General features: G+C 39.4%; 7 protein-coding genes and 1 long non-coding RNA gene across 11 annotated transcripts in view; 6 read left to right on the top strand and 2 right to left on the bottom strand.

Moving 5' to 3' along the window:
- LOC134640575 (galaxin-like) overlaps positions 1-9,440 on the top strand; it is a 15,477-nt gene extending 6,037 nt beyond the window's left edge. The window contains exons 4-11 of the mRNA XM_063492486.1: positions 1,989-2,143; positions 2,739-2,873; positions 3,241-3,438; positions 4,036-4,230; positions 4,763-4,957; positions 5,553-5,747; positions 6,318-6,512; positions 9,202-9,440. Of these exons, the coding sequence (XP_063348556.1) occupies positions 1,989-2,143; positions 2,739-2,873; positions 3,241-3,438; positions 4,036-4,230; positions 4,763-4,957; positions 5,553-5,747; positions 6,318-6,512; positions 9,202-9,440 (1,507 nt within the window). The remainder of the gene's footprint in view (positions 1-1,988; positions 2,144-2,738; positions 2,874-3,240; positions 3,439-4,035; positions 4,231-4,762; positions 4,958-5,552; positions 5,748-6,317; positions 6,513-9,201) is intronic.
- Positions 9,441-9,673: 233 nt separating this feature from the next.
- On the top strand, positions 9,674-13,614 carry LOC134641173 (uncharacterized). Its single transcript, XR_010095508.1, has 3 exons — positions 9,674-9,697; positions 10,416-10,516; positions 13,529-13,614. It is a non-coding gene; the product is annotated as an uncharacterized LOC134641173 (long non-coding RNA).
- Positions 13,615-43,500: 29,886 nt separating this feature from the next.
- Positions 43,501-52,489, top strand: calm3a (calmodulin 3a (phosphorylase kinase, delta)). The gene is made up of 6 exons (XM_063492414.1): positions 43,501-43,717; positions 49,087-49,117; positions 49,590-49,733; positions 49,938-50,044; positions 50,401-50,536; positions 50,716-52,489. Exons 1-6 carry the CDS (start codon positions 43,715-43,717, stop codon positions 50,742-50,744), a joined length of 450 nt encoding a protein of 149 aa, XP_063348484.1. The 5' UTR covers positions 43,501-43,714; the 3' UTR covers positions 50,745-52,489.
- A 9,810-nt stretch (positions 52,490-62,299) lies between these two features.
- On the top strand, positions 62,300-84,122 carry ptgir (prostaglandin I2 receptor). The gene is made up of 3 exons (XM_063493836.1): positions 62,300-62,455; positions 62,657-63,680; positions 83,113-84,122. Exons 2-3 carry the CDS (start codon positions 62,850-62,852, stop codon positions 83,398-83,400), a joined length of 1,119 nt encoding a protein of 372 aa, XP_063349906.1. The 5' UTR covers positions 62,300-62,455; positions 62,657-62,849; the 3' UTR covers positions 83,401-84,122.
- Positions 84,123-87,777: 3,655 nt separating this feature from the next.
- On the bottom strand, positions 87,778-92,386 carry si:dkey-202g17.3 (4F2 cell-surface antigen heavy chain). The gene is made up of 8 exons (XM_063492485.1): positions 92,047-92,386; positions 90,721-90,885; positions 90,536-90,618; positions 90,383-90,460; positions 90,241-90,296; positions 89,960-90,155; positions 88,533-88,640; positions 87,778-88,225 (listed from the first exon to the last, which is right to left on the bottom strand). The coding sequence occupies exons 1-8, from the start codon at positions 92,384-92,386 to the stop codon at positions 87,836-87,838; spliced, it is 1,416 nt and encodes a 471-aa protein (XP_063348555.1). The 3' UTR covers positions 87,778-87,835.
- Positions 92,387-94,832: 2,446 nt separating this feature from the next.
- On the bottom strand, positions 94,833-101,858 carry ppm1na (protein phosphatase, Mg2+/Mn2+ dependent, 1Na (putative)). Of its 3 annotated transcripts, none has more exons than XM_063493998.1 (6): positions 101,030-101,845; positions 99,719-100,290; positions 98,539-98,656; positions 98,331-98,445; positions 96,811-96,817; positions 94,833-95,052 (listed from the first exon to the last, which is right to left on the bottom strand). In XM_063493998.1, exons 1-6 carry the CDS (start codon positions 101,433-101,435, stop codon positions 94,927-94,929), a joined length of 1,344 nt encoding a protein of 447 aa, XP_063350068.1. In that variant the 5' UTR covers positions 101,436-101,845; the 3' UTR covers positions 94,833-94,926. The 3 variants fall into 3 exon arrangements, with proteins under 3 accessions (XP_063350068.1, XP_063350066.1, XP_063350067.1); XM_063493996.1 differs by lacking the exons at positions 94,833-95,052; positions 96,811-96,817 and adding exons at positions 96,200-96,404; positions 98,173-98,236 and having other exon boundaries at positions 101,030-101,833; XM_063493997.1 differs by lacking the exons at positions 94,833-95,052; positions 96,811-96,817; positions 98,331-98,445 and adding an exon at positions 99,354-99,481 and having other exon boundaries at positions 98,556-98,656; positions 101,030-101,858.
- Positions 101,859-105,825: 3,967 nt separating this feature from the next.
- On the top strand, positions 105,826-121,666 carry rtn2a (reticulon 2a). 2 transcript variants are annotated; one of them, XM_063493993.1, is made up of 10 exons: positions 105,826-106,990; positions 107,893-107,946; positions 108,417-109,007; positions 110,080-110,277; positions 115,154-115,361; positions 115,842-115,980; positions 117,524-117,593; positions 117,687-117,733; positions 117,821-117,879; positions 119,640-121,661. In XM_063493993.1, exons 1-10 carry the CDS (start codon positions 106,960-106,962, stop codon positions 119,713-119,715), a joined length of 1,473 nt encoding a protein of 490 aa, XP_063350063.1. In that variant the 5' UTR covers positions 105,826-106,959; the 3' UTR covers positions 119,716-121,661. The 2 variants fall into 2 exon arrangements, with proteins under 2 accessions (XP_063350063.1, XP_063350065.1); XM_063493995.1 differs by lacking the exons at positions 105,826-106,990; positions 107,893-107,946; positions 108,417-109,007; positions 110,080-110,277 and adding an exon at positions 111,445-111,492 and having other exon boundaries at positions 119,640-121,666.
- Positions 121,667-122,424: 758 nt separating this feature from the next.
- Positions 122,425-128,600, top strand: rhoub (ras homolog family member Ub). Its single transcript, XM_063493736.1, has 3 exons — positions 122,425-122,862; positions 124,837-124,895; positions 126,473-128,600. The coding sequence occupies exons 1-3, from the start codon at positions 122,664-122,666 to the stop codon at positions 126,926-126,928; spliced, it is 714 nt and encodes a 237-aa protein (XP_063349806.1). The 5' UTR covers positions 122,425-122,663; the 3' UTR covers positions 126,929-128,600.
- Positions 128,601-144,179: the final 15,579 nt, after the last annotated feature.

The following is a 144,179-nucleotide window of genomic DNA, read 5'->3' as shown; positions in this document are numbered from 1 at the left end:
GCTTTTCTTCAAATTCTTTAATTCTCGCTCACTTTTGCAACTTTGTACTTTTGTGTTGCTCGCAGCAACAACTCCACCTCATTGTAAGTCCATTTGAAACACTCGGTGCTTTTCCTCAACATTTTGCCGCGACGTTTCAAAGAGCCAGAAAATAAATAAATGACTGACAGAAATGAGGCAGGTCAAATCGTCTTGCGTTTCACGCATGCGCAGTACTGGAACAGAAGTGTTTTCGCCTGTTTCAATGTGGATGAATAACTTTGTGAAAACAAATGAAAACGATAGTGTGGAGTGTTTTCAGCCGTATACACCATTTTCAAATTTATCCGGGCTAGTGTAGACATAGTCATAGTTATGTTACAGTAGGTGTAGGCTGATGGGGGATTCCCATGATGCACGGCGTGTTTATTCTTCACTGATCTTTTTCACACACAATATTTGTTTGTACACTACTCTGCATTTAATCAGTGGGAAACTTTTCCTTCCCACTGTCACCAAAGTGCTTGCTCACAGGGTGTCATATCATTGTTGGGTTTTCTTTATTTTCTCTTTATTATTGTAGGGTTTTTACCTTACAATGCAAAGTGCCTTGTGGTAAGCTGAGGTTGTGATTTGGCGCTATATAAATAAAATTGAATTGAATTGAACTTTTATTTATACTATAGGGAGTGCCATCTTTTTAAGCAGTAGTACAGTAAATTACCTCGTATATTGTATTTTACAATGACAAATAAAGGAACCTTGAACTTTGAATGGATTAGTAAGGAGAAAGAGAAGACCGCAATGAAGAGGCTGAAGAATGAAAGGCAATTGGTTCAGATGGCATACCTGTGGAGGAATGTGAGAAAAATAGAGAGGTGTCCTTGTACTAACACTATGAAAGCAATGTAAGCTTTGAGAGTGTTGGTGGAGTGCCAAGGTGCCAAGAGAGGAAATGTGATACTGTATGAAGAAATCAGGAATGACAGAGAAAGATATGAGGCTGATGAATTCGATCTATGGAAACAGTGAGACAATGGTGTGTGGTAGGAGTGACAGGTTCGTGGTGGAAGTGGGATGAATGTCAGGTGTGATTTGGGACAGAAGAATAGCAGCAAGAGTGAAAGGGAAGGTTTACAAAATGGTAATGAGACCCACTTTGATGTGGTGCCTAGAAAAGGAGACAGTGGTGCCTAAAAGAACACAGGAGGTTGACATCCAGGAGGCAGAGTTAATGGAAAATGGTAAATGGACTGATACTTCTATAGTGCCTTTCTACTCAATATGAGCACCTAAAGCACTTTCTACTACAAGATGATGGGGTAGTCTGTTTCACATCTTCAAAGAATCAGTTGAGAATACATAAACCTTTTTGTTTTTAATCATTAAGCTTTAAATTGTATGTATCAGAAGTATAAATGTCCTGTAAGCTATAATGGAAATAACCAAGTTTAAACTGCCTTATTAGAAGAGTGAGGAAGATGTATGGTAAAGGGGCATGGGTCAGATTCAAACCTGGGCTGGCCGCTCCTAGCCATACGTCAAGTGGTCACCTGCTCATCTGCTCATCCCAGAGAGCTAAACCAGTACCCATGAGCTTCTACATTTAAACCAGTTGGAAAGATGTGATGGAAGACATACTAAGACAAGTTAATGTAAAAAAAAGTTCTGAGGAACTTCGACTTTGAGCTGGGATTTTAAGAAGTACCTTCCAGTTTTTGACATTTGGAGTAGAGGGAGGTTTTAAAATGTCACCTATTCAGATAAATTTTGTGTCAGCACAGCAAGGGTGGAGGTGTTAAAAATTCTATAAACAGCTTATGGGTATGCTCCTGTTGCTACTTTTTAGTGTATTTTCATAGTTGTCCAATAGAGGGCATTAGTACAAAGGGTAAAGGGAGTAATCTCCCTAGGTTTGACTGTGTAAAATAACAATTTTCTATATGCACTGTTAAGTCTATGGAAATGACGGTCTTTGATAATAGGCTTTGGTTATCTGTGCTTTTCAGAAAAGACTGCAATGGGACAAAGTATGACACCCAAGAAGCTGCTTGCTGTGGAAACAAACTTTACCCAGGGGCAAGTCTGTCTTGTTGTGGAAAGGAACCTTACAATCCTGAAAAAGCAACCTGTTGCAAAGTACAAGACGGAAACACTCTCAGAGGTAAAGAACTTGAAACCTAGCTAAACTGAAACTGAAATCTTGACTTTGTAACTGGCCAATAAAGAAAAGCACCTAAATTAAAAATCTAAATAGAAAATAAGTTAAAGAGCACAAAAACGACCTTTCTGGCTATTTTGGAGGCTGCAGTTTATGAAGCAGTTGAATTGTACTGCTTTAGACTAAAATTTGTTTTTAATACAGAATTTAATTTATTGAATAAACTGGAAGTTGACTGTATACACCCCCTACTCTGGTAAAAAAAAAAAATCATGGCAGATACTGTAATACTAAAATCATTACCCAGTTATGGATAGCTATGTTTGAACTTTTTGGATGCTTGTTGTTGTTATTGTAAATTAGCATGCTTTTTGTCAGAGTGCAAATGAACAGAAAAAGAACAATAAAGTAATGATGGGATGTCTGGATTCATTGCACGCATCTGTATGTGTTCATCTGCTATCACTAAGTTAGATGTTTCCATTTATTCAGAGCTATTGCAACATTTCTTTTTTTGAACAGCTGTGGGCCATTTAACACTTAACATGACACTTTCAGCTATTACACTGGTTCTAGTGTTTGGGTCTTTATTTTACAGCCAATGTTACTCAGGGTCTGAGTGAAAAGGTGTCCAACTGCTGTGGGCTGAAGCCCTACAACCCTGTCAGTGAAATATGTTGTCAGTCAACCATCACTGCAAAACCTGGACCAATGGCTGAATGTTGCGGTAAAGGTGAGCAGACACACTGATGAAAAACATCATATTAACCATATAGTATATAATTAAAAGGCAAAATTCAAAAACAGACAATGTTACAAACAAAAAATAGGACTTCTTGAGAGTTGTGATTTTCCACTGCAAAACTTACTTATTTTATGTAAGTAAGGAGAAACAGTGGAAACAAAAGAAAATGGATTTTTGCTTCTAGATGTTCATTTGAACATACGGTAATGTTGTGTAGAAGGATCCCTCGTTCTTCAGTAGAACAATATACAAGTGGAAAAAATCTAATCAACATTGGCAGAATGTTGTAGAGGCTTATCAGCTTAGTTATGGTTGAGGCCAAAGAGTTAAGAATTTCCATGTTTATTCTCCACAGAGGCTTTTGCCAAGGACAAGCAATTGTGTTGCGGTGCAAGTGATAAAAAGACAATTCTGGTGGGAAATTCCAGTTTCCACCAGTGCTGCGGTCACAACCAGTATGACAACAGGACTCAGTGTTGCTGTGAGAATAAGGAAGGTGTTCTAGAGGTACAACCGAAGAATTCATCTTGCTGTGACAAGAGCTCCACCGCAGGTAACTTATTACTTTGTACACTTACATGCCAGCTGTGTGTGATGAATCCGATAACAACAGTTGCACTTGTTGTCATATTGTACATATGAGTCTTAATGCACATCAGACTGTGGTGAGAAATGTATTCGATTGAGTAAACATCATAGAATTACAGACTAATTAATAAACCTGCCACATTTGTGTGTATTTTTCCTCCCTTAATTCAAAACTCTGTACAAGCGATACCATATTTTATAAAAGATCTGCCATGTCTACAGTGTTGTTGATCCTCCAATAGTTGTCATATAGCAATCAAAGAAAATCCAGACTCATTACTGGAGGTGATGACTTTGTCATTGCCTCTACAGCTTTCCATAGTTGCTTCAACAAACCCAAGCAACTGTAGTGTCAGTTAGCTGTTTTTTGTTTTTTTTACAAACTTCCACAGAATATTGTTTGAACTGAAATAGAGCTAATCTTAAGATAATCATTTTACAGTGAAAAGCAGTATTGTAAGGATATACTGTACGAGAAACACATAAACACAAAGCTAAACATGAATTAGCTATGATTGAAGTATAAGTCTTACAGTTTTTAGTATCTGATTCGTTTTCACAGGAGTGCATAATGTGGAAAATCTGCATTGTGGTCCGAATGATAATAAGAAGAGTCTGGTGAGGAATTCCAGTTTCCACGGGTGCTGCGGTCACAACCAGTATGACAACAGGACTCAGTGTTGCTGTGAGAATAAGGAAGGTGTTCTAGAGGTACAACCGAAGAATTCATCTTGCTGTGACAAGAGCTCCACTACAGGTAACTTATTACTTTGTACACTTACATGCCAGCTGTGGGTGATGAATCCGATAACAACAGTTGCACTTGTTGTCATATTGTACATATGAGTCTTAATGCATATCAGACTGTGGCGAGAAATGTATTTGATTGAGTAAACATCATAGAATTACAGACTAATTAATAAATCTGCCTTTAAAAAAGATCTGCCATGTCTACAGTGTTGTTGATCCTCCAATAGTTGTCATACAGCAATCCAATAAAATCCAGACTCATTACTGGAGATGATGACTTTGTCATTGCCTCTACAGCTTTCCATAATTGCTTCAACAAACCCAGCCAACTATGCTGTCAGTTAGCTGTTTTTCACAAACCTCCACAGAATATTGTTTAAAATGAAATAGAGCTAATCATAAGATAATCATTTTACTGTGAAAAGGAGTACTGCAAATTATTTTGTTTACGTGTTTCTCGTACACTACAAGATAAACATGAATTAGCTATGATTGAAGTATAAGTCTTACAGTTTTTAGTATCTGATTCGTTTTCACAGGAGTGCATAATGTGGGAAATCTGCATTGTGGTCCGAATGATAATAAGAAGAGTCTGGTGAGGAATTCCAGTTTCCACCGGTGCTGCGGTCACAACCAGTATGACAACAGGACTCAGTGTTGCTGTGAGAATAAGGAAGGTGTTCTAGAGGTACAACCGAAGAATTCATCTTGCTGTGACAAGAGCTCCACTACAGGTAACTTATTACTTTGTACACTTTCATGCCAGCTGTGTGTGATGAATCCAATAAAAACAGTTGCACTTGTTGTCATATTGTACATATGAGTCTTAATGCACATCAGACTGTGGTGAGAAATGTATTCGATTGAGTAAACATCATAGAATTACAGACTAATTAATAAACCTGCCACATTTGTGTGTATTTTTCTCCCTTAATTCAAAACTCTGTGCAAGCGATACCATATTTTATAAAAGATCTGCCATGTCTACAGTGTTGTTGATCCTCCAATAGTTGTCATATAGCAATCAAAGAAAATCCAGACTCATTACTGGAGGTGATGACTTTGTCATTGCCTCTACAGCTTTCCATAGTTGCTTCAACAAACCCAAGCAACTATAGTGTCAGTTAGCTGTTTTTTTTTTTTTTACAAACTTCCACAGAATATTGTTTGAACTGAAATAGAGCTAATCTTAAGATAATCATTTTACAGTGAAAAGCAGTATTGTAAGGATATACTGTACGAGAAACACATAAACACAAAGCTAAACATGAATTAGCTATGATTGAAGTATAAGTCTTACAGTTTTTAGTATCTGATTTGTTTTCACAGGAGTGCATAATGTGGGAAATCTGCATTGTGGTCCGAATGATAATAAGAAGAGTCTGGTGAGGAATTCCAGTTTCCACCGGTGCTGCGGTCACAACCAGTATGACAACAGGACTCAGTGTTGCTGTGAGAATAAGGAAGGTGTTCTAGAGGTACAACCGAAGGATTCATCTTGCTGTGACAAGAGCTCCACTACAGGTAACTCATTACTTCTTACACTTACATGTCAACTGTGGGTAACTCATTACTTTGTACACTTACATGCCAGCTGTGGGTGATGAATCCGATAACAACAGTTGCACTTGTTGTCATATTGTACATATGAGTCTTAATGCATATCAGACTGTGGCGAGAAATGTATTTGATTGAGTAAACATCATGGAATTACAGACTAATTAATAAATCTGCCTTTAAAAAAGATCTGCCATGTCTACAGTGTTGTTGCTCCTCCAATAGTTGTCATACAGCAATCCAATAAAATCCAGACTCATTACTGGAGGTGATGACTTTGTCATTGCCTCTACAGCTTTCCATAATTGCTTCAACAAACCCAGCCAACTATGCTGTCAGTTAGCTGTTTTTCACAAACCTCCACAGAATATTGTTTAAAATGAAATAGAGCTAATCATAAGATAATCATTTTACTGTGAAAAGGAGTACTGCAAATTATTTTGTTTACGTGTTTCTCGTACAGTACAAGATAAACATGAATTAGCTATGATTGAAGTATAAGTCTTACAGTTTTTAGTATCTGATTCGTTTTCACAGGAGTGCATAATGTGGGAAATCTGCATTGTGGTCCGAATGATAATAAGAAGAGTCTGGTGAGGAATTCCAGTTTCCACCGGTGCTGCGGTCACAACCAGTATGACAACAGGACTCAGTGTTGCTGTGAGAATAAGGAAGGTGTTCTAGAGGTACAACCGAAGGATTCATCTTGCTGTGACAAGAGCTCCACCGCAGGTAACTTATTACTTTGTACACTTTCATGCCAGCTGTGTGTGATGAATCCAATAAAAACAGTTGCACTTGTTGTCATATTGTACATATGAGTCTTAATGCATATCAGACTGTGGCGAGAAATGTATTTGATTGAGTAAACATCATAGAATTACAGACTAATTAATAAATCTGCCTTTAAAAAAGATCTGCCATGTCTACAGTGTTGTTGATCCTCCAATAGTTGTCATACAGCAATCAAAGGAGTTTGCAAAGAAAAGCGTCTGGACTTCTTTAAGTTGCTTGAAGACGTTTCACCTCTCATCCGAGAAGCTTCTTCAGTTCTAGGGTCAAATGGCCGAGAGTCCCAGATTTAAACCAAGTGGGAGTATCCCCCCAAAGAGGGACAAAGGACCCCCTGGTGATCCTCTAATCACATGAGCCAAGGTGTGAAAGCGGGTGTGGGACCTAATCAGCCAGGGTTTCAGGTGAGCTCATTGTGAAACCTGGCCCCAGCTTGTCATGTGAATTCCTGAGGTCAGATGGCCCAGGATGTGAGTGGGCATTAAGGCGTCTGGGGAGGGAACTCAAAACTGGATTATAGATGGCAGACAGTTGGTGTCGTAAACCACCGCCTCTGTTCAAAGATGGTCACTCATAGTGGACATAGATGGCCTCTTTCACTCCTCTTTCAAACCATCTGTCCTCTCTGTCCAAAATGTGAACATTGGCATCCTCGAAAGAGTGTCCTTTGTCCTTAAGATGCAGATGGACTGCTGAGTCTTGTCCTGTGGAGGTGGCTCTTCTATGTTGTGCCATGCGCTTGTGAAGTGGCTGTTTGGTCTCTCCAATGTAGAGGTCTGGGCATTCCTCGTTGCACTGTACAGCATACACCACGTTGTTAAGTCTGTGTTTTGGAGTTTTGTCTTTCGGGTGAACCAGTTTCTGTCTGAGTGTGTTGCTGGGTCTGAAGTACACTGGGATGTCGTGCTTGGAGAAAACTCTCCTGAGTTTCTCTGATACACCGGCTACATAGGGGATGACAACGTTGTTGCGTCTGTCTTTCTTATCCTCCCTCGCTGGTGTCTGATCTTCTTTTCTGTGCCTCTTTGCTGACTTTATGAACGCCCAGTTAGGATAACCGCATGTTTTAAGTGCTTCCTTTACATGTGTGTGTTCCTTCTTTTTCCCTTCAGGCTTAGAGGGAACATGTTCTGCCCGGTGGTGTAGGGTCCTGATTACTCCAAGTTTGTGTTCCAGCGGGTGATGGGAGTCAAAGAGGAGGTACTGGTCCGTGTGTGTGGGCTTCCGGTAAACTTCGATGTTGAGGTTGCCATTCTCTTCAATGTGCACGACGCAGTCCAGGAAAGGCAAACAGTTATCCTTTGTGTCTTCCCTGGTGAACTTGATGTTTTTATCCACGGCGTTAATGTGCGTAGTGAAGGAGTCCACTTCTTGTGTCTTGATTTTGACCCAGGTGTCATCTACATATCTGTACCAGTGGCTGGGTACTCTTCCTTTGAAAGAGCCAAGAGCCTTCCTTTCTACTTCCTCCATGTAAAGGTTGGCTACAATAGGTGACACGGGGGAGCCCATGGCACAGCCATGTTTTTGTCTGTAGAAGCCTTCGTTGTATTTGAAGTATGTTGTGGTAAGCCACAACATACTTCAAATACAACGAAGGCTTCTACTTCAAATACAACGAAGGCTGTATGCTGGTGGTGTATGCTGTACAGTGCAACGAGGAATGCCCAGACCTCTACATTGGAGAGACCAAACAGCCACTTCACAAGCGCATGGCACAACATAGAAGGGCCACCTCCACAGGACAAGACTCAGCAGTCCATCTGCATCTTAAGGATAAAGGTCACTCTTTTGAGGATGCCAATGTTCACATTTTGGACAGAGAGGACAGATGGTTTGAAAGAGGAGTGAAAGAGGCCATCTATGTCCACTGTGAGCGACCATCTTTGAACAGAGGCGGTGGTTTACGACACCAACTGTCTGCCATCTATAATCCAGTTTTGAGTTCCCTCCCCAGACGCCTTAATGCCCACTCACATCTTGGGCCATCTGACCTCAGGAATTCACATGACAAGGTGGGGCCAGGTTTCACAATGAGCTCACCTGAAACCCTGGCTGATTAGGTCCCACACCCGCTTTCACACCTTGGCTCATGTGATTAGAGGATCACCAGGGGGTCCTTTGTCCCTCTTTGGGGGGATACTCCCACTTGGTTTAAATCTGGGACTCTCGGCCATTTGACCTTAGAACTGAAGAAGCTTCTCGGATGAGAGGTGAAACGTCTTCAAGCAACTTAAAGAAGTCCAGACACTTTTCTTTGCAAACTCATTTGACTACAATGACCTGGATGACTGAGAACCTTCACAGACATGTCATACAGCAATCCAATAAAATCCAGACTCATTACTGGAGGTGATGACTTTGTCATTGCCTCTACAGCTTTCCATAGTTGCTTCAACAAACCCAAGCAACTATAGTGTCAGTTAGCTGTTTTTGTTTTTTTTTACAAACTTCCACAGAATATTGTTTAAAATGAAATAGAGCTAATCATAATCTAATCATTTTACTGTGAAAAGCAGCATTTCAAGGATTGTGTTTACGTGTTTCTCGTACAGTACAAGATAAACATGAATTAGCTATGACTGAAGTAGAAGTCTTATAGTTTTTAGTATCTGATTTGTTTTCACAGGAGTGCATAATGTGGGAAATCTGCATTGTGGTCCGAATGATAATAAGAAGAGTCTGGTGAGGAATTCCAGTTTCCACCGGTGCTGCGGTCACAACCAGTATGACAACAGGACTCAGTGTTGCTGTGAGAATAAGGAAGGTGTTCTAGAGGTACAACCGAAGAATTCATCTTGCTGTGCAAAGGAGTCAGCTAAACCTGAAGGTCAGAAATGGTCAAATGCAGTCTCATGCAAATCTTAGAAATCTATTTAAGATTTAGCTCTTAGCTTCATCATTTATGTTGAAATGTAATGACAAATGATGAGTTAATGGCAATTATTTTGGTTTAGTTTGGTTTTCCACTTCAAAAGTCTTTGTGCTTTATCTTTACAGGTTTTCAACAACTGGTAAGATACATACTGCAATAAAATATCATTCTTTTAATTTTTTTGTGCAAATATATGAATGTGTGCATTTATGTTTTATATTTTTCAGACACATAAGCTCCAACACTTTTGGTAAGTAAATGGTTTTTACTATATCAATTTTTACTATAATGTCATATGTAGACAAATGTAAATTTAATCTAGTCAAAATTGACTATCATGAATTCAGGCTTTGTAATAAATGTTCTACTCTAATTTGAGTTTATTTACAGTTGTGCTCAAAAGTGTACATACACTCATCACTGGCACAAATATCATAGTAAATTTGTGCTTAAATGATTTCTTTGAACTGCTGTTTTTCATGAGTGACTATACAGCACACACCTTTAATAATTTAAAAAACAATGGGTGCACAAGTTTGAAACGATTTTTGATCCTCTGTAATCCCCACAGTGCCAAAAGTCTAAATACACCCCAACTAAGTTAAATGTCCCTTAGTAAGTCGCACCTAAACCACATACTTTTGGTAGCCATGAGCAAGCTTTTGGCATAAATTTGATCACTCTTCTTGGCAGAATTGGTTAATTAGGGGTTAGTTAATTGAAATTTGTTGGTTTATAGACACATAATTGACTTTAAGCCTGGTCCACCAATTTTTTTCAGTTGGATTGAGGTCACAGATTTAATCTTTACTGAATGAAATCTGAGTACACGCAGTAAAGTGTGATGCCATCCAGTAGCCGGTAAAAAGAAATATACCTTTTAAAACTTTCTGTTCTGCTCTGTGGTAGTGTACCAGTGATATGGAGTGGTTTTTGTGTTTATTTTGGCTGTGTTTGTCTGTCCACAGCACTGAACCAAACACAAATCTCTGTGGGTCGACATGTTACAATCCAAAGACGCATCGTTGCTGTGAGAGACACCAAAAGCCTTTTTGGTTCTGCGCCTCAGGTATTACCGTCTCCATAGCTGTTTCTTTGAGTGGGTGTGTGCCAAGGAAAGTTTTCAAGAACTCTGCATAGTCCTACAAAAACAAAAACAAAACTAAGAACACTCTTAAAGCTTCCCTGCAGATGTTCTATCTATCATTGATCATTGTATGTGACATTGCATCATCCCATGGTTTTTATGTGGGCCTGTAGAGTGAGATGAATCAGATAAGGAACAGCCCACGCTCCAACAAGGCAGTTAGAGCTGAGTGAGCAGTTTAAACATGTTTATCTTACATGCAACCGTGTAAAAACAAAAAATTATTTGCAGCATAAATTTCCCCTAAAGGGAACATTGCATCATTTGCTTTTGTGACAGCATCTCATTTTGGAAAATCCCTAGAATGGAAAACTATAAAGAGATAAAATAACAAGCTTAACAGGCTCTATCCACAAGATGTTGTAAAAGAACTTTCATCTAGGATGATGAAACTATATTATATATTATACTGTAACCTGTTTTCTCATTGTGAAGTCAATACCAAAAAACCCTTTTCCAAATTTTTAGGTGAGGGGCATGTTTCCCACTGTGCTGCATCCTCTTGTCTTTTTACACAATTTGTAAGAAATTAGGAGATCAAATAGCTTTTGAAGTCGCATGTTTTCATAGTCTCATTTTCAAGTGCTAGCCAGTTTTTTGCCTCTTTAGTTTTCCACAAAGTGCCAGATGTTTTTATTGGGTGACAGATCCTGAGGAAAGTATCAGTTTATCAGCCATACTTTTATGATAGTTACAGACTGAAAAGAATGCAATCTTATCTGCACATGTTCCTCCAAAGCATGTTTATTATTAATGGCGCTTTCAAGTTACCCTGGCCCTATGCCTCTATAATGGTACCCGTAAATAACATTTTAGAAGCCGGCTTTTGAATTGTGTGACAAATGGACAAATGGTCCCGGTTTAGCTTGGATGATGTTGGCAGCTGAAAGTGTGATTCATCAGTCCAGAGAACAGTTTTCCAGTTAGCCTCATTCTATCTAAAAATAAGCTCAGGCCCAGAGAAGTAACAGTATAACTAAGGAAAGATCATGGCTATGGGTAGAATAAAATGATTGCTGTTTGATTCAGTAATTCATCCGACACATTGTCATCTATACATGAACTCTTTATGTGAAGTCTTCCTACTAACAGCCATGCTTTAGAACTTTAAGGGTTTCTTTTACAACAATGCGATTAATCACTTGCAGCAATAGTCCTGACAGAACATTGATATGTTGTTATGCAAGTCAATAAGGTACTGCATAATACACAGTCTTTTCTCACTTGACCTTCCATATGGACCTCATGCCTGTATGGTGATTTTTTTTTTTTTTTTAAAGCTATAATTATTATAGTGTGTTTAGTGTCAGGAAAGAGTCAGAGTCATCATGGGGTTGAAACGTACCCCAGCTGCAAGGCTCTGTTTTCCACCCAGAGGCAGGATGAGCCCCTGGACAGCTGATCAGTCTGCAGACTAGGACCCAGCACTTTCTTCTTGTGAGGCAACCACACCAAGCACTGCACTACAATGACTGACCCTGAATTTTAGTTCAAGTAGTGAGTTGTTGTAATTTAACTGTAACCGCCAACACTGTTATAAATCCATCAAATCAAATTTGTCAGAGAGACAGTTTTAGGCCTTAAGTTAAATGGCTTTTGCCCAAAAAGAGGTACTGTTTTAAAAGAAGTTCACAAACAAGTTCACATTGACATTCTTATCTTGGGTGTGTAAATAACTCTGACAGTTAGAAAGTTAGACAAAACAAATTTTTTCTAAGGGTCCCCTGAAGACTTTAAGTAGTTTTTTCATCATACTTTCAGACAGTGAAGTGTGTCTTTATTTTTCCAGACAGTACATCTTGCCAAGATCAAAATCATGGAAAATGCAAGCTGCGCAGAAGGGTGGTTCACTTACAAATAAAAACTTTTTTTTCTCCCTACATAGAAAAAGATTTCATTGTGCATATTAGCAAAAGGTTAAATTGCTTTGGGAAAATGGTCTTGATATTTTTCCCCAGACCACACAATTGAAAGAGCTTCCATCTTTTTGAACCACTCTATGAAAAACATTAAAGCTTTGCAATGAAAAAAAAAGGGATAACTCAGGATTTGAATCCAAAAAAGGATGTGCAGCAGCTGGTTTGTTCAAAATCTGGGCATCTAAATCAGTTACTGTACTCCACAGAAGAAGTTTTTTGTTTTTTTTAAATCACCATATCTTAATCACCATAAGCCCACCATTAACTTCTGAGGGTTTACACTCCCTTCATGTCCACCCCCCTCTCCATCATTTTTGACTGCTTGCAGCAATTTGGCTGCACACACCTCACCCTGCTTACTTTTTTTTAAGTATTCCAGTGTGGAGAATTAATAAAGGCTCTAAGCCCGGAGGTGGAGGGTTTAAAACATGTGGTTTGGTCTTTCCATAATATGTGGGCTGTTCAGCAATGTCTGGTATGCTTAACAGCCCACATCAGGGTGTGTAGTGTTAACCTTTATCCTTCTTTTGACGTGAATACTGGTACTTTTTTTTGCATTTTTCTGCACTAGTTTAGCACTCAAAACACTTTCTACTATAAATCCCTTTCACCCAGTCACTTACATGTAGGACTAAGCACTTTTATCTAACATTCAGACACACTCACACTACCATGGATGCATCAGTGGTAACTCAGTATCTTGTTCACTATCTTGCCCAATGACATGCATAGTGGAGACAGCTCATTCTACCAACCTAGCCCTAGATGCCTCCTACAAAGACTTGGAAACCAACCGAATTCCTTTATTTTATAGTCAGTATTTTGCAAAGGAGGGAGAATAAAGCAACTTGTGTGCAACAAAGAGGGTATTGTGGCTTGTCTTATTTACCTCAGATCCTCTAAGTCATCTTTCAAAGACATCATTAATCGCAACATGTTTTATTTTTACTGTAACTACTATCTCCTCTTTCCACCTAACCCCAACCCACCCCAACCCTCACACCTATCTGTTTAGGTCAAAGCAAGGCCAGGGTGTATGACCCACGTATAGAAGTCTGCTTTAGTGGATCCGTATTTCGATGCAAGCCGTGGATAGATCAAGTAATGTACAAATTGTTTTTTGGGGTTTTCTTTTCCTTTTCTGGGCCTGCTCAGCTGTTTGTGTTTTTCTAATCAGTGTAAAGTGCAAAGCTCAACAGTTTTAATCTCTTTTTCTGTAGGAAAATGAAATCAAGCTTTCAAATTATGGCTGAAGCCTAAAGCACTGTTTCCTTAAAAAAACAGAAGGGAAAAACATATTAATGGCATTTTGGCGAGATTTTTCATTAAAGTTTTTGTTATTAAAAATGAAGGGCCTCATGCTGCAATGTTCAGTTTTACACAAATAACTGACAGCAATGGTACCTAGTGATCCCAGACAAAAAAGGTTGTTTTTGTGCAGCTTCGATGAGAGAGCTTGGAGCTCCACCCCGCTCCTCTTATACAGTGAGGGTGTTTTTCAATCTGATGTTTAAACTCGTCTAGCGGTGTTGGTTTTGGTTACCACTACTGCAAAAGGTCCATAAATCTGGTAAGACGAAAAAATTTTAGATATGCTATGTGTGGAAATGAGATCTGTGTAATGTTTGAATTCTTTCAAGTTTTTGTTTTTTTCCTGATTTTTGTATTTCATCTTCTTTTTGTCAAAACTCATAAATTTATGTGTTCACCCATGTGCATTTAAATGTGCAAACAAGAGGGTTTGGCTGTTTGTGCATTGTTGAGCAATTTACTGCATTATTTCTGATTCTTCAAGTGCTGTGGAGTGACTGCGTATGGCTCAGCACAACGTGGAGTTCTCTGTTGTAATGACACCTTGTACGAGGGTAGAGATGATGGAGAGGAATGTTCAGAGGTGTGTATTCCTTACAATCCAGCTAAAGGGACTCTATGTTGTTCTTAGTTTTATGGGAGCCCGGGACAACACTGCTGTGGGACGGAAATTTACTGGCCTCATACTGAGATCTGCTGCAACGGACACAGGTGATTGTGTGTGTGTGTGTGTGTGTGAGAGTGAGTGTGTTTGTGTTGCTGCTTTACATTGCTGAGAAAGTCCAGTGAAAAATGAGTTCTTTAACTTTGTCGTTTTAATCAGTTGGAATATAACGCTGGTTTGCATTTTGTCAAACAGGGCGGCTGAAAGTATGAAAACATTTTCTGTTCTCACTCAAGAGAGTGAGAACAGAAAAACCCAGAAAGGCGAAGCAGGGAAAAAAAACATTTCGCACGAAACCGTCTGAGAAAGGCAGACGTTCTTTTTTTCCTCTTGGAAAATGCGCTGAACTACTGTGCCAAGGAATCTCTCTCAAACATCCTGTCTGGGTCTTTTATTGGGTTTGGTGCTAACTGTTAATTGTTACACCCTGTCTGGTCATGACTTATGTCTTTCAGTGACTGATTTTTTTTTTTTTTTTTTTTTTACGTGGACACTGACAGAGAGCTAAAGCTGCAACTCTAAAGATGTTCTACTTTTAATTCCCAGCCTGTGTAAAGACTGTGGTAAAGACATTATCTTTCAAGCTGGCATCCAGCAGTGAACATAAGAACTCTAACTTAGCCTGTTAGGAGCATGTTTCTTCATGTCGCTGTCCATATTTAATTTTAATTAGTACCTCTGTTTTCCACCCAAACAAATCAGAAAAATGTGTGATTTGTTTAATTACTTAACATTGCTGATGAAAACTGGAATTTCCTCCTTTTTTTTAGAATCAGTATGGGAACATGGGAGCATGGGAACAACTTATTCTGTCTCTTCTGTGAGAACTAAGGGATTAAAAAAACATCTGCATGGCAAAATCCTTTTAAACAGACATGGTGTCTGAGATAGACACACATAATTACCGGAGCAGAAATTCTGCTTCATCTGTTTCCTCTTAAGTTACTGTGCCAAACAACTTCTCTTTGTCAGCCTGTCTGAGTCCCTGACTCTGACTTCCATTTGAGATTGTTATGTTTAAAAACCCTGTCTGTGTGCATGACTCATCTCCTGGGAGTCCTTTTTGTTTTCAGTGGGATTTCTCAGAACCCTCCAGCTCTGACGCAATAACCCTATCCACCACACTACTGTGTTGCCCTTACCGTTATTGCATCATTCAATATTTCTCATATGGGTTGAAAGAAGTATTCATGTATAAAATATCACGTTCAGATCTCAGTTTCTGTTTTATGGTTAGTTCCAGATCAGCTGAACTCGTTGAACTGTGGCTGTTTTCAGCTACAGTAGCTGTACAGTAACAGCAACACTGGGTATAAAAGCATTCTGTGTAGAATGAGTGTTGAAACTGCTCTGATAGTGTGTTTCTTTCACTTCACCCTGTGTAAACACTGTTTTGAAGCAGAGAGGAAGTTATCTTTCAGGCTGACTTCAAGCAACATACATAAGCAGTGATCTAAGTGGGCTGGTACTTATATAGTGTCTTTCTACTCAAGCAAACACTCAAAGCACTTTCTACTACAAGCATCATTCACTCAAATATAGACATTCATACAGCTCATTTAACTATGCCTAAGTACTTTGTATTAATATTCGGAATGCAACAGCAGCAACTTGGGGTTCACTTAGCCTCTTATGAGCATACTTCTTTATGTCACTGTACTTAATTTAATTCTAACTGCTACCTCTGTTTTCCACTCAGACACCCCAAATCAGAAAACCTTCACTGCTGTGGGGTCAAAGCCTACAACATTAAAGACCCACAGATGAAGTGCTGTGCAGGAACACTGTACAATCTGACATCATTAGACAAGCATGGAGGGGACGCTCAGTGCTGCGGATCCATCCTGCAAAAGCCACAGGTAGATTTATTAATGGTGTTATCTGAGGATCTGTTGTTTGTGTATCTATTCATGTCTTACACTGTATTATATCATAAGATCTTATAACATAAAACAGTTGTGAAGTTGGAGTAGTTATTGTTAATATCAGGCTCAGTGAGCTCCTCTAAACAGTTTTCTCTAAGGCTATAGTGAAATCTATGTTTTAACTGCACTCTGGATCTATTTACTGTATATCTGACAGTCAGAATAACTTAAGTCAAATCCATTTTTCATACCCATGTGCAAAAAATATAGCTAAATTCAGCCAATGTACCAAAATTACTGACTGAACTTAATGTTGTGGCCTCACTGGTTGCAAACAATTATGCTTTCATTAACCATAATGAATTTTATATCTTTTCAAAACCAGGATATTTGCTGCTCAAGCCAGAAAAAAGAGGCGCTTTACTCTGTCAAGACAGGATTTGGATGCTGTGGTCACCTCTATTACAACACCACCCTGTGCTCATGCTGTGCTGGGAGGCTGAGAAGAATCCATGAACCAGGAAAGGATCAGAGAAAGATGATTCATGGTCTGTTGTGTCTGCTTAAATGTCCTCTCACAAAGTTAAACTTCATTTTGTGTCATTTTGACTTCACAACACAGTTGAGGTAATGCATTTGACCAATAATATGCCTATAATGTTCGTTTTTTAGGATCCAAACTTCTATCTTTGAATAATCTAAACACAAGTGATCTCTGCAAAGAAAGTAAGATATCATCTATAATTTTCAATATTGGAACAAATGTTATTCTTAAATTTTTTATGGGTTTTTAATGTAATGTGCTTGTGTATCTCTTTATTTAGTGTACATTGGGACTGTGGAAAGTGTGTCTGTGAAGAGCGTTGTGTTCAGGAATGTGCTCTGGGTTCATGGGAAATATGCCAACGTGACAGCTCTGCCTTCGCATCACATCTTGGACATAGATGATCACTGCAAATCACCTAAACTGTTTCTTGGGAAGACCTACATCTTTAACAACGTTAATGTTTTCACTGATTTCAACCATGACTCTGTTCTGCAGTCACTCCATTTCATTTTGTCTAAATGTTCATCTTAGATCACCACTGTCTGATCTATGTATGGTCAGTTATTAGCTATTCTCTTGTTTTTGTCTTAGAACAAGTACTCAGTTTTTATTTACTCAGTGTTGGGTTTCTTACTCTAAAATAGTACTACACTAAGAGTAATGCATAGGGGGTTTTTTTTATCTTCAGAAGAATGTACTGTTAAAGTACTCATTACAGGCATGTTCTCTTACATAATGGTCTATTAACAATATGACACTGAACCTTAGAAATGCCCATTAATTAGTAAAAACTCTACCCTAAAAGGAAAGACCATTGAAGCTTAACATTTGGGCACTTTGCTGGTGTAAGCATAAAATCAAAGAACCAGCCATATTTCTATCACTCATTTTATTTTTCCATCAGTTATTGTTGTGCAAGCACACATGACAATGTTTAAAAATGTGATCTTTTTAATCTTTTTGTTAAATAAATAATAAATAAATAATTGGAGAACATGTAACTCAATTGAATTAATTCATTAACTGAAATATGTTTACTCAATTAATGCATTATAGAAAAAATTAACTTGATTAAGGATTGCATTACTTTTAAACTGTTTAAATTAAAAAAAATCCAGAATTAGTTATTAGTGATATTACTTACAAGTTGCTATCAGTAATGCATTAAATGTTCAACGCTCATTTCCATCCAAACCATGTTGCTCTGTTTTTGAACGCATCCCAAAATGTGTGCTCGGTAATTACTACTGTTGCACAGCTAGTTAGTGCACAGTGTTGTTAACTTATACATGCAGTAATGCAATATGACCATTATCTTTCAAAGTCTGATAAAGCTAAAGTAGTAACTAGGATATCCAAGCTAGTGTTAGTTTGAAATTAACAGTAGCTAACACCTTAGCTATCAGTGTAACAGGAAGCAAGGCATGCAAGAATGTTAGCATACAGCTTGACGGTCACATAAGCTAAACTGCAATCAGCTAATATTGTTTGTCATTTGAAATTTTTGTGACTGTTATTTTTATGCCTTTTTTTGCACTGAACTAAATTGTAAATGGCAACTATTTGCACATGTCCTTGAACCATACAATTGAATGTATAAATGTACTGTAAAGCATGATTTATTTGAAAGATAAAGCTTGTGATTGTCAAATGGTTAGTTGACAATACCATTATTATAAGCACCCCAGTTCCCACTGATCCCTCTAAAAATGCAATATTTCTGTTTCTTTGTAAGTACCTACTTTTAATCACCTTCACCCAAGTTATTTTTATATATGTGACTTTTGGGAAGATGTTTGGCATTTATTGTACTGTATGTGTCTTTGCTAAATTGTGAAGAACATACCTTTAAGCTACTAACAGGACGAGCTCATGATATACAGTATATATATTATATATTATATTGCATGTTTATATTTAATATTTAATAGCACCTCCTGTATTATTAAGTTTTAAATAAATAAGAAGATAAGTATAATTGAATGTGTGTGTGTTTTTTTTATTACTGAGTTATCACTTTGAGGTTGGGATTATCAAAAGTGGAGGTTCTTTAGCAAAAAAATAAATGAAAAAAGTACTTGTATTACAATATGTGCATATAACAATTTATTGGACTATATATACATAACTATTACTACATTTTATATACACATTGTTTATTTGTATATTCGTAGATATTCAACAGAATTAGACAAAACATACAAGGGAATGCATAATTTTTTCATTTTTTGGTTTGTTTGTTTTTTGCTCTTTTTAAAATTCTCTATGAAACACAACATCATCAGACTTGATTTAAGGTCCTGATTTTTCCTTGGGATGTAATGTTGCAGTCACATGCTGCTGTTCAACCATTTAGGAACATCTCATTATATTTAATACATTACACTGGGTTATATGTTGTAGATGTACATCTTGTGGCTGGAGCATGCTCCCCTCCAGCTACAGGACTTTACAGGACTACCTGGAGACCTTCACTCTGTCTGTCCTTTTCTACTCTTTTTTTTTTTTTTTTTTTTTTTGCCTGTCCCGATGGCTCTTTTGCCATCAGAATTATTGTCTAAAGGTGAAGAAAGATGCCCAACGGATTTACTTTACCAAATTGACCATCCCAGCCTTGCCGTAATGGTCCATTTGATTCACCTTTTATTGTTTATTTTATTTTCATTTGCTGAATACGGGACAGACTTGACTGGGGGAAAGAAAGGGGAGAAAGAAAGAGGGAAAGAAAAACAGTTGAGAAGAGGGACGGGTCAAAAAACAAAAACCAACAGAATAAGCAGACAAAAAATACATATATCAATCACCTGGATCACCTGTTGAGAAAGAAAAAAGAAAACAAGCAGAAGAAAACGAGAGTAATAGAATAAACAACATCACATTGATATATGGGAATATGACAGTAAATACTTAATATTAAACATTATTGTGCAGCACGTAAGATCGACAGCGCACAGTGTGCTTTGAGGTAGGAGCCAAAAAGGGTGTAGTTTGTGTGTGTGATCACCTGTGTGTACACCTGTGAGCATGGACGCGCTTGTTTTTTCCTTCATGTAATGATCTGCTAGAGGGTGTGGGGGGCCACTGCCCCGTCCTCCAGGGCATGAAGCAGGTATGAAGGAGATCAAAACTCCAGACATCCAGAGGCCCCCAGAACACAAGAGACCAAGGAAGACCAACAGGGGGGCAGCCGCGCCACTATCCCAGAAAGAGCTGAGGAGAGTCCCAGATGAGGGGTCACTCAGCAGCCGCGGAGCAGAAGCCAAGGGGGGTTGCAGTGACGTGCCCGTGAGCTCCGCCGGCAGCCAGCTGTGCCTGAGTGACCGAGTCCCAGGCCGAGAGGCCGAGGGCACCCCACCCCCGAAGTGGCCCGAGCGAGCCCCAGGCTCCAGGCCCCGATAAGCAGCCACCAAGGAGTGAGCCGGTGAGTACCTGGACGCCCATCCCCGGACACAAAGAACCACCAACGCACCGATGTCTGAGGGCGTCCGCCACCGGCAGGGGAACTGGTGGGGGGAGATAGGCCTCCAAACCTTGGAGGGCCTGAGATGTCCCCAGAGAGGTGGCGTCTGATACCCAACCTGACATACAGACACAGACAGTCCTTTTCTACTCTAAGTGGTGTGTAGTGAATGTGACAGTGACCAAAACCACCTGAGTTTTTCCTAACCGGAAACCCTGGAAGACGAGTGAAGAACAGGCTCTGATCAGAACTCGTAACACAGCCTTCAGGCTGGGGGACAGTTCATTGCCAGAGCCAACCCAAGGAGGGGCATCAAACAAGCCAAGGAGGCCTACAGGAGAAGGATTGAGGGCTTCCAGACAGACAGACAACCACCGCCAGGTGTAGAGAGGCAGTCAAGCCCTCACCAACTTCAAAGGCCAGAGCCCCCCAACCCCCGACAGCAGCCTCTCTCATGAAAACCAGGACCAAGACAGGTGACGCCTTTGCACCATGCCCACCACCGGTTTGACCTGCTACCCTTCCGTCTGTGCCTAGGGTCAATCAGGTCCCACACCTCTAGACTCACTCCATTATCCTACTCATGTTGTAGTTTTATAAACATCTCTCGCTACCTAGCCTTGTTTACCAGTTTGCTTAGTTTTTGACAGCCGTGTACTTAACTTGTCTGTGTCCTCCTTTCTCCAGAGAGTCTGAAGGAAAGGTCAGCCTCATTCTTACCTTCTTATTCTTGCCTGACCCACTCTGTCACATCCTTTTAGACTCCAATTGAAACCTATTCTGTCGAAAGAGAGGGGAGCTGTTGATTCCTGTTTAACACTTAACTGAAGCATATATATCTGATACTCTAGCCCCCATAAACTCTTTACAGACACTTAGCAGAGGATTCACCTTTTTACCATTGAAGACATACACAGTAAATTTCCCAGTGTTAAATCAGCAGTGTTAAAGTGTATTTACTCTAATAGAGTCATTATAACGACAGCTGGAGCAAAATGCCTCCCAGTGTGGGTGATAATTCGCGGAGTTAAAAGACGCAGTGTCAATGTTACTCTAGAAAGCTCCTCCCACCACAGACTCCTTTTCAAACCGAGAGGATTTTTCACGAGGCCATTTTCTTCACATCAGTTACACGGTAAGTTGTTCATATTCACTTATTAAACCAACAATTTGACATTTTAAACACAAGTAGCATGTTAAAATAAGGTTACATTCGTTTTGTCCATGTTTATTATATATTTCATTTTGTACCTGAAGCAAATGTGACACTGTCTGTATGCTAACATAAGGTTGTTAATTAGTGTTGGCTAAGACTGTAAGGCTTGTTAATTTATTTCAGTGTGTAGTGGTAATTGTGTTGTGTTCTAGCATGTTTGAAATTCCATTAAATTAAATCCGCTATGTATTGGGAGCTACATATTAACATTAGCTAGCTAACTAGCATTTTGGCTAACCTTGGTGCACGGGCAATTCGCTTGTTATTGTTACATTTTAAATTATGTAAGGTAAGCATTAACTAATTAAAATTTTACACTAATGTTACATCTTTCACTTCTTTTTGGATACCTAGATATAGAGGTCGTTTTCAGTAAGGTTATTGTCTTATTTCAATTCCGCTGTCTTCAGCGATTTTACAGTTACAGTGATTACAACCAGCAGGCAGTATAAGCTTGATAAAGTATTCAAAATATCCAGGATTCAGTTTGTAATGTTTTCTTTTAGTAGTTTGAACTTAAGATGACAGTGTTTCTATTTGTAGTGAGTTAACTTGATGTTAACTAATGATGGTATTGACACAAGTTACCTTTTTCCATTTTGGTTAGCAGACTGTTCAGTATGTTAAACTAAAGATGAACAAAATACTGACTCCCTAGTGCTAAGTTAGGTCAGACAAACGGTAAAAGTACTAGTAATTATTTTATTTTTGTATTGAGGAATATATTTCATGTAGGTGAAATACTCATTTAGTACAGGGCTTAAAAACTACAGCCAAAGGGCTGAAACACCTTGTTACACTGAAAAAAAGTAACATACAGTGTAAGAAATAACACTGCAAGGCTGTTTTACTGGTATTTATGGGACTGTTTTAATATTCACATTTTCTGTTGACAGTAGTTCAATGAAGAGCACTGACTATAAGAAATTACTGTCTACAGGAAGCATGCTGCTTAAAGCAAAACTGGGAGGTGTGCAGAAATTTGCTAGAGTATCTGAGCCAAGCCTTAAGGAATTTTGATTGCCGGTAAGAAACCAACATTGTATAAAAAAGGTGTTCAAGGTGCTTTAAGTTCTTTTTGTTATTTAGTCTCTTCAAACTGCATTTTATGATTAATTGAAAATGATCTACGTTTTGGAATCATCTTAGCTACGAATGTATATTTAGTGGAAAAACTGTATAATGTGAGTGTCACTCCTTTTAATCTACCACTTATCAAGCATGTTACTGACGCTTAATAATTTAGTTTTTATTTATCTGAGTCACTTTTGAAAAAGTATCTTGAAATGATCTTCATTTTAGGCTACAAAACATTAGATGTCATGTAATCTTTTTGTTTACTCAAACTTGTGTGCTTGTTTCCAGCATTTGCAAAGTTTGGTGTGCCAGCTGTAACAGAAGGAGTGAAAGTTTTTGATAGTTCAGGGACTGAGTTGGATGATGATGTATTTGAGGATATAGTAACAGATCCCTCAACTGGGGTACTAACCATCAAATATGATAAAAGGTTTGTTTGAGTGATGTGTGTTTCACTGGATGTCATTTTTTTAGCATCGTTATTACATTGTTTATTAAAAAGAGTTTATAAAATGTGTCTATGGAGGGACCATGTAAACTCATTTGTTTTGCTCCTGTTTTTGAGGTCTGGAAACAGCTGCTGCAGAAGTGTCTCCTGAGCAGTCCCAGTTATCATCGCCACATTCATCAGATTCACAGGATACGGTCATCCTTTCAGACAGTCCTTTTAGGAAACGTCAGAAGCTGGATGCAGAAGCTAAGCAAGTAAGAGTTCGCAGATTTCCACATTCTTCTAACAGTGTCATTTTTGTTTGTAGTTTAAGTGCTCTGAACTGTGGTGGTTATATCAACATGTAGAATGTTTTTTTTATTGTGTTTTCCAGTTGGTGGAATCGATTCTCACCAGCAAACCTGGTGGAGAACATATAATAAATGAATACAATCGGACCAAGTCCCTGGTGGATGAAACCAGAAGAAAAACATACTGGTCAACATACTGGTAGCTGACTTGACAGAAAAAAAATGGGTAATTTATTTCTGGCCCTGTGATTTTTACTATCATTTTCAAATTATTTTAAATCTCTATGAATTCCAGGGAAGCTGAGTAGTTCTTTTCCTTTTGATCTTGCAGTACATCACCACCACGACAGGTAAAAGAAATGTATGCCAGAGGAATTGTAACCTTTTTCCCTTACCTCAGTGGCCCATACTCCAAAAATGGCTATGTAAGTAGCTCATAGCTGATACAACCAAAATGACGTTTAAACATTTTAGCAGGATTTAAAATGTTTAAACGTCATTTTGGTTGTATGTCCTTATCAACTGTTCATTGTTACATAACTTATTTTGTTTATTCATTTATCAGTGTCTGTACATGTCACTCTCCAAGGAACATTATTATGATGGCGAGAGTGGCACTGGGTACTTGGCCTGGAGGATTAAAGCCATACAGAGATGCACTGCTAAAGGGAGGCGATTATCATCTGGAGGTAACATTTATTAATAATGGTTATTAAATGTTGTTATTAGTTTTGATAAAGCTGTATTTCATATTGTCTAGCACCAGGAGATGGATCATCGAGTGAAGACCAGTGTGGTGGACCAACTGTCAGACGAGAGTTGCAGTTTGTTACAGAGAAGTTACTGAGTGAGGATGAGTGCAAGGAAGCAATCTCTCTGATGAACAATTCAGCTGATGAAGACACAGTCAAGAAGAAGATGACATTTGTTTATCGACACAACATAGTCCTTGACCTCCTGCTGTGAAGCAACATACTGTCTGTTTTTCCACATTTCAAAGATATCAAAGGCTTGGTGAATATTTGTCATTACTTTGACAATGTAAACACACTTTACTATTTTGTAGATAGCAGATATAATTCTCTATTCTCTATCACTGTTACAGATTGAACAGGATTTTGTACTGATGTTTGGTGAGGATGTATCAGGCAGGTTGCTGGAGAGGTGGCCAACAACATTCAAAAGAAAGATTATCCAACAAGGCAGAAAGCTTCCTTCTACCAGTGACCTGAAAGAACTCTTGCTGGCAACTGACTCTCCTGAGGATGCCACTGAAGTTAATGCTGACATTGGTGAGCTGTTGTTTCTTTGATTAGCACATTCATAGCATATATAATGTTTGTCACAGAACAGTTATCCTTTTTGTCTTTTGGGTCTACTCAAACATTTTGTCAATGCAGATGCATTGAAATGTGTTGTTGTTGATGATGATGATTCAGCTTTATTAAAAAACAAATAATTTTTGCAGGCTGGGACAGTGACCTCTCAGCAGTTCTATTGCTATTACATCTGATTCCACCATCTGGTCAGGTTCGGAAGAGACCAGGAAAGGTGTCAGCTTCTCAAGCAGAAAGGCGCCTTGTGGTCTTCAAGAAGGTTTGTGTTTCTTTTCTATTTTTATGTTATGAATTACCAGTTTAAGAAACACTTGATTCTTATTGCCTGTCTGTATTTGTCTTTTCAGACTGGAACAAATATCCAAGAGCACCTTGATGCCATCACTACCAGCACTCAACCCTACCTCCTGGCTGTTGGGGTGAAAAAGAATGACATCCACCGGTTCTTCATTATTCTTGACAAGAATGCCATACCATGCAAGTCTACCTCTTCACTTGGTGCTTTTGATGAACTGTTTAAAGCACATTTTGTGTTTGGCACATCTTACAACACTATGCTTCACAACATGTACACGTTCATCCAAACCACAGGCTTTAGAAAACATTTAAATACCAAACACCTTAACTATTTTGACCAACAGGCTGACACTGATGTTAATCTACAGCCTGATGTGGCAGTTAAAGAAGTTAGCACTACAGGGGAGGTGATGTCAACTAATGTAGAAGAAACACCCACAACATCTGAAAAGGTCAAATATGAGCACTTTGGATATGTGTGCCTCTGCTGTTGCACAGCTCAGGGCAGCTGGATTAAGCCAATCTACTGTGGATAGTTTTGTCTCCTCAATGGAGTATGTGTTTTTTGAGATTCATGCTCAGGCTAAAGATGCAGCCTTACAGAGCGTACCTTCACAGTACACCACAAGTAAAAATAAATATAATAGTAATAAAATAAAGCATTGGGAGTCCTTTAGCCTGGAAAGATTAGCTTTAGGACCAGGAAAGATGGTGACACTTGGAGAGCTGGAAGAAGGTCCAGAAATTGCTTGGAGCTGTGTTGTCTACCAGTTTGTTTTCAGCTAAGTGGATAATAACACATGGTACAGAGTACTGCCCTGACTTTATCATCTGTACAGATGTAGTGTCTGAGATTCCGGTGTTTTGTAAGATCAAAAGTATTGTTGTGAAAGATGACATTGTATTGCTCTGCGGAAAACTGATGGAAACCCTGTGTTTTGATGACCATTATCATGCATTTAGGGTCAGACTGCATCCCAGTATGGTGCTGAAGGTGTTGAACATAAATGAGCTGTGTTGCTTCTTCAAATGAAGTATGGCATTTCAGATTCCTCCCTGTATGTCGTTCCATATTGCTGTTTTATGCCGAACTAAATTCATTGTTTTAAAGTGTTTTATACACTACATGAGATGTTTTTATATTTTGAGCCTGACATAAAAATAAAGCTGTTAAATGTATTATCTAGTTGTGGTTTTTGCTTGCTTGTTTTATATGTAAAAGCATTATTAAAAACCAGGTTTTCATGCTGCAAAACAGTGAATTGAGTGTAAAGGTAACACTACAGGAAGAGTTTCAGTAACACTACTTGGTGTAAAATTAATTACAAATTTTACTCTATGAGAGCTAATTTTTCACTAGAGATTAGTGTATGAATAACACAGTATAGAGTAACATCAACTCCCATCAGAGTTCTTTGAACCCCCAGTGTTAATTTCAAATAACTCAATTCAGTGTTAAAAATCAGTGGGATTTTACTCAAATAGAGTTAATTTATCACTATGATAGAGTATATACTATGACACTACTAGTAGTGTTAAGTTGATTTAACACTATGCGGTGTTACTCAGTGTTAAATTTTTACTCTATTTAGAGTTAAATTTACTCTAAAATTTTAACACGATAGAAAGAGTTGATTTAACACCAATTCCGAATGGGACCAAATAGACTCGGAAACAGTGTTAAATTTAACTCTTTAAGTGTTAGTTTGACACTGCGAATTTTACTGTGTACCTGTTGACAGAACGGGGCTTTTTAAAGCCTGTGGGCAACACCCAGCCTCTTAACCCTTCCGCTCTGGTTCGCGTGCAGTCACTTGCAAACAATAAAAGATAACTGAAAACTATTTCATGCTATGCAGGATGTGATGCTTTTATTTTGAAATTTTGACTTTTATTTATGTATGGACGCACGCAAGTGAATCCTTACAGACTGCCATGTCAGACATGTCAGCTCATGCAAAAAAAGAGAAAGATTGATACCAAATGCCACATTTCTAACAAGACATTGACTGTAAAATGTTTATTTACAGAAGTAAAAAAAAAAAAAGCTGTGAGCTTAGTTTGTGGTTCACAGTCACTGTGTTCAAGGACTACAATTTAAATCACTATGCAACCAAACATGCATGTCTGGTGATTAGCAGGTCAGGTAAACTGCAAAACCAACAAAGCTACACACCTCCAGGAGCGCAGCTGACAAGGAAAGTTATGTCATATCCCACAAAATCTTAAAAGAGGCAGTTAACCGTTTTGTGATGAAGAGTTTATTATTTATTGACCCTTTGGAAAAGACAATAGCCACCCCCCTGTTCTAAATGATGCAGGCTACTGTATATTTCACATGACACAAAATAAATAACCAGGGTGCTTATCTTCAGCATGTCCAGATAAGGATGTCCTGATAATTTACCATGACTGTGCAACACAAATATACATATTATGTAAGCAACTGTATTAAGCTAATTAGATAGGACCCATGAAGCCATATTGATTTTATAAAGTTCAGAAGGGAGTCAATATTTAACTCAACCCTATAGATAACAACCATATCAGCGAGATAAAATTAATTCATTTTCATTTCTGAGAATCAATTTGCAGCCTTCCTTTTCTGTGTTTGTCACTGGAGAAACAACAGCAGCTTTGAGCTCACATCAGTTTCCTTTTACAAGACTTTGTGTAATTGCTGATCGCAATCACTTCATGATGTAATGCATGCAGGATTTGTGACCGAGCACAACTTTATAACAAGCATTACTCACTCACAGGTGCAAACAGTGGGAGCTATACAAAAGGTTTCATAAACACTCAAGCACCATTACAGAAAAACTGCTGACATGACATGATGACAAGACAAGACTGGCAAAAACACTGTTTGTGAGATAATTCATGTGAAAATGCCTTACTGCTGATTTCCACTAGCTCGACATTTATTTAAAAAACACAGATGTGTCTTTATATGAAACCTGCATATATAATACAAAAATGTTACAGCACCCTTCAAAGATCTGGGAACAATTTAAAATAATGTTAATATTTAAAAACTTAATCATGTACTTTAGAAATCAGAATATAAAGAATGACTTTTTTGGCTTCATCACACAACCGCATAATACATAACATGAAAGCGATATGCTCATCCTTTCTTTTCAATTATTCTTGTCACATTGGAAGGTATGCAAGTGAACAGTATTTGAAAGTGATGTCTTTAAGAAACAGGAAAAAAAATATAGCAAAGTGCTGACAGTGGACCACAGAGATGGATCTGGGCCTCCAGTTGATCCATATACTGTACACCAAAGCCCCATCAGAAATGATATCAGTGGAAGGGTGTCGATTTATGTTTGCACTATGTTAAACAAACTGTTGCATCTATTTCCCATTTTGCTGGCAAAATATGAAGAAGCGTGGTTGGCTTGTGACCTTTGCTGAGAATGATGTATGAAGTCACTTTTGAAACAATAAACAACCTCTCCCTATCTTCTTATCTTGTGTGTTTTTTCTAACAATGACTATGTGGAAGGGAATTTAAAATGCTCAAAGTCGAGGAAACACATTGCAACTGGCACTGAATCAACCTTTACTTGTGATTCTTTCCCATTAAGCCCGCAATTCCCACTGGAATATGGTGCAAATAAAAATGTACTGTGCACAACAGGGAAAACACCAGTAACAGCATACTGGCAGCTTTAAGGGACACACCAAAAATACCTGACATGCCACTGAAGTGAGGGAATACTTTTTTTAATTTTTGGAAGTAGGCCTCATGTTCACATTTACAAAACACAGAAGCGGTTTCTTTTACAGAAAGAAAAGGGGGAAAATATTAAAGTGGAAGCACAGAGAGTTTAGAGAAAAGCAAAAACTAGCAGAACACATATTGTCCAGTTTATAAGTGTGTTTATGACAACTGGAAGACAGCAGGTTCATTCAGTATTATTGTGGCTCACAACGGGGAGTGAAGGTGGATCATTGAGATGCACAGGGACCGTAAGATACAGTTAAAGCCACATATAGACTCAGAAGCATGTGTTACCAACATATTATCAACTGGAGAAACTGTTCTCTAAGTAGTGAGGATGTGGACTGATAAAATAATGTACAAATATTACTTGCTTTATTGCTGTTGCTTATTACCTCAAATTGCTGTAAAGCATTCATGGAAGGAAATCAGTCTCCAGCCTTTACATGTGACAATGAAGAAAGGTATGCTGCCTGGAACCGATGGCACTCAGGAAAACTACTGGGGGAAAACAAGGGCGAGACGATCTTGTTTTGAATGAAACCATGTGAATGTGTTGAATCTTTCCAGTGAATTGCTTCGCCAAGTCTGCTGGTATTGCTCATGTACAGCAGCCCTCCTGTGATAATATGTGTGGGCTACATACCAGTGAAAATGTAAACATAATGGTCCACCCACAAAGTTATACTAATGTGGTAAACTTTAGAGAGGGGGTCAGGACATGAACCTATTGACAAACATTTCCGTAAGATATGTTTTTCCATTCCATTTATAGACTTCCTATAAATGGCGGTGGAATCTCCCGGTGTGTACAAAATCTTAATGCCACTGGGGAAGTTCAGAGATGTGGAACTCCCACAGCAATTTTTCTTTTATAACAACTTCCCTATTTACTGAATGCAATGACTTCATGGTGTAATACAACTGGGATTTTGGGGGGCGAAGGACAAATTTTATACAGGACACAACTGTTTTTATAAGCCTTAACTTGGAGTATTAAATATGACTCATTTTGGCTCCTGCATCAATGATCCGTTGCCGTTTCTTCCTTCCTTCCTCCTGTCCGTTGCATTTTTTTTTCTTGATTAACTCGGAGATGGAGATGTGGGTGGAACTTATGATCTTTGTTTGGTGGTGTTTGCTGTCCTAAAGAAAAATGTATTTTATGGAGTAAATAAAATATTGCTATCATAAAAAGACATGAATATAAGTGATAGAGGTGTTTCGGGAGGCTCTGCATGTTTGATTTGGCAGATGTTTCCTGCCAGTAAAAAGGTTCTCTGTTCAAACCTTGTAATTGGACGATGCTTTTAGGTTCTTGTGCAAGATCCTTCAACTACTCAGGTTTTCTCCCACACAGTATTGGCACCAGACTATGTAAAGTGGACAGGCAACTAACTCTGATAGGGGGGATTTGGCTCAAGTTACTTTGCTATTCCATAACAAATAAAAAACATAATTAAACAGTGAGTGCATTCATACTGTCACTTATGTGCAACTATTCTTGCACTCACACACACTACAGCTACAAAAAAAGCTATAAACAAAAATGTGCAGCAAAACTCATTAAAGTTACATTTTAAAGAGCACCGGAAGAGTCAGTCCTGTGATTAAAAACCCCATACACCGGACAACAAATTTAAAGGTAGATATCAGTAGAGTTCAGTAAATGTGATTCAGTTTTCTTACCTATCCGCTTGAGGTGAAAATGAGGGAGGATGGAGAGTGCTGGAGGAGGATGAGAAAGACATAAGGGAAAACATACATGCACAAATGTTATATACTTTTGAAAGAGATAGTTGTGATTTTTAAATTGACACTGCTATGTATGTGGCCAGCCTCTAGCCACACAAATATAAAATGTTATTAGGCAGAACACTGATGTCCATCTTAGCCACTGTATTCAAGATTGCAAGACAACAAGGCGGCTTTCACAAACCGTTGTCAGCTCCTATGTCTTTTTAATATATTCATTCTAAGTTTATGGGAACACATCAAGTTGTTGGAAATGTAATTACACACTAATGAATGTATATTTATGAGTACAGCATTCTTTTATTTCTATTAAATAACTTCAGGTACTTACTTTACCTTTAACTCCTTTCTGATATTTATTGTGAATTTGTTATTATATGGCATATAGTCTATATAAGATAAACAAGATCAATGTATTTATTGCTCCAGTATTTACTATGACATCAACATCATAGAATGGTTGACCCATTCAGAAATACATCACTTCTGTTTTTCCCAGAATTTATACTGAGTTCATTGCTTGGGAAAGACCATGAGGAAATTACACAGGATGGGTGTTGCATGAGCAGGAAGGGAAAAGACACTTTAATGCCTTTCATTTGCACTCTGGAATTAAGTTGTAAAACTCAACAAGTACTATTTTTAAGCTTTCAAAGTTTCTTTTCTAACTTTTTTTCTTTCTTTTTCTTTATTATAAAATTTGCCTATTCATCTCTTTCTCACAAATATTTTTTGTATTTAGGGTTTTTCCATCTAAAATATTTGTGTTTAATATTAATGTATTTATTTTTTTAAACTTTCATGAAGAAAAAGAAAGGATGACCAGTACTTTGGTCAACACAAAAACTGGAATGGGTCAAACTGACCCTTAACACAATTAGAAGGTTAATTAGTTTATTATGACAGATGTTTAAATGTCACTGAGGCAAAAGGATATGAAGTCACAGACAAAGGTTAAAAGCTTCCTTCTTCTGTCAGAGTATAATCCTGCCATAAATTAGTCAAAAAAAAAAAAAAAGGAAGGACAAGGAAGGCAACTTCCTACGGTACTGAGCCAAGTACATCAAAAAGCGGCACGTCTAACTCAATGTCATTGTCATAGTTCAAGGAAACACTTAGCAGCATTTCTTGTGTGTGTGTGTGTGTGTGTGTGTGTGTGTGTGTGTGTGTGCGCGCGCGCGCGCGCGCGCGCGCGCGCGTGCGTGTGTGTGTGTGTGTGTGTGTACATTATTATACAATATTACAGACCACAAATACAGAAATACATACAGAAAAAGTCATAAGCACGCTAAAAAATTTCACAGTGGTTGCAACATAGTCTTCTCTGAGAGAGAGCACTCAGTACAGTGGGCTTAGAAATAGCACCATGCGGGTGCCACTTTTGGGGGTGCTGAACTCTAGCCAGGGAACACTGAAGTGGATGTGTGATAATATGCTAAACTACAGGCTAATAAAACTGTCTTTCTGACTCTAAATCACTGGTAATGGTTTTTATTGGAGGTGAAACTCTGCATAAACAGCATTTACAAACAGTTTCCATTTCAGGCCACAGCATGTGCTCCTGGTGTTTTTGGCAAATGCCTTTGTGATGAAGCTAAAGTCAAAACTATATGCTATAGAATCAGAGACACATGAACTAATGCCAACCAGGGAATAGAGAACTGCTCGTGACTGTTTAGCATTGACTGTTTAGCATGAAAGTTCTGGATTTCTACCTAGGTTCTACCTAAGGTTGCATGGTTTTCCTTGAATTGTCTCACTCCGTCCAAAGATATTTATGTTAGATTAAATTCTGCAAATTGCCCATAGGTGTATGTGAAAGGTAAATAGAGAGTGAAAGTATATGGAATAACTCAGCTGGTGAATAATCTGTGAAATGTTTATTGCTTTGAGTTTTCAGTTAGTCCATATACAATACAGTCCATATACCTTTAAAGCAGGTGTCAAACATAAGACCTGGGGTCCAGAGTCAGCACAGCAAAGACTCCAATCCATCTTTGGAAACTATGAATGAGGGCATAAATTTAGAGTTTTTAACTGTTTTTTTCTTTCAGATTTACAGCCTGTCCTACTGATAAAGAACTCCCCACAGGAATTCATGCTACAAAAACATAACTAGTAATAGATTAACATTTAAATGGCAGAAAAAATCCTGTTATTTTTCACCAGTTGCCTTAGAGTGTAACTTGCTTCCGACTTTTATCCTCTCATATCTATTTCCTTATGTATGTATGACTAATTACTTTTGCAGATGCTATGCTTACAGTTATGGGTAAAAAGCTGCTTTTATTGAGGGAGGCTCTGCATGTTTGATTTGGCAGATGTTAATACCAAGCCACCCTGTCTAACACAAAACCAAAGGAACTCTCAGGGATTGTATGTGTGCCTGGAAAATGACCCCTACGCTGTTCCAGTAAACCGATAATTATATGATGGTAAAGTAGAATGAGTCAAAGCACACCTGCCACAACTTGAACCCCAATTTCATCCCTGGGCTTGTTCTAAGATTAACAATCAACCACTGAAGTATATGCTACCCAAGGTTAGCCATGTCACAGTTCAGTGACCAAAAAGTAGGTTTCCCCTAACCACACAAATCCACATTTTCGCTGCTGTTTATAGATCTTATCACTAGTTCCTGGCTTATAGAAATTGAAAATGTCTTCTGACTTCCAGGAAGTAGATTCTGTTTATCTGGACAAATTATTGTCAGTGGGAGAAACATTTAGTCACTCATCTTCACTTAGCTGACTTCCTCAATCTCACCTCAGCCTTATAACGATTATAACTCTGGAGAACCCATGGGGTCAAATTTGACCCCATGGTTTCCCTAGAAACCCAATGGGGTCGGATCTGACCCCATGGGTTCTCCAGGGTTAAATGACCAAAATTAGCACCACTGAGCATGAGAACCATAGGGAGATTTTCAGAACCACAAGCCGCAGGCATATAAAGGTAGGCCTTTAATACCCAGAGAAGAATCAAGCAGGCTTTTGTAGTGTTCAAATTTTTCAGAAGGAAGTACAGGAAAAATACCTATCATTTAAAAATATTTAATTTTCTTCAGCAGTTGAACTTTACAAGTTACAGCGCTGGACCTTTCTGTGAGTTCGGGCCATACAGTTTTTATACTGCTAGAATACCAAATGATGTCTGTCTTCTTCCAGAACCTATCCTGATGTCTCCATTCGACCTTCTCTTCATCCACATCCGCTCCTCGTCGACCTCCTATCTGCACCTGCATCACAAAGACACACACGAAAACACCTCAAACTTCTGCAGCCAATGCTTAAGCGCAGTAAGATCTGACTCTTCAGACTTGATTTTAGCTCCATTGTAACTGAAATTTTATAGCGGGCATCCATCAGAACACATATCGCATTCCAATTCAGTTTTCTTTATTCCATTAAAACTTTAAATAATGAAGCCCTTCTGTAAAAGTGAATTTATTCTAACAGTAGCCCACTGTTGGAAAGAAAGCACATTTGGCTTCTTTCATGCTCCACTTGGTTGCACATCAGTGGACAGGGTCTTTTGAGAGAGTTTCTGCTAAAGCTGTTGTGACAAGCTACACCTCACAAATTCATTTGGAATAAACTTATCCAAGTAGTTTTATTGCCTAAAAAGGAAGCAAAAGTAAAATTCTCCTAAATTACTCATGCTAACATTCCACAAAATAAATAACACTTCAATGCACAGCAAATCTCTCAACAGCCAATACAGACTCTCATGCTAATAGTTGGAGAGAGTTTAAGTTGTATGGGTGTGTTTTTAAACAGCATTCTATCTATTCCAGACATACTCACAGTCTGCCAGATGACTAGATAATAAACTATTGCATTTCAGCTACACCAGGGGACAGACCAGACACAGTTACAGTAAAATAGATGAAGGCTTATTATAAATCATGCAAATGATAAAATGATTCTGAAAGTGGTCCAGTGTTTAAAAAAAAAAAGAAAGAAAGAAAGAAATCCTCTCTATGCATGCAAAGCACACACCATAGGGTCAACAGCAGTCATCTCTACACAACTCTCCTCAGAGTTCCTGTTTACTGGTACTGACACCTAAATCATATTGCTAGCCATAAAGAATTCACTGATGATAGAGATTTTATCTTTTTTCAACAGATTAAATTAAACCTCCACTTAATGTAAAATGCAAAATCTATAACTGTTCTGTAACAGTGACTAGTACTTACAATACTCATGGTCCTGAGTTTTCGACCCAATGTGTAGTTCTTTTTAATTTTGTTATCTTCGAATGATTTGTATGGGCTCTTTATGGCTTTGTGTGCTCAGATCTTAGCTTCAGTTCCGGATGACTTGAAGTTTATTTAATTAAATTCCTTTTGTGGTCCCATTCTTCTTAGTTTAATTAGTCAAGTTAAAAAATATTTTCCTGTTCTGGTCAGTTGTGGTCGAGCCAAGCGTCTAGTCTGCATCTTAGTCTATTTCCTGGTTTATTTTGACAGCTTGTGTCCTGTGTTCAGTTTTGCTTCTTCCTGTGTCATTATGTCTTTTCATCCCAGCTGTGTTCCCCGTGTGTTTCCACTTCCCTCGTCATACCGTTTCCCTTTGGTCATTGGTGGGTACGTTCCATGATCCACCTTTCCTTTGTTAAAGTGTTTAGTGTTTTGTCATGGTCCCTGTGTATCCCAGGCCGGCCCCACGAGGCTACATTTATTTATTGTAATACTGCTCTCTCTCATGCCTGGGCAGATCTCACTGCAGGCCTCCACCTTTGGCCCACGCACCTGTCTCCAATCACTCAGCTATCGTGTTTCTATGCCATTTAAAGCCGGAGCTAAGATTTCCTCGTCGTTGGATGATTGTGCTTGACACGTTAGTGTTAGATTCTAGCTTTGTGAAAAGATCTAAGATATACCTTCATAAGCTGTTTCTTTTTGACTTCCCTTCTCCTGTGAACAGTTTCCCCCGACCTGTGACCAACCCAGTCTCTCAGAGTGGGAGCTACTGTCGTGGAGCGCGGGTGTGAGAGACCCTTCCCCCCTCTCTGGATCACCCTTATGGACCTCTGGGACCAGCTGTACATATTTAGCTATTGGTGTTTTCTGTAAATAAAGAGCTGTGCGCAGACTGAGACTGTGACTTTCAGTCTGCGCGTGAGTTCCCATCCGCTCACCGTGAGATGTTGAGGTTAGCTCTCCCAGTTTCATCTCTTTACCTCTGACTTTGTTGCCTTATGCCATCAGCCCCAAATAAACCGTCTCGCTTTCGTTCACTTCCGTCTCAGCTGTGTTGTCTGCATTTGAGTCCTCACTTAAAACATATGATCTGCCGCCAGCAATCATGACAGGGCTGGGAAATGTTGGTTTAGCCATGTTTGTTCAAAGCACATCATGTAAGCCAGCGGTCCCCAACCCCCAGGCCATGGACCAGTACTGGAAGGGATAACAGGACTAATTACTGCCGTCAGCTGCACCCATGTGTAAATAATGCAGCTTTCCATTTGTCCAAAAACAAAAAAAACAAGCAAAACAAAAAGGTTTACTTTCTTTTGTTTGACATACTGTCATGATGAAAAATAACTGTTTAAGGAAGTTGTGACTGAAAAAGGTGTACGTGAACATTTGATGAGTTTCCTAACTGCCATTTTTATGTGCCATAAACACCCACTCAGTAGACATAATTCAGCTCCACACTTGTGGTTTCCTGCCTGAGGAAACCAATGCTGAGACAGCACACATTTCCTGAAGCTGTGATCGAGAACCGCTAAGAGGTCTCCAGAAACCACAGACCATTGGATGTAGGCCATCGACTTTGCTCAAAGTCTGCTGGCAGAACTGATCTGCAAAGTCTGCCAGCAGAGTCTGCAGACTCAATCTCTGTGTTGGCTACAGCTGCCTTTAGCAGACGTGACCAAAACCTCCATTCTAACTGAGTATTTAAAGGTTGCACCTACAAGAGCAATTTAGGGCCAAATGACAATTAAATTCTCTAAATTCTCTATTCTCTCTCATTACAATTTTAATGAATAAAGTCATACTGTAAAAGGGATTTTGTTCTAAAATTACCTCACTGTTGAATAAACACATCATTTTTGCCATTATTCACTATCATGCAGACCAATGGAAAAGGTCTTTGAGAGACACAAAGGTGAGGTGGTAAAGTTGTTGTCTGGTGACAAGCTACTCCTCAGCTACACACCAGAATACATCCCAAATAAACCTATCCAAGTAGTTTTAGTGACTAAATGATGTAGAACAATGTAAAAACAAAAAACAACAACAACAACAAAAAGCGTAGACTAACAGAACGGCACACAAAAAAACAATACAGCAAGAGTAAAATTCTCATAAAAATTCCACTCACACCCGCATTGTCAACAGCATTACTAATTCTGCCATATGCAACTAATTCATCGACAGCCAGACCAGACTCTGTCATGCTGATATATGGGGCCAGCTTAATATAATACGAAATGTCCTCATCAGATACCTCACATCTCATGACACGCCACAGTTCATTATCACTGTGTAAGGCACTGGGCCTGCTGGTATCTCACAGTTTACTACACAGCAGCCATCACTACAATTTCCTTCACAGAGCAGCTCTGGGGAAAATGTCAATCAAATTAGGAGGTATCCACAAGCAAGGAAATTCCATAATTCCAGTTGTTGTTGTTTTTAATCACGTCTGTTCTCTATTATTATTTTAACATTTAAAAAAAAAAAAACATACTGTCTGTTTGTTAGCCACTAGTCATCCACTTCAAGACTGGGTATACATGTTTAACTGCTCATTATCACCAAAACAGAAATAACTAATCAGACCATCACAGCAACTCAGCCCATGTAGGCATGCACAAGTGGTCAAGACCCATAGTATACCACTCCTCTCAGGTAAGAAAAGGAATCTGAGGCTACAATTCACTTACCTAAATTGGACAGTAAAAGATTACAGAAACATTGCCTGGGCTTGTGTTTTTTCCCCCACAGATGTGTGGGTGGTTTTTCTCTCTGTTTTCTAAATGCTTATAACTGTCAATCACCCATTAACACCCAGATGGAGGCATGGGAAACAATACCGGGTTTAGTTTCTTTCCCAAATACTCAACTGGTGAACAACCCACTCTACCTCCCGAGTTAGAGCCAGGGGATGTGCAGTGGATGTGCCCCACACCTTATAGGTGCCGGACACCCAGAAAAGAGGAGATATGAAAAGGATTTGTTTTGAATACAAATAAATATTTGAAGTTCTAAATGCTATCTTTATTTACCACAACCCCCAATCACCAGACATCAAGACCTATATCTGTTTTATGATCAAAGTAAAAAGAAACTCAAGGCTCATAATTTGTTTTGATTTTTCATTTCCCCAAAGAAATGAGATGACAAACATTGCTTAGATAGCAGGCATATTCACAAAATTGCGACTGAGAACTACCAAGAAGTCTCCAGACACTATAAGCCGTGGGAGGTAGGCCATGAATGGTCAGAGATGCTCATGATGAAGTCCTACTGTATAAAGGGAATTTACTCTAACAGTAGCCCACTGTTGGAAAGAAAACACATTTCTGCCTTCTTCCATGCTCCACTTCCTTACTCATCAGTGGACAGGATTTTCACCGGGTCCTCCCAAATTCATTTGAATTAACCTATCCAAGTAGTTTTATTGCCTAAAAAAGGAGGCATGAGCAAAATTCTCCTCAATTACTCATGCCAACATTTTTTGACAAATACCCAGACCAGACTCTCACGGTAATAGCTGGAGACACTTTAGGTCGTCTGGGTGTGTTTTTAAACAGGATTCTATCCACTCCAGACATATTGAACTATGCCATTTCAACTGAACCAGGAGACAGACCAGACAGTTTACTAAACACATTCACTAAAAATCTAACTTGAAAGATTTAATGAGCCATTAAGACACTGACACAGCTAAAACATGAACTTAACCATGATGCTAGGATGCTGATTGGTCTGAACCAAAAGCACACAGCTGGACCCCCGAAAAAATGGATCACCCTCTGATTACAGCCTCACAAATCTCACAAGAATGTTTCTGTCTGCCATAGTAAGGGCTTCAGCACCCAACAATCTGATTTTTGCAACAACAATTCAGCTACTTTTCATTTCATTTTAGTCACAGGCCACAACTAACAACAACTAATGGTTGATGGATGCATTGCTGTGACACATTTTTCTATTGGTGTGAAACTATTGTTGTGTTGGAATCTATCATATATGTGGGATGCTTATAATTAGATTTTTATGGTTGATTTTTTTTCCCAGGGAGCTTTGTTGTTAACTGAGCTGTCAGTTCAAGATCATCCTCACTGAAGATCTCCCACTTAACTTACCTCCATTATGTCAAACACCTATCAATATTTATAGATGAGGGAGTGGTGCCTACACTATTCTCCTTTGATGAGTCAGTGTAGTTAAGAAAAGGGTAAATAACCAAATCCCTGCTACTCTAATAACAAGAAGAGCAGTGGTTGTATTTTGATGTGATATTGTTTGTGTGACACCCTGTGTTACCCTATCTGGCATCTATAACTGGGTATAAAATACAAAGAAAAGGCTGAGTGTTAGGATTGGTAGTGTTGGTTGCAGATGATTGCTTTCTTCTATCCATTAGTTCTTGGAACTTAATCTTTCATGTCTAAAACTTCACGAAGAGATGAATACTGAGTCACTCTCAGTGTTGTGACAGGCCAGCTTTAGCTGGTGGGTAGGCAATCCTAGAGCAATGCTTCCCTCTGCTGGAGTATTTGTAAATCACATTAAAAAGTTCCTCACTGATGTTCACATAGAAAATACACTATATCCTCCTGAGAAGCGAGGAAAAAATGATCTTCCCATTAAACCTTTTTTGGAATTTCCTTCCCCTTTGGAGTTAAAAGAGGCCACCCAAACACCTGAGATATCAATGGAAAGTCGAGGATTTCCTCTATGTCATACATCAGGACCTAAGAGGGTAGCTCAAATAAGTCAAAAGATACAGCTCTTTGTTAAGTGACCAAACAATTGTCCATTACAGAGGACATAAATAAATAAGCTGTTTCTTAGGAGGATGTACTCTGTATCAGTATGCTGAAACTACAGTTTTACTGGATTGCTTACTTATGCCTCACCAAAAACAGCTATTATTGCTAAACCTTTTTCCTGTGGTTTAGTTGCAAAACACCATGAAAACTGTAAGCCAAACTGTGTGAAAAAAACAAACTGACACTTGAAATTGTTCCATCCACTTACTAGAAAGAAAGTGCTGTACCCTGGATGTTTCAAGCAAAACTATATGAGCATAGTGCCAAATGAATTTCAAAGAGATGTATTCATAATAGCACACTGCTTCACACTTTTGAAAGATGTGCTGCCTTCATAGGACTAATCAGAAGCAGGAAACAACAGAGAATGTACAGGATCAAGGTCACATCATGTTCTCACCACTCACCATAAACAAGCTGCTGAGGAGTTTATGAGGAATCAAAGTGAGACAAAACACCTCCTCTAAAGGATCCTGGTGCAGTTGTGTGGCTTGCACTCAAGTCTGATTACTGTGTTCACAAACAAGCCCCACTGAAGTGGAAAATTAAACCAGAGCTCAATTTAAACAGACTAAACAGCCCAGGTATGAAAACGCACTGCTCCTATTCTAGGAGGAGATGGTGGAGGTAGAAGTCCAAGGAAACGATTAGTGTCAGAAGAAATTCATTCCACTACTTATTGGCCATCTTCACAAACTTCAGAGAGTACTTCTTCTGTAGGACTGAGAGACAACCACATGGTGGAGACAAAGGTTGTTAATAGAGCCTCATTAGAGGGAGTTTGTGAACATGGTCATCACCAACAAGATGAGAGATTCAAAGGAGAACACTTGAAACCCAGCACATATTTAGGTGGATAAATACTGTCAGATGTTCTAGGAATTGAGGAATTGGGAGCATGAAACTGTTTAAAATGTCTTGGTATGCTGATGCATTAAGAGTTCATTTCACTGGAACTAAGGGTCCAAGCCCAGCAGCATTCAGCCCCACATCATATTCACACCATATCAAACTCTACACTCGGCACATTACATGTCATGGTTTGACTGTGTGGCAGGCAGAACTGGACCAAAACGCAGGACTCGGAGACAAGGGTGAACTAAAAGAGGCAGCCGTATTGCGCTGTAGCAGAAAACTCCATTGAATAAACTTGCAAAAATAAAACCTAAACTAGAATCTGGAAATGAATAACTGAACACTGAGAAGCTAGAAACTAGGATCAAAGCCACAGGGTGCACAGAAGAAAAAACCACACAGTATTATGAGGGCACAACACTGACAGATAGAAACACAGGGCTTAAATACACTGAAGGATAACGAGGGGATGAGACACAGCAGGAGAGCACAGCAGAGAGTAAGCAAACATAATAAGACAAGCAAAATTAGATACACTGCACACAGGAGAGTGACTATCAAAATAAAGCAGGAATCATGGCACAATTCACAAAGACGCAGACTAGACACTGAGACGTGAAACATGACAGATCTGGACGCAGAGGAAACATGAAACACAGAGACAAAAAGGTAACCAAACATGGAACACCGGGAAGGTACAGAAACAGAAACAAGAAGCTATAAGTATAAAACATAACATCAAGAGAACTAAAACCATGAACAACAAACACTGGGTTATCGACCAAGGACTATGACAATACAGTCACGTATCACTCAGCCATGGAAACATATTCCATGAAGCTTTCTGCGCACTGTTCTTGAGCTAATCTGAAGGCCACATGAAGTTTGGAGGTCTAATGATTGACTCTGCAGAAAGTTGGTGACCTTTGTCATTATGTACCTCAAAATCTGCTGACCCCGCTCTGTGATATGGCATTTGTGGCTGACTTGCTGTCATTCCCAATTGCTTCCACTTTGTTCTAATACCACTAACAGTTGACTATAGAATATTTAATAGCATGGAAATTTCATGACTAGATTTGTTGTACAGGTGGCATCCTATCACCCTAAGCACCCGTTCTTTCACAAATGTTTGTAAATACCGTCTGCTTAGGTGCTTGACTTTATACACCTGTGGCCATAGAAGTGATTTGAACACCTGAACTCAATGATTTGGATGGGTGAGTGATAAAGTCATATAACAAATGTCTGTATAAACAGGCAGAGCCTCACTAAATACAGGATCTAATCAGCAGGCCTGTCATCACCCATGCATAATTAAGCTGTTTTTTTCCCCTCTGCCCAACCATTCTATACATTGTGATCAGCCTGCTCTCTCACTCTTCACAGTACTTACCGAAGTGAAACTATAAGGAAATGGCACTAAGTCTGATATATGCTAGTCATATGCATTCAAAAATCTTAAACACACAGAAACACAGTCTCACCTTAAAGTGGGCAATCTCAGTGCACAACCATAAATTGTAAACAAGATGAATATACCCACATCCACACCATGCTTCTACACAGACCTTTGCAGACCAGTTGTAGCTGTGCACTGTCACCAGGAGGCAGTACAAAAAAAGCACCAGTCTGTAGGCTATTTTTTTATGTTGATGCTTCTATTGGTCCTTCAATTTAGGCACTGCCACAGAGACAAAGTCATAACAGAGAAAGAATTCCTCTGGTTTTGGATTTTTGATGTTTGCTGTTCAAGACAACTTTTCAATACTCAGTACACCATCCAGTCAGGATTCAAGTGAGGTCTTTGCGCAGGTCACTCCATAACGTTCACTTTGATCTCCTGGAGGTAGTTCTCCACCAGAAACAACATATTTTTGGATCATTGGCAGACAGACTGGAAGGCAAAGCGACAACCAAACCCAGTTTTACTGCAGATTTTTTAAGGTTGTCTTTCAAAATCTTCACATATCCTTCTTTCTTTATGATTCCAAGTTCTACACGCACTGAAGCATCCCCACATCATAATACTCCACTACCATGTTTCACTGTAGCAATGGTGTTCTTTGGGTTGAATGCTTCTTCATCTTTCTTCAAAGATAAGCAACACCTTTATGGCCATAGAGTTCTAGTTTCGTCTCATCTGATCAAAAGATGTCTTTCTAGCATGCATAATCTTTCTCCAGGTTATCCTTAACATACTTCAGTCTAGCTTGAAGATGTCTCTTCTGCAGAAGTGGAATTTTTCTTGGTCTGCAACCTCAGATTCTATTTCTGTGCAGCACATATTTAGATGGATACATATTGTCAGGCATTCTAGGAACTGAGAAAAACTGTAATTGGCAATTGGAAAAAAACAGGTTTTAAAATGGGAACATCACTGTCTTTGTCTTTGTTATTGTCGTCGGCAGAGAGTCTGAATTGTGGAACATTTGTTACTGAATCACTGTCAGTAAATTTATAGAAAGATATTTATAATCTTTAAATTGTGCATTGTGGTTTAAGTGACTGATTTCTTTTAGACTGTTCTCGGCGTTGCTAAGTCATTCATTTGTGTGTTGGAAGTTTTTCTGGGGTCTTCAGACACACTAATACTTTTGTCCAATTTGTATATGCGATTTGATTTGATCAAGAAGCTTGGACAAGAGAAAAAGCCATTTTGGAAGGTGTTCTGAAGACCTATTTTGGATTTGAGATGATGTTTTGGAGTATTTTGTCCCAGGACAAGTGTAATTTCAACCACAAATGTATATTTTAGTATTTTGTGCACGAATGGTTTTTAAATTAATGAGCGGTACAGAAATTGCCCTGTAATTTTAAAAAAGCCCATTAGTATTGTGTTCAGTATGATCACTGGAACACTCTTTTCACCCATAGACTGTTTATGAGACGTGGTAATAGGGCTAGTATCTTTGCGCGGTTTGATTTTGTAAAGCAGCAAAAATTGTGGTTTGCTCTTTGTTAAGTGTCAAATAATTATTAGGCGATAAACAGTGAATGATTACCGCAACAGAACGAGCTTTATAATGCTCCTGTTTTTCCATTTTGACAGTTGATTCAGTGGGACTAAAAACGTACAAGACAGCGGCGGAGGGATACACGGCTGTCAAACTGTGGTACAGCACGTCGCTGGTTTAGGTTTCCGGGCAACTCTGCTGCAACAGAAGGATACTGTCTACACAGATTTCCCGAAGCATTTGTTATACTTAAAGTCCTGTTTTATTTTATTGTTCTATTTGAGTAAGTGATCCCTAAGTAAGTAAAATACAACACATTTAACTGAGCTTTTTTTCATCTTCACGGAGCTTGAAAAGTCAACGGGACGATGGTGAGTGTAAGCTAGCTAACGTAAGCTAGCTAGCCTTAGCTATGAATCGTTTACATCGTAATGTCCTCATGCGACACTTTAATGCGTAATATAATCGTAAATGCATACGGTCTAAAGCAATAAAGCATATCTTCTAGTCTTCCGGCTTCCCTTCACAATGGCATTTTTAATATTGGTAGACTGCAGAAAAATCCCACACCGGACGTGCATACAACGCTCTTTTTTTAAATCATTTTATCGTCTATATATCGCAATTTTCGATCGGTGGTTTTATGTGTGCTTAACAGCTGACGAGATAGAAGAGAAGAGAAACGTTTTATTTATTAGTGTCTGCCAAATGCGCAGCACACACGCCGTATTGTGAGAGGACACAAACGGCCTGTTTAATGCTCAAATATAACACCATTCATTCGGTTGATTAGCAGAGTTGTTGATAATGTGGTTGCAGTCTCCGTGCTTGGACACATATTTGTGGCATTTGTTTTTTGGGTTGTTGTGTTTTTTTTTTTTGTTTTTTTTGCTCACTTATTCATTTATTTATTTATTGGTTCGGTTGGACTCGAGAGTGGGCGTGGTGCCGGTGAAGGTGCTGTGTAAAAATAGACCGTCCAGTGTGAATGTGATCTTTACCCATCTCGTTAATCTTGCGAGAAAGACATCGGGACTCTGGGTAACTGTCATTTTCGACATGCCACATAAGGTGCTGCAGCACGGGCAGTATCTGTGTTAGCCACATCAGCAGGGTGTTTTGAACGGACTCGGACATGCGCAACAAGCGAGAAAAAAGGGGTCGTATTCAACCACCGATTGGGGTTACATAAGAATACGGCTCACAGGTAGCAACACTTGTTTGTCATATTGCAAAGCTTTCAGCCAGGCGCTGCAACAATTTGGGAGTAGATTCAATACCACCATGACACCATGTCCTGCGTTACGTATTGCGCCATAACGTTGAACCGCATTCTGCTTCTGCTGAATGATCCTCTTTTCCACCCCTCCTTTTTCGCCTCCCTTCCCCCCGCATTGAACCAAGCATGCCTGGTGCAGTCGGCTGTCAGGACCCGCAGTGCACCCTCCAAGATGGGATCTAACTATTTTAAATACTTCTAATATAGACTTGCATGTGAATATCTATATCTTTGTCTTATCATGTATCGTCTGTTGTTCATCTGCATACTGTAAGAGACCCTTGCTGTCTTTGCCAAGTAAGGAAACTTGGACAGCTACAAAATCCAATTTATTCACATGCTGCTCAAACACCATTTGCAAATATGATTAACTGGCTGCACTTCAGAAAAATATTGTCAACATAAGAATATGTGACATGCTCTGTAGGGTACTGATGAGTTGAAAGCCAGCAGTACTTTTTACAGCAGCTGTATAAATCCTCCAGCTGTGCTCTGATCCAGACACTGCTTGCTTCAGCAACACTGAATTGGTTGGCAGTGAGCAGACTGGATACTCTGCAGTCTGCCATGCTCCCTTCTGCCTACCCCCCTTCCCCTCAAATGGGTGACTCATTGAAATTGACTTGAATGCATGGCATTACCACCACCACCACTGCAGACATTCTGCTACAGAAATGTTGGCTTTAATCTGTTTGGTTTTGAAAAAGCAAGTTCATTTGTCCATTGTCTGTGGTGCAAGAGCATGTGGATACAGTGAAAACATGTTTATTCGAGGCATTAGCTCAACAGCAAATGCACAGTGAGTCCTTAGGCAGTATTACATATAGCATTATCAGCTTATCCCCATCAACGAATTAGTGTCAGTGCTAAATTGTTGCAGACTCTAATGGTCTGTTTTATGCAGCAGGTATTTCCCAGTTTTCTAACAAACATCCTGAAGGAGTATGCAAAGCAGAAGGCACATTCAAAGGGTTTAATCTGTTTTTTGTTTTATTTTTTTGTTTGTTTTTTTTAACCAAGCCTTAACATAATGTATTTTTTTTTAATTTTATTTAAATTAATTATTTTTATTTTAAAAGACTCAAGGAGGTGGTTAGTTGCGGTGATATTCAGTGTGCTACATTGGCGACCCTGTTCGTGTCTCACTAATTATAGCAGGCGTGTGTATTTCGGGCTGTGGAGTATTTATACCAGTCCCTCATCGCACTTTCTCAGCCTGAAGTGAGCATGTTGACTGACTTGGACAGGCCTGATAAGGCTTCACATGGAGCGCACAATTATGTCTCAGATGAACTTGAAGAATGAATTTGTGTTACATTAGTTTAAATTCCTTGTTTGATTAATTAATTTATTTTGTGTGTGTGAATGTGGCCAAAACAATATTGAACACTGTATGAATCAGCAGACACCCCACAATAAGAAATCACAATAATTCAGTCATGATACAATATTATTGTGATTTTTAACCATGTGCAACTCTGCATTAGCACATACTGCAATTTTTCTTCTTTTTTCAAATGAGTATTTTTTCCTCAAAGTTAAATTTTTTTTTAATCCAATAAAAAAGTTATCTCACTTCAGTTTTTTTTTGTTGTTGTTTGGGGGGGTCAGGCATACAAGCACTGTTATAGTTAGACATTCCTGTTTAACTATTAAATGTACACTCAATAATCTTCTTGTTCTGTTGGAATATAACTAGAGTACAGCCTGCAGGCAGCCAGTCGAGTCCCCTCGGGTTGTGCTCGTTGACAAAGACTCATTCAGACTGATAGCAACTTGTTGGCAATCTGTCTTCATTTACAAATTAAATAAGTCATTTACAAACCTTAAGTAATTTTTCTCAGATTGATTGAATACTGGCCAAGTCAGACTGTGACTGCAGAAACTCCAGTGTTGGATTTTAGGTTGAGCCGATTTAATGCAAGTTTGCTCGGCTAACAATATCTCAAGATGGTGGAGCTCTCTTGTTTCTAGTATTCCCAGAATATTTTCATTTAGTTATTAACAATTATTATTACATGAGTTCAAACAATGTGTGTAAAATAATCATGTTTTCTTTAATTTAAAATACATACATTTGTATGTGAAAATGTGAACACATCTACAGTTTAAGTTTATTGTAAAGCTTTTTATGCTGTATTAACATAGTTTTATCTAGGTCATAGGTCATAGGTAATGGCCAAGTCCAGCTGCCAGAAAATACTGCAGTCTGTTTTGAATTAGTTTGTCTAAATTGCATTTGCATTGGCAGAGCCTGTGTACACAGTGGAGCCTGATGCACGTGTTCCCCATTTTGCCTGCTGGAAATTCTTTGTAATTATTGTTTTCAAGGTTTTTATATCAATCCAGAAGTGATTTAATTTGTTACTGCTTAGTCATTTCTTTTCCATAAATATGAGAAACAGCTGTTTCATTTGTCTTTCTTTTCGTTTCTTGTTTATCAAATTTCGCTATTTTCCCCATCAAGTTTAAGACCACTTGAAAAATGGCAAAAAAAATCATATTTTGCATGGTTGGATCTTAACAAGGTTCCAAGTAGAGTTTCGGTGTGCAACAAGAAGAAATAGGAGTGAGACAAAACAATTTTTTGAGCATGCAATTTATTGAAAACCACGCTTAAACTGAAACAGGCTGTTTTACAGCTCATCAAAAATTTAGGACCACATGCCTTAAAAAGGCCAAATCTGTGCAAAAATGTGGACTCATTGTCATTTTCTGTCAGGTAGAAAATGTCACACTACCCTTCCAAAAGAACCCGAAAACTACCCCAAAACAGAAATCGAAGTTCCAGACATGAACTCAGTAATGAGTAGGTCCACCATTATTGTTGATCTCTTCAAAGATTCTTTGTGGCATGCTTAATGCAAGCGTTTCCATGAGGTGAGTGGGAACATTTCTTCAAGTGGTGAAGACAGCCTCATGATGGGCATCTACTGCCTGGAACTGTTGTCCATTTTTGTACATTTCCTTTGCCATCCATCCCCAAAGGTTCTCAATTGAATTTAGATCAGGGGAACACGCAGGATGGTCCAACAGAGTGATGTTATTGTCCTGGAAGAAGTACCTTGTCCTGCAGGCATGGTGTGCTATAGCGTTGTCCTGTTGGAAAAACCCAGTTGTTACCACACAGATGAGGGCCCTCAGTCATGAGGGATGCTCTCTGCAACATCTGGACATAGGCGGCGGCCGTTTGATGCCCCTGCACCTCCTGTGCTCCATATTTCCACTGAAGGAAAAAGCACCCCAGACCATTATGGCGCCCCCCTCCACTGTGGCGTGTAGAAAACATCTCAGGTGGGATCTGCTTGTCATGCCAGTAATGTTGGAAACCATCAGGACCATCAAGGTTAACTTTTTTCTCATCAGAGAATAAAACTTTCTTCCACCTTTCAATGTCCCATGTTTGGTGCTTTCTTGCAAAGTCCAAACGGTCAGTTTTGTGGCATTCAAGGAGACGAGGCCTTTGAAGACGTTTTTTGTTTTTGAGGCCCTTCAGTCTCAGATGCTGTCTGATGGTTATGGGGCTGCAGTCAGCACCAGTATTGGCCTTAATTTGGGTCGAGGATTGTCCAGTGTCTTGACAGACAGCCAATTGGATCCTCCGGCTCAGTGCTGGTGAAATTCTTTTGGGTCCTTTCACTTGACTTTTTTGTTCCATAACCATCAGGATCATTTAAGAAATTCCAAATGACTGTCTTACTGCGTCCCAGCTCAGCAGCGATGACGTGTTGCAAGAGACGCTGTTTATGCAGTTCAACAACCTGACCAGGGTTCAAAAAGGGAATGTTTATTTGCCTTTGCCATCAGAACATCATGACAGTGTGACATTTTCTGCTTGACAGAAAATGACAATGAATCCACATTTTTGCACAGATTTGGCCTTTTTAAGGCATGTGGTCCTAAACTTTTGATGAGCTGTAAAACAGCATGTTTCAGTTTAAGCATTGTTTTCAATAAATTGCATGCTCAAAAAATGTTTTGTCTCACTCCTATTTCTTCTTGTTACATGTTGAAGCTCTACTTGGAACCTTGTTAAGATGCCAAATATGATTTTTTTTTTTTTTTTTTTATTGCCATTTTTCAAGTGGTCTTAAACTTTTGACCAGGACTGTATATGTACATATATTTATATCTAAAGTATATTTCCTCTACCTTGTATAATGTATATTGTGTTCTGTTTTTTGCATAGTATTGTTGTTCTTAGGCATGATGCAGCTATGTATTTATAACTGCCCTCTCTACTTTGCTGTTGTAACAGTGTGAATTTCCCATCTCTGGGATTTAAATGCTATCTTATCTTATTTGCCTAGTCCTAATATAAGTTGAACTTGCCATTAAAAACTGTATTTCTTGAATACAATGCACAATTTAATAATTGTAAATGGTGGCAGGGTTGAAAAAGAGGTTATTTCCACACTGAAGCATCAGTGTTTTATCAGTGTCTTTTTCCCTTTTCAACAGGCTGATCAGCTGACTGAGGAGCAGATTGCTGGTGAGTGCATACCTTAACCAAGCCTTTTTGGCTTCTTTTAGGTTTAGCAACACCTAATTTCTCCAACAAACCTTAGAAACTAGGCTCTCAGAGATTATACAAGATGTGCAGGTCTATGGGATTGTATGCTAATTATGGTCCCATACTATTAACTAGATAATTGCATTCAATTTGTTTTCCCTAGGTATAAAATCAGACCCTGGGTAATGAGAAGCAGCAGGGTTTTGAGTCAGGTGTCCTAGAAATGCTTGCATGTCTACATTAAAGCTGCAGTGCTTTGTATTCAGCCTGTGCTGTTCTTATCAGGGGTCGTCTGTTCAGTGTCCCAGCTGTTGCAAATGCACTGACTATTGTGTAGATTCGCCGCCCCCCCTGTTTCGTTCTTTTTACCACATCAGAGGTTTTTAAAAATGAATGTTCATTGGATTCAGTCTTCATTACAACTCACAGTTCTCTTTCTGCAAACATACAGAGTTCAAGGAGGCATTCTCACTGTTTGATAAGGATGGTGATGGTACAATTACTACCAAAGAGCTCGGGACTGTCATGCGCTCTCTGGGGCAGAATCCTACAGAGGCTGAGCTGCAGGACATGATCAATGAAGTAGATGCTGATGGTGAGATCAAACTAACATGCACAAGAGCTTGAAGTTGCATTACTTTTCAGAAAGCTCTTCTTTTATACTTTGAACTACCTTGCATTGTCATAAGCTAATTTTCCTGATCTGATTTTGAGTTTTTCTGGTAAATTACTCGGATATAACAACATTCTTTTTTCTGGTTTGTTATTTGGTTTTGTTTTATTTATTTATTTTATTAAGGTAATGGTACAATTGACTTTCCTGAGTTTCTGACAATGATGGCCAGGAAGATGAAAGATACAGACAGTGAGGAGGAGATCAGAGAAGCCTTCAGAGTCTTTGACAAGGTAAAGTAGAAGTAAAGTGGAAATATTTAATTAGACTATTCAGCAAAAGGAGAGCCTCTGTATTTGTTAGAAATGACTTTGATCCATGATGATGGCTAGACAAAAGAGTGAAAAATGTCTGCATAAGCGATATTCTGGAGCGTTTTTGTCTTTCTGCTAGCTGGACTATTGTATTAAGCGTCCCAAACACACAAATATTGAGCATTTAGCTCAATAGACTACCTAAATCAGGATCTCAACATCACAGGTGAAGGGAATAGCCTTGTCTCTGGCGTTATGGTATCTGTAGACACATACCTACCTGTAAACATAGAAGACACCAAGCTAATTTTCTGCTTTTGTTTTGCCACCTGTAGGATGGTAACGGGTACATCAGTGCAGCAGAGCTTCGGCACGTCATGACCAACCTGGGTGAGAAGCTCACTGATGAGGAGGTGGACGAGATGATACGCGAGGCCGACATTGATGGAGATGGTCAGGTCAACTACGAGGGTGAGATTTTGTTTATTAACCACCATACTTTTTGTGAGTCTGCAAATGTGAAAATCTACAAGTTTGTGTGTATGCACTTATTTTATTTATTTTCCATCTGGTAACGGTACTGTTACAGTTATTTGTTCATTATTTTACGTAACTTTAAATGTTGCTTTCTGTTTTTTTGTTTTCCACAGAGTTTGTCCAGATGATGACAGCCAAGTGAAGAGAAATTTGAAATTTCTTTTAACGTTGCTTGTCCTCTAAGATCAAATATACCAAAAAAAGAACAATTCTCAAATGATAAATTTACCCTCCCCTCCAAAAAAAATCATTTATCTAAACCGTTTGCAAATTGTGCTTTAGTGCATCCAGCTACTTCTAAGGTATCTGTTTCATCAACACCACCAGAACAGAATAATCCCTAGAGAAGTTAATGGACCAAGCTTTAAGAGGGCCAAAGCCCCTGGTACTTCAGACCAAGATTCTGCTGAGTCACCCTGCTCCTGATTAATTTAGAGGAAAGCGCAACATCGTAAAAGGCAGAGGGATAGGAACCTATGCCACGGTTCATGTAGAGAAGTTGGCTTTTCAATTCTTACCTGATAGTCTTGAACAAAGAAAATCGACTCTCTTGCACCAGTGGTGACTCTCCAAATACTGAATTGAGTACTCTTCTTGCATGCACCCTTTCTGTGACTGTCTCTCGTGACAACAAGGAAGCTCTGACCTTGTCAGAGGTAGTGTTCGGGTTGTGTACACACTGGAGGTATATACATAAATATATAGCTATATATCTGTAAAAAATTTGTGTCACCATTGATTATTGCAAGAGCAAATAGTTGCAATGTAGGGTGTTTATTGGTGCTCTGCTGGAGATGAGCATTCTTATAACCTTGAAGAGTTCGGACGAAAACGAGGGACTGAAAATTGCTGGATGGTTTTTTTGTTTTTTTTCCTCAGTTGGATGTTATTTTGTATTGTTTTGAGTCGTGGGTTTTACGTTGCCTGCAGCACTGATTGAAGACAGGAGTGTGTTGAATTGCTTCAGGATGATTATTGGGAAAACACACTTGAGGACTGCAGTTGATACATTTGTTCTGCAAACAGATATCCTGATGATGCAATATTGATGTAACGCTTTATAAATGTGTTCTCAAATATTAATGTATTGCTGACGAACTTTGGTCACAAATTATATCTATATAAGTGTATCGTTAAATTTGCAATGCCTATTGTTGTAGTAAATGATCTGTGACATGTTTTCTCTTCGGTTTTGAAATGTGCCATAATACTCTTTAAAAAAAAAAAAAAAAAAAGCCTCAACCTTCTTGCAAGACCTGTAGTTCTTTAGAATAGAAAAACTCTACTTAATATAATAATATAAAAATACATGCAGTTCATCATATTTGCACTTTGGTATAAACCATGTGGTTGTTTAAAAAAATGGAGGACAAAAAAAGTTTTGTTTTAAAAGAAGAAAAAGAAACCAAATGTCACTGTTGCTGCTGCTATAACAACACGTTTCACTCATTTATTGTCCTTGTTGTTGTCTGATCTTCAATTTATAGTCCGGTGATTCAACCTCCAGTCGGCTTGCTGTTTTACTAAACAGAATACATTCAGTGTATACTGACACATACTGCTTGTGGTGGGGGGTGATGTGTTTCATTGAGGCTTTCATATGGGGAATGAAATGGGTTTGTAGCAACGACTTCAGCTTTAGATGTGCAGTTGGTTTCAGTGTTAGGTTTTTGAACAGTTGGCTAAATTTAAGCTGGGGAATCTTGTGATTTCCTCAATGTGTGAAACTTAATATACTGCTCTGTTTGAGGCGTACTAATTGGTTACATTTGAGTCAAATGTTTGGAAGTAAATGGTTATTGGACTGTTAATTTCTGAAGGTGTGTCCAGTATGGAAAGATGTGATATATTTTCCATAAATCAATAAATTGACTGAGCTTTACTTCACCTGCATTTCCTTGACATGTTTATTCTAAAATGAGTCATTAATGAAACTGACATCCTTTTGTTTCTTCTTGCTTGTAACTGTTCACAAATTCCCATAATGTTGCAATACACTCCCCTGTCCAGTGCTTCTTTGTTAGAAAGGAGTCTCTTCCAGATAGCCTCAGACTGGGTCAGGGCAGGTCAGCCTAGGCCTTCACTCTAGAAACTATCCTGGGCACAGGCTATATTTGGCAGCTCATGAGATTGCTGCAGGAGCCTGTGCTAATCCAGGTCAGCAAGGGTCACGACCCCTCACACAGTCTAAATGCAAAAAGCCTTTCTTGTTGAGAGGCAAGATCAAGAGCCAATAGAACAGCGTTTTATCTGGGCCAGGTGAATGTGATTGGATGTGTGTCCACATGCTAATCGTGCAAGTGTAAGTAGATAATATAAATGAATTAGGAAACAGGAGCACGCTCAGCAGTACAATAAGAACCGTAGCACTACAGACAGGCAGGTGTGGTAATCCCTCTGCGGTTGTATAACTTAGGCTGGAAAGGCTTGCTGGTTTACACTGAGAATCAACAATGCACTGCCTCTTTTGCAGTGAGGGTTGTAGACATTCATTATAAATAATTGAATTACAAATTTTACTTTGGATCTGCTGTATCAAGTGGAGAAAAGAAAGAGAGGTAATCACTTACAGATTACAACTGTACCAGCAAAACAGATTACAATATCTGATAAATACCAAAGACACAGTACACTGAAAAATAGCGCTCCCAGCACACACCAGCCATTTAATGTGCTGCTCAAATGACAATGCGTCAATGATTATGATCCAATAATCAAATAACACAAGGCTGTATAATCTATCATAATGCAGCTGTGTAGTGAGATATATATACATAGATATAGATATATACACTAAATGTTTCACTACATTTCCAATGCAGTAGTTTTCATTGAAATTAAATATGTTTATAACGTAATACTACAGTTTGTATGGAAACTTGAGTAAATTTTCTGAAGCACAGTAATTAAATCCTTGGTAATTAGGCTATAGCAAAAGGTTTTTGGACTTGTTTAGCCATCAGTAGTGGAACATTTGCAAGTAAAGCTCATCAAATTTATCCTGTAGCAAGTGCTTTAAAATCTAATGAGGATATTAGATCTAAACATCTTAGATCTTAAATTCATTTTATTACATTCTAATCAATTACATTTTTAAGTAAGGCGATGCTCAGAAATACACAATACTTTCTACTAAAGAGAAACTAAAGTAGAAGTTGTATTAAAAAAAATTGAAGCACTCAAGTACACCCATCAAATTTGCACTTAATTAAAAGTACACTTCATCACTGCTAGACAAAAACTTCTGGATTTCCCTGTCATTCTATACCTAATACCTTTGACATATTACATTGTAGGTAAAGAATATTTCCGTCGAGCACACACACTGTAAATAATCAATCAAACGCTGTCACCAGAATAAAACAACATGAAACATTTTACACGTCCACACGGTGGCGGTGTTTCATCACGTTCCAACTGGACTCAAGATGCGCTGCGCAAGACAGGAAGGAGATGAGACAGCCTAACTGGAAACAGATGAATGAAATCATTTTTTGAGAAAACATGTTTTCTGTTGAAGAACATTAAAAGGTAGCATATTCTTAGTCACATAAATCTTTTAGATGGAGGGTGAAATGGTCTGTTTGTGCATATGAGGAAACATGCGTGCGTGTGTTGTGTGTGAATTGTAGGTGCATGGGTTTGCTTGGGTGCACCACACCCACTACCCATGCTTGTGTACACTGTAACCTAACCACCCCTTTGCTTGAGAAACACATTATATTTCTTTCCACTGTCATTGTGTCTGAGGGAGGTGGGGTAGTGGGCATTATATAAATTGCACGGTGTAAAGCAGACTCCTAAATAATGTATCTATTTTAGGGTTGTGTTTGGACACTTGTTCTAACTTGTTTTTATTTTTTTTCACACAACACCTCTCTTTCCAAGACCTCCCAAGAATCCCCCTCTTTCTCCTCATATCTACTGTTTTGACATAATTCAACACTGTGCAAAGCCTGGCACACTATCTCGTTTTGCATGAAGCTGAACACATTTAGTTTCTCCTGCACATTGTATATATTCTTAACTTTTGTATCTTAATGTTATCCACCAACTATCAGTGCTTTGGCTTAAAATATAAAGTGTCTCAAAATAGAAGAAAGAAGTGAAAATATCTAGCTGTTGCGTAATCCTCTTGCTGAGACCAATATACACAGAGTGGTTTTTAAGATTACAGCATCCTGTGTTATTTAGCAGTTCTGCTGACAAAATCGATCCTCATTCACATCTCTAGCCGTACCCTCTCCTCAACTAAACTTCGGTGCATTATAATATGTTCTTTCCAGCAGTGTTACCCTGTCTTTCTGGTATGTATCCTTCAAAAGAAAGTCATGTACTTACAAATATAAATTTAAAAACTATGCCTCAAGTGTATATGTTTGTGTCAGTACCTTGTTCAACCAAAGAGTGATTTATTTGAATCCCAAAAAGATAAAGACTGAAAAAATTAAGTTACAAGGGGTGATTTCTGTAGAAACCATTTATGGCCCATTTATTTATATATGCCATTTATTTATATATAGATCACTATATAGCTGTGGGTACTGACCAAAAGAACCAGATCGCGAATACAAGCGGCGGAAATGGGCTTCCTCCGAAGGGTGGCTGCCCTCTCCCTTAGAAATAGGGTGAGAAGTTCGGCCATTCGGGAGGGGCTCAGAGTAGAGCCGCTGCTCCTCCACATCGAGCCAGTTGAGGTGGTTCGGGCATCTGACAAGGATGCCTCCTGGGCGCCTCCTGAGTGAGGTTTTCCGGGCATGTCCCAGGACACACTGAAGAGAGGGAGGTCTGGGCTTCTCTGCTTGGGCTGCTGCCCCCGCGACCCGGCCCTGGATAAGCGGAAGAAAATGGATGGATAGATCCCTATATAGGCACCAGTCAGTCTTTTTAATTACTTTGGTGCTCAATAATCCAGCAATGGATGAGCTAAAATATGACTTTGCAGCTCTGTTCTGGTTGTACTAGGTTAACAATGTACAGTTTTTTGCCAAAGAATGTCAATAATTTATATCTTCAGTGAAGACTTACTAAACCTTCAGTTTTGGTTGTTTTGGAGATGAGAACAGGTAACAACAGTACATAATTGGTTAGATGTAAACCAGTGATGCTGTTTGTGGGGTAGACTAAAGGGCATGCAAACTTGCATCCACTAAATCCAAATATCTATCACTGCACTGAAAACAGAAGTGCAAGTAATAAGCTCACCACATAGGCTATGAGGAGGAATGCCTCACGTGATAGCTTCATCATGTGATGGAAGGGGTCATGCTGTTCTTTAGAAAAGTCCTGTTGAAACCACCAGTAAATATCTTGGGAGAAGAATAATTTCAGCATGAATCATAACTTACAAATATATGCATTCAACGTCTCATGTTTCTGAACCTTCTCATTAAAGCAAGTCACTTTTGCGTTGGCAAAAGCTTATTTAAAAAGTTCACAAAAATAATCTGATAAAATAAATATTTTAAAAGTTTATTTTAAAATATTTCAAAAGTTTTAAACATTGAGTTATCCAAATAAAATGTCAACAAAACACGCACGCATGTGTGCGCACAAACACACACACACACACACACACACACACTGTTTTTATACAGGCCATAAGCACCAGATCCATAGAGTCAAGAGTCTACCACAGCCAACAGTACCCAAGTTGCAGAGTGTGCAAAGGTGACCTGGAGGCTATCTACCACACAGTAGTAGTATTTAAGATGCAAGTTGGGACAGATACACTAAAAGGTACAAACAAGTGCCTGGGAGAATGTACAAGAACATCTGTGCCAGAAATGGATTAGAAGTTCTGATGGGAGATACCGCCAAAGCTCATTGAGAACAACAGGGCTAAGGTCCCGTGGGACCAACCAGACATAGTGGTGACTGACAAGGACCAGAAGACCACAAGGTCCACGAGAATTATCAGAGGGTGAAAGAAAACTAGAGCCAAAAAAAAGTCCAAAGTGGTTCAAGTGTTAATTGGAGCACTAGGAGCTGGAACCCTAAAACTTAAAGAGTGGCTCCAGCAAATTCCAGGCACAACATCAGAGCTCTCTGTCCAGAAGAGTGCAGGATTAGGAACAGCTGAGATACTGCAGAGAACTCTCAAACTCCCAGGCCAGCATGATTTAGTAAAAAAAACTAAACCAACTTGGACCTTCTGCTCAAAGTTCCAATGCATGTTGTGTTTGTCCCCTAAAACTTCTGAATGTTTATTTTGAAATAGTCTGTCAAAATAATAGTTAGCTTTGTCTTAACCTTTAATAAAGACTTTGCATACATTTCAGATTATGATACTGTTAAGCTAAAGAGAATAAACAAGAAATGAAAACTTCTCACGGTTAAAAGTACTAGATATGGAAACTACAGTTTCAGTATCCCTTTCCCATCTTCAAGAGAAGGGCTATGTGACATTTCACTTCAGGTTGAGTGCTTTCTCTTGCTTTGTGGTTTCTGGAGCGGTTTCCATCTAATGCTGCTAAAGACTTCAGCCAAATAGCCTAGATCTTTTCTAAGTATGATCTCTGGTATTTAATTTCCTTCTTTCTCCGAAGTTACAACCACAATGGTCTCACTATGCTTAAAAAAAAGAAACCATAACATCATTTTTATTGCAAGTCCTGTAAGTCTCCACACTCAGGATGCAAAACCTGACACTATAAAGTCTTTCAGGCTGGATCTAATTGATTAAGGAGAAGGTCTGTTTTGCAAAGCATAGAAGAAAAAGAGTTTTGTGGAGTCTCTGCCCAAAGGAAATCATTTATCCATACACGTGGAATTAGTTGTGGTGGAGAAGAAAAATCTTCAAACTCTGTGTTATTTGAAAAGCTTTTAATTTGATGGACAGAAAGTAAAGCCAAGTCCTGCAAATAGATAAGACAAAGCAGTAGGGACTTCTTGAAAAAAGAAAAAACAACCAATAAACGGCTTCCATCAGCAGTGAAGACGTCTTCATATGCTATTATGATTTGAATTGCATTAACCAAAGTAAGCCAGTGCAGGCCTGTCTTATTATTTTTGAATTGTAGCTGCATGTCTATTGTCAGGGAAGCCCTTTCCGTTTCTGTGTACACAACTGCTAACAATATAATTCTGGGTGTAGCTAAATGGCAGGAAAATGTTGTTGACTGTGATTTTCTTAAAATAGTTCAATAAAAAGTGATTGAATTTAAAAATGGAAAGAATACAAAAAAGAAAGTTCGAAGTTTTTAAAAGCACTTCTTTTCCTCGTTTCCTCTTTTGCAGTTGTGGTCAGGTGTTTTCATACATTCGTCACTGGCATGAATGTCACATTAATTTTGGGCTGAACCATTCATTTTCCAGGTTGGAATGACTTTACAAAATACGTATTTAATGATATATTTTTTTAAAACAAAGAATTGGGTGCACAAGTTGGATTTCCTCTACACCACACAGAGTCAACAGTATACATAACCCCCCTAATATTTAGTTTACCTTGACCAGATGCCGAAAACAAGCTTCAGACATAATTCTAGCTTTTCTCCCTCGTCTTGGCAGAATTAGTAGCGTTCATTTAAGTTAGCTGTTGGAATTTACAATTGATGGTTCACTAAAAGCAGTTTTGCTGAGGACTAAAGATGAATGATGTGCTCAAACAGAGTGGTCAGTTTATAGGACAGCATGTTATAAATATGCAATACATCTTTGTGTAAAGTAAGTGAGCATGAAAAATACAAATGTGAGCAGAATTGGCATGAATTGTGAGCTCAAATTCTTTCAAAGTATTTTGGGATTTTGCACATGGGTTTGTATCTGTATTAGATCAGCAGCGTCTTCTCCACAATCTTGAGCTTACATCTTTACGGTCTGCGTCAGCATCTGGCTCACTGAACATGATCTTAACAGATTTTTTTAGAGTGTGTTTTGCGTCACCGGTCTTTCGAATGTAAAAACACAAATGAAGGGTGAATTTGAAAGGAGAAAGAAACAAAGTCCACCATGACATGGGCAGCTGAAAACACGTGGTGGCTAATTTAATAATTTAGTGATTATTATTTCCATGACTTCAGTACCTGAATCACTCAGTTAAAATAAAACAAGAACCAGCAGGAAGGAAGTGCCGTACAAATATGGAAAATCTGTGTAGGCACAGAAATCTTTTCTTTTTTTTCCCAATGTATTGCATTTTTTTTCTACTCTTACTTGGCCCTTTGAAACATGTCAACAGACACAAGTGCACAGCATTCATCCATATGCTAAATATGACCTTTGTCATAATCTAATTCAGCTTTGGGAGCTTTTCCAAGATCTCTTGAGATCTAATTTCTCTAAACCTCTACTTTAAACTCCCGATCTTTTACCGCTAACATCCTGCTTCCAATTAGGAAGACAAAGAGAGATGAAAACAACCAAGTTCAAACATCTTTGAACGTCACATGTTTCGTAATTCTGGTGAAGACAAAGTAATGTCATTATTCAGCCACTCTGAAGGGAAACATGAAGTTTGGATTTTTATGCTCTCTTCCTGAAAATGAATTTTTACATCAGTAAATTCCTTTGTCCTAACTCTGAAACGACATTTTCTGAGCACAAAACAAAGCACAAGCTGATGTGAGATGTGTCATTTGTTTTACAGGAAAACCGCTTTGACATTCAACTGAAAGTAAAAAGATGCTCATCAGGTAAGACAGTTTATATTCATGTCCACTCACTGCCTCTACTGTACTTAAAAACAGCTGGGTCATGGGCTATTATTCTCTTTAGAAAAGAAAAGGAAAAATACTGTTCAAGCAACATTTAGCTAGACTTTGTTTTCATCTCAGCCTTTTTTTTTAACAATTCATAGACCAATGTAAGCAATATATTTTGGTACTTCACTTAATAGCACACCATTTCTAAATAGGAGTGTTTCTTGTATTTTGAAACTTGCCAACCAGCCAAATCAAGAAAAATGCAGTCGTGGATTGGCTTAATTTATCAGTTTCCAGAGTTTTGTGGGTGTGTTCACTTGAAAAGAGTTACATAGCACTTCGGGTCCACCACTTGCTGGTGATGCACCAATACTTGCGTCAGATGACAGTCAAAGGTTAGTTGGAAAAGCAAGTAGAAACAGGATTTGCTCTTCTTCTTGGCAAAGTTGAGCCATTCACTCATCAGTGGCAATACAGCACAATTTTTTAGGGGTTTTCTTACATTTAAAAACACTGCTGTGACACCGTAATGGATGGAGTCTGCTCAGTGCACTGCATATGGCTTATTTAACTAGTCAAAAATACACAACAGTAGTTGTTACAGTTCTACTAATATTTACATGCACTGCCAGAACCTTTAGTTAGGTTAGTGGGGCCGCGTTGACTTTTCCAAGTTGCAAATCCGACTTGAGGGCATGTTCCATTTGAAAATTACCACTGGGAATTCAAAAATTCTGGCTTACAACTTCAAATCAAATAGACTCCGAGGTCTTGGTGGTTTGATCCTAAGGTCTCCTGTCAATCAGTGTTAATAATCTGTTTGTCTATCCAGCTGTCCATAATTCTTCCTGTCATTACACATCTAATCATTTGATCCAGCTATTCTCCCACTCATAATCATCATCAGCCTTCTAGTATCCATTCTGTCTACCACTTATTTCTGCATCTATCCATTCACCCACTCACCCATTTATTATCCAAAATATCACCCCCCTACTCTATTTATCTATTCATCTACCAATCACCCACCTACAGTCCTCTCACTAATCTGTCCGTCATACAGCATTCTTCATTTCTCCAGTATTTTGCCATCCATTATTTCTTATTTTGAGTACATATTTCATCTGAACTGTAGTTGCCAGATCCATCTAGTCATTAATTAAGATCATACAAGCAAACACCTACAGCTTTGATTGTAAACCAAAGCTTTGCTAAAGCTATTATAAACTGCTTATGTATCTAAATAAGCAATTGTGTAAATTTACCAAGTGTTATGATCTTGGCGCCTCAGTTGCTATGTTCACAAACTCATCTGATGGTTTGAGGAATGTTTGCAAGTATGTCTGCATTTGTTTTTAGCTTCTTTGTGTGTTGTTTATTTAAAGTTGCTAGCCTGGTTTGCTTTATGGGCAAAGCAACTGTAAACGACTCAAGTGCTATCCAGATCTCAAGTTGGTAGTTAACAGTAAACTCTGTGAGGGAGGTAGGGAGGGAGGGAGTGAAGGAGGGAGGGAGGGAGTGCTTGAATGCTGGAGAGATGAAGTGAAACTGAGAAGACTGAAACTGCATGTCTCTATTAGCTGTGTAACTCTGCAAAACTCGACAAAGTATAACACAAAGAGAAATCTGATCTGCATTACTCTATCCATAATTGAAGCTTGGCACTTTGCTGTTATGAATATGACTGGTCAGCTACAGAAACAGCAACAGGAAGCAAGCGTGAATAGGATTACTCTGAGAGGAAAGTGAGCAGTGAAATGTAATTACTATGTTGCAATTTGTATTCATGGCTATTGTTTGTGATGACTCTATTGTTAGTATCCTTTGTAGGTGTCACTGAAACAAACCATTAAGGACTAAAGTAATAGCACATGAGGGATGAGGATTTTTATGTTTTCAGCAAACATCTCATCCCAGCTATTTTCCTTTGATTTGCTGATGAAAACAGCGTGGCAAAATGAAATAACAGCGTCTAGTGTTAAATGTATTGCTCTCCGATCATTTCTCCTCAGTGGAATCCAAGCGCAGCCTGCACATACATCAGTCAAGAGAATGGCCAGTTAAGGAAGATATAATGATAACATAATGACTGTGTAAACCCTTTTATATGTTTCAGTGTGTCTAGGTGTCATGTAAGGAACAATATGTGTAGTAATATGTGACCAACATGACATGGACAAATCAAAGTGAAGCACTGTTTCCAGAGCAAACACACTTGAAGGATTAACCTCTGTATTTACCCCCCGCCCTCTCCTAATCAGTATTTTACAGACTGTACAAATAAAACAGAAACTACAGCTTTCAAGCCTAAGAGGTGAGGCTGCACCCATCACAAAATGCTCAGCCAGTGTGCACTGGCTCTCTCTCACTCTGCATCGCTGGACTTGTGCTAAAGGCTGCATGAAATGTAAGCAAGCAGAGATTGAGGCTATTCAAAGCACCTTCATAAAAATGAATGTCAGACTCTGCCAAACCAAATACTTACACAAAAGACTGATTAAACATTTTGTTCTTAGCTCACATCAAGACGAAGTCTGTGTGTCAATCTAAGTGTGTGTGTGTGTGTGTGTGTGTGTGTGGTGGGGGCGTGGTCTACAAATACATATGCTGTCAGTATCTTGTTCCTATTTCTTATATCTAGACCTACCACAGTTAAGTTTACTTTAGCACCTGCAGCCTAGTCTCCAGGTATTATTTAAATGGTTTACAATGGATAAGTTAAGTTATACCCCCATCTTTATTCGTGATTTATGATATATCAATCACTAAATATTTCGGTGCAAATGCACACTATCTTGAAATCTACACCATCTTAGAACGGGAAGGGTTAATAGTCACTAGAAAGCACCGAAATTCTATTGGATTTAAATACGGTTTTGCATCGGCTCTAAAGTGTCCTGTTGCTCTAGATGTCATCTGAGTCACAAGTGCAGTGGGAGGGACTATAGCCTAGACTGCATCGATCCGAAACCGGTTAGGAGGCACAGCGACAACAGAGAGATAAAGTTAGAAGGAGAAGCGCCGCGCCAGCAGTCCTCCTCTCCGTCCGTGAATTCATTCTGTTTTTCCGACACTTCCAGCAGCGGTACATTTAAACCCAGCACACCAGAGCAGACTCGTGCTACCTTTAATGGTTTACCGAAAGGGGAAGAAATAACTTTCAAGTACTTTTTATGTGTTGGGGGCTTTCTGTCAGATCCAGTAAAAGGTGAGTCAGTATTTCTTAGTAAAATTGGATATTATATTTTAAGAGTGTCAATGTGATGACGTAAGAAGAATCAGAAAAATGTGGCTGTTTTGTATTTTGTGAAGGAAAACGTGGTTAGGGTTTCCCATAGATTATAGTTTTATGTTTATGAGAACTAAATATATGTATTCGTTGTTTTCTTTGTTTGTTTTTGGTCCACAGAAAGATTTGAAAACTGTCTACAAGAAACAACCAGAGGAGGAAAAAGAGGCTTCTGATATTTTAAGTCAAAACAGGATTCCTCTGTCTTACGTCTTGCCAAATGTTGCTGTCAAGAGGACAAGATTTTCTATTGATGTCTGGGAATTCCTTATTAATTCCACACTGAGGGGGTTATTATTTTCTTCTCAACAAGATGAACAATAGCATTGTTTCAAATGAACCATGTAACCATACCTGCATTGTGGGCCGTGATGGCAAACCGGCCACAAGTATCATCATGTTTCTGCTTGGTGTTGTCGGAAACCTCCTGGCTCTGTTTATCCTGGGAGTGCATCAGAAGGAGCATCGCTCCAGGTCCTCTGTGTTCTGCATCTTGGTAACCGGCCTGGCTCTCACAGATCTTCTGGGCACCTCCCTTCTAAGCCCACCTGTATTCATCTGTTATGCCCGCAATATGTCCCTTACAGACCTGGGCGGTAAAGGACTGTGTAACCTCTTCGGCTTTGCCATGAGTTTCTTCGGCCTTGCACCCACGCTCATCCTGTGCGCCATGGCTGTGGAACGCTGCCTGGCCATCAGCCACCCTTACTTCTACTCTGTACACATCCGCCGCAACTTTGCTAAATTTACCCTTCTCTTTATCTACCTATTTTCTGTGGCCTTCTGCCTACTGCCCTTCGTTGGTTACGGTAAATTCAGGCAGTACTGCCCTGGGACATGGTGCTTCATTGACATGGATGCGACTGAGGATGAACAGGCCAACTTGGTTTTGGCTTTCTCTCTGTCCTACTCCTCCCTCACGGCACTGCTGATCTTTGCAGTGTTCGTGTGCAACGGTTCAGTGATTATCACCCTTTGCAAGATGCACAAGAGCCATTTACTGCGCCGTGGCTCGGTCGGGTCAACGGGCAGAAAGAGGAGGCTGAGCCTGGCCTGGTTTGGGCAGGGAGAAGAGGAGATGGATCACCTGGTGCTGCTGGCGCTCATCACTGTCATCTTTGTGGTCTGCTCACTGCCGCTCACTGTAAGTCTATATTTGACCTTCCCTCTGTGCAAGCTACTGATATTATGTTGTTTTTCCTTTTAGTTTTACTACACAGTCACATTGAAGAAGAGGTGACACACTGATTGCTTTTATGCAGTTTGCTGAAACATGACCAGAGCTCCACAATGAAATGAAAAGAGGTTATAGCAGTTTACAGACAAAAAGGGGAAAGTTAAAGAAGGTTTAGTTATTGTTATCACCATTACTGGCCTGTAGTGGATGTTTTTGTGCACTATCTGCAGTGATGATAGACAAATCTGATGTAATCTGTAAATAAGATGGATGGAGCCACCTGACTTCATCCATTGGCGAGCGCTTTTTAAGGCTCATTTTTAGCTTTGTGGTCTTTGCTTTGTTCCTTTTTTGGTGCAGGAAGTGAACACATTCAGCCAAGAGGGTGGAGTGTGTCAGGCTGCAAAAATGCTTATGTCTGCAAAAGTCCAGGTATTCTGCATTGTAGTCTGAGGTTGGACTCACTTTTTGATCCAGCCTCAAGTGCCGATTTGAGGAACTGGAGATTTTGGCATTTCAGTGTTGGTAGGTGGTAGGTGCTCAGTAGGTGCTGTTTGGTGGAAGGCAAAGTTTACAGGAGTAAGGTCATTTTAGCCTCAGTGTTTCCTGACTTTGTGTGCATCTAATAAAGTGAATTCCTTTCCCTCCTTCTGTAATCATTATGGACATAGCAAGCTTTTGGTGGCATGGCGACGGTTGATGTTTTTGTAAGTTGTGGTATGTGTTTGTCTGCCCTGTTGAAGTCTCCTTAACGGTTGTGCTTTGCTAATGAAAGGTGTGTCCCTAAGTGCAGCCTTTGCCACACAAAGCACACTGCTGCTTGTGTGTTTGTGTTATGCATTTTTCTTCACAGCTCGGTATCTGCCTCTGTTTAAGAGGAGTGTGCCTACAACCTGACAACCCTGGCAGACTGGTCCGGCCCTGTCTTTCACAGAGGATGTGTGAATCGTGTTATAAAGGCATTCATGTGCTGTCATATGTATATTAGCCTTTTTTTAATTCTTAAACAGACGGTTTCATAAATTAGTTTACAGGAAGCTGAAAATGCATTTTGTCATGCTCGTGCTATTTACCGTCTTCTCACCATCTGCTTCTTGGTGGTTTGTGGTAACATTTGCCCTAAAGCTTTGACTAACTTAGGGTGCATGTGATTGTACTTGCCCTGAGTTATGGTTAAGAGTGACAGGGATGACGATACATACTCGTTCACACTCTGAGTAAGAATCCAGGAAACTCCAACTTCACCGCTTGCATGCACACGGTCCTCCTTTTGTAAAGTCATGCAGACAGTTTGTGTTTCAGTTTCAAAGTTAAAAATAGAAAATTGTTATAATTGAGAAATAATTGAGCTTTGTTTTTGAAAAAGTCAAATTTAGCCTAACGTTAAGTTTCACTATCAACGTGCTTAAATTATAAGCTTGATATCCGTTGTATATATAATGAACGACAATGTGGCAACAGCGTCTCAGCAGACGTGTGTGTGTGTATGGTTGTTCACATTGTGGTTTTGATTGTCGTGTCGGAGCTTCCAGACAGATGTAGGCTCATGATTAATAATGGTCGGTTTGCCTGAGGCACAGCAGATGTGGGCAGAGAAGTCTGAATCTGTTCATTGCAATGAAAACAATGTAGAGTTCAAGTGTAATTTATATTCGCAATTTCTCTGCTTCACATAAGAGGTATACAGTCTTCATTTGGTCATTAATTCTTGTACTTCTACAACAACAATGTGCAAAAAGAAAAAAGAAGAAATAAAAACATTGAGCATGTGTTTCTGGTTAGTGTTTGTTGTCTCAGATCACTTTTGAGGAACTGAATATACTTTAAAGAATTAGGTTTTCTTCTATGGCTTTGCACTCCACGTGGGTTGATGTAGGCGAGATGAAAAGCAGGCACTGGAAAATGAACACTTACATTTTTAAATTTAAGTTTGGCAGGGAATATCAATATTTATCATATCACGACACATTCATTATTTTCAGTGGTCTTTGGCTCACAGGTATAAATAATGTCTGTGGACTTTGTATTTACAGATCACATTTCACAATCCTGCATCCGCTGAATGGCTTTTGGACACTAATAAATGAAGCGATGTTTTCTCTGCATTTTTCTGAGGTCTGGTTCTGAGTACGGCAAGATTAACTATTAGTGTTGCAGACAGAGAAGTGGTAAAACATGATCTATGAGACAAAGAAGGAAAGGCGATGTATGTCTAGTTTTTTTTTTATCATTATCTCTTTTATTGAGAAAGCAATTGAACATAACAGTAGTATGTCTAGTATACTGTTGCCTGGCTCGCATAAACATTACTTGGCAAGTTTGTCAAACTATGACCCTGATCTTAATGTTATCTATTACCTCCCACTGACACTTTTCATACCATGCAATTGATGCAGACAGCTGGAAACTATTAGGTTCAGTTATCCAATTAGAGCTAATCTCAGGCAGATACTGACACATTGTTACAGATTTATTGTCAAATTTATTGCCAGTATGCTCTCTGTTGGTTGTAAAATGTTTAAAAATACAGCTATGAAAAAAAAAAATCATCTCCTGCTGCTGGACAGGTTTTAAAGTGTTCTCTCAGGATTATGCAAGTTGATACTGCTGAATTAACAGTAAAATGACTGTTACATACTGGCATTGAAGTTTATAAGCATTAATTGACAGCTCAGTAAGAATCATGTGAGTATTTAACCTATTGTAATCTCTATTTTAAAGGCTGTTTCCTCCAGCCTACAAATCGATGCTCTTCATAGTGTCGCTATGGGAACTCCTGAAGCGACCCATCTGGTCAATACCTGGCTCAATAAAGTTGTTTTAGCTAGAAATTTTCCCAATTATCCCATTTGTGAATAATGAAAAACAAATGGCAGGCCTTTGGTTTTTCCTGTTTTTGTGGTTTTTTTAAGTGAGCAACTGTATCAGCAGCAGCATGGGCTCGATTTAATCACTAATGTTTTAACTTATTCATAAAAGGTTTCCATTAGGGCAGATGCCATATGCCCATCTCAGTCATCAGATCTGTATTGATTCCTGTGTGTGTGGTTAGGGAGTGCAAAAAAAATCCATGATAAATTCCAGCCAGCCGCTTTTGAAAATATTATTTGTATCTAAAAAAAAAAATAACAGCTCGAATGAGGTCATCCTAATTCTTCAGTCATTGATCTTCTGAGTAGTTTTACCCACCATTGGCCGTCTAAGTAAGGTGGAAGGCTAGAGGCTGGGAAGTTGGAAATTGAATGACAGTAAATGTCACCCTGTGAACGTTGTTTCCTTCTTTTCTGTTATTTAAATAAAAAAGTTATTTGTTTTAATCTTTTTCAAACCATCAGCGTTCTGATATATGACGTAGGGATCCAAAATAATTTGCTAGTCTAAAAGAAGGAAAAGCGTCAGAAAACATTTACAATGAGCACACTTTCAATGGACAAAGTTAACCATTGTCCAATGAGCTCCATGAAATATGAATCAAGTTTCTTGATAACCAAACATGTTTTAAATGTAGCTGAAATGTGCGTCGTGTATGAGATTAGCACACACAATGATTAAATTACAGTGTTTGGCGAGCTTTAACAGTGCTAGCAGCAAGAACCTCGGTTTCTGCTAGCATCATTATGCGGTTACACATTGCTTTGGCTGCGTGGTTAGATTCCAGTTTATTCTGACAAAGCCGACGTATAAGCCGCTCATTTTTTAATATCTGAGTACTGCAAAACAGCGCTGCTATCGTCTGTTTACTTTCCCCCTTTCTATAATAATACTTTTAACCAAATATTATTTCTAGTACGGACCATCAAGACAAGCAACGTTTAAACATCTAGTCGACTAGTCGCCCACAGCCGTAGTATAAAGTTTGGCATCTCCTTTGCACATTTGTCAAATGTAGACCAAAGATTAAACAGTGCTTAGTGGAAGTAGCAGTGAAATAGAAAATAAAAATAAAATTTCCATTTTTATTTTGTTTAAAAAACGAACCTATCTTTTTGATTCCGTTCACAGTAGAAACGTCATGTTACCGTTGATTTAAGAGCCTCAATTACTTTAATGTTAAGTCTTTGGACTTCATATAACTCCTGTTGAACCCTGCCTCTCTATCACTCTGCTGGGGCTAGTAATATACAAATCTGACAGGAGCACAGTGTGTTCTGTGATTTGGAAAAAAGAAAAATGGAAATATCAATTTGCTTCCAATAGCTGTGAGCTAACTGGGCAAGAGGGCTGATTGCTGGGAAGATGATGAACAGCAGGCAGCTTTAACACATTTACAGGGCATCATTCCTCCAAGAATCATCACAGCGCTTCATAAATCTGGATTGTTTGACAGACCGGGCAAGAGAAATCCCACAGAGTGAAGTTTTCAAAATGCTATGTGAAACAGTATGCAGCACAAAGTTCTTCTGTTAAAAGACATAAAAATTTCATTGGTAAACTATTCATGAGGTCATAGATTTAAGAAAGATTGAGGTATTAGTTAACAAAATGTTATGAAGACAAATTTCACAGGATATTCTGCTTTTAGTTCAAGAACATTTAGATGAATGTTCGTTGTTCCCCTGCAGGACTTAAACAAGCGTACAACTAAATATTATAACAATAGTTTCCAAACCGCCTGGAGTTCTTACATGCATTAACATGCCCAGTCATAGCCTGAATGCCATTGAAAATATGCAGAATAACAGGCTTTTGATGTTTTTCTTCAGGGACACTCCTATTTGCATCCAACTGGATCCAGATTGAGAAAATTAGTGTGGATGAAGAGGGGAATTTCCCAAATCCAGACATATCCAGAAGATTCAAGTTAAAATGCCTTCCAGAGGTTGTCTAAAATTAAATCAAAAGTTGGAAATCTCAGTTGAATTCTTTAATTCTGCTAAACTGCCAACTTGAGCGACTAGCTGGAGAACGAACAAGAGCTAAGCATCCAGAAAGATCTCACACAAACACGGGGAGAACATGCAAACCCCACACAGAAAAACCAGATGGCAGAATTGAACTCAGGTCGTTCTTGCTGTGAGGCAACTGTGCTAACCACTGTGCCACCTCCGTAAGAAATGCACTTGTGTTTTCTTGTTAAAACCTCCTGCACGACCCTTCTCGCTCCCCATCTTCTCTATGGGAAAACTGTTTCCACACCACGTAGGAGCGAGGACAGGAGGAAGCATAAACTAGAATGGAAAGCACTCTGTGTGACATCAGCATAGGATACCATTACCTTTGCATGTGTTTAGGTTGTTGTTAGAAGCACAGTCCACGCAGCATGGGCGTCGTACTTACATGTGTAAAAGTACTAATGCTATGACAGAGTTGAAAATAAGAACCTTTTTTGTTTCTGTGGTATTTAAACCCTGTTGTGAGGTTTAGTGTTGTCTCTAAAAGGAAAGATGATGCTTTGCAATCAGCAGCTGACTTTGTGAAAAGAACAAAGAGGATTCCTTTCCTTTGTGCTTAAGCAGATACACGCATGCAAACATCTATACAGTGTTGGGGAGTTTCCTTAAGAGATTAGTAGTTGTCCTGTTAAAACTATATCGAGTCAAGTAATTGTAATTGCTTCATCAGAGTAAAATGTGTAATTATTTACTTTGGATTGCTTTTGTAAAAGTGGGCACTGGGGCATCTTCTTTTTGCTGCTAGTAAACACGCTCTATATTGTACACTTAACGCTTGTTCTGATTACAGAATGGAAATATTGTTCAAGTTTAACCACCCACAAGAAAAAAAGGGCACTAATAAAATAAAATAAAATCTTAAAAATTAAGCACATATTGCCCGATCAATCAACATTTATTTTATAAATGTTTATTGGGAAACATTTATTTTATAAATGTTTATTTTATGTGCACGTATTTATTTGTTTTTCAGTAGTCAGATGACTGCAGGCTTGTTGAGCTTGTTTTTCTTTATACTACCTGTAGTTTTATCCTTTTTCCCTTACCTTTGAACTCATTTTGAAATCGGACAACAAATGATGCCAACGAATCTCCTGAAGAAACCTTTTGATGTGCCAGTTAAGTGTGGGAGCTGGAGAACATGGCTTTGGGCTCCAGTACAATAAGAGGTGAGCAGCTGTGGAAGAGGTCTTTAATGGCTGAGGAATAGAATGAATGGAAGAGGCTAAAGACAGATGTGGAGCAGATGGGGGCAGCTGCAGCAGTCATCATCTGTTCATGTGTTTTTGGTTCCCCAAATGAAAAATTGTTTGCGAGTGATGATGATTATGTGCTTAACTGAACCTTGTACTGTACTCTGCATGCTTGATTGAGCTCGAAATGCTTTGGCACCGTTAATGAATACCTTTAGTAGATACTTTTTTAATAGACTTTTTTGTGACTTTCAACTCTGAGAAAGTGAGCCGTAACTATAGCTGCTTATTTGCGCATCCAACAAGTATGAAGCAGCCTAAGCACTTATTAAATGTTGTGTTTCTGAATGCGTCCCTCAGTTGTATCTCTGTGACCAACTCCTGAAGTAAAAGCAAATCTGTTCCTTTAGCTGCTATAAGTTCTGTTTACCATCGAGTTTCTGACATTTTTGCTCTGCTGTTTGGTGCAGGGTAGGTGACTTGCAGGGAATCTTCTTTTGTGCTGAAAACAGCTGTCTTGAGTCTGGCTGATAATTCACTGTGGATTTGTGGCTATGAGAGACTCTTCTATACAAGTCATTTTTTGTCTCAAATCTAAACGTCAAAACAGTGATTGTCGCGCTTTTGCGTGTCATTTATTTCCTGTATATGGCACTTTTTTTCTCTGTCCTTTGAATGATCTCTCTACTTCCAGCCAGATTGTCTACCACACATTTCTCTGTAGTTACATATTGAATACTTCAGTGGTAAAACTGGAAGGACAAGACATTATGAAATGTAACAGTTTCACACTACCGCTGCACTCTGGCTAATGCTTGAGATTACAGGCCCCTTAATTCTGCAGCATTTTTTTTGAAGATAATTGATGGTAATACAGCTGGAGTCTATCCCACCTACCACAGGGCGAGAAGTGGGAGTACACCCTGGACAGGTCAGTCTAACCAAGGCCAATACAGAGAGGCAGGCAACCAGTTGCACTCACAGCTGGATTACCCAGCAAGAATTATTTGCTATTATTTATGGTAGATACAGTAAAATGTCTTGTAGAGGAACCAGTGATCCACTGTATGATTCTATATGTATTTAGTCTGTTAGTATTGCATATACATTTGTTGATAAATTTTCTTCCTACTGATCTTACTGTGCATGGTCACTAAACCTATGTGGCGGAGGCCTTGACAATTAAAGCAAAAGATCAGCAACTCTAGGAAGGATTCAGTTCTTTTCCACTTGCTAATCCTTATCAGGAACATAGGCATTTGGTCCAAACAGATGTAAGGTGTCATGCTTTGGTGTGCCTGTGTGCATACAAGAGAAAGTACCAGCATCCCTTTTTTCATGTAGCCATTTGCTGCATATACACTCACTTTGAGAGCTCTGGGTAGTTGGCTTTTTTTTATTTTTTTTGCCACGTGTGTGCACAGTTATTTGCCTTTCTGTCAACAGTGTCATTGTTCACACGCTGTTGTGTGAAATGTGCTCCACACCCAAGTTTAGAGTTTCTCAACCTTAGGGCTTGTGTAGTCGCTTCAGATTGTGAGGAAAGTCACAAGACGAGGCAAAAGTTTATATAGAACAAATGATATAAAATGATATGTTGGTACATACAGTAATCACATACATACATTGTGTAATTAAAAAGGTATTTTTGATTTGAAAAACACAGGTGTGAAAACCTATGTGACTTTTTCATAATGGCTCCACAGTGTAGCGGTTTACACGTTCACCTAACAAGCAAAAAACCCCCGGTTTTATACCCAGGTGGAGACACAAATCTCCGCCTGGGCATCCAGAGTTAATTCAAATCCATTTTCATATCCGCTTATCAAATCACAACCACTTATCTGTGTTTCACAATTGATAATTACCTTAAGTAAATGCAGCTAAGTCTAGTCTCCTTATGTTAGCAGCTCCAGAGAACAATAGGATTCTTGTTTTATACTCCGCCTTGTCTGCAGCATCAGGAGATAAACGAACTGGCACAATGTCACAGCAGCGAAATACAACACCCTCATATCAAACAGACGATAACAATGGCAGAATACGCAGAGCATCTGTTGATGTGCTGAAGGACACTTGAAAAGGGAAGCAGTTGACACTCAAGTTCAATAATGTGGTGAAACCCTTGCTGCAGTTAAAAACCATTATCATAGCAAGGCTGGTTTTTAGCGTGGCCAACTAAATGACTGCTTAGGGTGATCCCTGAGTTGGCCACGCTGCCCACTGGAGGGGCTCCAAGAGAGGAAGGAAGAAAAAAACTTTGTGAACTGTAAAAACTGCTAACAGTTCGGTCAACAGTCTACAACTGACTGACTCTCACATAACCTGCTTTTAATTTAATCGTCCAGCTGAGTAAGAATCATGTATGACTAACCAGGTTACTGATATTTCTTGTAAAGACCTTCCTCATCTCAATAAATCCTATTAATGTGTGTATTTTATGTGCTCAGGTGTGCCCTCAGCTTGGGTCATGAGGAAGTCTTTTGAAGTCCTTTAATGAGAAAAGAAAATCTCCATGAGAAAGCAAAAGAATTTTGCTGGTGTCACAGTGAAAAATGTAATACTGATTTCCTGTTACAGAAACTGCTGGCTCGGTAGTGCAGTGGTTAACATGTTTGCTCAACATGTGCAAGATTGCTGGTTTGATTCCAACTGGAGAAATGAGGGCATCTGGTGCAAAGCTCTGCCAACCTAAACATGTTAACCTGCTGTGGTGATACCTTATCACAAAGGAGCGGCTGAAGGTTTCTTCTTCTATTAATGAAATCAGAGCATTGTTCTAACTATTCAACACGGAGACAGGATACGTCAGCATCTGTACTTTCTACATATCACATAAAGTTAGAGAATTACAATGAAGTCATTGATCTAGGATATCAATAAATTAAAAAAATGTTTGTAGGTGGAGCTGAGGGATGAGGGGTGGGGGGAGACATCAATGAATCCTCTTTGTGATTCTTTCCAAAATGCATTTCAGCTGTGCGTGGATTTACTTCTGCCTTCAAACACATCTAAGACAGAGTATGTAGACAACAGGGACTAAACTAACTAAACAACATAATTGCAACCAGACAGTAGTGATGATTTGGTGGTTTGAAATTTTGGGGGTCACTGCGCCCTGGCTAATGTTTACTTCTGCAGCGAATTTGAGAATATGATGGGAAATTTCCTCTGCTCTCATCTTCTCCCAGAGAGTCCTGCAAAATCCTAAAAATACATCATGTTGGCAAATAGCCAGTCCACATAGGGTGTATTTGTATAGTTTTAGATGTGTGCCCCTCACTGATGGAAACGAGACTAAACTTCCTAATTAGAGGAACTGGGGTTTTTTTATTACAGACAAGCTGCTGTTGATAAAAAATTGTACACAAGTGACATGGCGAGGTACTTTTTTAATTGTGATTTTTTTCTGTAACACTCAAACTGAAATGAATGCATGTAGTTTAAAAAGCTGTGATATAAAATATCTAACTTTGTTCTTCCTGTCATGTTTCTTCTACACAGAACAGAACTAGAAACCGAGACAGAATCATTCAAAACTTTTATTCAACAGTTATTCATCGATAGTTAATGAATAACGCGCGTGTGTGTGTGTGTGTGTGTGTGTGTGTGTGTGTGTGTGTGTGTGTGTGTGTGTGTGTGTGTGTGTGTGCGAGTGCGAGCCTGTTATCTGGGAATAAAGACTGAAAACATAAGGAATCAACTAGCTGGCTTCACTTCTCACTCTTTGTGTACATTATGTCTCATTTGGTTAATCTGTCTCACAGTTGTGTAACAGTTAGCTTTGCTTTAGAGTCTGTTCTGTGTGCTTCGATAGTGCCGTAATCCAGACTTCAATCCTCGTTATTATATTCTGTTTGAGAGGTTTCCTTTGATGCTGCTATGCTGCTGATCCTCAGCTGACACACACCCAGCACACAGCCTGGCACGTAGATTCTTGGTCCCAGCAGCTCAGTGGGAAAAACAAAGAGATGGACAATGACAAGGAATCATGCTGAATTGCAGCTGTTCTGATCAAGATGTCAGTTATAACTTTAATCAAAGATCCAAATAAACATGCAAACAAAGCACTTAGCAATAGTCACTTACAGACTTCATAAAGGAAGTGCTTTGTGGTTATTTGTAGCTCGCATTAGCAGAATAAATGAATTATGCAAACCGCTTTGACAACCTTTAAAACTACACCATACAGGTGGTGAAAACCACATAGTGATGCAGTTGTAACTCTCTTGGCTGTGTTTAACCAGAATAGTGTTGCAATATTGTTGCTAATATGCTGCGCTATTAGTTTAATGAGGTGTATATTACAGTGTTTTTACTTTAATAATAAAGCTAATCCCAAAAATAAAACATCTAAAGACGGTGAGGGATTTATTTGGCTTTGGTTTGCTGTTAGAACCAGTTTGGAAAAGCCCAAATTTAAAGGCCTGCTGTGCGTGTTAAGACCTGGAATTCTTCTTTGTATGTCACGCGCTCCTCATTGTGGACAGCATCCATTCATTTAGTAGTGCTAAAAAATATCCAAAATATAGGACGAGAAAGTAGGCCTTTGATTTACAGAATTATAATATGGTAGCTCAAAAGACTGACTTAATGTAAGTAATGTATTCTTTCTTTTATGGTTGCGTCTTCAGAACGTTTAAAGTATTTTGAAACAAACTAATTTAAATGTAAAAAATGCATATTTTACTTTCACTCTCCTTTCACTGTTGTGCAATAAAGGTGATGAGCTGGATCAAAATGACCTCAGTTAAAAAAGGTCGACTTTACCTTGTGCGAAAGTGATAAAAACACACAGTCGCTTCCAGTGATGTTTGTCTAATAAATATAGTCAACACAAAAGCAACAGTTGTCAGCTGAACAGACTTTATTGGCATTGCAGTAAAGTGAGGAAATCACCTGTCACCTGCTGTGGGTGGAAACACAGTGTGCTAATCATAACCTCCTGGGATCTTGACCACTGTTTTTATTTTACTGCTGTATAGATTCATAACTATATGAAAGTTAGTCTGGGATGGCAAGCAATAAAATAATTCTGTTTTTTTGAAAGGTCGTCTGAATCGTGGCTTTATCAGCTACAAAGTGCTTAAAACATAGAGCGCTCACCGGCTACCTCCACCCCAGCTGGTTGTGTCACCCTTTGACTACGTGACCATGTCACATATCATCACATCACCAGAGTTAATAAAATGCCATAACAGGGATGAAAGATCAATAAATCAAACAAAAAAATAGGACTGATGTTTTAAAGCAACAGCAAATTAGTTCCAGTGGATGTTTTTCACTGCTAACAGCAACAAGGGATTTAGTTCATAGTGCTTGGTTATGTGCGGTTAATTTACATGAAGTATGAAGAAGGACATGGATGACGTCCAGATGACTCTCTGTGAAAGAATGTCGCAACCAGGATGAAATTCATCTGAACTGGCTCCACTAGGGACATTAAACACAGCCTCAGTCAACAACAGTTACATTTGACTGTGAGCAATTCTGTTCGATTTGAAGTTATTTCAAAAGATACACTCCTGCTGTTTTCAAAGGGCATATATGACCCTGTCAACAACACACGAAAGCACAGTAGCATCATGTCTGTGAAGGCTCTCAGTCATCCAGGTCACCGTAGTCTAAGGAGCTTGGAAAGAAAGCATCTGGACTTCTTTAAGTTTCTTGAAGTTTTAAGTTTCAAGAAACTTAAAGAAGTCCAGACGCTTTTCTTTCCAAGCTCTTTAGACCACAGCAGCATCAGATACAGCAGAGAAAATGAGCGTTTTTATCTCCAATGAAGAGGAACTAAAGTGTCGGTCTACAGCTTCTTCTGTTGTAACACTCTCAAGGTTTTGTAATTTGCCCAGCTAAAACACTGTGCCTCATATTTTACACTGTACAGTTTGAAAAGTGGGGTTTTATGGTTTCACGGTTACTTCCACTTCCTCTTTTGGGGAGTTTGAGGAGTGTAGTTCTGACACCAGCCTCTTTTTTTTCAGTTGTTAAGCAAACGACAACTCCTACACATTCGGCACATCCTGCTCCGGAGACAGGATTTAATTGTGAGAGAGTTCAGAGTGACAGCTTTATTTGGCCCTGAATTCTAAAGAGATAATAAAGGTTTGTCTTAAAACTTTTATGTGTTTTCCACGAACTTAGAAAGCATGTAATGTATAAGACATTGTGTACTATTTAAAACAGGAGTCAGTTTTTTGCAATATCAAGGCATGTGTGTTAAATGTAATATTACTTTGCCCTGTGGTCTTTGCAGACAGTCAATTCAACTGTCTGCAAAGACCACAGATGCGTGAGTGTTCAGAGAGTCCGTTATTCTCAGAAGTCATTTATAGATGATGATCGTAAAAGGTTTAATGTTTTCAGGTGCAGTAGTTCACTGTAGTGTTGGGCACATCTTAGAGAGGAAGCTCACTAATGGACCGTAAGTGTAGACAGTGTAATTCCCCTGATGAAGCATGTCTGATTATAACAATATAGACTGACTATACTACCGTCACTTATTGCAGCATATGGTTTTTTGTCTTCTGGAAATGTCTTTCATGGAAATGAACAGCTTAATAATAATCTCTAAAGACTGGGAGGGAGATGTGTTTTCTGTGAAAAAGTCACTAAGCAAAACGAATGTTACCATTGAGCCGTTGTACATGAAACAGAGATGTATATCCTGCAGACGGTGTCGGCAGGAAACACCCACTCATTTTTCCTCTCTGTACGTTCTCCTTAACCTCAAATGTCAGAAAACACCTCAGTGGCTTTCCAGACACAGATCATGGAAAGGTACAGTTCTCCATTAGTTAAATACAAAACAAACAAACAAAAAAACGTCTAATATAGTGCCACACTGTATGATTCACCAACTACAAAAACAGAACAACTTCAGGATCTCAGGAGATAAGCATCCTCAGAGATAAGCATCCTCAGACAGCCTTTATGTCACTAAGCCTCGTGCTGCTCTGTTTAAGGCGTTCAGGAGAAATAACACAGAAAACACTCCTGCATAGCTGTTAGTGGAAATCCTATAATCTCCAATGATCAAAGGATCAATGAACTTTAAAACTTTATACCAGGGACTGGCAGTGTGCTGTGGTGAACCTTTCGCTGACCTTCCGGCGGAGTTACGAGAAAATAAATCTGCTGTCATGTTTTGAATGAATCTTTTGATAAATACATACGGGCAGAAAACAGAGATAAGGTTCGTTGATGTGTGAAGTTGAAGAGAAGTGAGAATTCAGAAAACTAAACAGGGAAAAATGTCACTAAAAGTAAAAGATTACTTTCAAAAATAAAGCCACGAATATGTACACAGTTCAGCCACAATATAAATAAAGAAAACACTGAAAGGTGAAGCGAAACATAGTACGGTCCTGGCGTTTATATGGACGTTACTTTATCATGTGCCACCCAAACCAAGTGCATCCTGTGTTAATGGCACCTTACATGCACATGTGCCCCCCTTTCCCTAGCAGGACACTGCGTACATGCAAGCTATACTAAACAAACTGGCCAAGAACAGTTGGAGGAACACAGAGTCCTTGCTGTGCATCCCACAGGACCCAGAAGCCCTTCTCCCAGTGTTGTATGTTAGGCATAGAAAAACACGACTAAAGGGAGTTGCACAATAAAAAGGCCGTTCATTTTTCTGTCATGGCTCATCTGTGTGTAGTTAGTAGTTTTTATGATTCACCTCATTTAAAGTGCTGAATGAATCAGATGCCTCCATGCTATGCCATGGCTATAGATCTTTGTACGATTATCTTTGTCACTGCACTAATGCAACCTTTTGGCTAAAAAACAGAAATACAGCAAAGTTTCACGCACCTTTGGTAAATTGTGCTCTTGTGCTGTTGCCAACTCTACAGCCCAAAGTGATTCATTTGTTTCCAAAAAAGCAAGATGAGAGCATTAATCAAGCTCAAGCCTATAAATTTATTCCATGGAGGATGGGTGTGTTAGATTTCTCATAAAGACTTAAATGAAGTGAACCAAAAAGTCTGCAAATGACTCACTATTGCTTGTAAAGGCTAACAGCTGTAAGCAAGTTATGAAGCTGAAGGAAACAGAATATCATCAGTGTGAGCGTCACTGAATCACTTCAGAGCAAAATGTAAGTGAATGAATCAACCTGAGGCAATAAGGTCGCATGTGTTGTGTTACTGCTAGCTTACCCTTGAAGGGGATGGCTACGGTGAAAAGCTTTTACTTTTAAGGTCAGGTTCAGGTCAAATGTTAGGATTCGGCAAATAGTGAGTAGGTCTTCATGAAATGACTGTAAGTGTGATGTCCTCTGAAATGACGATAACACAAAACTGTAGGTGCAGAAATTTGTTAAACAATAATGTTTGTGGCAAACGTCAGTACACATTAAGCCACTTCCATACTTAAACCTGTTAAAATCAGTGCTTTTGTATTAAGAACAGATTAAATGAGTCCGTGTATTGTAAATTATGGGAGTCATAGCTTTAAACTCATGCAGATCTAGCTCAAGCTATGATCAGTGTTACTGACACAGGCTGTGTTTTTTTAATGGAAAAACTCTGAGCGACCTCACACTACACAACACGCCTTCAAATTCCTGAAAAGCAAGCAACCGGGCGGCGAACACTGCGGTGCATTAGGTAACTAAAGAAGCAGCTGTTTTCTGTAGAAGTTAAAGAAGCACAAATATTGAATACAAACATGAAATAAGCTGCACATACGATGTCAGTTTTGTATTAATAGTTCATTTTCTCCAACTAAAAAAACAAAACAAATATTGCAGGTTTAACAGGCGCCAATGAGATTGATATTGAGCTTCTCTTCTTACTCTAGGAAGGAAAGAAATTACGCATATTTTCCAAAAATTTTAATTCCTTCAGAGACTGTAATCAATCTGTAAATGATCTCTGAAAGCCCCGTTTTCTCTGCACTGTCTCCTCTAAAGTTTCAGAATAATCTGCAGTGAAACAGGATCAGGAAGACAGAGTTAAGGGAGTCCACTAGGACAACACGATAGGCAGTAATGGGTTGTAGAGTGTAGAAATCCATTATGTGGTCTGTTTCCTGAATGAAGCAGCCATCATCAACCATCTTACATGCAACCTATGTGTGTCTTACATGCCTTATTTACAACAGATGGCCTGGATCCAGGTACATGAAGACTGTCAGAACAAAGAAGCGAGATCCACAAAAAACAATTTGAGCAAAATAAAACAAAAAAAAAATCTCCAAAGCAAAATACGGGTGGCCTAAATAAAGGATAACTGCATCTCCGGTCAAACCAGAGCAAATGATGCCATGTGCCTCCTCATCTCCTCTGTCTTTCATCACCCACCCCATGACCCAGAAATCAATCTAAATATGCCATGCTGAAGGATGTCTCGATTCCTAAAATGCATCTGGCAGAGAGAGGAGAGAGGAGGCTTGTCGGAAGAGTTATATTGGAGGGTGCACAGGTGTTGCATCCTCTGCTAAAGTGCTTTTACCCATGACGCATGAAAGAAGCGCGTGACACGGCTGGAATATACAAACCATGGCATTGGGGGGAGTTCTGTAAATAAAGGAGTCTCTGCATTCATTCAGATTGTTGTGCCACATCCCTTTAAAATGATGACGTCTAAGCAAAAATACCTCATTTTGTTATATGCCTGTTGCCTTGGCGCCACTCTCTTTGCATCTCTGCTGGGTAGGATTAAGACTTGAGGAGAGGTGGTGAGGGAAGGAACTGAGGATTGAGAAAGCTGCATGCAGGCAAGGTAAAACCATACTGAGAAGTCCGAGGGCTGTCGAAATATCAAAGTAAAATAGTCTGGATGTGAAACCATCAGCTGAAATATAATAATAATACTCTGGTACTTGTCTGGTAACAGTGCCCTCCAAAGCTTTCTGCGTATAATTGTGAAATGTTTAAAATCATCGATTTTTACCTGCTTTAAAAGATTCAGTATTTGGTTAAAAGGAAAATATCTCCATGGCTAAAAGAGAGACGAGGTTCTGTTTCATTCAGTATTTGTAATTACAATTTGCAAGGCTGTGGGTGGTGATAGATGAATGCAACTGCACATGTACGGCACTTTGTTGGCTAGATTTATATACAGTACATATATGATACATTATATGTCTTCATCACGCCTTCCCTGCAGCTCCCTGGTTCTCTGTTCTCCTAAATAATCCCCCATGATGCTTTCCCTCTATGTCTGGCCTGCTCTTTAAGCACAGACAGATCCATTAATATGCTCCTGTTTAAGGAGAGCCTGACATGTCATCAGTTTTGGCCCCACAGCCTGTAGTGCTTTGAGAGGACGGCTCGTGATTTGTGTTTGTCTCTGCGGGGCTTAAAGCCTGCCGAGAGCACCATAAGAGGCAGGGTGGCATGTAGGGAGCAGAAGCGTGAGTGAGGGTGGTAATGTGGAGTGAGACAACAATAGCGAGGAAGGTAGCAGAGCACACGAGTCTGTTTGAAATGTTTCTGGCAGCACCGCGTGATGAATTAAGTGTACCATAACTTTGCATTGAGCACAAGAAGCATTTGTCATTGTGTTTGTTAGTGTGTTTAATGCCAAGATTCATTTTTGTTTGAAACATTAAATCAAATAAGAAATTACTGCCAGCATGAGACCTTTTCCTAGGTCAGAAGCCAAAATAGTTAAGGGTGTTGTTGTATTTTCTTTATTGCTCCTACGAACATCTTTCTCTATGATTCTCCAGAGCTTTTAAAATGTATCTGCCACCAAATTGTGCTGACATCTGTACACCCGGGCCCTTTTCCACGCGCACACACGATACATAAATCTTGAGTTTACTAAATTTAAACTGTTTGTTTGAATTCAAACTGTTTGTTTGAATTTAGTAATCTTCAATTTTTCAGCGTGTATATCAGTGTAACCTTTGATGTCTAGGTAACAAAAGCCAATTTTAAGTGAAAGACTAGTAATGTACGTGATCTACGTTGGCAATCACAAAGCTGTTAACAGCCGCTTCACGCAGCGATGAATTTAAAAAAATTAATTCTCAACTAACAAAACAAACATTCAAAACTCTGTGAATACTTCCAGATGAGTTTATTAAATAGCTGCTCCCCAATTTTTCAAAGTTTTATTACGGCTCTTGATGCTGCAGTGACTTCCTGCTTACATACTTCGGGAGACTATTTTTCAAGTTTGCTGGCATTTCATCTACACACAGTCGACATTGATAATTTTATTGAGTTCCAACTCCATCTTGGAAGCTACTGGTTTTTACTAAAGCTAGAGTTTTTTTATTTTTTATTTTACTACCAGTTGCTACTAATGTAGTAACAAGGAGGAGAGAAACTTACTAATAAAGTGGTGGCAGCAGGTAAATTGTGAAATTTTGCAGTCTATGCCTGCAAAAAAGGAAACGTGTTGTTGTGTGAAAGGAAGTTGAGGACACACTAGCTCAGATGAGTTTTCGTAAAATCCCTCCGTGTCTTATCTGCCATTTATTAAGCCTGTGAAATCCGCTAGAATCTGCCAGCATCAGTTGTGCAATTCAAGAAAGTTTAGACGACTTAAAATTGCATGCTTACTTCCTAAAAAGTCAAAAACATCTGGAGAGGATTTCATTCCACGCTCAACTGTAACTGCTACTGACACATGCAGGATGACGGCTCTCTTCCAGGATTTTGATGTTGTTATACCGTTGAGCTCAACGCCTTCAGTAAAATCACATGATAAGTGCTGTTATTTTGGGTGTGCTTGTTCTCTTATTCTCTGTTGTCTTTTTTTTATTGTTTGTCATCGGCATACCCAGACATCTTTAGGTGAAATATCACGTTTGGTTGATTTTAGCCAGCTGATAAGTGTGCGAAGCATGCAGTCATGCTTGTGACTGGTCCCTGGACTGGGTCTGGACTCTCCCTCAGGCCTCTCTCATGTTTCTTGCTTATTAGTTTTCAGTCCAGTCCCTAGCAACATGGAAACATTTACACCGATGTAGAAAAGCAGTCAATCAGCAGAAGCCATTAATTAGGAGAATGTTTGTTGGATATTTCGTGGAGGAAATGGAGAATTGTTGATAGAGAATGGGAGTGAGGTGACAAAGATGCTTTGTGGGCCAGCTGCTGCTTCTCTCTCTGCCCTGGCTTTGTAAGCAGCCAGCTGCTGCTGTTGTCTGGCCTGCTTTTCTCCAGTCTGTCATACCATAAAGGTCGATACAGGAAAAAGATGTGGTTTTAACATGCTGCCTTATGTGGGTCTGTTTTCGGAACACTTTGTACATTTGAAACTTAAAGATGCGCTTACACCAAGTGTGATGATGCTGACATTTGTTAAAGCCTTGCACAGCAAGATGAACTGCCATCTCCGTCGACACTGATGCTGAACACGCAGCTGAGTTTTCATCTGGCTTTAGCAACAAAGTGCCGACGACTCTGCTCTATTTGCTGGAGGAAGCTTCGAATGGTCCCCATCCAGTTGAGACAACGTTTATTCTTTAAATATCTTTAATCGTGTGCCAAAAACTTTCCGCTGTCAAGAAGTTTCCTCTCAAAAATTCGTATTAATATTTTTACAAATACATTATTACCGTTTAATAACTTATTACTGTTTGTCTTCTTCTCCATACTTTTGTCTTCATCATTCTGGTACAAGCTCATCTTGGTTTCATCCGTTCAAAGATTATTTTAGAGAACTGTGTCGGCTCTTTTAGATGTTTTCTGGCAAAGTCTAATCTGAGCTTCCTGGTGTTGAGTGTAACCAGTGGTTTGCACCTTGTTGTAAACTCTCTGTATTTCCATTCATGAAGGCTCTCTTTATTATAAAGTTTGACAATGATACATCTGCCTCCTCAAGAGAGTTCTTGGCTCGGTTAGATGCTATGAAGTTGTTTTTCTTAACCTTGGAAATAATTCTGTCATCACGCACTTCAGTTGTCTTCTGTGGTCTTTCGGGTCTTTTGGTGTTGGTGAGCTGATCAGTGTAAAATTTTAGCAATGCACCAGATTATTTGGGGTTGTCAGCCTAATGATGACCTCCCGCACTTACACTAACAGTGAACAGCTATGACATACAAATTCAGTACTTTGAAGGGAACAGGTCTTACCTGGCCATAAAACTGCTTTGATTGTCTCATTAATTCTGAACTTCTGAGAATGCAGAACTGTATATAAAAATGCCAGATTTTTATTTGAATTAAGTTGAAATTTTGCACTTCAAACACATCTTGATTGTTTAATTTACAATTCTACAAAAATTGTCTCTCTAACTCTTGACCTTGGCCTTGTAGAAGAGACGGTACAGAAACGTTTACACTTGTAAGCTGGAAATCACAGGAATTGCATCTAACCTTGACGCTCTCTCTGTCTTTTCTTTACAGATTGCAGGCTTTATCAATGCGATCCATCCATTTTGCGGTGACAAAGAGAACCTGACAGCTTTCAGATTCTATGCGTTCAACCCCATCGTTGATCCTTGGGCCTTTATCATCTGCCGCAAGTCCGTGTTTCGCCACCTTTGCTCTCTGCTGAGCTTCCGGTTCAGTAAAGGAGCCGTAAAGACGACAGCACACTGCGCTCTGTCTTTACCCCTTGACAATGTCATACAACGCAACCCACCAGACACGTCACTTCCACCAACCAACATGTATTCCAATTTACCTCGATGACCCACAAAAACCCATGGCAGTGCAAGGTGATGGCCTGGAGGCTGGACGACATTTCTATATGGAAAAAAACTTTTAAGGAAAACTCTAAAATGAAATGAATGTATGAATCCAAAATTCCTGCACCTAGTATTTGAAGGCACAAAGACAAGACTCTGTCACAATTTAAATCTACGTGTGGCCGTTAAAATTTCTCCCTTAACTTTGGAAAAAGTGACTGCACTAAGTGTTAACTTTCCACTGACGGACGGAAGTTATTTCAACATTGCAAGGGGAGTTGTGCCATTAAAACAGCACTGTGACTTGGGACTAAGGAACACTTACAGTCATGTCAGGCCCAAGGATGACATACTGTAAAATCTGAATATATGCAGTTGAGGAAAGTTGTATGGAAATGTATGAATGTATAGTATTTTTTTTAATTTCAATCAGTCGGCCCTTTCTTTAAGGCACAGTAAGTCAGTAAGTCTGTTAATGCATTATCTGTGTCTAAAGCATGGATGACATGAGATTCAGCTCACGCAACGTGCCTGCTTACACGGTTTATTTGGATGACATATGTGTGCAACAGATATACACGATTATTATTGAACTGTCCACTGCCCATAACCCAGAATAGCCTTAACAAGTCTGCCACCATGGAGATCCCCATATGGAAATTAAATTAACTTACAGGAAATGTTTATATTTTGTATGTCTTGAAAGACTTGTGTGTCTCATACTACAACTTATGTGTTGAAAATGTATTTGTGTGTCATGAAACATGAATTTAAAAAAATATGAATTAAAATTTAATCAAGTAAAATTTATTATGCATAAGAATAAATATAGAACTAAATCACAGTGTGATATATAAGTCTCATAGAACTTTCTGTATATTAGGAAACATTTACTAATGGAGACAATGGGGCTGGAAATTTATTTTCCATATGGGGTGATCCAAGCTGAATGCTAATGATGTCAATGTTTGTTGTATGTGCAACATATGCTAATGTTTAGCAGATCCAGTGTTAGCAATGCTAATTACTAATGTGTCAGTGGTTATTATGAACGAGCATGAGTGAATCCAGTGAAGAACCCAAATTTGGTCAAAAACCAAAGCACTTGATATGGACACAAGTACTGGGCCACCTAAAGGAGCTGCTCAGGAATGGAAACACATACCATGAAGCTCCCATTGCACTGTTCTCATGCTGATGTTAATGACAGGAGAGGTTTGGAACTCTGAAGTTTCTGAGTCAGCAGAGAGTTACAGAGAATTACCGACCTCGCTCGGTACCTTTACGTGGCCTGCTTCTTCATGACTGAGTTGCTGCGGTTACTTAATGTTTCCACTTGCAGTAAGATCACTTGCAGTTGATTTGTGGAATATCTAAGAGGGAAAAAATTCTACAAACTTAATTGCTGCAGTGATGGTGTCCTATTACAGTATCTTTACTTGAATTCAGTGAGCTCTTTAGGACAACCTGCTTTCTCACAAGTGTTTGCAAAGGCAGACTTCATGGCTAGGTGATTGATTTTGTAAACTTGTGTCAATGGAATAGAAAGCACCTGAATTTCAAGATTAACAGATGAAGCCTATTTTGTTTTTTGTTTTTTGTCTATATAGTGTATTTTTATTTAAGACCAAAAATCTCAAACACGGGTTGGCACTAGACCAAAAAGTCAGTAGGTTTTTCTCAATTTTACAGAAAGGTCCCAAGGGGTCAAGCCTACATTTTTCTGCTCTGCATTGTGCTGACCAGACTCTGCTGGTGGCTTCAGAGACTTTCTCAGGCATCGCCCACGTTGTATTTACTTTCATATAAAGAAGCAGTAGGCAACAAAGTAGAGACCACCTTATCTCGACTAAGGGATAAACATAGACTGTCTGTCTCAAGCATAACAACTTCCTGCGGAGGGGAGCCCTCAGAATGGGAGTAACAATAAAATCTGTAAACACGTGTAATGTCCTTTTTCTCCAAGAAAGAGTAAATGCTTCTACAGTTTATATCAGAGTCCCCTGAAATATCCTTTCTGCATTTAAAAAATCATATCTTTGTCAAGACTTATGTATCAACTGTTCCAAGAGCAAAACCACTGTGACTGAAAAAATGGATTTCAGAAATGTAAACCTTTTACTTCTTCAGGAGTTAAGATTGCCTGACTCATAACACTGACTATTTTGTGTTTCATGTGTTTGTGTTTGTATGTGTGTGTTTTCTAAAAGACATCCTCTACCCTTTACACCCATAAGGTTTAAGTGTATGTGAAAATGTAATACAAATATATGTTTATGTATATATGTTGGTACAGTAGAAGCTTTTCATAATTGTGCTCTGTCGGGGGAAAAAACCTGTCGTAAAAATGGCCTATTCCTTTTACCACTTACTTTAGCATTAAAACAGTAATGTGAAGGTAAACCTGCCTTTTTTGCAAGTCTAATAATAATATTTTATGTTGAGAAATGAAATGGATTAGTATAAGTTGTTACTATTCCAAACCATCTCTGAGAGTTGGGTTACTTCTTTTTCAAAGAGGGTTTCATTCCCGTGGGAGTCCTGTTCATAATGTCACTGTATTGCTTGAACATTGCATTCTCCTTTTCTTCCTCCTTATCACGGATCTCTAAACTACCTATGATGATTGTGAATGTCATTATAAGAGCTTTTTGCTTTTAAAAATTCCGTGCTGCTGCAAAATGCACTGTGAGAATTAGACTTTTAACTTTAAAGCTGTAACTGTATTCCTGTGCTGTAAAGCAGTGTGTTTTAATGATTATGTAAGTTTGATTTATGCAAGTGCAAATGTATGAGTATGACAAAAAAAATTTTTTCTTCAAAACATTTTTGTCTTCGATCCACATTCACGTTTTGATTTCACTTATGCTCAGTCATGCATGTCTCGATGTTAGACACATTACCACCCACACATTTTGCTTTGAGGATGTAGCGTTCAATCATCAAGCTGTAAATCCGTTGAATTGAATGAAAGAATATTATTCATTCTATCATTAACATTTCATTCATATAAAATAAAATCTCATTACAGTTACAATCTTGTCAAAAACTCTTTTGTCCATGTAAAAACAAAGCAAAAGTGAACATCCTTACTTGCACTGTTTGTCTTCTATGAGACCCGATGTTTGAAGAATATGACATGAAAGCCCTCATGCAGTATATGTGTGTATATATGTATATGTATATATATATATATATATATATATATATATATATACATATATATGTGTGTGTGTGTGTATGTATGTATATATGTGTTTCTGTGTTTCTGTTCATTTATCATTTTTTGTGGTAAGTAAATGTTGTCATAAAAAAAAGGTGTTGCAACAGTACAACACACTTTTTGATTTTTATGTTAACCGTATTAGAGAGAATATAACATGGAGGTCTTTGAGAAAGATGTGATCTTAAATTAAAAAAAGTATAATTGCTTTATAGGTTTATTCAGATGCATCACACAAAGACTTGCAGATTTGAAATTCCAGTGAGATCACTCCAGATGCCAATGATGCTGTAAGAAAGTTTGAGAAGTGAAATGCTGCACAAATTTCTGAAATTACAAGTAATCTGACATGATTCAGAGTGAAACAGATGAAAATGAGGAACGTTTAAAAAAGAAAAGAAAGTGCCATATTAGCAGTGAATGACAGCAGTTGCATGATGGCAGCTGATTTTGTAAGCACCATGTATCAATACTGGTTTACTGTTTTTAGAAACTCTTTATTTGTAGTTGATGAGTTTTTACTGTCAGACTTTAAGAGTTGGGGGAGCAGCTGAACAGTTACTGGTACTGCAGCTTCACCTTGTGGTTACTTAGTGTAAACATCCCAAGATGGAGAGATTATATTCCCAAGTGTTTTTTGTTTTCTCAGGCAGCCACACTTCACCACTAATTGAGTGTGGCAGAAAGGGTTGTGTTGCAAGTCACGTTCATTCTTTTCTTTGATTGCCATCTTTTATGCTGTCCTTATATCCAGCATTTATTGTATCATTTTGTTAGCATACACTTAGTCACACGCCTAAGTGACCGTTTCAAAAATTCAGGAAACTCAAAATACAAGAGAACGCTTTCGTTACAGTAATAACACTCGGGATACTGTCAAATTTGTTGTAAAAAGGATTTTTTCACTTCTGATATAAACACACTTATAATAGGTTATATAAACTCAGTGTGAACTGAGTATCATTTTAACTCTTTAAACGCACACAAAACAAAATTTTGTGATGTGAAATCAAGATTTACTTGTTATCTCAGTTCATACAGTCATGCTATATTATAGATACATTACAGATCCCAGTGGTTGAAGGGGAACCACTCAAATATTGCAACACAAAACAGTGACTTTATTTTCAGTGACTTCTGAGCACAAATGAGAATTTTTTTTAAAACAGCTGCATCACTGTGGTTTGAGATACACTGAAACCCGACCACAGAAACCCTACGAATAGTTTTGTGCTTCAAAAAGTTTGATTACGATGGCTTCGTGGGGCTGCAGTCTGAGACTGTAGAGAGATGTGGACCCAAAACGATCCATCCCTGTGCTGGCTACAAACAGCCCGGCATCAGGCAAGCTCGAGGCCCAGGCAGGATCCAGGCTTTGAGGCTGAAACCCGAAGTTGAGCAGAACAAGGAAGTGGACACAATCCCAGGAGCGCAGAAAGGCGAGAATTGGGGGAGATAAAGGAGAGGAAAGAGAGGAGTTGGAGGATGACGAGGTGTTGAAAGGGAGGAGGGTGAAACTGCCATACTGAAGCGCTTCTTCTCTGGTTTTGGAGAAGCTGAGGGAGGAGAAGAGCTGAAGGGCTGCACGGTTCATTTTGCCCTTTTCCTGAGGAAGAGGGGAGGATAGCGACAAATGTGAGAAAAATAAATACAATATACCCCAAATACTGCAACAGCTTTGCAAGAGTTCCAACTTCATTTGTGAAAAAAAGTCAAAAACAAATCTTATTGAGACATTTTTAGAGCACAAGCTAGCTTCATACTGAGTGTTTGGTATCTAGTAGCTCGTCCATCTCTCTGTGAGACATGCAAATTTTCAGTGACGTATAATACAAGCTGCAATGTTTCAGATGACATCGTTAGCGGTTAAAAATCATTCATCAATCAATTTAAAGTCTCAAACAAGGCTTTACCTTTGTTTTCTCCATGTCTTTATCATACTGGATTGCTGGTGATCCTGGCAGAGTCATCGTCAACACCAGGAGTAACTTCTTCAATTCCTGAGATGCGTTGCCTCCAACCTGTTAAAACAATGGAGAGAGTGGCCATATAACTACTAACTTTCCAAACCAAAGCTGAAACAATAAATATGTAATGAAAAGTAGTGCATAAGAGCTGCAGTTTTAGGTATCTTTGTCGCATCTTTGTAGTCTGATGCTTGTAAACTGTCACATAGAAAGTTGACTAAGGCTACGTTCACAGTGCAGGTCTTAATGCTCAATTCCGATTTTTTGATCAAATCCGATTTTTTTGTCTGCTTGTTCACACTACAAATAAAATGTAACAGCAAACGCGCTCTAGTGTGAACCTTCAAAGCGGCCCGCATGCGCAAAAGAAGACATCACACACAATGCGCTCTGTTTAGACTCAGACCAAACAGTATTGTTTGACTGATGGCCGTTAATATAAAGACTTGTTTCGGTCTTTACGTTTCCCAATTTTGCTTTAAGTTATAAAGTTATTTTGTTATTTACATATGGCCTAATAATTATCCTTATTGCTGTTTTAGAGAGGAGTGGTGCTTCAAAGGATAGTTGCAGATTTCTGTCAGAATCTGCAGATTATACAGTACAACTAAAATGTTCACGTTTCTCCAACATTGTCTTCTCAACAGTTACACTGGATGGCCAGGAAGGGTTCATGATGTCTTCTCCGGCGCTGATAATTGGCTTCTGTCTTGTGTCAGTGACGTAAAAGACGGATTTAATGCGACATGACCATTCAAACAGCAGTCGCTTTCTAAAACATCAGATATGCATCGGATTCAGTACCACATACGAAAGTGACCCAGATGGGATTTGAAAATATTGGATTTGTGCCGTTCACACTGTCATACCATGATCGGATATGGGTCGCATAGGGTCAAAAAAGTCGGATTTGATGCGCTTTCACCTGCAGTGTGAACGTAGCCTAAATGAACGTTAGGGTTGAGCTGTTCAGTCAGAAACTATGGCGTTATTTTTGTGCCACTAAATAACGCCAATGAATTTTGTTCACTCAAATTCAGCTTTTCTTCGCTCAAAATAAATTTCTCCTCAAAATGCAACACTTGCACCTGCAAACTTTTTTTTACGTGCGCTCAAATTTTTTTTACGTGCGCTCAGAATAGTGGCACAAAAATAACGCCATAAGAAACAGATAATACCACTAGATTGAGCAATATGCGCATTAGCTTTTCTGACATTTAATAACACAAATAACAGGTTTGCTTATAATGGAAAAAAATGACTTGATGCAGTAAATTAAAATAACTGTACAAGGATTTTAGGAACATTTGCACAATCTGTAAAATAAGCATTTTTCTATCAAAATATACAAGAATCTTATAGAGAAATCTTACTGTCCAGCTGGGCCATATATTATCTCCTCTTGTTTGTAGGTGTCTCTCTACAGCACCAGCCACTTCCTGTGCAAACAGTGGGTGATGTGAATGAGGGAGAATGGACCTCATGACCATATCCACCAGTGTAATGTTGACCTGACTGGAGCCATTTAATGGACGCAGAACATCTGCCGTCTGTTTTACCACGATAATCCTGAAATTAAACATTTTTTTTTCCAGCAATCCTTGAGCTTCCTTTATAACATAAAAAAACTCTGTATTTACATGCATAACAACACCTTTCCTCCTCCGGACTACTGAATTCCCCAAAGACACGTCTCCACTCCAGCAGAGTCTGAAAAGTACACATTTAATTGGGAAAACTGAGCCTATGATAACACGACTTGTAGCAAAATTCAAAACTAGTCAATATCATTTTACCTTTTCTGAATATGCTGCATCAGTGTCACAGATAACAAAACCTGCCACACCTTTTTCCAACCAGAAGTGGAGTGCACGCTGTGGAAAGAATATCCATTTCATATTTTATGAACTCCTGCATCACTGGGTGCATGATCAGAAAGCAGGTTTTACCTGTGTGGTAGCTGAGAGGTTTCCAGTTACATCCTGAAGTGCCAACAGATCCAGTTTACACAAGTCAAGCACAGTTTTGAGACCTGCAGGACCAGCATGAAGCCTGTTAATCAGTAATAAAGGCCCATAAAACCATGTCTGAATGCCATTTGCAAAAAAAAAAAAAAAAAAAGTTATTTACTCACCTGCTTTGTGGCTCTCACTGAGCAGATGTTGCATCCAAGCCAGTGGAGCAAAGTTTTTATCAGCGGCAGTGAGGTTTAAAGGAAAGACCTCAACATCAAACACACCCTTCAGGATTAGAGCCCCTATACCCAAAGACCTGAGGTAGGGAAGCTGCTCGTGCATTGCTTAAGAAAATACATATCAGAAAGAGTTACTTATTTTTAATCAGAATGCCATGACATTCAGTTTCCTCATGTGATGGGTTTGCATTCATGTTTATTTCAGTAGAGCTGTTATTTATCATTTATATCGAAGAACATGTTGCACATAGATGCTCATGTGGGATTAAAAAATGTTTTCTATTTTCAAAGCAAAAGCAACAGCACCTTCTCAGACTCTCATAACTTTGATAAAATCATGTGGTAGCCCACAGTATTAATCACACAGTCAAATTAAGTAGTTATCAGCACAGAGAAGAGCCCAAGTGCAGCTTTTGGCCTCACAGTAATAGTGAAACTGTTTAACTAAAAGCAGTAATTGGTGCAAATACAGCCACACTTGCACATTTTTGGGGTACAATAACATTTGTGTGGTTTTAAAAGCTCTCTGTTTCATGCAGATCTTGCCGTTATTGGCCCTACCAACATAAATGCGGTGGACAAAATAATGGAAAAAATGGTTTCAATAAAAACTGATGACTGCAGCTTTCGTGTTGTCGTGACTGCCAGGAAGCAGGTAGTTAAGTGATGGTGAATGAGGTTCATCTAAGGCTGTGCACGCTGCAAATTTTGATATAGATCAGATATCATGTAATTACGGGGCCAATGCCTTTAACTTATAAAGGCAGCTTGTGCATCATGACTGAGACGAATCATCAATTTGTAAATTCTGAACTAATTTTGATCAGTCACTGTGATTTTCACTTTCCACAATAATCAGTCAAAGCAAAACATTTTTCAGCTTCTCATGTATTTTGAAAATGGGGAACTGGAATGTAAATGTGTCTGTCTTTAAAGCACTTTGGGTCAGTTTAAGAGTGCTTTAGGCTATACATAAAGATTCAGACATTTTTCGTAGTGCATGTTTGACGTCCCCCCCCCCCCCCCCCCCCCCCTCCATTTTCAAAAAACAAACATAAATAAATAATTGACCACAATTTAGTGGTCTAAAATTGAACTGAAAGGATCGAAGCAAAGTATCTATCTTATCGATCCAATATCAGCGTCGGAATAGAATCTATCGATATTTGAAATGATCCGCCCACCTCTAAATTCTCCATTATGTCAATTTTGTAAGCATAGAAATATTAAACCCAAATTTCAGCATTTTATTTCGGCGCGTCCTACCGCACATGCCCTCTGAACCCTCGGTCTGCGCCTCCGTCCACTGGTCGGCCTGCAGCTGATAGAACACAGACTCCTGCCACCATTTCAAGGGCGTCGCAACCGGCCGGGGGCTCTTTATTATGATGGCGATAGAAGTGGCAAGTATGGTGACCCAGGCGAGCCAGAACAGCAGCACCAGGTAACAGCGCACTTTCCTCCAGCCAGGCCCATCAGCTGCCTCTAGCTCCTCTCTCGTCATGGGCCTCCACAGAGAGTCGGGCTCCGGAATGAGCAGAGGGCATGTCTCTGAGGCCCCCGACGGCCCACTGCCATAACCCACATGCCCTGCGTTCACGGGCATCTCACGCTGCTGCAGGTGGGTGACAACCCGTTAGATTAAGGGGATTATTTTCACTTTAACTGAACATTTAGACACTCAAGCCGAAGCACGCAGAAGCTCTCCAACTGTCGCTTAAGTTTTCTTTGGATTCGCTAAGTTCGTCTCTTTCAGTAACTCGCTGTTTCCACGCGACACTGAGCACAATCACAAGGCAGCTTTGTAATGAGCTGCACCTACCTGCCGGACTCAGGTGCAACAATTAATCTGACACGCAGTCCTGTTGTCCCACTTTCTTACAGTGGTGGCGCAGTGAGGGACAACGAGTGTCCATTTTCTCTTAAACAAGATTAAGCGTTTGGAGAGGGGGGGACAGCACAGGAAGGACTATTCAAGATTTAATTTACTGATTATTTCACATCATTCTAGTTTGTCTTTTTTCAACACTTTTATTCCCTCGTGTACTCTGTGCTCCTAATTGCTCGTGGGCATGTTTCCTCTTGTCCTTAGCTGCCCCTTAAATTAATTTCACTGGCAGTGATGGAAGGCAGAATTAGCAGCTCTGAGTCAGCGCATGCAGCTCTGATGAGCTAAAACTAAAATTAGTTGAATTCTGGAAAATTTTATTCTTGCAGCACAAATTCACAACAATGGTCACTTCAAGGCACTTTACTATAGTAAGGTAAAGACCCTGCATCGTAATAGAGAGACAGCTCTTGGTGGCAGTGACATATTAGGGGGTTTTGGGGGGATTTTACCTTCCTCTGTTGCAACTCTGACGGGAAACTAGAAAAAACAGAACAGATTTTCTGAACTGATTTTCCTAGAAAGTCTGTAACTTTAAAATATGATCAGATGATTTATTTTATTTATAAGATCATACGTATAAGCCGATCCTCTTTGTTTGTAACTTCTCTGCACTCGAGGCTGTGGCCATCCCAGCCAAGCAAACACTTCTGTAAAAAGTGATATTTCTAAAAATTCCAGTGTTGCCTGAAAAATGAAAAAATCCACTGACATTTTCATTAGTTTCTACAAAGTCTTGATATATACAAGCTTTCCCTGACAGTCAAAATAGTAGCTGCCAATTTAGTGGTCCTCTGGTAGGAAAGCTAAGGTAGGAAATTGCAGCACCGGAAGGAAAAAACTGGTGAAAGTTTCCAACCACCCACAGCTGCTTAACTTCCTGTCGTGGGGCAACAGAGTCATTTTAAATCAGTTTAAATGAACTTAAATGCCACAAAACTCAGTTATTACTCACATTTTATATATGGTAGTTTCTTTGTGCCTTCCTCTCAGGTGCTTTTCTTCTTCTTCTTTACCTCTTCTTGTTTTTTGTTCTCTCTTGTTATATTTGTCCACACAAGTGTTCCAAGCTGAGGGATGCTGCCCTGAGCTGAAAATTTCCAGTGATCCGACTTGTCAGGAGTGAGGAGATGTGAAGGAGGCACAGTCCAATAAAAGCTCTGCTCTGGGAGTTAATAAAGAGGTGCCGGGCCTCGTCACACCCTCGCAAAATATTCTGATGAACCCGTGAATGTCAGAAGGAGACCCCTAAAGTGCCCCATGTGTTAGTTTTAGGGGGGGTTTATTTGGTTTTGGATGATGAGGACAAGAGGGGTGAAAGGAGTCTAGTTTTTGGTCTTTGCTCAAATTGAAGCTGAAGGTGGAAAATTCAACAGTTTTTTTGAAAGCCCAAGTTAGGATAGCACTTATATTTTAGACTCTATATGTGACATATAAAATATTAAGTGTTAAAGTAAAATAACTGTGACTGTCTATAATTTGAAAGCTGTATACATGGAGCAAACTGAGCTAACTGTGCAACAGAGATCCACTGGCTATAACTCCACTGCAATTTGAAATTCACATTGACGTAACACATCACACCCGCCCTCTAAAATGCTGTAAATCTTAGAAGTAATGAGGTAGATGTGCTAATTCCCAGAAACCTCTCATCCTCTTCATCCAGTTTGGTCCTCTACCCCCCCACCCCGGCAGCTTTCTCCTAACCTCTCCTTCATTCTTTATCCTTTTGTGTCTCTCGCTCTGGCTTTCTTCTCTCGTGGCATACGCTTATGTTGATGTAACAAGTTATTGCTATCTGTGTGACCTTTGCTCCATGACAGCACTGTGCAAACTGATTGTTTACCGAGAGATACTGTGGTCCATCACAAATGTCAGATCATTTGTTTTCCTCATATGCAGCTTGTATACATTATCACATGGCAATGCTGCATTACACAGACGCTTCCATGATGAGCAGATAACTATCAGCGTCTGACCAGGCACTGTGTGGTTAAATAATATTAAATACTCCCTGGATAAGCAATAGAAAATTGATGGGCAGACCCGCTGTCATAAAGTACAGTACTGTACACAAGTCATGAGTCACTACTCACATCTTAGCGTTTTGCTAGTAAAATGCGAAGCTGGTGCAACAATTTATTGAGACACGCAAATATACAAATATTGATATAAGGCAAAAACACAGTTCATTCTTGATAGTCAACATTTGGTATGACCCTCTTTTACACATGAACTTTTTTAGTCAAGCGTTCTTCTCATTTCTTTAAGTCGTGTTCAGATATAGTTCTGCAGACCTGAAGGACATTCAAAGCTCTTCTTTGGACCTCAACTGCCTTTTTGTTTTGTCCTGTGTCAAGATGATTCCACACTGCTTCAATAATCTTGGAGTCCATGAGGCCAGTCTATGACTGACACTCATCCACTGTGTGTTCTTCTGTCCACTGACCATTGGCAGTGTGTTTGGGATCATTGTTGTGCTAAAAGAAAGGAAAACGTTGCCAATCATACACTTTCCAGATGGTATTGCAGGGTGAATCATAATCTGACGGTAATTTTCTGTGTTCATAATTCCATCAATTTTGAAACAATCCCCAGAGCCTCCACTGTGGTTTACTAATGGTTGACAGTCACTGTTGTATCTCTCTCCTGACCCATTCTACGCATACTGTTGTAATTTGAACCAGAAATTTCAAATTTGGATTCATCACTCTGTAAGAGCTGATTCCTTCCAGTTCTTGTGTCATTTGGCGTACCTCAGCCTTTTCCTATAAATGGCTTCTTCAGGGCCGACCTTCCACTGAGGCCATTTCTGATGAGTCTTTGGCGACAGTAGATGGATTAACTCAAGTACCAGATGTGTCTCTCAGATCCTGGAGGACTTTTTCCTATTTCTTAAGGACGTAACTTCCAGATACTGTTCATCTGCTGTAGGTAGTTTTTCTTATAGGTGTTGCCACTTTTTCTTTTGTCCTCCACAGTTGTCCAGATCCATCAAATCTTTACAGAAACAGAGATCTCTATGCTAAGATATGCCGTAAGTCTTTATGAATCACATCATTGCTGCAAAAATACTATTTTGCCTGTCAAACTGCGGTATCTTTGGTATTTTCTATAGATTCAATTAAAGAAATACGAAGAAATTATGTGGAGTGGGGTTTTTTTGTTGGGTTTTTTGCCTAATGACACAATTTTAAAATTGTTTTTTGCTAAGTTCTTGTGTGTAGTGACAACACTGTTTCCCTTGGTTAGGCGACCTTTTTTATGCTTGAATGATTCATAGGTCAGTGTTAAGTGGCTTAACAAACAGCCATGAAAGGGCTGGACTGAAAAACTGTGAAAAGCAGCCAATGTTCAAATAAAAGCTTTGAAAGATCTCCAGAAAGCCCAGAGGACTATTGCTTAAGACCACGGGGGTGCTCAAGACGTTTGCACATTAATATACATTTTTTAGATAAAAAGTGTCCCCCCACCACCACCCCAAGTGAATTAAATACAAATAAATAAATAAAAACACATGCAGTGGATGTATCATTTTGTTCCTCCATATTTAATTTGATTTGACCAGAAAGCAAATATGTGTGGCTATAGCCAAAAACAACAATGCCCTATACCCAAAAAAGTTACTTAAGGAATTGTGCTTAGTGTGGTCCACATCTAAGAAGTGTCTAAGCTTTCTTCATGATGTTGATTCTTCATGGCTTTAGTTAGAGTCTTCCTCTGATCCTTCAATGTCCTGAAATGTCACAAGACAAAGACATAGTTATTTCAGACCCAGTAATGCTATAAAATAGAAATTCTATTAAGTTGTTTTGTAATTATTATTATTTCCTCCTGAGACTTGGATGGGAAAAAAATGCTTTGATTATTCTGTTTCAAGGAAACACATTTTAAAATTGTTATTTATTTATTTTTCATCTTCTGTTCCTGGAAGTGGACAATAGGTCTTGTTTGATCACAGAATGCTATGATGTCTGAGTGAGGCCAAAAGATATTTTACTCGGAACTGTGGAAGTGGGGTCGTGCTCAGAGCTGTCAAGTGATGAGGTGGAGGAGAACCAGACATCAGTGCAAGAAGGTTAAAAATTACAATGGAGGACATACCAACTTTTGGGGCGCCTGAGAAGGGGTAACATGACAACACTTCTTCTTTATTATGGATAAGAAGTGTTGCACAAGCTAGACCTCTGAAGTGGTGGAATTTGAATCACTGTCTGTCTCCAAGGGGATCATCATGTGAAGGGAATCATCTTTCCATGGCAGCCTTGTTACATTCTGTTTAAGAGAGTTCTCACTTCAGAGACTCCTCAGCTCATGTATTAGTTTGATGGACTCCCTAATCTTGAAAAATTTGTCTCAACTTATTGAATTGGTTAAAACTAGGAAACGGGAAATTCGGGTCATAGGTTATGTATGAAGTCATGTGGTGACCACAGATATACTGAAGAAGTTTTAATGCCACCTTTAGAAATGTCCATCTCTCTCTTGTTTGTGTGCTCCTTTTTTATAAATAATACCGGGTTGCCTGTTTCCTGTTTGATGAAATCAGAGGAGCTCCTGTTTCATGGTTGTGGGCAGCATTATTCTGTTTTCTTGTTTCATCCTAAAAATAAAATTTCAACCCAATTTCTGTATAGTTGAAATTGAATTGATCCTCAAAAGCTGTTATTTCCTCCTCTGAGATTTTAACCTTCCTGCTCTGATGTCTGGCTTTCCTCCACCTAATCCCCTGACAGAAATAATTCTGACTCCCCTTTCACAGTTCTCAGTTCATTTAATTCTCTGCTTCCTGAAGTAATGACTTAGGTCAGACACTGAAGACACTGAATCAAAGTTTTGTTTTGCAAGAGGTAAAATTACAGTGCATTGCTGAAATCCTGCTAAATGTTTCAAAAGAATATGGAAAATATGGAAACTGCAATTTCCATCATTTTAAAGAGAAAGTCTGTGTGCTCTGTTAGCTCAACCCCCACAATGTTGTATAGAATAGAAAGCTCAGGATTTCCCCTTGACAGTACAGAGGGAGTCATATAGATTGCATAAACGGGCTTGATGTAACGGTCTCAGACTTATGTACCAGACAGAGGACAAAAAATGATTGCTGGGTTTTAGGAGGAAAGGTTGTACTAAATATAACTGGGATTTGAGCAAAAAAACATTAAACATACTGTCACAGAAAGTAAACCTGCAAGTCTTCATACTTCAAACTTAAACTAGAAGGTTGATCAGTCACAACAACAGCTAGTTGCAACCATATATGTTTAATTTTAAAATCCATATTTCAGAAGTTCATTCTGTTCATCTGGATGTGGCGTTCTCAGTGGGAGAAATCCACAACTTGTGGTTTGGTTAATGTCGAGAGAAATCCTGCCCTCAGATTGTCCTGCTCTCTAGAGCCTGTTATCCCTACTTTAAGGTTTTCCAACTGTAATGTGACAGAAGATAAATATCCATACATCTACCAGCTTTTGTGACATTTCTAATGCGTGTCTTCTATGCATTACCATAGGCTCTTGAGTCCTTAGAGCCATGATGTGTTTCTGGTATGCTGAGATGATACAGTCTCGCCTGCAAAGGTAGAAGCACTGAGAGTAGGTATTTGATTCTCCAAAATTAATTTCACTTCAAACAGATCAGTGTTTGTGGCGATTCGTTTGCTCACTTGCTGGTGATTCCTCCTCCTGGGGGCAGTCCCGGCATCTCTTCTGCTGCTAGGAATTTGATCACATATAGAAGGTCAGGGTCCTCATCTCTGCACCTCATCATCTGGATAATTTCTGTGGAGGTCAATGAGTAAAACGACCTGCTTATAAAAATGGAAATTAAGAGCGATCTATTTTAGCATGCAGCAGGAAAGTTATCAGCAGTACCTTCCACTTTCATATCAATTTGTTGCTCAAGCTCTGCCTCTTGTTGCAGTGCCTCCTGTGACACCTGGGGGGCGCCAGGGAAGCAGACAATGATGATGCTGATGTTATCCAAGCTGCCCTGCAGAGGGAGACAGAGCACTTTGATGCAGATGGAAATAAGAGTAGAAAGTTACATGTACTAAATGCTATCTGAGGTTCTTGTATTTATTCCATGTCATGGGGAAAAAAATGTTGTTTTTTTTGGCTTTTTAAACCCAACATTTGACTGCTGTAGTTACCAGGCTATTTGTTTTCTGTATTATTATCGAAATCTTATGAAAAGTTTTCAGTTAGTACATCAGTTATATGTTGTTGTATACATGACTTTAAAGAGGCTTCCACCATCACTAAAAATTAATTTGTTGAACTGATTAAAAGTGTTTTATCCTGTGATGTCACATTGTAAACTACATATTATAGCTTGTAACTCTGGAAAAATGCATCCTGGAAAGTTATTGCAGTGTTATTGCCATCATCCTGTTGTCTGTGAAGTGAGGCTCGGTGTGTACTGGAACATGCAGTTATTCAGCAGGTACAGTAAGCCTTTTTAGGTGAAATAAATAGCGCCCCATCATAGCCAGGATAAAGTGTCTGAGCCAGCGTCAACAGCCTCACATTCAGGCCTAATCCCGACCATGTGCGGCTTTTCTTCCCTCCAATCTTGTCCCCAGGATTCCTTAATACAGCTATTTATAGAGCATGCAAAGGGCTTGACAATGCCTAGATGGATAGTAACTAAAAAGCATTAAGAAGACCAGCAGGAGTAATCTACTTACGTAACAAGTTGTTAGCATAAAACCTCCTCACAGAGACTCTCCTCACCACCACCCCCCTCTTGACGTAAAGCTTGCCATTCACAAATCCACCTGTGGTAACTCTGAGTCTTACTGAAAGGTCCAGTGTGCTGAGTTTGAAGTAAACAGAAGGTCTGCTGAGATAAGACCTCGCGATAATACACATGTATGTACACATGTGTTTGGGAATTAAGCAGTTCAGTTTAAATTGTATATATATATATACATATATATACATACGTACATATGTATGTGTGTATTCTTTTAGAACATTGCAAGACTGAGTGCTTCTATTCACTATCAAAGTGCTTCACTGTTACTGTGGATCTTGTGGCCTGATTTCTCACCTTATAGAGGCAGAGATCAATGACTTGGGTACAAATCTCTCTCAGGTCATCGCACACCTGCAGACGGTTGCGTACAAAAGCACACAGTTCTTCATTTCCAATGGCATCCCACACACCATCGCAAGCTAGAATTAGGAACTCGTCTTCAGGCGTCCTCTCCAGCTCGTACACCTCTGGCTCCGGAGACACGAGTTGCTCCGTCTGCGACCTCCAGTCCACCTCCTTGAAGTCAAAGTCTCCCAGTGCCCTGGAAACAGCCAGCGAGCCATTGATTCTCTGCAGGGTCACCGAGCCTCCGGCATTCTGGATCCGCTCCTTTTCTCTGGGGTTGAACGGCTTGTGGTCTTCGGTGTAGAAGACCACCTGGCCGTCATGGCAGAGCAGAGTGCGGGAGTCTCCGCAGTTGATAAAGTAAATGTGGCGCGGAGAAATCAGCACACCTGCTGCAGTGGAGCCACTTCTGTCCCAGTTGTCCTGACGAGCCAGTTTGTGCATATGACGATCAATGTCTAGGAAGCCTTCGCGTATCCCTTCCTTTACTTGCTCAGGATCCTCGTTTGTTTTAATCCCACCTGTTGGAAAAGAGGGACAATCAAAGATAGATGTTTGATTTGTGACATTTTACATTTAACCTTTAACGACACAGAACAAGTTTAGAGTACTGAAAGTGCACTGGAGAGACAAACATTACTGAGCAGTACTGTAGCTGTGAGCAAACGTGAAAAACTCAATGTAGTTTTGTTTTTTCTCCTGTGGAACTGCTGGATTGAAATTACATGTTTAAATTCAGTCCCTGAGATGTTTCAAGTGTTTCTGAAAGCATCTAGAATTTTTGATTTGAAAAAAAATGCATACTGTAGTGTAGTGTGGTGTTTTATTTTTTTTAAATCCACTTTAAGTAATGCACAGTGTGCTGTAACCCTTAAGTCTGAATCTTTTATAGCCTTTATTAATCAGCTCTTAATTAGCTATTTTGTGTTCCTAAAGTAATTTAATTTACCTGTTTATCAAAGGATTTGTTTTGGGACTGAAAATACACACGTTCTGTTAAAGCATTTAACTTGCCAGACTGCTTCTCTTTTGCATGATATTGCTTATTTTATTCTTTAAGAGGCTTTGGTCCTAAGCAAACTACAGCGAGTGCATTTCAAGTCTGAATGTTAATTATTAAAGCCACAAAAGACTGGAAGCATTTTCCTGTCAAAGAAGTAAAGTCAGAACATGTTTGGGGCTACTTTGAAGGTGTTTAGATATAAATATAAGTTTCTAAAAATCTTAAATTTTGATTCAGAGTCAGTGGTTAACACGTACCTGCAGCCAGGATGTGATCCAGCAGGTGTCTGGCACAGTACTGAGCCACTGTGGTGCCTGCGTGTCCATCAAAAACAGCAAAGTAACCCCAGTCTCGCAACTCTGCTCTCAGCTGGGGCATACAGGCGTGGGCATCCTCCATCTGAGCCCTCCACCCCTGCATGCTTGCCACAGCATAGTTCAGTCCCACGTGAGATCCCCCCTCAGACACATACTTTTCCAAAATGGGATGCTCCAGGTACGGGCTGGGTATTCCGTCATCTTCATCCAAGTTGTCCTCCTCCCCAGGCCCTGTCTCCCTGGATCCTCCTTTGAAGAAGAAGGTGACCATCTTCTCTGTCTCTTTCACCAGCTGTCGGAGGAAGGAGGGAACCTCCACGTTGCTCGCCCGGCGTGCTGTCCTCATCACTCCACGGAGTCTGTGCTCAAGCTTCCTGCTCGACTTAGCGGCACCTCGTCTCCTCCGGGTGCCCCTCCTCCGCCCCTGTGTTTTTCTCAACAGGTCCAGTGCAACAGGTAGGTTATAACCCTCTTCCCCCCAAAGCAGGGGAAGCAGGTAAACTAAAATTGTTTTTACAGTGAAATCCGGTTAAATGAAACACTGCGTTAGTTTTCTATTTAAAAACACCAGGGACATTTTTTTTTTTTTTTTTTTTTTTTTTTTAAATCCTGCGAGTTTCTTGCTGAGAATCCTCCCTCGTCAAGACCTGGTTCTCACTGTCTGTGGGGGTTTTTTTTGTCTCCCTCTCTCTCTTCTTTTCCTCTCACTTTATCAACCTGGCACTTCTATTGGCTCATCTATTTCCATGGATTTATCTCCTCAATTGGCCCCACCCACTCTCTGTCTTTCTTTCTCTACCTCTGACTGTGTAGTACTGGCTCTGTAGGTAATGCTGGATTATCACATGGCCAGCAAGCCGGCACAAGAGTCCTGTGTCTGCACACATGCATGGATTATAATTGGGACATTTTGCAAAACACTGACAGATCCCATGATCAGTCTTGCACGTCTGTGGGAGATTAACATCTCTGACGATCTTTAGAGAGAATTTTTGAGTGACTCATCAATCCTATTGTTTATTTGTTTAGGGATCATCACAATACCCTGTGAGGTTGCCAGTGTTGTCCATAAGTCAGTCTATAAATGTTCTTAATTTATTGGAAAAAAAAACCTCATCTTATTCATCTGTATATGTCATAATCTAGCTAGCACATTTTATTTGATAATCTAATCATGTAAATGATTAGATTATCACACAAGAAATTAACTTGTGTTAATAATTAGATTATTAACACAAGTTAATTTGAAGTGATAAAAATATATATTGCTTTACAACACTAGGTTGAACGTGCCTCATCATAAAGACCAGTGAGCTCTCCTGTTAAACAAGGGAAATCACTGAGAGCTCAAAAAAGCCACATAGCAGACTGTGAGATGAGCGCCGTGTTAATAAATGAGATATTTTCATTTTTCGTAAGGTTTTCTGCAACCACTTACTCTCTGTTTAGGGTCAAATAAAACTTAATGGCATGGTTGTTTCTTTTAAAATGTCAGGAGCAGTGTTGGGTAAGTTACTTTAAAAAAGTAATTAATTACTAATTACTAATTACTTAGTCAATATTGTATTTAAAATACTTATCTAATTACTGTGTCAGAAAAGTAACTTAATTACTAAATAAGTAATTAAAATGAATACTTCTTAAAATCCCTATAAATCTTGAGTGGACAAACAATAGAAATTAAACTCTTTAAATAATAAATAATTTTTTTAAAGACGGAGACTCTACAGTACGCAGCGGTAGCATCTCTTCCACAATGTAGCCTGCAATCATTTTTTAAGCTCACCTTCAGACGCTTTCTGTGCTGCTGAAGTAAAATCACGTTTTGCTGCTTAGCAGGAGTTGCCGCGGTGTTATCCATGGATGATGAACAAGAATCACTCAGAAGTGTTCGTCTATGCTCTGGTGTCAGGCGCTTCAGTAGATTACTCCTGCTATTAACAGCAGCCGATAGTTTTTTCTCCCCAGGACATAGCTTACATATTACTGTAATGTTCTTGTCTGCTTGTTTCAGAAAAGTGAAGAGACGGGAATATGTCCATTTCAAAAAACAGCCACAAGCTTCAGCCGAGTCTGATATCTTCCGCTTTAGAATACGACTATGCAGCAAACTGGCGCGAAATGACGTGCAGCTGCAGTACAGCGATGTTAAAGCGGCAGAGTTTACTTCTACGTTTAGAAGATAAATTATTGAAATTAAATAATGATATTCAGCGAATTTAATTATTTTACAATGTAACGCAAGTACATTGTAAGTAACTGTAATTAAAATACCTAAAAATGAACAGTAATTAGTTACTCTACATTTTCAGTGGAAAAGTAATTTAATTACAGTAACGCGTTACACCCAACACTGGTCAGGAGGCAAATTGGTGGATTTAAAAAAGGTCACAACTGCAACAAAACAAAATCACTGGCAAATATCATTGTGCAAAAGTCTTGAGCCACCCTTCATATCCTTGTATTTTGCTTCCAAGGACCCAGACTTTATTGACATGAAGTGGTCTTGAGAAGTAGTTCTCCAGGCTTGAAGGTCATTTCTTTGGACATTGGCTGCTTTTCACAGTTTTTCAGTCCAGCCCTTATACTTGGCCATTTTCAGAGGAATGTGTTTGTTTGTCAACCCACTTAAATGGGCTATGAGTCATTCAAGTGTAAACAAGGTATCTTACTAGGGATGAAACAGACAACTTAGAACCATTGTAAAATTGTAGTTTGAGGCAATTTGTTACTAGCAGGCTGTAAACACATCATTTCTCCTCTTTTCTTTTGTTAAATGTATTTAAAAAATTCCCAAAGATAACACAGTTTGACAGGCGATTTACCATGTCAACAAGGTGATTCCCAAATAGATCCATAATAGCTAAAAACTTAATGTCTCATCATGGTGTGCAGTGTGGCCTTAAAATTGAAAAAACTGTGAAAAGTAGCAGACCTTAAAAAATTATCTAAGGAGATTAAACAGTATTTGAAAGTCATATACTTAAGAAATGGGTATAAACCCAGCAAATACCTGACAAATAAATTTGGTCCTTAGTGAAAGAGAGGCTGTCAAGAAGTTATTCTTAAGGAAGAGAAATGGGAAGAAAGGCTGAAGTATGTCACTTGACACAAGAACTGGACTGAAAATCTGTGACAACAGGTGTTTTAGAGTGATGAATATGACATTTTTATTTCAAAAGTAAAATAAAATGTTGGTTATCAACATTTTTGTTTCAGTCATCTGTAAAGCATGGTGCAGGTTTGCATGGTTTGGGGCTGCTGTTCAGCCAGTGGTGTTGGAGCAAAGTATCATCATATTTTTAATTCAACATGCATTCCTCTCTGGAAAGTGTCAGCTGGGCAGCGGTGTAATCTTTCAGGATAGAAACATATTACCCATGCAGCAAAAGCATACCAGGATAGAAAAGCACACAGTAGAACATTAGCAGTCATGCACTGGCTTTCACCAGTTCCCAAGCTTGAATTTGCCAGAGAATGGAACAACTGGCAAAGAAGAGCTTTGAATGTCCTGTGAGAAGCCTGGAAAATTATTTCTTGAGACTACTTGAAGGAATAACAAGACCGCTTGCCTAAGAGAGTTCAAGCTGTTCAAGCAGAATAAAGGCGATCATAACAAATATCGACTTTCACGCTCATTAGATTCATACAAAATCAGTATTTGCCTTATATACTTTATTTCCATGTATTTTTGCACATGCTTTAATAAGTCATTGCACATATTTCCCATTTCCTAGCGAAATTTTAACAAAGTGTGTGGTGGCCCAAGACTTTTGAACAGAGCTGGATGTTCAGATATTGACTCCCAGTGAGTTAATCATGAGTTAAATTCACTGTGAAGTTGAATTCTATTTGTTCAAACTGGACTTTTGAAACTGTGGAACCATTGGCCACCATTCTGCCTTAAATGTTGAGAATGGTAAATGGTACCAGCTCCTTTTGACTGTGTACCATCATCTCTGATGTATGACAGAAATCTAAAAGAAGTGCTTTAATGTTCATATGAAACAAAAAGATATGCTGTTTAAGGCTAAAATGGAGGATATAAATAAGCTAAAGTAAAAATCGAAGTTGTTCACATGAAGAGACAGATGATATGCAGTAAACTGGCCCTCTAACTTGTAACCTGCTGACTATGTGTCAGATGACACCTCTGCGTCTTAATCTAATTAGTTTGTGTATTTGCGGTTTCTGACCTGGTTTAGAGGTTAAGAGCGTTAAGGTCTATATGTGTGTATCTTTGTTGTCATCAACCTAAAAGTAGCACTAAACCTTTTATAAACTGACACTGGTCTTTGTGTTTGTCTGATCATGGAAACTGCCAGGCATATAACTCAGGATGTGACTGTTTGTTTTAACATAAATAAATGTAGAACTGTTCAATTGCATGTGACGCTAACAGTGGATAATAATGACTGTTTCAGCTGCATGTGTAGTGTGCTGCTGTCTCTCAAATCATTTCGTGTTTAAAGCAGTCCGTCAGTTTTCTACCCCGGTTATGGAAATCATTCAAGAAAATATAAATTGTTTTTGACATCTCTCAAACATTTGGACATCAATCTGTCATGCAAATACAATATATGGCTTAAGTAATTTGGTCTATTCTCAGGTAAAACCCATTTAAGCTGTTACACAACACTGATCGCCTAAAAATTAGGTTTTAAAAAAAGTTTACGTTTGGCTTTTTTATGAGTAAATATGTGAAATTTTATATAAACTATGAAAAGGAAAATATATTTGTCTTTGTTGAGGCACAGCTTTGACCTAGTGGCAGCTGTGTAACTGCCATGATGTCATTCAGCTTGCACTTCTATTCAGTTTTTTTGTTTCCTTTTTTTATTACAAAAATCCAGTTTAAATCTATATTTTCCCTTTTTAAATTTCTGCTTTTAGTTACTTTACGAATGATTAAAAAAATGACTCAAACATCTCAGTAAAAGAGCTGGGGTTTGGATACATTAGCAGTGTACAGTTTTATGAACTGAAATGAAGGGTCTATGTTGTAGTTCGAATGCTGAATTTTACATGAAAGGGAGAATAAAAAGCATTATGAATTTTCCAGCATTTTTTTCCAGCAGTGATTAAACCAAACTATCAGTTTTTATAGCTGCACAACACTGCCTCCTGGTGTTCATTGTTTCCCAGGCCTTGTTTCCAATCTAATTAAAAGCTTTTACTTGAATTTCTATGTTACAGTATATTATATACTGCATCTTTTATGACTGTGGTTTTAGTTGTGTGTTTTTAATATGAGAAAACAGAATCTGATCTGTATTACTAAAACAAACTAAAGCTGACAAACCTTACATGTTAGTAATGGGATGTAATTGAGGATTCAGCTCATCGTGCCCAACCTGAAATGATTCCTTCTCTGCATATGCTTTGCTTTATGTTTATGTTTTACATTATTAATGTCTTTGTTCTCTTACAACCTGATTCGATCAGATCCTGAGATGGGATCACATGATGACAGAGAGAGGGAGAGGGGATAGAGGGGATAAATGGGTGTAGAGTAGCTGTGAATGGGAGATGACAACAAGCTTAGGCAGACAGACACTCGTGCCTCCCCCCCCCCTTTTTGCTGTAGCGTACACTACTACTACAGCTGCAGCCTTAGCGATGGAAGAGGAGATGTAGAGGGGAGGATGGTGGAGTGAGTCAGGGCGGGGCTGTTGAGTGACTGAGCGAGAGGCAGGAGAGGGAGGAAGCCTCTCAGTAGATGACTGAGACACAGAGGGAGGAGGAGAAAGAGAGAGAGAGAGAGAGAGAGAGTCCACAGGACGTGAGTGCCGGCAGCAGAGGAGGAGGAGGAGGAGGGGGGAGCTTCCAGACTGGATGACTGGATGGGCCCAGCAATGCCTTGATGGAGCATGGGCCAGGTTTTAGGATTCTCCCACTGCCGTGAGTCTACTTTGGTCCTTCAGTTTGTGTTTCAGTGTTGGGGGCGTCTGCATTTGCTTATCTCACCTTTCCATCATCTCTTATATTCCAGCTCAGTATCTTTTCCTGCTAACTGCTATGAGCATCGTATGTGTTAGCTCTCCCCATCCCTCCTCTCCTGCATGCTCTCTGTTCCACTCTACTGCTCATACCTTTCATAAACACATGGCTTAATGGAGCGGATGCAGTGCAGAAGCAGATTGTTTGGTTGTTGTTATCTAGCGTTGGATAGCAGATGTTTATTTGGTTGTGTCTGAGAGGGCTTTTCAGCCAGACATGTTTGGCATGTAAGTTATTTCAAGCTGCCACAAGCTTCTGTTGTGCTTTCATATCTGCCTTTTATTTCAGCTTTCTGACAGAATATGGGCACGATCCTCTCTACATTTAAATTAAAGTGGCTGCTTATTTGCATGTGCAGACGAGAATATGCTGCTTCGTTCCACTCCCTGGTTTATTTATTAGCTAAAGTCATGCTGGCTGTCTAATGTAGTGAAGGCCTTTACTGCTGCCAGCACAACTCTGCAAGGAAATGAATCAATATGCTACAAAATGGTTGATATGCACACAGTTATATGCTTTATTGTTTTACATAGAGGTTGAAATTGCTGAGTAGGGTACCTCCCAGTCTTTTTCAATGTGTACAGTGACAGTTCACTTATAACCCTTAAAACAGTGACTCATAGCGAGTTACTGCAATGCTTCTTTTGTGGTTTTTAATCATTGGAAGCAACACCTACGTTCAGTGTTTGCCAGGCTGCGAGCTCGGTGTGAGATGGTGGAAAGAATGGATTTACTGCAGCTTGCCTTAAACATTTCTGTTTTACCTGTGGGTTCATGCAAATGTTTCACTGTTTTCCTTTCAGAGGAATATGGCTCCGTGGCATCCACTCCAGACTCCACTCCTCCCTGCACTGATGGTAAGAAGCAGACACTTAACATCCCCAGAGATATTCGGTGGCAGAATGTCTACTCATTGATGTCGTCACTGATGCAAGTTCACCTAAATGCACCTGTCATGCAACTTCTCTAATGCTAGCAATGAAGATCCACAGGTTACACTAAAGGAACGCTGATTTGTTCATTTTGCAAGGAGAGCTGTTTTTGCACTTATCAAAGAAGGCTTCATCTTTCGACTCCGCACTCTTTCTTCTCCCTGATATCAAGTAGGATGCCTTGGAGCTTTCATCTGACGTTTCCATTTAATAAAACTAAAATCTCTCTCCTTGCATAACACTGCAATAACACTAGTAGCCCCAGTGTCTTTAGATTATTTGTAAACTGGTTATTTTCCCAGCTTGTATCCTGTTTCTTTGTCTCTCTCCGTTTTGTTGCTGTGTGTCAGTCTGTACGTTATGGTCACATCCATCTTGTTTTTCTGTTCGTTCAGGTGGAAATGAGGAGTCAGAGATGTATGAGCTGCAAACGGCCAGGGAGTGGTCGGACGATGATGAGGGGGGCGATGGAGATCCAGATGATGATGATGAGGGACTGGCTTCATCTCCGTCTATTTGGGGCACACCGCGTCAGAACTCCTTCGAGCAGACTTTCTCGTACATCGCTATTGCCGAGGCTGAAGCAGTGGGCACCTCTAGACTCCTCCGTGATCGACGCAGGGCTGGTTCTCGAGGCAGTCGCACTCCTCTGATCCGCACGGACACCCTGGAAACACTATTGGACTCCCCTGATGCAGACTGGGATCCTCAACTGTTCCTCAGTAGAGAGGAAGAAGAGGAAACGTCAGAAAGCAGAGAGCATGAGAGAGTTGAGACGAGGACAGAAAGTGCTGGAGAAAGACAGGAAAGGGAGCAACAAAGACAAACTGAAACTATTACAATTCAGCCCTTTCCCCAAAACCTGGACCCAGAACCTCAAGGGAGAGATGAAGGAGTTCAAAGAGAGGAAAGTGTTGACGAGAGTGTGGAGAATTCCCCTTCCATCCTGTCATCCCTGCAACAGAGCCCCTCACAGATACTTCAGAGTGAGAAATATGTGATGAGGTTGCTTCATTCTGTGTAGTGTGAAACTCTAAAATATGTAGTGTCTGGGAAGTCTCAGGATGCCCCAGTACAGAGATGACTAGCTTGGTTGACCGAGCAGTAGGTTTTCAGCCAAAAAAAATGTAATGAGCTCTTTGCACAACTGACTTGTAATTTTAAGCATACTGAGCGTTAGAGTAGATGTTTTACAAGTGTAGCCTGTATCCAAAAATCACTATGAACTCTTATGATCAACTAAAGATACATTACAATACAAAAAACTGGGTTTAGGACTGGGTTGTCATTGATTTTGTCAGTCAGCATAATGATCTTGTCAAAGGTCTCTTAAAGTCCTCATGTGATCTACAAAAAGATTATGTAGTAGCTGTTTTACCTTCAGTTTATATTATTTTTACACTGAATTTGAAACCTCTTGTAAAGGAGTCTTTCCAAATTTTACATTTATTGAGTATGAGAGACTTTTTTTTACTACTGTTAGTTCTCAATTCCTCCTAACTGTCTCCAGCTGAGACTTTCCAATCTTTATGTACTGAGAGCTTAAGTGATGAACTTGCCTTGACCTAGCTTCACGTTAGGTGGGTCTGAGGCAGAAGTGATGACAAATCAAAATGATTAGACAATTGTGGCATCGAAAGGCCACATAAAACCATAAACTGTTTTGTAAACCCACTGGAAAGTGGGTTTTTATGAATACATTTCATTACATATAAAGTTATTGTGCTTAAAAATTAAAATGAGAAAAAATAGCATGTATAAATAGAAGAGCAGTGGAACCCCAGATGTAATTTTTAGTTCTACAGACTGTAAAATACCTAATTAACGACTCTAATCTAAACTACATTCAATAGTCTAATAGTCTCATATATCATTTATATCTTGTGATCATGTCAGTGTAAAAGAGATTTTGTTTGTGGTGAATGTTATAAAGAAAAATAGTGGTCAAATCAAACAAATCAGCATTCTTGTGCGAAATATAGTTGAGGATGCTGCTGTTTAGTTAAGCACATTCAACGTGATGTCATTACCATAGTGACACATTCTTCCTTTTCCCAGCAGCAGCAGCTGAGCCAGTATCTCCCGTTGCCAGGGAAACCATTTCAGTCAAGCTTCTCACATCTGTGCGACCGGGAGACCCAGCGTCATCTGCGCCGCCTGCCATTGGCCTAAACACTCAGGAACAACTGGTCAGAGATCACTGGTTTTCAGCACTTAACCTAACAGAGGACTGGGCAGCATGCACACACATAGCAGGTAGGGGAACAAAAATGGCTGTCTTCTCCTGACTTCTGCCTCTTCTCTTGTTTAGCAAGATTCTTTCACTGAGCTCAATCAATACTTTAAAGAAGGAGAATATCAGGTTTCACTTTCTGCATGGACCTTCAGGAGCAGGCAGACAAAGATAACTGACCCTCTCCCCACCCCCCTGGAAGTCCTGGCTGTTCATTGTGTCTCCGTAATAACCCTCTCTTGGGATTTAAGGAGTGATTGGCTCATTGTGAGCAAACCATAGCTGGCATTGGCTGACTTTTCAGAATCATGCTGATGTCAGCAACACAACAGAAAGAAAGATGCACATAGTATGTGGGAGGAGTTTCTATGTATGCAAATTTGTGGCAGTTTGCTAGCATTGTAGTGGTGAATTGACCCTTGAAGTGGATCCTCCGTCAGAGTGGAGCTCGGTCTTATTTTAGACGACTGTTTGAGCGTTAATAAATGTGCGGTCAGGCTGATGACAGAGATCAGGGTCCCCTGAATAAGTACTGCAAATATATCTATTGAAACATCATATTTCTTTTGGTTTTATGACTGCTTTTAGTTGCATTGTATCAAATTTCAAATATTGAAACTGGCAATGAATAAATGAGTGGGTTCTCTCAAACGTTTCTAAATCATTCAGCTACTTTTAGTCAGTCATTTTAGCCCTTGTGCTGCTAGTTGTTTTTAGACATTTGATATCTTAAGCATTTGTCTTGTTTGTTTTGTCACATTAAATCATAAGCAGAATTTATAACTCTAGAAAAGGTGAAAAAGAATGCAGCTTTTCAATTGCTCTTCTGTTTTTTTCGTCAGCAGCAGAAACAGAAAGATGGGACCTGGTGACATAACAGAAAAAAGACACCCATTCTCCTGTTTCAGGCAATTTAAAATATGAACACGGCTCTATAAAACAAAATCCCAGTTTAAAGGAATGCATTCATTCATCTGACTTTAGAGTGATCTTTAATGAAGTCAGAAGATCTACTGTAATGGTTGCGAATCATCTCTTTATGGGTGAAGCTCTTGTATTCTCTAAGAGTGCTGGGCGGTGCTGCACATGAGATTATTTTGGGCTGTCAGGCCTTTGGACTGCTGAGCGAGCAGTGGGTGGCCAAAAACAGCTCACAGGGGTGAGGGGTACACACAGAGAGAGAGGGGCAGAGGGTGTGAGGGGAAACGCTGGAGCGGCAACCAAAATGGCCAGTAAAGGTGAGATGCTCTGGATTGATGTGGAAATAGATTTTTTTTACACCTTTATAGGTGAGCTATAGGTCTAAGCGTAGTGTGATGAGCTGAGGGACAACTCCTGCAAAGAGCTGTTTCATTTCAGTTAAATTGATGGCAGAGGAAAGCTGCAGATTCAAGTGGTGGACTGTTTAGCTTTCTGACTGGCTTAGAGAAGGCTGGTCTGTCAGAGTCCTGAAGGTTTAAACTGAGTGGATTTCCTGCTGCTCGCTGGAGACGGGTGTTTCCATCAGCTGCAGGTGTGTTTGGCACTAAACTAATCAGTTGTTCAAATATAGCCACGTAGCCTCTTTATCAGTACCCTGGATTTAAATGAGCACCAGCCATTCAAATGACTATAAACTTTCAGTCATGGGTTGTAATATATTTGTCAGCTGGGTTCTCTTACTCTTTGGTGTTTCCTCTTTAGACTGAAGAGCTGGCACAGATGGAGATATTTCATTCTAAAGTAGTACGAGGTTTTGTGGCAACATGATTGAGCTGACATGACCGGGCACAAGTGAAATGGATTTTGGGGGCTGAAATGAAATTATGTCAAGCCAAGGTGGCATAAAGCACGAGTCGGCCCTATTACTTTTGTTTGACCGGTTAGTTGACAGTTAAGTGACTGTTTCTTTGATTAATTATAATTTTGTGCCTTTTTTCTTGTATATCTTTATTTGTACTTTTAATGTGGTCATTTTAACCTGGGTGTTTATGGGGTTGACTCACTTTTGGAGCCAGGCTCAGTTGTCCATAAGGTGCTGCAGTTCTTCATCTTAGTGAACTATAGTGGACTGAAGAATTAAGCTAACTTGTAACCAGTGAAATACTTCCTGTCATGTGGAGATTAAATATTTAATGCATGGGTGGGCAATTCATTTTGCAAAGCAGCCAATGGGACTGTTGTGGAGAGCCATACCAGCAACTCTGAACTCAATTCTGGTTAACATGAATTTTATCTTTTTATAAGCTTATTGGTGCAGCCCTTCACAACAGTCCCAGTTTCTCATGTGGCCCTTTGGAAAATATAGGATTCTAAGACCGATACTGTTACCGATAGTTGATTTAAAAATTCGAGATTCCAATATATGTGCAAATTTTTTCTTTCTCTCTTTATGTGTAGTTATCTATTTATTCGTTTACTCTCTGACTGTTGTGTTTGTGGCATGTGTTGCCAACAGGGAACACATGTCACAGAGTCACAGAGTGCCCTCTGCTGGACAAACTATGCAATGTCAACACTCATAACATGGTTGAAGGGTGTTTCTCCAATTTCCTGTTTGCTTTTGAAGTTTTGATTTATCAGCCCTCATACATGCCAGTGCAAATCGATCAACAAATAGCTAATATTATTTGTCTGATAAATTGGTCACGTTCTGTTTGGAAGGAAATTGCAAATAAATAAATGAAATAAACCAACTTTAGGGGATTACAAGGGGAAGTCACCTATATCTCTCCTGCAGTGTTTTTGCATATTTACTCTATACTCGTGTGTTTAGAAAACCCTGAGCAAGTAATAGAGAGCAAGTAGTAAAGTACAAGTACGAGGTGTGTGAAGATGAGCCAAATACAATGTGTCTTCCATGGCCAGTTTTGATGTCATACTGCTGTTTATGTATTATTACACTAAACACGTATCCTGCTGTGTCTCCATGTGAGTGTCACTGTCCCGGAATGGCAGCAGCACAAACAAACACAATGAACAGGTGTGTTCCAGGGGCATCATGGGTATTAATTGTGTGCAGTGATGTTTATAAATAACCCACCTGCTGTCAGTGCACTCTATTGAAAGAGGCTTCCCTTTATTCTAATGCTGAGGCTTAGCATTTCGCTGAATGACGAGTACAAAGTACCAGGTCTCTCTCTGACAATAATTACACAGCACAGGGACACTGCATTTACAATGAGCTGTGTGATGGAATTTTAATTACTGTTAATTACTTAATCGTTTTCTGTAACATTAAAATTGTTAAGAGAAAAAAAGATGAAGAACCACGAATTCTACTGTGTACATCAAAGTTGTTCACTGTAGTACTGCATGACTCTGCAGACGCCTCAGTCTCCAGGGCAGCTGTTGCTGGGTGACAGAGAGGGAAACTAACAGGGTGTGGAGAAGGGGCTGCCGATGTCCTGACGACTGACAGCAGGTGCTGTGAAAGGCTGCATTTAAATTCCCCTCTACTGCTTGTTTCCCTCTTTCATCTGAGGGCTAAATTTAACTGGACCTAGAGCCTGATGTGTCCTCGGAGCTGCCCTGTTTGCCTCATGTCTTCAACCTCTCTGGCCACCCTTTCCATCTCTTTTCCTATGCTCCAGGTGCTCTTTCAATGGTGCTTCTTCAAAAATAAAAAAGGTATTATTCAGCCAAATGTTGAGGAGTTTAAATGATACAGCAGCTTTGTCAAAATCGAATATATTGTCAACAGTTGCCTGGACTTTTCAGCCACTGTTTTTGTTTTGGGTTTTTTAATTCGTATTCTGTTGGCTCTATATTTTTTTTAACCTTTCTTTTCTTCAGTTGTTGTCAGAGGTGTACGTACACTCATCGTGGGCATAAATGTCATGGTAATTTGGGGCTTTTGCTGAGTTCATTAAACTGTTCTTTTTCCGGGGTGGCGTGATTGTATGGGTAAATCTTTAAAAACTTTACAAAGCTTGAATTAGGGGCAAACGTTTGATTTTAATTGGGTCAAAAATAAACTCATGGGATCATTGTCCTGTTGGAACAGACAATTGTATCCAAGTTTTAACAATCTAGCTGTTTTGCAGTGAAGTTGAAGAATTTAGAGGTAGTCATGCTTCATTATTTCATCCATTTTCTGCAGTGTACCAATACCACTGGTAACAAAACAGCCACAGATCATGATGCTACTACCACCATGCTTGATAGTTGGTACAGTGTTAGGTTTATTGTTTGAAAGCCTCACCTTTACTTTTCCAAACATACCTCTTGTGATTGTGGCGAAACAGGTCAATCTTCATCTTGCCTGGCCATAAAATGTTCTCCAAAAGGCATTTGGTTTGTCCATGTGAGCAGCTACAAATTTCAGTCGAGCTTAAAGGTATCAATTTTGGAGCAAGGGCTTCTGACTTGGTCAGCAACCTCAGTCAATGGCAATATAAAACTGGCTTTGCTGTGCACAGTGATGGTGGTGTTTCAGCAGTTCCCAGTTCATTGCAGGCTTGACCTTCGGTGCTTAATGGACTGTTTCTGAATATATAACCAATTTCCCTTCCTCTAAGGGTGGCAGTTCGTATCTTCTTTTGAACCTTGGCAAAGTGGTGACACATCTGAATAACTTGTACTTGGAATCTGCCCTCGTTTAAAATTGGCTCAGCGAGACCTTCCAAACTTATTTAAACCTACATTTCTCCTTTTTAGATCTTCACTGAATTCCTTGAACTTGGTCATTTTAATGTGCGCTTTAAATAAATCATTTAGATGCTGGCAAAGCATTATTTAATAAAAGATTTAAGTGAATGTATGCATTTGACCCCTCTACACCTCTGTGCTGTACAATCATTCCACCCTGGAAATAGAACATCTCAAAAAATATTGTAAAAATCTCAAATTTCCATGATATTTGTGCTTATGATAAAGCATGTACATTTCTGACCACACCGTACCTGCCTTGCCTTTTAGTGATGGACTTGATCTACTGGAAGGACACGGAGCGGAGTGGCATGGTGCTCACAGGGTTAGTAGTGGGATTGCTGTCCCTGTTCCAGCTCAGCATCATCACTGTGGTCTCCACAGTCTCCCTGGCTATCATGTGCTTCACCATCTCAGTACGGATCTACTACCAACTCCTCTACATCCTCAGCTGGGGTGATGGAGAGCATCCGTTCAAGTAAGATGCTGTGCTTTTATTTAATGAAGGGGACTTGAACGTTGTTATTTTAGTTTTTATACAAATTAATATAGAATGTGCTCAAGACCAGGGGGTTCAGATAACAACTTTCATTCAGGAAACCTTTCTTTTCTCTGTTTGTTAAAGCATACTTGAAATATTGTCAGTTTTGTTGAATTTTCCTTACAGGATAGTCATCTTGTTGCGATGCCTATTTATAAAATGATAGCTTTATATGTAAAATGGATTTTAAATAGCTGCTGATGACCTGGGAAATTTCAGAGATTGGGCAATTTAAAGGCTTTGAAGGTTATGACAAGTATTTGTGCTTAAAGGATTTAACTGAATCTGTGTGGAATCTGTGTTTTTAAGGAGGAATGACTCAGAAAAGACTCAAAAATAAATGCAGTGCAAAAAAATGTGAGACTAAATCTGAATTTTCAGCATCTTGCTTCTGCTTTTGTTGTCCTGTCCTATCAGGTCTTATTTGGACTTGGACATCAGCTTCAGTGGAGAGCAGGCTGACCTCTATATGCAGAAACTCATTGTGATGACTCTGTCAGCTGTTGACACTCTGAAGAGACTCTTTTTTGTTGGCAACCTTTTTGAATCCCTCAAGGTAAGTTAAGCTTTTTAGTCAAGTTACTTTTTTAAAATGATGTGTGTGTATGTGTATACCAGCTTCATATTTACTCTCCTAATCACCTGTCTTCAGTGATTTGTTTCGCTTTGTCCAGAACCTCTCCTCTCCATTTTTATCTTCATTTTATCATCATTAACCAAGATATCATTCCATCTCCGTAGTCCTTCATTTTGCTTCATCGTCTGTCATCTTCCTCCCTGCCTCATCCCTCTATCACTGGAGGTTAGGTCATTGCCATGCCAACTGTTACTCTCATTCTCCCGGCTCAAAGCTGAAGCCTCTCCTCCTAAATAAGTTAAAAGCACTGCTGGCAGCTGTCAGTCCCTGTGACATATTTTTGGTAATTGTTTTGAAGGCTAAGTGTCCCTTTGGATAAAGAACCCTTTCAGATCAAATTGAAATGCCTCACTCTTCTCATCCAACCCTTGGCTATGCCTCTCCTGCTAGCAAGGCCAAACCCTTGCTAGCAGGAGAAATCATATTCATCAAGTCAAAAGCGAAAAATCTGCCAGCATCACATAATTAATGATTTATATAGTTTGCTGTGACGGCAAATGCTTTGTTGCAGTTTGTTAGATAAAACTTGTTTGACTTTAGATTTATGTCCTTTCTCTGAAAGCTAATGCATAAAGTGCCAATTCTTAATCAGCCTTTTGACACAGTCATCATTAGGCTCAAGTCATTTCAAATGTAGGGGTGTTTTTGAGTAATGCAAATGATACAAGTCTAAGAAAAGTTTGAGGGATCCTCTGAGGGGTCAAAACGGTCAATCAAATATGAACAAAAAATGTGTGATAGTTACTTACCTTTGATTAAATTTAGGGAAATTAGTAGTATTAGACTGGGATAGGAGCTTTTGATGCAGCATTCACTATACACGTGTACCAGTCAGTTACAATATAGTTAGTAAACCTCACTGCCAGTATTGGGATAACATGCAGAATACTCTAGTTTTACCAGTATCAGTAAAACATCTACATAGATATGAAACTGTAGCTGTTAACAGCAGACAGAAATAACTCCTTTGCAATAAATGGTGAGTCAGCGTAAGCTGACTGAGCCCCTTAATCCCAGGACCCCCTGTTCTCAACCCTGACCTTGCTGGAATGTGGCATGACACACAGGGATATGAACTCAGAGACACCCAGGATAAGCTGGAGTCTCCTTCCATCTGACACAGGGTGTCCCGTGTCAGTATCCTATGTACAGTGACAGAGCCACTGTGAAAAATGAGGGGAAAGAGTCATATCATATTGGGGCGTGGGGGTTATATTTAAAGCTTATTTTATCTGCCAAGGAGAAATTATATCAGTGACAATAATTTAATGAATTCTGTATCCTATTTACATAATACAGTGGAGCAAAATCAGCAGTGTGTTAGTGTGATGGACTGTTTTCTAGAAGAAGGAAATTAAAACCAAATGGAGGTTTGCAGGAGGGTTTCTTGATAACAGCTTAACTTTCTGGTGAAAGCTAAAGTCTGTGCAGCTGTTTCTTTATTTTATGTTTATTCTTTTAGTTCCTGTTTCTGATGTACCTTGTGACATACCTGGGAGACCTGTGCAATGGCCTTACTTTGCTCATCATCAGTAAGAAACGCATCTCATCACTGGACATATGAAAACTATTGATACACTCTTTGTTTATCACTTTGGCAACTCTACTTTTTTTTTCTCTTCTAGGTGTGATCGCTGTCTTTTCTCTGCCCCTTTTTTATAGACGACGTCAGGTAGCAATTTTTTTATTTGTACACTCACTGATATTTAATGTCCACCATATCCTTTAACATTTATACCCTTTTTCTGTTATATTCCAGGAGCAGGTTGATGGCGTTATTGCAAAAATCCAGGCCCACATTGACAACGTCAAGGACATGTGAGTATGACGCCATCCTGTGGCAGAAAGGTGCCATCACCAACACAGTGGCACTCATGATCTCAGATACTTTTTACTTTAAGTATGCACTAGAGCTGACTGCACAAAGTATCATTCACACTGTTTAACACAGTATATAGTCAATAGCACTATGCAGTCTATAAGAAAAATAAACAAATATGCCAAATCTATTCATTGCTGCAGTACTCAGATATGTTTTTAACACTATAAGGAAATTACATTTTGAACATGTCGAAAAAAACTGAATCTTTAGGCACTTTGTTTCTAGCAGCCTGTTGTAGAAACACAGACATAAACGAGTATTTTTGCACAAAAAGGTGATTCTCAAAGTGCTGTTAGCTGAAAAGTTTTCAGTGGAGGACAAAAGAAGACACAGGAGTTCTTAAAAACTGTCTGCATGAGATGTGAAAGTAGAAAAACCTAAAGAAATTAGTCAATATATTTTTAAGCTATGTATTGCAAACATAATGCCAGATATAGCAAATATGATACAAAGTCAAATTAATAAAAGCAAATAAATCTTACATTAATTTTTGTTTTTAATTAAAAAATATATATATTTATACATTTCTTGCGAGTATGTCATGATTCAGCTTTAAATGGTAAATAAATAGGATATGACTAATAGAATAAAAAAATAAATCCAGCAAAGACCTGAAACAGGACCTGAAAGATGCATCTGGCCCTTCAGCTGATCCATCGACTGTACATCAGAAATGGTTTTAGGGGAAGGGTGGCTGTCATTCTTCAGGAAGGGAAACAGGGAGAAAAGGCTGAGGTGTGCCAGATTACACAAGACCTGGACTGAAAATCAATGACAAATCCCACTTTACATTTTTTGAAAAGGGAGGCTCAAGATTTTGCACAGTACTGCAATTAATAAAGCAAACACATTATACTTTACATCACAGCATTTTGTTTCAGCTGGTCAGCAGACTGAGACTAAACATGATGCTGAATGATTTGTGATTGTGTTTAGAAAAAAAGCAACAGATTTTTAACTGTTAATCAAATGATTCTCATCAGAAGAATGATCCACCATGGCTCTGCAGCGTGATAATGCTATTAATAATAATGGTAACTAACATGTTATAGTGTATTTGCTCATTATCTGCTAATTATTGGCCGAATGTTGAAGTATAGAGTGTTAGTTTGGAGATCCACTGTTAGTGTTGCATGAGTTTTTAGCTCTTTTTAGCTCACAGTGGGATCTCAGAATTTTTAACGTTCACAGCCTGGTTCCATCAACTTTTTTTTTCTTAGTCAAAGAACCAGATGTGTCCTTGACCTTTTTTCCTGTCTTTTTTTCCAAACGCAAAAATAAGTAGGATTAACAAACCTGGTTGTCGATCCAAACTGGAACCACTTACAACCAAAATAGTTTATCCATTTCCCAGTCATGCCTTCCAAGCCCACGATAATATGCTGATATAGTTAATGGCAGTAACAGTATCACGCACACACAATCACAAGAAGAAATAGCAGGTAATCCGTATCAAAATGGTTTCAAGCCACTAAAACAAACCAAGGGAGGGATCTAATTTAAGCAATTTTTACTATAAGGCTAGTAGGACGAGCTAAAGGGACTAACCATGTTGGAATGTGTTCCTTAAACATAGGATTTATCAGTGGGACGTACCTGTCTAGTCTCCCAGCACATTAACATACACTTAACAAAAAATAATGGTGGTGGATGATGCTAATTTTCACTTATTATCACTTATGTGTCTCCCCTGTAGTCTTCAAAGACTTGTCCAGGGTGGTGGCCCTCCTCCTGATCCAACTCCTGGTGGTGCCAAACCCAAAACCCAGTAATCACTCATGGACAGCGACTTAAAGAGAAGCTACATGAGTTACAGACTGTCACTCAGATGTCTTACATGGCAGTCTGTGCTCAGAGCTCCACAGAACAGAGCTCCAAAAACTGGGGAAGGGAATGAAAGGGAGGTTATTTAAATGAATGATGATGAGGACTACGCATGGTACTTCACACTAACTGTATCCAAGTTATAGGGGTTAGAGGATGGGGCTGAGATGATTCTGTTTCATGGTGTATGAATCCTGGATAGGACTCTCGCTGCTGGTGTCGAAGAAGAAGAGATTCTGCTGCGCAGGTGATTGCGCATGACCATCTTTTTGACATGTAAAAATAATTCAAAAAGTGTCTTAAATTGAGCTGTAGTCCAAAATGAGGTACAAGACCATAAAAGGGAAGTTCCCACACTGACAGCTACACGCCTGAGTAAAGGGAATTGAGTCGTTGAGGGGATTTGTGCGAGGAGGACTAAAACAGGGGTCAACACAGATCATGGCAGCATAAAACTGGCAATTAAAGATGTGTGTGAAATCACATGTACATTTCTCCATGCATATTCATTCACATGACTGTTTATCTGTGTGTATGCAGGTGTGTATGGACGTTTCTGTGTTCGTGTGTGCATGTATATGAGTAACTGACATAGAGCTTGCTCAAACAAAAATGTTACCCAGCAATTAAAGTCACATTTCTTAATTTTCCAAAATTTTGTGTTTCTTTTCACCCTCGCTGGCATCCATTTTTATTCACTATCAGTCACCCTTTTTATGTTTTGTGTGTGTTTTTGTTTTTTTTCTTCATTGCTTACACTAAAAGATTCATGGATGTAGTGAAGGAGGACATACAGGGAGTTGGTGTGATAGAGAAGGATGTTAGGGAAAGGATGAGATGGAGGCAGAAGATCCGCTGTGGCGACCCCTAAAGGGAGCAGCTGAAAGGCACTGCTTTCCCTCCTTTGATATAAATAGAAAGATAACTGAGCTCCTCTGTGACTTTAGTAATTTACAATATTATAAATTTTATGAGAGGAAGTTCTTCACTGGCAGAGTACCAGAGGTATCAGTGTTGCTGAGGAGTTTTATGATTGCGTATATGGGCAATAGACAAAGTGCTAAGATTTCCCATCTTCTCTGTGCTCTTAAAGTGTTTTATCTCCCGTTGTAGAGGAAGCTTGTGAAGGAACGTGAAAGTGAAATACAGCAGGTGCCTTTTTAACCGCAGGTTACAGTGCATGATCTGATTCACAGTACTTACAACTTGTTTCCTCCAACAATGCACCACTTCTCGTATCAGCCTAACCATTTGTTTCCCAATAATGGAGTTTTGTATGTGTACAAAACTTACCGGATTCCTATATCTGTACAGGGCAAGGTATCTTATATGGAACTGTAAGTAGATCTGTTTTAGGAATAATAAAATTATTCAGGATACTCCACAGTTGAAGTCCATATTTCCCTTTAGTGTCTGCTTTTAAAGCTCACACAAAGACTGTTATGCCTTATAGATGTGAATTTACATCCTACAGAGAAAGTATTGCTACAGTCATAGATGTAACCCGTTAAAAACCAAAGCCTAATGGCCAGTTAGTGTCAGAAATCATGTGCTGCTTAGTCATAGAACTACAGTAGTAGCATAGACACACCCATCTGTCCTTTCTTTAAAAAGGGAAAAATGATGACAGCAATTTCTTTATGTAACCACACAGCTTAACATGTATAAATCTGTTTTGTCATGATTCCTATGTACATATTTAGCAAAGCTGCTACTAATCCAGCCAAACTTCATTTTCATAGAGTTGTCATACCAAGCCTAGATTACCAGAAGTTTTTGTTTTCTATTTGCTGTGAAAATATTAATCTAAACAGAAAACTGACTTTTAATTCCTTTTCATTTAATTTCCAAACAATTGACCACTCGTGACCTGCATTATCTTAGTGCACTTTTCTTTGTATTCCTGAAAATAACTAGTTTTATCACTGGAAAAATAAACTCTTAAGAGATCAATTCAACATATACTGTGGCTTTTTTAAACAGACAAAAGTATTAACGCTACCTGTTTTCAGGTATGTCAGTTTCTCGCTGCAGCCACAAGGAGGCGGCAAAAGGCAAAACATTCGGTTCAGTTTTCGAGGTTTCCAGTGTCTTTGACAAATTAGCATAAGAAAGCGGATCACCTTAGATATTGGACAGTTTAAAACTGGCCGATCACGTGGAGAATACAATAACATTTCCATTTATTGATTGATTGAGTAATCTTGTAGATTCTGGCTGTTCCTTCTTGGAAAAGCGTACTGAGTACAAGGTAAAGTAAGTCAGGAGGCTGAAGTCTGCGTATAAAATTTCAGCACTTTTTATATCCATGTTCAAAAAGGGCATCAAGGTTTCCTCTTAACTAGCGAGGACACGTCTGGACATGCCTGTAAGAGGTCAAACATTAAGCCCATAGCAACGCAGTGTGTAACAGGTTAAACGAGTAAACTACACAATAATATATTGAAAGGAAAGATTGATAATAATAATAAAAACACAGGATCGTCCCTCTTGTTTTCTAATTTTCCCCAAACAGTTTAATAAGGGTAATGTTCTTTTCTTCAAAGAACACTTGGATTCACACTCCCACGTTGCTGGGCGGAGCCAATGAGAAAAAGTAGGTGGGATTAGTCAAATTAATCCTAAAACACACACAAAAAACGCTTTGGATCCTCCCTCGCCTGGTAAAACTGCAGTGCTCAGCGGTGCAGTACTGGACGACAACTTCCCGTACTGGATTTGACAGCGCGCACAGGAGGAGAGGTTTTACGCACGAGCTCCGTTTGCGATCATAACCGTTTGGGGGGAAGAAAAACTGCAAAGGAGGAAAGAACCTGTTCTTATGGTGGGTGTTTCACCGGTCCATCGAGGAGATCGCGGTGCAGAGCTGGCTGACTGAAAGGCACCTCCACTCAGAATGGATTACGGTAGGACCATGGCCCCTCCAGTGCCTCCTCATAAACCCAAACCTACCCGGCCAGGACAGGCGCAGGAGCGGCTGCTGAAGTGCGTCCTGCTGGGCGATGGAGCGGTGGGAAAAACCAGTCTGGTGGTCAGCTACACCACGAATGGATACCCGACGAAATACGTCCCTACTGCATTTGATGACTTCTCGGGTAAACAGACATATTATTTTATTCGTATTATTCCAGATTTTAGAAATGTTGCAAATGCACAGGCAGACCATGTATGTGTATCACCTGTCATAGCTGAACATGTCCAGTTTATTTAAATGAGGTGCATAAACTTAATAAAACTTATGACACTTTAAAAAACCCTCCTATAGAAAAATCTGTTGGTTTCCATCCACCTGTCAGTATCACCCATTTTCCACAGGATACCTTTTCAACTCTTGCTTGTTTTAGAGATCAACTTCGCCCCGCCTGTATTCCCCAGTGTCCCTCTATTATTCAGATGTTAAGGACTGATAGATGTCTTTGTGTTTCCTGCTATCTTGTCCTCCATCAGCGGTAATTAATGTGGATGAAGTATCCTCCCCGGTGTAGCTGGGTTTCCATTTGGCGCTGTTCCACTTTCCAAACTGTCTCACTAATCCCTGGAAGCTTTTGCGATGTAAGAGAAGAAAAACAAAAATCCTTTGAAGGTGGTGTTTGAACCCGAACAGTGTTGGAATAGAAAAAAATACACGGTGACCTGTTGATCGCTTTTATTGACGTGTGATCACATCTGTTATTTAGACATACCATTTGAAATACAATTCCAGAGCAACATAGGAGCTGTTTTGCTTTTTCGTGCAGGATTATACAGTGATTTATATACAAAAAGATTTTGGTATTTTTCCTTTTCAAAATCTAACATTTTTATTTAAAAAGAAAACGACTGGCTGTGAAAAAACTTGTAAACTTAATAATTTTTGTCATTAATCATAGCTAATTCCCTGACATTACTCTTGATAAGCATTAAAAGGAACAACTTGGCCAACCCAAATCTCATAAAACACTCTTGGAGAACACACACCGCCCTTAGACAAGTGCTGGCTCAACTCTTCCATACAGAACAGAGGTTGGTTCACTGGTTCACGGGTTTTGGATTGCACAACTCTGCCTATTGTTGTCAGCCTTGACCCGCAAGGCCTCTCTTCTATACTGAAACGGGCACATCTGTTGCAGTAGCTCTGAGGCAGAGATTGTCTTTCTCCCTAGCCTGACAGAGAGTGATTGTGCAGTTGGGGCCCTTAATAGTGATGTCATTTTTCAATGCCTGGAATCAGAGCGTTCCCTTGAAAGCTGATTTCTGAGCAGTTACACAATGCCACAGGTGGCAGAGACTTGGAGAAGCGGGAGGCTAGGAGACTGGACAATAAGGAGTTTTGGATGAGAAAATCAAAGGAGTATCATATGTCAGGTATTAGGAAATGATTACCCAATGGCATCTCTCTTATGTTCCTTCTTCTGTGTCCTCCCGCGCTTCCCCCCCCACCCGCCTCTGTGAAAGCAGGGTGTTCTGACGGCTGTCCTCCTATATGAATAGTTCCAGCAAAACCCTTTGATCAGGTGGTATGACCAACCACACGCTCCAGGCCTATTGTAAATGTTTCCATGTGCCTGCTGCTCTGCGTTGTGTTCAGTTTTCTGAAAAGAATAAATGGCCCTGTAATGAAACTCACTGTGAGATGACTCACTCTCTTTTCCAATCTGGAAATGAGGCCTATTGGAAGAAAGTCACTAAATAAACAAAATCTGCTTTGTTTTTACCCCCATGCACACACACATAGACACACCATCAGACAACCTTGGACTGGCCTCTACCAAAACACAGCACAGAACAAAGCCCACCGAGCGGTCTGAGCGACAGTAAAGTGTTACGGTCTGAACAGTAACTTGCAGAGTGGGTGGGCAAGACAGAGCAAGGCCATTTGCGAGCTGGAAGAGCAGAGCAGGCGGCAGCGGGGAGTCTTTTTTGTTTTTTAAACTGTAAGGGTTTTGTTTATTGCTGAGAGTGTTGCGGTTAGTAGCTGTGTGTGTGTGCATTAACTCAAGTGTCAGGTGGGGGTACATACAAAGCCTTAAAACTCATACTGTCACCTGTGACTCACTTTGTTTTCTTTCTGTCTGTTTCTGTATCTGCAGCTGTGGTTCAGGTGGATGGGAGCCCAGTCAGACTACAGTTGTGTGACACTGCGGGACAGGTGAGTTTGCACACAAACACATTGCATTACCACTCGCACTCTACGCAGGTCATTGACATACAGTGCCTGCATGCTTCTCGGCCTTTGCTCAACATAACTCTCACATGTTGGTTGATTTGTCGCCGTTGCTTGGTTGCAGTGTCATATGCAGAGTTATGCAGGAATAGTTTTTAATAGCACATATTAGGGTCCTTGCATGCTCCTAATGTTTAAAAAGACATTTAAAAAAAAAATCTTGAGTACATTTGCAGTCATCCTCACTATATTTGAGGCACTGAAACGATGGAACAAATAATCGGTTAAACGTCATTTGGTTATAAAATTATAATTAGTTGTGAACTGTTTTCTGTCAGTTACTAAGGTGAATGACACTGTGCCACACAGAGCTTGCCAGGTAAATTTATTGACTCATTATTATGTTGATAGGCCAATCTTGGAAAAAACTTGTTGTGAAACAGTGTTTCTGTTTCTCTGGGGCATTGGGTGGTTGTTTCATAACCCACTACAGTCAAACCCTGCCCTGGGAGCAGCATATTTGACATTCACAGCCGCTGCGAGGGCACTGCCAGTTCTGCATAGAATCAAAGACAGTTTGGCTATAAAGTGGAATGAGGCATTTGAGTAAACCCCTAATACGTGTAAAACCTCACAGCATGTTCTGAGCTGTTCACGGCGTTAAATCTGCACACACATACACGCAGACGCATCCGCACGCAGACAAGCTGGGGCAAATTCAACTAGATAAAAGTCTACAAACACTTACTGTAGTGATGCAATTCTATACGAGGGTGGGGGAAGAGCTTGAACCAGAGACTGGTCGGGTGTGCCAAAAACGTTGAGATGAGAGGGGAGAGAGCGAGGAGAGATGGAAAGACACAGAGGGTCTGGAAAAAGATGATAGCAGACACTTCCAGGGCTGATAAACAACGTCGCTCCTCACTCAGAGATGTTGATACGTGTGTGTATATTCTGCAGATGGGCCTACGTCATCAGATCGCAAAGCGCAGCCAGACCTTGTGTGTGTCAAACTCAAAAGCAGCATGTGCTGGGCCTCAAATCCACATGTGGAAACTACTGATTTTTTTTTCTGCACATTTTAATTGTGTTTTAAAGGGCAGAGAGCGGGCTTGCAGCATTGTTTAGTCAAATAAGGATTAGGAGATATGTGCTGGAAAGGATGGAGTTAAACGGAAAAAAAGGAGAGGTCTGAGTCAAGTTACTGCCAACCTTAATCTGTGTACTCAAGGATGTGGGAGGCCCATGTAAGTTAAAGCTGTGTGGCTCCAAAGTGTCAATTTAAGAGATTTACTGCAAATGGTATAAATGTGTGGGCAGGATTTGTCTGTTCTGAATATTAGCGCAATATAAACACTATCGAGACGGTTTGTTATTTAACAGTTACTGGCACCACTCCCTTTCCTGTGATGTGATGTTACAGTCCCTGAGTGTGTTCAAGTGCATCCGTGTGTGGTCAGACTGAAGGGAGGTGGCTCAAATCAAAATAAAGACTCTGAACCAGACATATGTTAAAAAAATATATATAAAATAAAATTTCTCTCGTTGTTCTTCTCCATCAGGACGAGTTCGACAAACTCCGCCACTTCTGCTACAGTCGGACAGATGCCCTGTTGCTCTGCTTCAGCGTGGTCAGCCCCGCTTCCTTTCAAAACGTCTGGGAGAAGTGGGTCCCCGAAATCCGCCGCCGCTGCCCCCTCACGCCCATCATCCTCGTAGGGACGCAGTGCGACCTGCGGGAGGACGTCAAAGTGCTAATCGAGTTGGCAAGAAGGAGGGAGAGGCCGGTGCCGGAGGAAGATGCCAGAGCGCTGGCGGAAAAAGTCGGGGCTGTGACGTACGTTGAGTGCTCGGCACTGACACAAAAGAATCTGAAGGAGGTGTTTGATGTGGCCATCTCTGTGGGACTGCGACAGTCTGATAGGAGAGCGCGGCGGGAGAGGAAAGTCCGCAGCACAGCGGATAAGATGAAGATGCTCTCCAAGTCCTGGTGGAAGAAATATGTGTGCGTCCAGTAGGGGAGAAGGAGATAATATTTCTGTAACTGATGTAAAACTGGAACTGCTGACGTATTTGGGAGTGCTGAGTTGGATGTAAGGACTCCTTGTTACTTTCACATGGACGGCCTCAAACGACCTACTGTGACTTTAATTCGATGGAGCAACAGTTCAGCAGGGGCACCTGGCTAAGCTATATGGCTGTTTGGGGATTTGATGGTTTTATTTTGACCAGAAAAGACCCTATGTTGATGCCTAAGAGACAGTATAAGGTTGTAACCACTGTCTGCTCTTCAGAGCCAGTATGTAAAATGTGACTGTGACCATCATGGAACCAAAAATTATGGCACCAGGAAAGTGTTACGGCTCATGGGACTGCATATCATACAGAACTTGTCCAAAGGAATTCCAGCTGACTTGGGGGTCGTTAAGGTGATGATATCGCATATTAAAAATATACTCTTTCTTTTTTATGATTTGGTTCATTTCTTTATCAAAGTATATTATTTCATTTGATCTACACTGTAACTCAGATTTCATGACTTGTGATAGATTTTTTTCCAGATTTTCCTTTCAATTTTGTTTTATTGAATTCAAAACGTGAACTGCTCCGCCTAAAAGCTAAATTTAAACATTGCAAGCCCTGCACTTTTTCCTAAATAAGAGGCATCTGCGAGTCAAATAGCTTCTAAAAATAGACTCTGTAGTTTATCAGATTTAACTCATCCTTTTAAAAATTTACAATCAAATGTATATGAGTATAATTTTTTTTTATGGAATGATGACGACATCTCCAGGATGTATATGACCGTTTTGAATTGTGTATGTTATGCTACAGGCTGTTGTAGTTTTGTCACAGCTGTTAATTGGCCATTAAGCTCCTTTACCAATAGATTGATTTTGCAAAATATTAATGGCAAAGATCAAATACCGATCATCATCATCATCATCATCATCCAACCAACACAATCTGGAGAACACATCTCTGCTGTAGGTTTAAGGAAGATTTAGCAATATCGGTTTTCACTTTGACTGATTCCGAAATGTTAAAGCCAGTTCGACTTCATAACATTTTGTTACTGTTACAATGTTGCAGCAATACATGGGTTATACCACTGTACCTTGGTCGTATTATCCACATTTCAAGCACATCACTGAATTCTGGCCATGCAATGGTCTTTGGACCAGTGAAAGAGTGGAAATCCTTCTTCAAAAGTAGGATCCAAGCAGGTAAAGGCTCTTAGCTGCTCCGCTCACTGCTTTGGATGATCACAGGGTCTTTCGTTGTCAGTCAGTATAAAACAGAACTCTCTCCACTTTTGAGATTATGCAGTAAATGAGGTGAAATCGCCAAAGAGACTGATTCTGTGTTTGCTTCTTATTTTTCAGAAGCCTTTCATTCATCTGTCTATTTATCTGTTCCTTCTGGGCCAATAACTGATCAACAGCAATACACAGCAGATGTATGAGATCTCACACGCCATTATGTATGTTACATAGTGATCATTTGATGTTTGTAATGTCATCAGGATAAATCTGCTTGTACAGATACAGTATAAGTGACTCGGTCTTTGTCTGTGCTGTCCCAACTCTAAATGGGCTCCGTATGATTGTTTCAGTTTGTGTCTGATTCTGCCATGAGAGAAGTTCTTTGGGTTTTATGAGTGGAACTAAATAAAATGTGAAATATTTAACCTGCTTTTGTCGTTGACTCTTCTGTGGAGCTGTGTTACGTGGTCACGTGGTAGAGGGCAGGGGAATGTTTCTGAGGTTAGTGGTTACTACAGAGTATGAATAGACGTTTTCGTGGATCTCATATGTCCTAAAAGAGAAATTTAATCCAAATGTAGAGGTTTGCACACAGGGTTTTATTTGTTTGCCACAATGAGGATCAGAACAACATACACAACTCTATGTGTGTGTCCTCTATCGTTTCAAAAGTAAAATATCCCCTCTCTAGTCCCCTTTATAGCATTTTCACTGTTCTTATCAGTCGGATCTCAATTAAGAATCATTACACCAGATGTAGTTGACTCAAATTACCTTATAGCACTGTAAAAGTAATATACAGTAAGTGATCATTAACCATGAGATAACCTGACAAAAAACAACAGTGAAGAACTGCTGCATGTTCTATCACCAGTCATTTATTCTGCATAGGTAAGCAGTTCTCTCTAAAACTTCATTTTTGTTGGAAAACGCCTCAAAGATTCAGAAACCTCAGAGGTTTTGTCGGGAACCAAGACTTTTAACTTTGCAGGATCAGATGATTATAATTGACTAAAATAGCCCTTTCCTGCCATGTATAGCTGGGTGTCTACACCACACTACAACAATGGCAGAGAAGGATGGTTAGGTAGGTATCTTGTACTTGTTTAGAAACGCTAATGATAGGGTAGGTGACTAAAAAGAGAGTCTGTGTCGTCTGGCAGGCTGCAGATGAGTATGCTGTCCGGCCTCAGAATGAGTGAAACTAAAGCAGGAGTGATGCCAAGTGGTCTAATTATGATAGTTAGCACGGCTCCACTTTCCACCAATATTTTAGCATGAAACCCCATTGTTGTGTCTCAGCAAGGCAGCTGTCTTGTGAAATGTCCTGTGATTTAGCATCGTGGCTTGTGTGTTTGACTGTAATATCTACCTGCCTGCTGGAAGTACAGGTTATTGTCTGCAGCGGGAATCCTGAGAGGTCAATGATGAAGCTAACAGTCAGGAAACATCATAGCAGTGGGCTCTACGCATCGCTCAAGTTTCACTGTGAGAATGTCCAAATCTGCTAATTTAGACTGCAATGCTAAACCTAAAGCTGTCTTTGGGTCAATACGTATTTTACTGCGTAAACCAGAAGAGCTCAGTATGAACATATGTGGGGGGATTTGTGTTACAAAATGTAAACAAAAAGATTACGTCAATGAGCCAAACCCATGAAGATTATGGAAGTCATGTGGAACTCACAAAATATTATCATTCACTGATAATCTGTGCATGCAATGGAGCCCATTCATGGTCACTGGTTAAAGAAGTCAAACTAACATTCGTTGCTCAATCAGATTTCTCCCACTATGGCAAATATTGGGTTCAGTCCAAAAAAGCTGCTCAGTTTCTCTTGAATGCCTTTATTAATCTGTAGAGGGTAACTACAAATGTTAATGGGAACATGGCCATAACTACAACTGTAAAACACCATGGTGATGTGTCTAAGTGCAGATTGTATAAAAAGATGGACATTGCCTCTGGGAATAAAAGGTCATGCCAGTGCAAAAGTGCCTTTAATCTGTATTCGCTTTCATGATCAGCAAGTCAAGATTCCTCTGGGAGCAAAGAGACATCTAGTTGTGCAAAAGTCAGATCAGTGACCTGAGTAAACTCTATGTGGTCTCAATTTTTAGGTCTTTTTTAAGATAACTTGTTAATTTTTTAAATGACTAAAAAGGAGGATAAAACAGAGTTTGCTTCACAATGGCTTAGCTTGTGATTGACAATTAACTGCCGTATATGAGCATGCAGTGTCCATCATTTTCTAAGTCTAATCTACCCCTCACCCTGTTTTCCATACAGACATGAGAAAGTCAAAAATGCCCCGTTCTTCACCGACCACCTCAAAGTGTCTTATTCTGTCTTTTCATGATCCCACGTTCACCTGAAAAAAGCTTTTGACAAAACTTTGACACTAATTAAACTTCAGGACATACTTAATTTTATTTAGCAACTGAAAGAGACTGTGCAGTGTTAGTCAGCGGGTGGCTGTAGCTCAGGAGGTAGAGCAGGTCACCTACTGATCGGAAGTTCGGTGGTTTGATCCCTGGCTCCTCCAGTCTGCATTTCAAGTATCCTTGGGCAAGATACTAACCCAAGTTTCTCTCCAATGCATCCATCGGAGTATGGATGTCATTAGAAATGCACTCATTTTAGAGACAGTGAATGTGGGATGTTGTATACAGCGCTTTGAGTACTTCGTGAGAGTAGAAAAATGCTATATAAGAATTAGTCAAATTTAGATGAGATTAGCAAGCTTTTAGAGCTATAGTATATGGATAAAAGGAATAGGCCATAGCACTTATATTCTTTGAATTCAGTAGATCTTAGTCCCATTGATACAGGTGTACAAAATCAGGCACAAACACTGGTGCAAGAGTCTGTTGCTATAAAGAGCTCGATGAAATGCTTTAATAGGATGCCAACATTGCAACTAGTGAGTTTGTGAAATTTCATAATAGTAATAATATCAAAGTAAACTGAAACCAAAGAAAACTCTGCCACAAAGCTTCAAAGCATGGGTTTGGCATGGGTCCGTTTAAGAGGACGCAGAAGATTTTTGACTTAACCTAGCATGCTAACATTACCTTTACGCTTAAGTTTGATTAGTAGCAATGTATACTATTCAACTCTAACAGAGTAAAGTAGAGAGTAGCTATTTCCTGCTTTCATGCTAAGCTGTGCTAACTCAGCATCATGTTGGATAGACGATGATGAGAGTTGTAACAATCTTCTCTTCTGGCTTGGCAAGAGAGTATACTGTCCTATACTGTCAAACCACTCCTTCTAGACATTTTTAAAAAAAAAATCAGAAAGAGCCTAATCAGCGCAAATTTTTTATGCCATTGAACTCCTCAAATACAGAGTATGATTACTTAATGGTTCCTGCTAGCAGCTCTTCTTCATGGAAATTGAAACTTTCAGCTTTCTGTCAAACCAACACTGGGTGAGCTAATGGTGTGAAATGGGTGGCCCAGTCAGCTGTAGCCTCCTTCAGCTGTAACAACCTCAAAAGGTTACTGAACTTTACAACCCCGTGAGCACACCTCCTTACATAACTTCTAAGAACCATTTAGGTAACAACTGAACTCTGACTCCACATGAAAGAGTAGATCAGTAATCAGTTCTGATGTCTTTAAGTTGATGAAGGATTTCTGTGGTACCCCACACACACAATTGCCAGCATAATGACTGGAGCTCAGCCCACGGGGTGGGATTACTGAAAGACATTAACCATGTTAATCGGGTCTGTGGGTTGAGAAGGGGTTCAACAATGTGGACTGTGGTCCACTTTGTACATTGTCTTTAGGATTAACTGTTGCCCAAGCTTGTGTAATGCGATGCAATATGTCTGTGGCCCGATTAAAAGATATTGATTGAGTACAGTTCATTATTCTTGACAGAAATCATTTTTAGACCTCAGTTATTTCAGTGACTTGTCCTCATATGTTCACAAGACTAAAAGTGTTAGGTGTTTATGTGATTGTGACAAAGGACTGCAAAGACGTTCTCATCACTGTACCTCTAGTTGAAGAGGAAGTTTTAAATGTTATCTAAATTATTTGCTGAAGCTTTAATGTATAGATTTACGAATAATATTTTAATTTTTTTTCTCCTTATTTCTGACAACTGAACCCACCAGCCGGCTGTTGGCTCACACTTGGTTGCAGGAGTGGCCTGTCTGGCATGCTACAGTATGGCGCAGCAACTAGGATTATGTTTTAATAAGCTTATATAAACACCCCCCACAGTGCGCTCTCATTATGGGAAGCTAATTGAGTCGCTCTGTCCCAGGGGTCAGCAGGGCCTCTTTGAACAGCTCTGTGTTTTGCTATAAAGAGGCCCATCTCTGCCTTCAGAACATCTGTCCTGTGGTCTGTAGAACATGTGTCTTTGTATCAGGCAAACTGTTTGGACGTGCACATGTATGCACTTACACATGTACACTGTATTTGCCTCCAGCTTCTTTCACATCCTGAGGATAACTTTAAAAAAATAGCCCAACAAATTCTTTTTTTTAAACAGCAATTTGTCAGCAATGGTACAATCCTCTGTCCTTGTTTCAGTCCACTCTGCGAATAATTATTATTTTCATCAACCTTATTGGGGTTTTAAACTGGATGCTTTTTATATGAGAACCTCATCTCATTTTTAGCAAAGCCAGCAGAACAAAAAGGTTGGGATGTCATGAAAGTTATAAAGCAGACAGCAAAAATCTCCTCACTTTTAGACCTACCACCAATATGAGACAGACATTTTTGGTTTGAAGTGACATAGATCTAAAATGGTTTGAAATTAAATTTCAGGAAATAATACAACTCTATGGCCAACAGCGACAGTTAAAGTTCTGATTAAATTCATTGTCCTAGGTGGATAGACCATATAGGTTGTGATGACATGTTGAGTTTTAGTTTATAGATTTCCATGACAATTTAAGGTATTCCAATAAAATGATCTGTAATAATTTGTGCTTTCCTGATTTTGTTTGAGTGTTATTACTTTATAAAAACATTTTTTCATATCTAATACTAATTTTGACCAGTTACTTGCAAAATTTAAGAGCTTAAGTATTAATGCTTTATAAAAAAAATTACTACTTGAAGAATTAGGTAACTGTCCTATTTAGCAAAGTTAGCTCAGTGCCATTCAATATTAGCATAATTGTAAGCAGCCTTACTACAATCATATAAAAATTGTTTATCACATGATGAACTCTATGCAGTCCTGTGATGAACTAAGTTCACCCACTGACTTATTAGTTTGTTAAACCACCTTCAGCAGCAATAACTTGAGGTAATTGTTTTCTGTTTGACTTTATCAATCTCTCGCATCATTTTTGAGAATTTTTGGCCTGTTCTTCTTCACAATGTTTCTTTAGCTCATTGAGATTTACAGTTTTCTTAAAGTCCTGCCACAACTTTTCAATTGAGTTTGTGGACTGGGCCATAGCCGCACATTGATTCTTTTCTATGTAGATTCTTGCTTACTTGGGATCATTGTCCTGTTTCACAACTGTACAGAGGAGTACTGTGGTACTGTGGTTGCAAAACAAGCCCAAATCAGTGCCTCTTCACCACTGTGCTTAACAACGGATATGCGTTTTTTGTGTTTTTCACCAAACGTGACTCTGTGTATTATGGCCAGACATCTCCACTTTGATCTTGTCTGTCCAATCAACATTGATCCTTTGGTCTTGTGGTTTGTTCAGATGCAACTTTGCAAACCTAAGTCGTCTTGCCATGTTCCTTCTAGAAAAGTAGAGACTTATTCATGGCAACCATTCCCAACCGTTCAAACTGTCATCATCTTTAATATTTAACATGCTAACTGAGGCCTGTAGAGTTTGAAATGTAGCTCTTATTTTTTATTTATTTATTTATTTTTTATGTTTCTCTGAGCGTTGCACTAGCTTACTCTGGGGGTGAATTTGCTGGGGGATCCACTCCTAGGAAGATTGTGGCCTTGTGCCAACACAAACTTGAAGACTTCAGACCAGCAAACTCCCAAAACAAAAACTTGATGATGATCAGATAATCAAGTGCATTTCCAATTAAGTGCACACTGACAATCTTAATGCTATGGAATGCTATGACTATGTAATAAATATGCGCTTAGTTGTTATTCACATTTTTTTTCTCAACCATATGCCCTCCATTAGCATTTAGCTTAAAGCACTGGTTTCTACACAGATAACATTAGAGTGCCAATGTGGCTGAAGACCAATAACTAGACACACAAGAAAGCATCAGAATAATCCAAGTTACCATAAACTGCTACCTTAAATATGTCCTTTGGTAACAAATTCTTCAGGAAAGTCATCACAGAACAGATCTTCACTCACTTTCTTTCCTTAGCTGATTTTCAAGCCTAGACTATTTTTAGTAGATTATTATTGCTGTGACATTGAGCTTTAAAATATAAAAAAAATGAATGGTTTTATGTTATTTTTGCAATTTTATGTTTAAACAACTGACTCTAGGAGTTGTGAATGTACTGAAGTACTGAACAAATTTGGCACCTCATGCAGCTTATTGCCTCATTTACAAACACACCTTTGTGTATGTGCTTGTCACATGTGGATTTTGTGGTGTATTCCAAAAGTCAGAGCATGTAATTGCACGTAATGTAGTGTCATTCCTCAAACTTTATAGCCAAACGCAGCTCAAAATGTAATTAAGCAATTTCAGATAGAATGAGATGACAGAAGCGGCCCCATATCTTTTTTCTTATCTCCACCCCTGCTGCACAATAGAAGCTTTTTTTCCATTGACGGCTGCTGTTAATAGTTGACTCAAGTTATGTCAGAACATCTTGTTTTCTCAAAGGTTCAAAGGTAAACATTACTAGGCGAGCTGTAGAAAATGTATATTTTTAAGAGTTCAGAAGCCACTAACGTTTTGCTTTATGCTTCTTCGTAAGGTGAACATCTGCTGTTTGCTTAGTGCCTCGAGTCACCTCGACTGTACTTGCTTTCAGTGTTTAGTGTCAAATTGTATCTGGGGCATGAAAAGTAGTCCCGCCTGTGAACAGTAAGTGGTGATGAAACTGGAGCACAGGAGCATAGAATTTGGGGTTTAACTCAATAAGGTTTTGATTTCAAAGAGGAGCCTTTTTTCTTTCCTGAGTTGATCATATTCCCTGTTTTGGTTCCAGCTGAATGGCTGATGTCACTAACAGAGGTTATGATTGGCTCACAGCTGCAGCTCACTTTGCCTCTGTTGTGTGATTGGACTACAGAGACATGCATTGTTCCCTCTGTAGAAACTGCTCATGGGTATAATGACCTCATTTACTCCGTGACATGTGTGAATATATTTTTCTCCTCTGTTCTTCCTTGTCTCTCTCTATACTTTGGCTTGTTTATTTCACATTATCCAGTGCTTCCTCTTTTTTTCTGTTGCCTCTATCACCTGCTTATCAGTTTATTTTTCTGGTGTTCCCTGTTCTCTGTGTGATTGCTCGCAGCCTGTGGCGCTTTGATCTCTCATATGGGACAGATAAGACTGCAGGGCGTGTGTGTGTTTGTGTGTCTATATGCATACACACTCATTTATGCCTTGTTTCCCCTGGCCTTGGTGTTGTATTATAGTTTAGTACTCCAATAGCCTTCACTTTGACTGATTTACACAGAACAAAGACACCTCAGATAACATATGAGTGACTGGTATTGCTCAAAAACCCTCACTGACCATTCTTAAACGTCCATGCGGGATTGACATTATCTTCAAAAGAGTACATTTATTCCTAAAGTAAACAAACATCAAACAAGTCAGTCCACGGATTTAGTGGTCAGTGATAATGTCTGGGATGAAAGCTAATTATTTACCCAGCGTTGTGACTTATTACTGGTCTGAACAGGTCAACATCACTGCAGGACCATTGTGTTCTTTGGTGTAGAGGAAAGATCATTTTTTTCCACACATGAAAGATGTGTATCACTAAATGTGTTAAGTGATAAGTGATAAAGCCACAAAACTCATGTCTATCTGGACAAAAGAGGAAATCATGTGACCATTTTTAAAGGGAGCAGCAGAGAGAGGAAGTTGGGTTGATGGAACGGGCCAGCAAAAGAAGATTCAATATGTGGAAACCTGTGCTAGCTTTGTATTTTTCCAATTTAAACCAAATCTTTGTTTCTTTAGCCAGTCTAGCTCCACATATGAATGGCCCATTAGCTGGTTAGTCCAAAAGTATTTTTACAGACTAAAATATCAGATGGATTTTAAAAGATATTCTAGGTCATTGGGAGAAAAATCCACCCTGTTTGGTGATCCCTGGACGTGTGGCACGTGGGACATGGGTATTTTTGATCCTATCATAATGATAAATTGTAATGTCACTACTGTTTGGCACATGACCACTAACCAAGTCACATTAACCTGTTGACCATTTTGGACATGTGACAATAATGGTGATGATGTAGGATCAAGAGAAAAAGGCCCCAGTCATACAGGCTTGAAGACCTGTCAGTGACCATCTGGCTACCCAGAAAAAAATGAATATTCCCAGCTGCAGTTGCTGGGAAAATTATTGCTAAAGTCCCAGTCATGCAGGCTTACAGGTCAGTGACCTGCTGGCAACCACCTGTGGCTAGAGAAAAACATATATTCCCCAACTGGTTGGCAGAAACCTCCTTGTGATTGCCTTGTTGTCTAGCAAATAGCTGCAGTCATAGTGTGAATGGACTTATTTTCTAACAGCAGCCAAGCTGAAATTGTTAAATGTGCAACTCAAGCCGAACTGGAGGAGTTTCTTCTTTCAAGTAAAGATGTTGGCTGCAGCTCTGAGGTACAACTTTCTGAGGTATTCTCCATTTCCAGTTTCCAGCACATATTTTTAAGTTTTAGTACCGCTCGGCTAGTAGTTGTGAATATTTGCAACAAACAGGAAAAACTAGAGACAACTGTGGCTTTCTAGCAACCAAAGCAATCACAAAGAGGTTGTTGGTACAGCACCATCTTTGCAATAGGCAGCAGCTACAAACTTCCAAGAACCACTGCCAACCAATTAGGGAATACACATTGTTATTACATCCAATATGGCAAACAACTCTTGAGCAATCTGTGCATGAAATCAGTTCAATTCAATTTTATTTATGTACTTCCAAATCACAGTCATCTCAAGGGGCTTTATACTGTAGGACGACCCCTGTGAGCAAAGACTTGGAGGCAGTGGGAAGGAAAAACTCCCTTTTAACAGGAAGAAAACACCAGTAGAACCAGGCTCAGGGAGTGGTGAGGCACCTACCACAAACAGTTTGGGGTGAGGGGAGGGAGACAAAAGAAACCTTAATAATACACAAAATCTCTGTGTGTATGTGAGGTGCCTGTAGGTTCTTATCTATATCAAATATCTATATTCGTTATCATGTCATCATGTTGTTAGCAACCCAGCCACCTAGTAATCAGAATCAGAATCAGCATACTTCATTAATCCCTAAGGAAATGATGTGGGTTCCAGTTGCTCCAGTATAAATAACATATCAAGGATTAACAGAGGTGATTATAAATATATATCAAGAATGTTGACAGGAATATTACAGAGTAGAAAAGAGCGTGTGCAAAAAGGGTGTAACTATTGCAGTGTTTACAGTGTATTAGGTGGAAGAGTTGTACAGGGAGATGGCCACGGGCAGGAATGATATCCTGTGTCGTTCAGTGGTGCCTTTTGGTAATCTCAATCTCGCACTGAACATGTTCCTGTGACGAGCCACCATGTCATGGAGTGGGTGGGAGGTATCATCCAACATTGTCTTTATCTTGGACAACATTTGCCTCTCCAACACCACCTTAAGGGAATCCAGCTTCATCCCCACAACATTACTGGCATTTTTGAGTCTGTTGGCGTCTGCGACCCTCAACCTGCTCCTCCAGCATGCAACAGCATAGAGAATAGCACTGACTACGAAAGACTCATCGAAAATCCTGAGCATTGTCCGACAGATGTTGAAGGACCTCAGAGGCAAATAGAGGCAACTCTGACCTTTCCTGTAAAGTGCAGTGGTGTTTTTAACCCAGTCCAGTTTATTGTCTATGTATACTCCAAGGTATTTATAGTCCTCCACAATGTCCACGTTGACCCCCTTGATTGAAACAGGGGTCAATGTTTTCCTGGTCTTCCTAAAGTCCACAATCAATTCCTTGGTCTTTGTCATGTTGAGCTGCAGATGATTCTGCTCACACCACGTGACAAAGGAGTCAACCACAGCCCGGTACTCTGACTCATCTCCCTTGCTGATGCATCCAACCACCGCAGAGTCATCAGAAAACTTCTGAAGATGACAGGACTGTGCAGTGGCTGAAGTCTGTGGTGTAGAGGGTGAAGAGGAAGGGGGAGAGGACGGTCCCTTGCGGTGCCCCTGTGTTGCTGATTACCTTATCAGACACACAATGTGGAAGACGCACATATTGTGTTCTTCCTGTCAGGTAATCAACAATAGAGGACACCAGAGAAGCATCTACCTGCATCGCTGTTAGCTTTTCACCAGGGGGGGTTGGCCTGATGGTGTTGAATGCACTGGAAAAGTAAAAAAGCATCACCCTCACAGTGCTCGCCGGTTGGTCCAGATGGGTGTAGACACGATTGAGCAGATAGATGATGGCGTCCTCAACTCTGAGAGGGGACTGGTAAGCAAACTGAAGGGGATCCCGATGTGGTCTGACTATGGGTCAGAGCTGATCCAGGATGAGTCTTTCCAGGGTCTTCATGATGTGGGAGGTCAGTGCCACAGGCCTGTAATCCTGGGGGCCACTGGGACAGGGACGAGGCATGATGTCTTCCACAGCACTGGGACCCTCTGCAGTCTCAGACTCAACATGAACAGTTTATGAAAGACTCCACAAAGCTGGGGGGCACAGCTGGGCTAAAATGTCCTGTTTTTAGCATTCATGCACCTATAACTCCTTATGAAAGTATTTTAATTTCAAAAACATCTCAATTATAAACACAAAAGCTGAATAATACATGCCTGCCAACCAGCTAGAATTGACTATTGTTTTTTTTCTACATTTGTTTTACTCTTCCTAACATGATTAAGTATATCAGCTTGCAAGCAGCACAAAAAGATCAACCAACACCGGAGCATGGGTAGTGTTAGTAGTAAAAATATGCTATTGTTTTAAATATGACAGCTGAGATCGCTTCACCCTAACAAGGTAATAAGGCAAGTTCCATCCATCCATTTTCTAATCCAATTCAGGGTTTGGAGTCTAACCCGACTGTCACAGGATGAAAGGCAATGAGGCATGTTTTTTAAAAAAACAAATGTCACTCCAGCTCTGATTGTTTCTTCAGTCTTTGTAGTTTAAAATGAATCTTGTGGAAACACTGTTGCAGATTTAATGAAATCACTTTCTTTGCCCCAGTTTTCATTTCTCATTTCTTCATCTTGGCTACTGATACACATCTTTCATGGTTCATCAAAGATACACAGTTTACTTCATGTTGAAACTTCTTAAAGATTGATAAGAGTGCTGAGCTTGGAAGTGTTACCTTGTGTCATCATTTGTTCCAAACTATTTGAAATAAATAAGTGGATCAGCAAATTAACGTGGCCTTTTCCTCAGTTCTTGGCGTTTGATCAACACATATGCTCTCCCGCTCAGCCTTAGGATATGCATACTGACAGGAAACAGAATCTCTCATGGCCAGGGACACTTTGTTCCCCACTCTGCTCTAATGTACTCACCGATAGACATATGAAATCTGAATCTCAAGCCACTCAGAGTTTTGTGCTGCAAGCCCGGGCCAAGCCAGCTGTTGGAAGTTACGGGGCCAGTTATGTAAGCACGTCCCTCTCTCCCTATGCGGCCAGTCTCCCTACCTCACGGCATGCTGCGCCTAAAGCTCTTTATCAGTAACTGAGATAACACCTGCAGAAGCGCTCCACTTCTCTGTGCCTGTACAGTGGAGCAGTTTTCCAGTTCACTGGATAACAACAGGATTCAGCTTGTACATTTGACGTACTTTTTCTTCTTTGCCCTTTTATTTTCTTGCAGCTTTTTTGATTTGTGCTTTTCTCCCACTCTTTAATCTCATCAGTCTTGGCAGACTTTCTCTTGTCTTCCTTTTATTTTGTTCTTCTGCACCCACACTAACTCCCTTTTTCACCCCCTATTCTTCTCTCTTTCTAGAATCGCCCTTTATCCCACTTCTGAATATATGCATTCATTTCTCCATTGAATACAAAAAAATACAATGCCTTATTCTTCAGTTGCTGACCACCAGAATGACCTTTACCTTTTCTTCTCTCTCTGACCTCCCAGTGGCTTTTTTTTTTATTTCTTCTTTGCCAAGTCTCCACCCCCAAGTTTCATAACACACTGATTTATTTATTTATTTATGTAATTTTTCTCATTTTTTATCCTGGCGTTCTGTTGTTTTACACTTCTTCTTCTTCAAACCACAAAATGTGATTTATCAGCCCACTTTCTACCATAATCCCCTACATACACAAACAACCATTCATGCACACACTCCCGAATCTTCCAGACCTAATAGCCTTTTTATTCCCAACAGTGAGCTCACACTGGGACCGTGTTTGTCCACTGAAGTCAAACATAGAGCTGCCCTCAATGATTGATTGCTTAGTAATCTCACAGTAACAACACAACATACACTAAAATCACTGTTTGAGCATGTGGTGCACTACACAGGAGGTAAGGAGCCCCCATAGACAGACCACACGATCTCCCAAAACCAAAAGTTACCCTGACAATCACCATCTTTCAGCAGAGGATATAAGTGCTTCAGTTTTTAGTGTTTAATTGTGGAAGCCATTATTGTTACCCACAAATACACAGCAGCCCTAACTAGAGCTAAACTACCGCTGTGACCCTGCAACCTCAGCCCCCAGCATGCTTTGAAACCTGAGAAAGCAGCCCTGATCTTTGACCTCCAGCCTACCACCTCCCACGGCAAGAGGAGCCCTCTCTTTCTCCCCCTTTGGACAGGATGTGACCTATAAGAGGAGCTCCGTAGGAGGGCCTTTACTCCAGACACTGTCCAGACTTAGTGTCTGGACCCAAATGATCTGAGACTGAAGGCAGCACATGACAACAAGATGTAAGCAGTTTAGATAAGTGGTAATAGAATAATCGCCATATTTCCTGTATCCTGTAGAAGATGAAAAAAGAAATATAGCCAATTTGAATTATGCTGCTCAAAAAAATGAAGGTGAAACTTCAATCACACATAGGCTGTTAACTAAGTTAAAAGCTGAATTTTTTTTTTTTTAAGTTAAAAAGTTATACTGCTGTTTTTAGCACTATGTTTATATTTTATAAAGTGCTAATCAACCAAAAATTTCAAGTACTCTGCTGACTTGTCTTGTAACCCATCAGCTTGTCTACTGACTTACACCTAGTTCGTGCTCACTTTTTGTCTTTGCAAAAATGCACTATGTACCAAAAGTGACGTCACAACTGCTGGTGTCCATCATGTTTGGTTTTGGATTGTCATGCATCTCAGTTTTTGTAAACTGGCTTGAGTGGTGGACTACTGTGTCAGTCATTACCACCATTTCACTGATACATCAGTATAGCATCCCTGTGGCTCAAAGATTATACAGAAAGAGATGCTGGAACATCTTGAAAACATGAGACGTTGTGGGGATCATTAAAAGAAAAACTAAAACACGATTTGTTTGCTCCCTGTTTCGACATCTTCTCTTACTTTACCTTCGCTGATGCAAAGGTTTTTTCCTATTATGTAGGAGTAAATACAATACAATACAATACAGTTTTATTTATATAGCACATTTAAAAACCCGAAGGCACACCAAAGTGCTTCACAGTAATATGGAGAATCAACATAAGTCAATAACAGGGTACAGATCGGGCACTAGCACAGACAGGATAGAGGCACTAACAGACCAGAAGAGTTAGATAAATACAAAATCCACTAAGAAGACAAAAACAGCAGTAAAATTAATAATAAAATAATACATTTAATAAAATTTAATAAAAAATTTAAAGGATTTAAAAGATTTAAAAGTTTAAAATTTACAAGATTTAAAAGGGTATTAACTGGTCAGGAAAGCCAAATCAAATAGATATGCTTTCAATCTTGATTTAAAGGATTGGATAGAGTCCAAGGTTCGAATAGAAGCAGGGAGGCTATTCCAAAGGTTGGGTGCAGCTGAAGCAAAGGCACGATCGCCTCTGGTCTTTAGTCTAAACTTTGGTTGGGCCAGGAGTAATTGACCTGATGATCTTAATGCACGACAAGGAGTGTACAGATTGAGGAGGTCAGTGAGGTAGCTGGGCGCAATGTTATTCAGGATTTTAAAAGTGAGTAGCAAGATTTTAAACTCAATGCGATATTTGATTGGTAACCAGTGTAGATCAACAAGAACCGGAGTAATAGGGTCAAATTTTCTAGCTCCAGTAAGAAGGCGAGCCGCAGCATTCTGAACGAGTTGCAGCCTTCGAAGAGTGAAGGCTTGGAGACCACAGTAGAGAGAATTGCAATAATCTAACCTGGAGGTCACAAAAGCGTGGATAAATTTTTCCAGGTCCCTGTGTGGTATATAATGCTTAGCTTTAGAAATCTGGCGCAGTTGAAAAAACCCAGATTTAACTACAGATGACACTTGCTTATCGAGCTTAAAGGAGCTATCCAAATAGACACCCCGGTTACGTATAGAATCAGAGAGAGAGTTAGCTAGGGGCCCCAGTGTAAAGTACAGCAAGTGTGGCTCACGTCAAGCACCAGTTTAAATTGGTCACAGGGCTGTGGTGACATAACAGTTAATGTGTGACGAAGCCCATGCAGTGACCAAGCTTTAGTTTTTAGAGCTTCCAGTGTAGCCAGTGGACTTCCTGTTGTGTCCACCATTCATTGTTTACAATACAGAAACAGAGTCAAATGTAGTCTTTTGCTCTACACGTGGACTGTTTTCCTGTCCACAACAAAGGTCTGCTCAAATAAGATGGTCAGTAGAACTTGGACTGCAAAGGGAAACAATTCTGCATATTTGCTTGACAAATCTGTTTCGACAGACTTGTGTTGTCTGTTGTGAGCTAACAGTTTTGAGCTAACAGCCATTATTGTTTGATTCCCATATATTCCTGAAACATATGGACATTAAAGTAACATGTCTTCCTTTATGTTTCTTCAAAGCCCTTTCACTGTTGTGACTCATGTGAAACTTTTCACAGTACTACAAAGCAATGATAACATATCTTTCACACCAGACAAGCATGATGTTGCCCAGTATTGACAGCTGACCTCAGAAGCTTGCTTGGTTGCTGACCTCAAAAAATGCATCCAAACATCTAAACACCACTGTGGATTGTAAAAAGATAGAATAAGTATGATTTGTGATTTCAGTTATGTAAACTATTCACATTTTAATCCAGTTCTGCTTGACTAAAATGAGTATGAAAGTTTAAGTTGATTAGTAAATCTGTCTTGATGCAGCATTTAACCCAATCCTACGTTTTCCTCCCCAAACAATTTAATGAATTAAAACCTTTAAACTGAACGTCACACCATCGTTTTCTTTTCTGTGAATCCCTCCCTTCTGGCCTTTCTTCACCCATTCCCATCCTCCACTTGACATTATGAATGTATCCAGTCACTGCCAGTAAAGTTTATAAGAACAAACTCGCTTTTGTGATGCCACAGAGCAACGTGAATCCACATCATCCATTTGCTTTTGTTTCTCTGTTTTTCCAGGGCTTTTCTCAGAGTGCACCACTGAAAGGTAGTCAAATCACCATCCAAGCTTCTCTATTCAGTTCAGAAAATGGCTTTGATGCTTTTGATTGGGGCGTTATTGTCCGATTCCTTTTCACTTTGACCTGCTGATTCATTTCTTTGTTGGTCTACAGAGCGTCAGCCAACAAAAACATCAGGAAGAGCTGAGATGTTAAGAACAGGGAGGGAGTTTGGACACGTTGGGAACAGGGTCATGACGTCTGGTTTGTGTCAGCAGTAAAGCTGCCTTCACCTCTAGAAGAATGAGAGTAAGAAACCTGAAGCTGGATTTTAGTGGGATTAAATTCTTACAGTT

This window comes from Pelmatolapia mariae, linkage group LG14, assembly GCF_036321145.2.
Source record: "Pelmatolapia mariae isolate MD_Pm_ZW linkage group LG14, Pm_UMD_F_2, whole genome shotgun sequence".
NCBI classification, from domain to species: Eukaryota; Metazoa; Chordata; class Actinopteri; order Cichliformes; family Cichlidae; genus Pelmatolapia; species Pelmatolapia mariae.
This window is presented reverse-complemented; position numbering and strand designations above follow the sequence as displayed.

Coding starts and splice junctions, on each gene's coding strand:
- calm3a (XM_063492414.1), top strand. Junction 50,045..50,400: donor CCTTCAGAGTCTTTGACAAG/GTAAAGTAGAAG, acceptor TGCCACCTGTAG/GATGGTAACGGGTACATCAG. Junction 50,537..50,715: donor TGGTCAGGTCAACTACGAGG/GTGAGATTTTGT, acceptor TGTTTTCCACAG/AGTTTGTCCAGATGATGACA.
- ptgir (XM_063493836.1), top strand. CDS start 62,850: ATGAACAATAGCATTGTTTCAAATGAACCATGTAACCATACCTGCATT. Junction 63,681..83,112: donor TCTGCTCACTGCCGCTCACT/GTAAGTCTATAT, acceptor TTTTCTTTACAG/ATTGCAGGCTTTATCAATGC.
- si:dkey-202g17.3 (XM_063492485.1), bottom strand. CDS start 92,386: ATGCCCGTGAACGCAGGGCATGTGGGTTATGGCAGTGGGCCGTCGGGG. Junction 90,886..92,046: donor GGGTTCAGAGGGCATGTGCG/GTAGGACGCGCC, acceptor TATTTTCTTAAG/CAATGCACGAGCAGCTTCCC. Junction 90,297..90,382: donor ATGCAGCATATTCAGAAAAG/GTAAAATGATAT, acceptor TGTACTTTTCAG/ACTCTGCTGGAGTGGAGACG.
- ppm1na (XM_063493998.1), bottom strand. CDS start 101,435: ATGAGGACAGCACGCCGGGCGAGCAACGTGGAGGTTCCCTCCTTCCTC. Junction 100,291..101,029: donor GGATCACATCCTGGCTGCAG/GTACGTGTTAAC, acceptor CTTTTCCAACAG/GTGGGATTAAAACAAACGAG. Junction 98,657..99,718: donor TTGATCTCTGCCTCTATAAG/GTGAGAAATCAG, acceptor CTCCCTCTGCAG/GGCAGCTTGGATAACATCAG.
- rtn2a (XM_063493993.1), top strand. CDS start 106,960: ATGGGCCAGGTTTTAGGATTCTCCCACTGCC. Junction 107,947..108,416: donor CACTCCTCCCTGCACTGATG/GTAAGAAGCAGA, acceptor CTGTTCGTTCAG/GTGGAAATGAGGAGTCAGAG. Junction 117,880..119,639: donor ATTGACAACGTCAAGGACAT/GTGAGTATGACG, acceptor TCTCCCCTGTAG/TCTTCAAAGACTTGTCCAGG.
- rhoub (XM_063493736.1), top strand. CDS start 122,664: ATGGATTACGGTAGGACCATGGCCCCTCCAGTGCCTCCTCATAAACCC. Junction 122,863..124,836: donor TGCATTTGATGACTTCTCGG/GTAAACAGACAT, acceptor CTGTATCTGCAG/CTGTGGTTCAGGTGGATGGG. Junction 124,896..126,472: donor TGTGTGACACTGCGGGACAG/GTGAGTTTGCAC, acceptor CTTCTCCATCAG/GACGAGTTCGACAAACTCCG.